Here is a 128,032-nt window from a genome sequence, read left to right on the forward strand (position 1 = left end):
GAATACGGAAATATCGCGAGCGCCCGATATTCCATAGAAAAAAAGTCCGAGAATGCTCCGAATTTCCGGATGAGAAGGAAACGAGAATATCGCGAGCGTCCGATATTCCGTAGAAGAAAAATCCGAGAACGCTCCGATTTTCCAGATGAGGAAACGAGGATACTGAGAACGCTCGGTATATTGTGGAAGAAAAACCCGAGAACACTCCGATTTTTCGTGAAAGGATAGAACGTGAATACTGAGAATGCTTGGTATTCGGTGCGAGAAGATTCTCACGTTGTTCGGGATTGAATCGGTGATTTCGGAAGCGGACGGATCGGATGATCGGACAGGTATGGTTATTTTCTGCAAAAATCGTCGTTTATATATCTATTTTGTGCTGACGCATGCGATTTGTTAACATAATTTAAAAACAGTTGATCTGTCACACCGTTGATGCGTGACAGACCAGCCGCGCGCGAGTATTCTTCAGTCGCCGTCGAGGATGTTCGGCGGCTCCGGAAGACGCGGTCTGCATAGCACGCGCTAGTAATGGAGCTTCCACGGATGCTTGATTACATTATTAAAAATAATTAAAGGATTAAAAACATGTAAACCAAGTAAACAGTTGTTTAAGTTCTAAGGTAAATAAATACGAGCTCTCCCAAATTCAAATACTGATGCCGAAAGAATGTTTTCCATGCCGACGTAAAAACAAAGAAACGTAATAAACTTTCTCCGATTCACGTTCAATCTACATGCGTATTAAAATTATGTTTAAGGGCGAGAGGACAAACGGCTCAAATTATGAAAATTGATCGACATTTAGCTCTTATGACAATCGCAAATTTATATGGAAGAAATGCAACAGAAGATACATGTTTTTTGTGTTTGTTTGCTGCCGATGAATATGCCTCTACGTCCTCCGTTTTGTAATTGAGTTTTTCAAAAACCAAACTAATTCCATTTTTTGTTAATTTCTAAATTTTAATATTATAGCATATGTTTACAATTAATTCTATGATCTACAATTAAATAAGTTATATGGAAGTTTAATTACTGAGAGGTCGAATTGTAGCTTGGATTGCTTGGTGGCCGTAATATTGCTTTTGTATACTCGTATATAATAGTACACTCGTGTATATTTTTTTGTATTTCTTATGTTTTTCATTTTTTTTTTTGGTTAGTTAGCGAATTTTTATGAAATGATTTTTCATATAATGGACTGGCAAGATATTCCACGTCCATCTCTAATTTCTCTGCTGAAATTAATCGTATGTTTAGTATGTATAAATATTAATTAAACCTTAAACTTTATAGAATCGTAGCGCGATAATTTTTTACAAGCAAATATGGAGAATATATATTCAAGAATTTTTCAGGTTTTGGCCAGACGATGTTATTTTACATCATTCATTCTCAGATCAGCTCTCTAACGCAACTTCATGCGATGGAGAACATATCCTACGAAAGTTTTTTCAGAATCAATTTCTCATTAAAACTGTGTAAGTCCAACAATTAATATTTTTCATGCAAAATTTTTGATGTAAAATTTGTTCATTTTTCAACTCAAATCCACGTCTCGTAATGTTGCAAAAAAATGTCATCACTTCTTTGAATTTTATATTCATTATGTTTAATTTAAATTGAAATGAAGGATTGATATACTTAATTCTAGAAAGTCTGTAATTATTTCGCAGCTGTTATTGTCAAATATGCATTTCTTTCATTGTCTATTTAAACTCTTTACGAAAGTAAAGGATCTTGATATAGATTTTCAGCTTAAAACCAAGCTATTTCTTAGTAAAAAAAAATTTATGCAAGAACGTATGATTATACACGAAATATATTAATTTATATTAATTTCTTTCTTTTGGAAAATAATAAGAGTAATAATGACAGAACATAAGAAATAAAAGATTAAATTTCACATTGATTCTTTTACAAAAAGTTAAGTTGAAATATGAGATAAAATTGAAATATATATAATCATTTATATATATATAAATATATATATATATATATATATACATATTTATGATTAAAAATATATGTGATTATATATGGACAATTTTAAATCCAAACTTTATTTCTCCAAACTTTAAGCTTTTGTAAAAGAAACAAAAAAATTATTGTAATTATTTTTTAATAATTATTTTTATTTATTATTATTGTTTTATTTACTATTACTCATTATTATTGTTATTTTCTTATAAAAAATTCTATTTGTAAAAAATTATATGTCATACATAATATATATTATAAATATATGTGTATATTTATATATATATATGTATTTATTTTTTATACTTATATATATTTATGTATGTCTTGCATAAAAACTTTCTTATCAGATTCTTATCTTAATAAACTTTTTATTATGGATGGAGTCCGCCGTAAGGTAGGACACACTATTGCCGAAAACTGAAGTTGCAGACTGTCGAATGGCCTTCAGATATAGAAGTAAACTGCAAATATACAAAGAAGCAATCTGGCAGTGAACAAGCTCTGAGACGAGCAATGGGCTTTGCTACTCTCCCTTGGAAAAAGTTACATGTTCTAATGCAGCTTTTACAAAATGAGTTGACGCCTCTCGTCTAAAAATAATTTTGAAATTTTGTGGAATTGTCTCCACATTCAACGTACTGCTCCTCGTGTCTGAAGAGCTTAATTGAGACGAGCAGTGAGCTTTGCTATTCTCCCTTGGAAAAAGTTACATGTTCTAATGCAGCTTTTACAAGATGAGTTGACGCGTCTCGTCTCGTCCAAACACAACTTTGGAATTTTGTGGGATTTTGTGGAATTTTTTCCACATTCAGCGTACTACTCCCGTATCCGGGAAGCTTAAACAGTGTTTCACGGCGAGCAATTGTAATAAGAAACGTTATGTTTCACCAGCTACATGTAAGGTGGTAGGCCTATCAGGGACGCGATTATCAATCATTAGATTGAGATAAATTCCGGCGGCTTTTATGTATACTTGACAATAATAGCGGCAAATTTATTATATCACTTCAGAATTGAGTATATCAGTACTTCATTCCAATTAAGGCTGCGTTCCAATATTCATTGCTAGTACTGAAGTTATATAGTTTATGTCACATATATTGTAGACTTTCAGTACTGGCAGTGATTATTGGAACGCAGCCCAAATATAATCAATATGAAATTCAAAAGAGTGGTGATTTTTTGAGAGTGAACATTTTTTGCAGCATTGCGAGGCGTGGCTTTGAGTTGAAAAATGAATAAATTTTGTATAAATGAAAAATATTAATTGTTGGACTTACACAGTTTTAATAAGAAACACATATGCACATATTCTGGAGAAACTTTTGGTTGCAGGATATGTTTTCCCTCGATACATAAGCATTAGCACCGCAGAAGTTGCAGAGCTGAAAAGCAGACTGAGAATGATGTAGAACAATGTCGTCTGGATAAACTCTTTAAAATATCCTGTATATGTACTTATCAGAATACAGAAATTACCAGAATACCAGATTACAGAAATTTGTCTGTGCGAAAGAATTGTGCTTCTATTTTATATAAAGTTTTAGATTTCCTTATTATTTACGCATACATACGTGTCACTTTGGCAGAGAAAGAGAGATCTACGTGAATAATCTCGCTTTCCATTGTGTAAAAAACTTTTCATAAAGACAATTTGCAAATGCATTATTGCAACTGTAAATATTATGATTAAATATAGTTTTTATTATGTGTATATATTACTTGACTTATACTTTGCATGCAAAATCTATAATACTATAATAGTAGGCAATTCTAACTCTTTCGCGCACGTATACATGAATATTAATTTAAATATTTTATATATTGTTATTTTTTATTTTTACATTTTATTTTTTGTTTACATCCTTTTTTTTTAATACTGTCACGAAATTGCTTTTTGTGAAATGTTTATTTCTTCATTTCTCCTTTTATCCCTCTATTCCTTTGGAAATGTAGAAAATTGTCAAATAGTTATATTATTATTATATTTCATAAATAACTTATTAGACAATTTTTTTTACATTTCCTCCTGATGGAAGAAACTATCACCTTCCCGCGGTTTCCGTCGAGCAGAAATATAAACATGTTTGTTGTGTTTAAATATTTTTTTTAATATTAAATTTTTAAATTATATATTACAACTTTTACTATATTACAACTTTTAGACATTTATTATTTTTTTCATACATGTATAATAATGTTCTTTTAAAATAATGTTATTAATGAATAAAAATATTTAATATTTTTAAAATTTTATTTTGTCCACGTTTCTAGCCAAGAGTGGATTTCCTATTTCATAAACTCTAAGCTGTACAATGCTTCTTTATACATCTTTAATTATTCTTTCTGTTTAATACCAAATTCGTTTGAATTTCCTCAAATTTTAATATAAAATTTTAATATAATATAAAATTTATTTTATAATATAAATTTTATAATATAAATTTATTTTAATATAATATAAAATTTTAATAAGAAAAAATTATTCTTTTTATTATATTTTAATTGAATAGCCGGTAAAAAATTTTTTATGCAATGACATATAAATATATATGTAAATCTAGATAAATATATAAAATATATATAAGTATATATGAAATATGTTCATCTTATATGTACAGGAGGGTTCATTTTAAGTGATATGGTCGATTATCTCGCGAATCGATGATTTTATTGAAAAATTTTTCGAACGAAAGTTGCATGGCTTGAAGGGGAACACATGATGGAAATGTAGATTTGATCTTGAGTGACCTTGTCAAACTCAGGTCAAGATCATTAATGTTTTTTTTAAATGGAAATTCCTATTTTTTATTACATATTCTTGTAGCTTATCTCGAGAGCTTTCCGAAACATTATAATAAAGTTACTTTTCGTTAAGTACTTGTTAAGTTATAAGACTAGACCGATCACTAATCCGGTCAATTAAGACAAGACCGATCACTTACATCTTGGGTTAAGGTGATATGATAGGGATAGAATTTATGTCTTTATAAAATTCTCCACACAGTGACAGGAATTCCTAAATTACGTTGCAGTTCTCTAGTCAAAATATAAGGATTCAAGTTTATCATTGCTAGTTATGCATAGCTATCAATGCTAATACACGCGGATTATTAACGTCATCTTCAGCAGTTATTTGCTTGCGGTTTCTCTTACGGATTCTTCTATGCTCTCGTAATAAAATTCTTTTTATCTGCATTGCATTTGGATGTTGTCTAAACAGATATCTGTTACAATTCAATCTTTCTGCAATAATTTCGTCCAGCTTCATTAAGTGCAAGAATAATATCAATGATTTCACAAATCTACACACACACACACACACACACACACACACACACACACACACACACACACACACACACACACACATTATATATTATATTATATATCATTATATATATCATTACATTATATTATTATTATCTTGATTTTAAATAATAGCATAAATATGATAATTATATAAATACATATACAACTCCATTTTCGAATAAGAATCAATGAAATAAAATGTAATCAGGAAACATTTTAAAAATCATTTTAAAAACAATACAATACATAGTTAAAATATCACAATTAAGGCTAAATTAAAAATGTACTAACAACTTACTAATTAGTAAACTAAAAATAGATATGATAAAAATGAAAATGATTCAAAACTTATTTCTTTTAATTAATTCCATTATTTACAATGATTTAGGAAGCTTAATCAAAATTTGTCGTTATTATGCTATATGCATAAAATATTGAATAGAACTACATTCTACATTTTAAGAACTTCCATCAAAAGCAAACATAGTTTGCAATGGGATATGATTAAAAAATTAGAAATAAAACATTAGAATATCATCAAATAGTTTTAGTAATCTTTTATTTTTACATCATTTATTTTATGTTTAATATATATTAACAATATGTATAATTTTATATATTACTTTTACTTTACATTATGGCCAATTAATATATTAAACGTGCAGAATTCATACTGCATAAGAATTAAATTAAACAATATTTTACTTTTCCTCTTTATTTATAAAATAAATAACAAAATTATAAACTGAGTAAATATCAATTAATAAAAACTAAACAGAAGCTCTTAAATATCATTTAGGACATAGCTTTTGCTCTTTATAAATATTTTTTCTCAGTACTCTATGATAAAATATATGCTCCAATATAACAAATTTATTTTATGTATGACCGAAAAGCATGTAAAATATACACAATTCATCTAAAAAATACACGTAGTAATAATAGTGATATTATATTTACATAAGGCTTACAAAAATGTATCAGATGTACATTGTCTACAAAATAACAATATTGACGTAATAATTGTGAAACTCAAACTTTTTCATATAATATTCTTATCTAAAATATATAATATAAAATAGTTTCTTTATAAGTTGGTTTCACATTACATATTTTATAATTGTAACCTCAAAATGTACAAATGTTACATGTCTCTAAATCATGCGTATTAGAGAAAGATAAGACCTCAGAATATTCAGGAAATATAAAATCAAAATATATCTTATATATGTACGGTCCAAGAACTATTATTATAAAAGGCATGATAAAATGTAGTACGGCTGTAAATTGACAAGTTCTAAAATATCATGCAAGTTTCTATGCAAGTTTATGAACTCCTTAAACATTTTTTCTAAGTGTTCAATCATAAAAATTTTATTGTAGGTTATAGTCAATGCAAAACATAGGAATAACTTTGTCATGTAGTACTGACAAATCAAGCAATGATATCGACACAATGATTAATCTTAAAATTTTATACATAATATTCCTATCTAAAATATATCATAATACAAAATAATGTTTCTCTAGTAATACAGTTGATTTCAAATTATATCTTTCATAAATGTGACTTCGAAGCATACAAGTATTATATGAGTTAAAATCAAAGCGATGTATGTATGATATGATTACACGATATTTAGAAAAGAACAAGAATATAAAATTGCGTTGTACTTTACATATGGTTTGAGGATTCTTATTATTAAAATATAAAAAATAAAATATAAAGTAAAATCAAATACACTATTATAAAACAACACCATCTCAAATTTTATTTCATTGAATAATTTTATTAGAATAATTTTATTAGAAATTTTATCTTATTTTTATCTTTATCTTTATCTTAAGAAACATTTCTTTAGAATAATTATTAATAGTACGTATAACCCTATACGATATATTTGATTTACATTAAGGCCAAATAATATTCTATACGTATCGAACTCATTCTGTCAAGTTCTTATTTTCTTTTTACAAAATAAACAACATTGTTGTTTCAATAATTTTTCTCAAAATTATTTGGAATATATTTATCTACAATCTGATGATATAATTTAATTTTTCAAATGCGTTTCATATATTATGATCTTAAAGCATACAAATGTTGCGTCTCTGAATCATGCATCGTACGTTACATAATACGACTTTAGAATATAAGAAATATAAGATTAAAACATATCTTATGTATCTACCTAGGATAGACTATCATTATAAAAAACATGATGCAATGCAGTATGATTTGTTGTGCGGGTCGTTTCGGAGGATCGGTCCAGGAGTCGGCGGGGATGAAGCACTCACCACTTCAATTTTATTTTAATAAATTTTATTAACACTTAATACAGTTGTCTTTTCTAATTCGGACCGCGACAGACGTGACGGCACGCGGATCTCGACCAGTCCTCTCCTCATATCGGTCTGCCGTTTTTATCCTGTTCCGGGCGGCCGGTCCTTGCCGTGTCATCAACATGTTCGTCAGCGTTCGCGGTATATTTCTGGGTCGCGCGGCGGTTTTCCACGTAAGGGCCGCGCAACCCGGTTCACAGTTGCTTCACGTCGAACGATTACACCATATTTGTGCGATTAGCACACTTCGCTATCGCTTGGTAAAATAATAATTCATCGGATAAAGTATCGCTTGCCGCAATCCGCTTTGTCAGCGGTGGGCGTGATTGCATTCTCGGCGCTCGCGACAGATTATAAACTAACAACAATATTTTAAAATATCACTTTTGTAGAAATTTACAATTTCATTAAACATTTATTCTAAATATTTATTAGTTAAATGTATGACTTTCATGATATGTTTTACTTTACATTCGTTACATTTACATAGAATATTATATATATACATCACGGAAATCACTATGTGTATTACTACTGACAAATCAAGCGATGATATCGAAGTAATGATCACTTTAAAAATTTTACATAACATTTTACATAACAAAATTTTATTTAACATATGTTTTCATCTAAAATATATTGTAATACAAAACGGTTTCTTTAGTTTCAAATGATTTCGAGACAACATTTATGAAACGTATAATTTGAAACCAATTGTATAACTAGAAAAATCATTTTTGTATTATTAGGTGTACAAAAAAGTTCTGAGCTTTAGATTTCATACAACCGAAATAACAATTTAAATTTTATATATCTTCCCGCCATTTTGCGGTTTTAAAACGTTGACATTTGGCCTTCTAAAATGCCATACGGTTTGGCGTTTGATGCACATAACCTCAAAAATTAGTCGTGTTCACGATGGCAATAACAAAAGAGCATATTCGATTTTCCATCCACTTCGAGTTTCATCTGAAGAAAAATGCTGCTGAAGCCACTGCAATGATTTGTGCTGCATATGGAGAGAATACTGTAAGTCATATTACATGTAAAAGATGGTAAAAATTTCGCCAAGGAGATTTCAGTCTTGAAGATGAACCGCGTGCTGGACGCCCTCAAAAGATTGAAACGGACGAATTGCAAGCAGTGCTGAATATAAACTCTGCGCAAACTGAAAAGGAGCTTGCAGAACAGCTTGGCGTTACGCAGCAAACCATTTCCGTACGTTTACATACGATGGGAAAGGTTCAGAAGGAAGGCAGATGGGTTCCGCATGAATTGTCCAAACACAACAAAATTCGTCAGCGTGACACTGCACTCACTTTGCTTTCAAAGTTCCGGAAAAAAGATTTTCTGCACAAAATCATTACAGGCGATGAAAAGTGGATTCTTTATGATAATCCTAAACGTAGAAAATCATGGGTTGACCTCGGCAGACCGCTACCAACAACAATAGACCAATTTGAGCGATGCATTAGAAGAAAAGGCCATTTACTGGCCAAGGGTGTCGTAAAGTGATCTTGCTTCATGACAATGCTCGACCACATGTTGCGAAAGCGACTCAGGACCATATGTTTGCGTTAGGCTAGGAACTTTTTCCGCACGCGGCGTATAGCCCAAATATGGCGCCTTTCGATTACTACCTATTCCAGTCGCTGCAGCATCATTTGGCTGATACACATTTCGTGAGATTTGAAGAGATACGAAAATGCATTGATGATTTTATCGCTGCAAAGTCGGTGAGCTTCTATCGTCAAGGAATTCGCAAGCTACCTGAAAGATGGCAAAAGATCGTTGATGCAAACGGGGAATATTTCGCTGATAAATATTTTTTTGTTTGTTTTTGATAAAGATTGAATTTTACAAAAAATAAGCTCAGAACTTTTTTGTACACCTAATATAATACACTTCAGGCAAGAACAAATTACGCGTATAAATGAGATTAATCATTCATTGCATCAACGTTATCACTTTATTTGCCAGTAGTGTGTAATAATCCTTAATAAAATGACTTGTAAATATATATATATATATATATATATATATATATATATATATATATATTATATATATGTATATATATTTGTATGTAGCATTTTATTTAATTGTAACGTAAAGCAAAACACATCATGCAGATCATATATTTCACTAATAAATGCTTGGAATAAATGTTAAAAAATATCGTAAACTTCAGAAGTGATATTTTAAAACTTTTGTCAGTTTATGATCATATTGTATTGCATCATATTTTTTATAGTGTAGACCTCGGAACATACGTATAATTCATCTTAATTTTATATTTTATGAATATTATGAGGTCATATCATTTAATACGATGCATAATTCAAAGACATACAACAATGCTTTAAGATCACAATATGTAAAAAACAATTGAAACGTTAAATTGTATCATCAGTCTTTAGACAAGTATGTTACATAAAATTTTTAAAAAAAGCATTGAAATAATATTGCTTACTTCGTGGACAAAAATACTTGATACAATGAGTTCGATTTGTATGAAATATTATTTAGCCATGACATAAATCAAATACATAATATAGAATTTATATAGAATTATACTGGTATACATCATATAGAATTATACTGGTAATTATTAAAAAAAAAATCTCCTAAAATAAAAGGCTAATAAAATTGAATGTACCGAAATAATATTTGAGACGGTTGTTCTCAGTTCTTAATATTGTTATATTTCATTATTTTCAGTATTTTAATAATAATAATTCTCAAAATATATATACAATACAACGAGACTTTAAGTCCTTATGTTTTGCAAATATTTTTCATGTCATTTATATATGATGATTTTAATTCATATAACACTTGTATGTTTTGAGATAATATTTATAAAACATATAATTTGGAACCAATTGAATTACTAAAGAAACTGTTTTGTATTATGATATTTTAGGCAAGGACACATTACGTACATATAAAATTTTGAGATTTTTTATTACATCAATATAATGGCTTTATTTGCTAGTATGTATATACATGATAGAGTGATTTCCGCATGAATTTTATTTAACTGTAACGTAAAGCGAAACGCATCGTGAAAATCATACATTCTACTAAACACTTAGAATAAAAGAGATCGTAAACTTGCACAGAAATTACATTTTCGTACACAAAATATAAAATTAAAATCTTCTATCTTACGTATATTTCGGGAACTATCATCATAAAAGGCATGATGAAATACAGTACGATTATAAACTGACAACAAAAATATAAAGATATCATTTCTGTAAAATTATGATCGTATATATTTTGAAAGTTGTTATTATAAAAATAAAATGAAATATGAAAACATTATACACTGACAATAATTATTTTAAATCTTATTTCAGTGCATATAATTATATTATATTAATTATAATTATATTCCTTATTATTTCCTTATTTTAAGAAATTTTTTTTTAATAATTATTAGTAATACGTAATTACTAATCCTATATATTTACATGTTATAGCCAAACAACATTCCGTAAGTATCGGATTCATTCTGCTAGTTTTCTTTTCACGAAGTACACATTGTTTCGATGATTTTTCTTTTATGAAACATAATTATCCCGAATCTAAGTGTGATGATACAATTTAATGTTTCAAGTGTGTTTTATATATTGTGATTTTAAAACATAGAAATATTATGTGTCTTTGAATCATGCGTTGTATTATATGATATGACCTCATAATATTCATAAAATATAAAATTAAAATATATTATACATACGTTCCGAGAATTATCATTATAAAAAACATGATGCAATGTGATAGAATTATAAATTGACAATAGGGTTTTAAAATATCACTTCTGTGTGCAAGTTTACGATTCCTTTTACTATTTATTCTAATATTCTATTCTATTATTCTAAGTATTTATTAATAAAATGTAAAATTTTTACATACATTTTGCTTTACCTTATGGTTAAATAAAATATTATACATGTGGAAATCAATTTATCAAATGTATTCTTGGCAAATCGTGATTATATCGATGCAATGATTAATTTCTAAATTTTTTATATATTTTATATAATGTGTCCTTGCCTAAAATATATATATAATAATATAAAACGATCTCATAATACTCAGGAAATATATAATTAAAACATGTCTTATATATATTTCACATTATCTATAAAAAGCATGATGCAATGCAATACAATTCTAAACTGAAAATGAAGTTTTAAAATATCACTTCTGAGCAAGTTTGTGATATTTTTAGTAAAATATATGGTCTTCATAATATGTTTTGCCTTATGTTAAATAAAGTGCAATGCATGCGGAAATCATTTTGTCAAGTATATTATGTACTACTGATAAATCAAGTGATGATATCGATGCAATTTTATATATACAATGATGTAATGTGTACTTGCCTAAAATATTAAAACGGTTTCGCTTTTCCGCGCGGAGAGCGGTCAGTCGGTTACCAGGAGGAGAAGCGAGGACGTTGGAGACAGAAAGGTGTGATTAAATTGTTAGGCGAGAATGATAATAAATAACGATGTTTATTTGACTAAGAGTGGTGCGATGGAATGCACCGAATCGTCGCGTTTAATGTTCGTGGCCGTGGACGGGCGAGACGGCGATCGGCGCGCGGATAATGCGTGAATACAAAATAAGAGATCGCTCGGGCGGTCGGCGCGATACTGATCGCGGCGCGCAGTTCGGTAGCGCGGGGCGCGCGCGGTGGCGGCGGTGTCGCACGTGTTCGTCGCGGGCCTTTAAATCGGCGTGGATTTAAACGTGCACGTGTGTCGCGGGTATTGTCGCGAGGGTGGATATTTCGCGAGGTCGGCGGATCGTTGAGATCGGAGAACGGGTGTGCCCGTTCCCTGCCGAGAGTGCTCGGCTGACGGGGGGTGTGCCCCTCGTCTGTTTGCGTGAACGCCGAGTGAACTCGGCCAGCCGGGGAGGGCCCCAGCTGTGTGCGGAGAAGAAGGTGGCGGTGCCGAGTGTACTCGGCCGACCAGGGAGTACCCTAGTGCTCGGAGAAGTAGTATCGGGGAGAACCCCGGTACTCGGCGGTGAAATCTCGGAACGGCAGAGTCGGGTCGAGCGAACTCGACGCGCTGGGGAGACCCCAGCAACTCTCGGCTTGCCGTGCGAGCTACGGAGACGGCTTTCGGCCAGGCCAAGCGAACTTGGCGCGTTGGGGAGAATCCCAACAAATCTCAGGCTTGCTGCCGGTTTCGGAAGATCGTTTCCTCGAGGCGAGCTCTCGGAAACGAGCTAGGAACAGGAGTAAAACGGAGAGTGATTTCCTGTGAAGAGCGATGCCTTTTTATATCCGAGATCGACCTCGGTATTTTCGGTCGGATCGGTCGGATTGGTCGATCTCGGGGTTAGCATCCCTCTCCCCAGGAGCAGAAAAAAAGGATCGGGGGGATGATTGGTTTTTTGGGTAGGGAAGGAATTCGTAGGGAAGGTAACGGCGCGGTGCGGGGTGGTTGCGCGCTTGTGGACGCGGTCGTGGCGCGGTGCGGGACGCTCGCTCGGTTGCGTGGCGCGGCGTCGGTGCGGCGCGGGACGCGTTCGCGCTCGGTGGTACGGTGCGTGGCGCGGTGCGGGATGCGTTCGCGCTTGTTGACGCGACGCTTGGCGCGGTGCGGGGAAATACCACGAAAACATACGTGTTTTCGTGGTATTCTCCGACGCTTTCGGAGTTCACGTGTACAAGTATTAAAAAAGGAGGCATTGCTGCCTCTTTGCGGCCACTGCCGCACTCCGCCTGATGTTCGGCGGACCATCCTGACGGATGGTCGGTCGGGGGAAATCCGGAGGAGGAATGGAGCGGAAGGATGCGCTCCGTTACAATATCATAATTCAAAACGGTTTTTTTAATAATTCAATTGGTTCCAAATTATACGTTTCATAAATATTATCTCAAAACATACAAGTGTTATGTGAATTAAGCTCATGCAATATATAAATAATATGAAAGATGTTTTTCAAGCACGCTCCTATACTTGACCCTTTTTTTACCTTTTTTTTAAAAAGATAATTTCTTAATGATATCATGCATTTTGTCGTGTTACATCACTTGGGTTTAGTAGAATAACGCAATTTTTATAGTAGGATATAGTAGGATTATAACTTTTTACTGATATCAAATTTTGCGCCAGTTACTGATATCAAATTTTTTATACAAATATCATTTGAGTTAAGTTGGCAATATCGGAACAAATTTTTTTGTTTTTTAATTAAATTGACAATATACTTGAATGTTATAAAATATTCGATCGTTACTTATCAATTTATTGCAGCTTGGCTATTATTGATCATTGATGTTCTACATCGTCAGATATTATCGTTCTTATAATTTTATAATTTTAAATTTTAACATTGAAGATGACCAAATTGTATAATTGAAACATTTGTTTAATATTAGTTATTATTTATAAATTAATTTAATATAGTCATTTTGACATTAACAAAAATTTGCCTTTTGGCCTTTATGCTTTATTATTTTAGATATATTATTAATTATTAATAAATTATTAATAAATACAATTAAAAGAATACTTTTGCAGAAATTTATTAATACAGTTTTTAAATTTTTATAATTCAGAGCAAATAAAATAAAAGTACAAAAATTTGTATTTATTTTTGAAGAAGTCTAACGAAGTTCTAATATTTGTTAATATTATTATATATATATATATATATATATATATATATATACATATTAATATAAGATTTTATTTCCTCTGGATTTCATACAAGCACTTGAACATTATTATAAACATTTTTATAAAAAATAATCAAAAATAAACTTAACAAATTTATGCACGGTTAATACAATTATTAAAATTACTAAATATTAAAATAAGTGAAAAAAGATTAATATAATTGAAAAATTAATATTAATATAATTTATAAACATAGCAAACAACAATACAACAATACAAAGAATATTTTTATTTTTCTTCATCATTTTGCTGGAAAATAATTATATTATGTGTAAAAAATTTTTATAATTCTGTTAGGTTTGCTATTTCTTCTTCATTGCAGTAATTTTAAAAAAGATGTGAGATAAGTGACATTGTATCTTCGTTTAAAGGAAGACGTGCAATATTTCGCAAAGATCGAAAATATTCCAGGTTCATATTTAAATCATAATCATTTAATCCTTTAAATTTTAATTTGAAACAGAACAATGTTCCATTCTTCCATTCTCGTTTGTCTCTTAGTAATAAAGAATTGAAATATTCGCTTTCAATTTTATGAAGGAACGTATATCTAATTACTCTGTCTTTAAACTTACCTTTAAAAGTCATACGAATAATTGTTTTTTTTATGTGAAAAGCACATTCTCCCATAAGGATAAGTGTATATGCTCTAATTAAATCATTATTATTTTTATAATCCAAAATTAATTTTTCAGAAATTATTTTTTGGAAAAAGATCTAGAAAACCCTAAATAAATTGTATTTGATACTCTCAACAGTCGGAGAACGTCCATTCCTGTAAAAAAATTTATATATTAATAAAAATAAAATTTATATATTAAATAATATAAATATATATTATATATATAATTATATATTAAATAATATAAAATAATATATATTAAATAATATATATAATTATATATTAAATAATATAATTAAATAATATAAATATTTTATTTTAGACGACAACGACGACGACGACGACGACTACGATGATCACGACGACGACGAATTGTCGAAATAAAAAAATCGTGATTCTAAACCTATATCTAAGTTCGATCTAAATCTAATTCTATCTTAAATCTAAATCTAATCGACTTATGTCACTAAATGGAAAGCACTCATTATTGTTAAATATGTGATGTATTTTGTGTGTGTGTGTGTGTGTGTGTGTGTGTGTGTGTGTGCGTGTGTGTGTGTGTGCGTGCGTGCGTGCGTGCGTGCGTGCGTGCGTGCGCGTGTGTGTGTGTGTGTGTGTGTGTGTGTTTAAACTTACCATTTTGATATGTTCGTTTACCGTATTTAATGTCTTCAAAGTGTTATATATAATTGTGCCTTAATACGGTAATCTGTAATATAAAATAAATGTTATAACATCTAGATAATCTATAAATTTAATATAAACACTTTAATTTAAAATAATTATTTAAACTATTTAAATAAACCCGAATCCCAAAACTTTATATATATTTTTATTTTTAAGAGAAATTTTTTAAACATAAAAACATTTAAATATTTAATTAAATCTAATTAAAAGATTTTTTTATTTTATGTAAATAAATTTTATTTTTAATATAATCATCAGTTAAAATTATGAACTCAGTCTTCCTACGAAACCTTCATCTTTAAAACATACTTTTAATAATAATTACATATACATTAGCTTCACTATATCTTTCATCTAAAATTTTATATGCTTATAAACTTTATAAGTAAGTAAGTTTTAAACTTACCGTTAAAAATCTCCGCCTTTATGCCGTAAATGTGCCTGTGATATAAAATAAATGTTACAAATAGTACTTAGAAGCACTTAGAATCCACAGATCATTGATCTTCTCTTCACGAGAACCTGTGGTTAAGTGACTATAAAAATAAATGATTATAGAGGATATATGTAACGTATAATATTGTCGCGTTCGCGGCGTTACTTCCCGAAATCGCGATACTCGGCGGAGCGCTTTCGGAAAGGAAGAACACTGTTTAAAGAAAAGCTTGCTCTTTATTAAACCAACGGTACAACGATACAGAAACGCGTCCGGCCACCGCGGAATCTGGCCGTCAAATCTGTATAACAGTCGGAGAACGACGCGTTGCTAAGGGCCGATCCTCTATTCAAACTCTTATCGATTGATATTGATTAATTTCAGCAGCGCCGAACGGAACACCGCACAGCCGCAACACTGCCTCCCTCTTCATAAAATTGTCGTCCCGACAATTCTTCTTCTTTCAAGAACTTCCTCTTGGAAAAGACTTCTGGACTCCTGGCGACTTCCTGCCCTACCCTGGGCTGCTGCCTCAAGTTACCGGGCGCCGTTACTTCTAATCCCAGTCTTCTCTACTCTTTAGAAGAATCTTATTCTTGAAATTTTCGCGCGTTTCACTCTTGACTCTTCGTCTTGAGCTTTGTGCACTTCTCTCTTCTCTCTTCATTTTTCGGGCAAAGTGGGGGTAATCGTCGTGGGGGTAATTGACCCTTACGTCTTTCTAAAAGACACACTAAGCCTCTGCCTCGGCATTCGCCCATCGTCCCCCGGAAAAATCACTCGAACCACACGACTCGGAAAACCGGGGGCGAGGCAGACTTCTTTTCAGTTTAGAGCTTGAAGATCTTGCTTGGTGCTCAGACTCGAGGATCTCCCCACGACGCTTCTCACGACGGAAGGAAGCTTAAAGAAAGATAAAACAGAAAACAGTAACTCAAAACAATTAACAAGAAATAAAAGTAATGTTAAAATTGGAAAACCGGGCTCCGAAAATCTCTACTTAAAATTCTCCCCTTTCTTTAAACGGAGCTAACCTGTCGGCATGCACAACCTTGCTTTTCCGATCACCTGAACGAGAAATACAGAAAACTACATCACTAATTTTCTTAATTATCTCAAAAGGTCCCTCCCAATCTGTAGTTTGGGAGATCTACCCTTCTTACGATGAGGATTAAATAACCAAACCTTCTGTCCTTCCTCAAAAACGGGATGCCTAGCCTTTCGATCATAGCAGCATTTGATCTTCAAAAACCTTGATTCTAATCTCTCTTTTACTCTCTGATGAATTTCATCCAGCTTCTGCCGCAAATTCCGAACGTACTCCTCCGCTGACTCTGAAAAACCATAACTGGGAGGAGTACCTCTTAGCAAATCCATCGGCAAGGTAAGATCTCTTCCGCAAAACAATTCTGAAGGAGTTACGCCTGTAGCCTCATGTTTAGAGGTCCTATAGGCAAGAAGAAACATAGGAATCCAACGATCCCAATCCTTTTGATTCTCTTCAACAAACTTTGACAAATACTGTAAAATTGTCTGATGTTGTCTTTCAACTTGACCATCAGACTGAGGATGAAGAGCGGTCGTCCTCGTTTTCCTAATTCCCAAAATTCTCATCAATTCTTGAAAGAGCTGTGATTCAAAATTCTTTCCCTGATCAGTGTGAAGTTCCAACGGAATTCCATATCTAGAAACAATCTGATTAACAAAAATTTCTGAATTCTTCTACCGTAGTAGCTCTCATTTTTATATTTTTCAAAGGAAAAGTCTCTACCCATTTAGTAAAACAATCAACAACAACTAGGAGATACTTATTGTCTGAAGAAGAAACGGGTAACGGGCCTAAAATATCCATTTGAATCCTCTCAAAAGGAGCTCCCGAATTAAAGATCTGCAAAGGAGCTTTCTCCTTATCTGTAGCACCCCTCTTCGCAATACAAATCTTACAGGTTCTGCACCATTCCTCAACATCCTTCTTACAGCCCAATAAAAACGCTTCCGGATCTTTTCCAGCGTTTTATTGATCCCGAAATGCCCTCCAGAAGGAGTATCATGAGCTTCTTCTAAAATCTGTTTCACTTTGCTTCACGGGACCATCAACTGAAGAAAACTGTTTTTCAAATTAGGAGCCTCCCATCTCTTATGCAAAATCCCATTTTGGACTTCCAAGGCATGCCATTGATGTCAATAAATCTTGGCTGACAATCCTTTCGAAGAAACTTCCTCCCAAGAAGGTCGCAAATCATTTTCTTTGGCAAGTAAAAACATTGCCAGTTCCTGATCCTCTATTTGAGCCCTTCGCCAATCCTCAGAAGAATCCTCACGCAAAATAATACGAGCAACTACTTTATCCTCAAAATGTCCTCTCTGAACTTCCACTTTAGAACAGAATCTACATTTTTCTTCTACACAAGGGCGTCTCGAAAGATCATCGGCATTACCGTGTATAATCCCCTTTCGATGCAACATCAAAATCGTATTGTTGTAACCTTTCCATCCAGCGAGCCAATTGTCCCTCCAAGTCTTTGAAGGACATCAATCATCTCAAAGAAGCATGATCAGTTCGAATAGAGAAACTCTTTCCGTACAAATAATGATGAAAATGTTTCATGGAATCTACCAAAGCTAATAACTCTCTTCTTGTTGTGCAATAATTCCGCTCAGATTTGTTCAAAACGACTATAATAAGCAATGACCCTCTCATAGCCGTCCTGAACTTGTGAAAGTACCGCCCCTTCCAAAACCTGAAGCATCCGTATCCAAAATCATCTTTTCTTCCTCCTTCGGAAAGGAAAGAAGAGGTGCAGACGTTAATGCCTGTTTTAACCTCAAAAATGCTTCTTGACATTGCTATAAGATTTTGACTCCTTCCATCATCAATTTCCTTATTAATTTTAAGAAATTTTATTGGAAAAGGAGTTGGAACTGGTTGAACTATTTATCCCCCTCTTGTTTCAAATATTTTTCATAGAGATCCTTCAATTGATACATCTATTTTCTCCTTACATATTGCTGGTATATCATCAATTCTTGGAGCAATTAATTTTATTACATATTGCTCAGTCCATTCAAATTTAGTCAAATTCTCAGTTAACTTAAATAGAGGCTTCGCAATTGAAAAAAATCTCTTAACAAACGATAATAAGAGCAAAATCCAAGAAAACTTCGAACCTGTTTCTTATTCTGAGGAACTGGCCACTCAGTGACCGCTTCAATCTTCTCAGGATCCGTAGTGATCCCGGCAGAAGAAACAACATGACCCAAATATTTTACTTGTCTCCTAAATAAATCACATTTCTTTGGGTTAACACTAAGTTTCGCAGCACGAAATCTCAGAAGAACCTCTCTTAAATTTTCTTTCATTTTCTCAAAGGTTTTACCAAATACTATCATCTAAATAAACCAGGCAAATTTTCGAAAGTAAACCCCGAAGCACCCGTTCCATAAGACATTCAAAGGTAGCCGGGGCATTACACAGACCAAAAGGCATTGCAACAAATTGCCAAAGTCCATTCCCCACAGAAAAAGCAGTCTTTTCCCTATCTTCGGGACGAATTTTCAGTTGCCAATAACCACTCTTCAAATCCAGAGTAGAAAACCAGGCATTTCCCGATAACTGATCAAGAAGATCGTCAATCCTTGGTAGCGGATAAGAATCTTTTTTTGTAACCGCATTCAATTTCCGAAAATCAATGCAAAATCTAAGAGATCCATCTTTCTTCTTTACCAAAACTGCTGGAGAAACCCAAGGGCTTGAAGATTCTTCAATTACCTCTTGATCTTTCATGTCTTTCATAATTTTTTCAATTTCTAAACGCATATGAATTGGAATTCTCCTAGGAGCCTGTTTGATAGGACAAGAATCTATTAATTCAATTTTATGTTGAAGAACTTCACATTTTCCTGCAACAGCTAGCTCCGAAAACACGTCACGAAATTCTCGCAACAATGTAGCGAAAACTATTCTCTGATCTACCTCTCGGGAATTATTATTAAAGAATTCTTCCAACTCCGTGGGCACAGCTTCGTCTTCTTGCTTCCGACGACAAAAACCTTCTCTTTGATCTCCACGGAGAAAAGATTCTATTACAGTTTGCATCCCTACTCGTGAAAAGAAATCCGCGCCCAAAATACAATCCTCTCCAATATCGGCAACGAAAATCGGTAACTCTAAATTAAATCTCCCTAACTTTATCTTAGCGAATATTATAAAACTGATCGGGACCCTTTCCCCCGTAGGACTCAAATTTTCTTCCTTTGCTGAAAAACGCTTCCCTTTTCTCCCTATAAATTTACTACTCACCAAGGTCACATCGGAGCCTGTATCCAATTTAAAAAAACAGTCTCTCCCATTAAGAGAGCCTTGGAAAACAAAATTTCCTGATTTTTTCACACCCTCTCTCAAAACGCCTACAAACATCTGAGGCATTTCTTCCATTTGTCGAGCCCGCCTCAGAAAGTTCGACAAAACCTATTTTCTCTGCTGTGAAACAGAAAGTGATGGACACTCGGAACGGAAGTGTCCTTGTTTTTCGCACTGCCAAAATTCCTTTTTCTCTTGAATTTTCAAATTCTTCTTTTTCTTAAAATTTAAACCCCTCGTTCCACGAGATGCTACTTTGAATCCGTTTAAATCAGGATTGCTCTTATAATTCGAGCAATCTTTAACCTCTTTAAAATCAAAATTTCTCCGCTCTTTTAAACAATTCTCTCTAATAATTTTAATAGCCAAAGCTCTTTCTACCGCGGCCCTCAAAGATGTTAACCCTTCTAGCTGCAATGTCTGTTTAACATTCACATCAGACAATGCAACTACAAATTGAGAACAAGCAATTTTGTCACGAACTCCGGGAGAACATTCAGGATAAGCTAATCGAGATAAACGCTCGATATTCGAGCTTAATGCAGCTATATCTTCTCCGAATCTCTGTTTTCGATTCGTAAATTGATGATAATAATTTTGCGCGGATAAATTTTCTCCAAAACGTAGCTCTAAACGCGCGACCAAATTTTCAAATTGAGAGTTCTCAAAATCCGTGCCCCCTTTCAAAATCGCACGCGCTTTTCCTCGGAGACATGACGCTAATACGACAGCCTTTTCCGCGTTTCCCAAATTATTCGCCCGCGCAATTAAATTAAACTGCGTAAGATATTCGCGCAACGGAACACTACCGTCATAAGTATCGGGCTTAAGTTTCAAGTCGGAACTAAAATTTGAAAAAGGAAATGACTGGCCTGATATCGGACGTTGCGAAATCTCTTCCTGCGGACCGGGCATTGAAAATGTTTCCGTCTCTCAACGAGCGTGCTCCTCCCTCAGAGAGCGAAGCTCCTCCAGCGTTAAACGAAGAACCTCCTCCAAGTTCGGAGATGCCTCCGGCCCTTCCGCTCGAGTACAGGCCCTTTTTCTTGCAGAGATCACTCTCCGACCTTTCGCCTCTTCCTGTTCAGTTCCCGTCTCTTCCGTTTGTCGCTCCGCCATTATCTCACACACCCACAACACACACACACACACACACACACACACACGCGCGCGAATCGAAAAATTCTATCCCGGACGAGCCCCCAAAATTGTCGCGTTCGCGGCGTTACTTCCCGAGATCGCGATACTCGGCGGAGCGCTTTCGGAAAGGAAGAACACTGTTTAAAGAAAAGCTCGCTCTTTATTAAACCAACGGTACAACAGTACAGAAACGCGTCCGGCCACCGCGGAATCTGGCCGTCAAATCTGTATAACAGTCGCAGAACGACGCATTGCCAAGGGTCGATCCTCTATTCAAACTTTTATCGATTGATATTGATTAATTTCAGCAGCGCCGAACGGAACATCGCACGGCCGCAACAATATAAATAATATAAACACTTCATATCTTTGATAATTACAAACGAAATTATCGTTTAAAGGTAACGCTAAGTTTATGCGCCCCTTTTCTTATTTATGTAGAAGAAAGAATTTTATATAAAAATTTCCATTGACAAAAATCTTTTTAGTAATAAATTTTACATTGATATAAAAGATGTGATATCAAGAATTAGTGCCAACTTCTAATTTAATAAAATAAAAAAAATTTTACAGTGAAATACATTTTATTTTGGAGTTTTTATTTGAAAAGTCGTTTCATTATTTCTACAAGAAACATGATATTAAACTTTTAATCCTATAAAGTAGAAAAGAAATTTTGCAAAGATGAAAAAAGATGTTATTAATCCAAAAATCCAAAAATTAATATCCATTTGTAGTTGCCAAAAAAATTTTATCAAATTATTGTACTTGTGTTTATATAAAAATAAAATATAAAAGAAAATTTGATGTGTAAGAAGAAAAAACGATCAACAATCCGACGTGTCCAGCATATCTTAAGTTGTGCTCAAAGTATATTATAAAAATTCTATCAAATGGCGGTATATACTTCTTTCTAAGAATACACACGACATGATCATCATGTACGGTGTAGCAGGAGAAAACGTGCGTGCCGCCACCGGCTCTATGTGAAACGATTTCTCTAGCGCGCGAATGACATCCCAATTATAATACTATTTCGGGATGTATTCGACGTGTGCGGGAAAAACGGGATCAATGTTGTCGATTGTACGTTTATGGACGAAGACATATTTATGTGAATGATGAGGAGAGAATCCTGAGTGCGTTCGAGGAAAATTCAATGAACAGCGTGCGCCGTGTGGTTTGTGCACTCGCTTTATCCCAATACATGGTGCATTGTATTCTTCATCAAAACAGATTACACCCGTATCATTTTCAACAAGTGTAGCAACTTCTTATGGGAGTTAAAGTCGCAGCGCGTCTATTTTTGTGAAAGTATTTTTATTATTTTCATTTAATATGTTAGCGCTATTTTTAATAAATATTATAATTATCAGCAAAACACGTAGAATTGCTCGCGACACGTAGGATAATGTCAGCGGAATACTTTTTTTTTTTCCAACCGCATCCTATGGACGGACGAAGCGATCTTCACATCGAACGGCGTATTTAACTTGTAATTTTTTATTATGACGAGACGAGAATTCGCACGCCATTCGCCAAGGCGCCAGTATCGTTGTTCTATTAATATATGGGCAAGAATAGAAGCGAATCGAATCGTAAGTAAATTTATAAAGTAAAAAATTTTCTTTCTCTCTCTCTTTCTCTCTCTCTCGCACGCAGTTTTTAATTACTCGCTTGATAATTTTCAGATTGGTCCGTATTTTCTCTTGCCGCGCTTAACAGAAGACACTTATGCACGTTTCTTAGAAAATGTTACCCGCGCTTCTCGAAGACATTCTTTTTCGTGAACGCGACGAATTCATTTTCCAGCATGACGGAGCTTCTGCGCACTTTTCGCGTCAAGTAAGCAAAATTTTAAATGCAAGTTATCCGGATAAATAAATGGATCGAGATGGCCCAATCATTTGATCGGCGCGGTCGCCGGACCTTGTATCGAGTACGGTACCGATCGTGGGAATTCGAGAGAACATGTATATATATATATATATATATATATATATATATATATATATATATTGTAATATACATAATATGTAATATTGTAATATATATGTATCATTGTATTGTTGACGTGTTATTCTAAACACGTTATTTGCGATAAACATCATCACATGCTTTGGTAGTCGAAAGGATAAATTGTCTGCTCGGTAAGCCGGAGATCCAGGTTCGATTCCTGGCTGAGGTGATATTTTTTCGCAAAATAATTACGAGTTTTCACGACTGGTTCGTGATCAAACCCCGCCGTGATGCACATCCTCCCTTTTTATTTGGGATCTCGCCCTTACGATCGGTATGTGCTCGATTATTTCATTTGGGGTTATATCAAAAATCTAATCACGGCGTGAGAATAATGAAAACGATGTACGAAAAACAATTCTCACCACCTTCAATGCCATCACGCCGGAAATGGCGCACCGCGCGACGTGTAATATTGGTCGAAGAGCCTTTGTTTACGAGAACGAGGACGGCACTTCGAGCAATTTCTGCATTAAATAATGACAGTGGATTAGACCTTCTTTTTTTGCGAGAGGAGGAAAATGCCTTTATGCACCCCTGGAGGTAACCGTTCCCTGCAGGGAGTGTTGGGACTCTCCCGATATTCGGGAACTACCCACTAAAAACCATCCTCTATCTATTCCTACCACGACACAAGGAGAGATCCCGAAACGCAGAGCACAACTTCAGAATCACTCCAGTCCTGACTTAAAGAGTCGCTTCAGCGAGACGATAATTATTAACAACCCGATAAAATAAACCTGCGTTTCAGGTCTCCAGTACGAACGCATACCAGCCAAACGGGAGTCGCGGGAACGAGTGGAACCCGAAGCCACGGATCGAGTTTGGAAACGAACATCGAGATAAGTTAAATAACATATATATATATATATATATATATATATATATATATACACACACACACACACCACAATTAGATGGGTAAAGACGTTAATATAAAAATACCGAGAGGGAACAAACACAGGACAGCAGGAGAGGAGTACAACACGGGATGTACTCCGAAAAACGCCGACAAACAATGCCATTGGCCATGCGGGTGGCCAACCACATCATTCGTCGCAACAGGATATGTCATATCCTAAGGATGCGAGACTATCTAGGCGAGGAAATGGCCTACTGTCTGCTCTCTCAGACTCTTCCTTCGTTAGCATCACCTCCTCCGCGAAGGAAGCACAAGCTCCCATTCTCTTCGCTCGATAATATTATAGGGATCACCGAATCGTCGATGAGAGCCCTGCCGACTATTTTACAGAGTTCGTCGCGAAGAAAGGACCAGGCCTCGCACCTAGGCTAGTGTATGCGACGTGTCGTCTCTACCGAACTCACAGTGTTCGCAACCCTCCGAGAAGTATTTCCCTATGCGACACAAATAAACGTTAAAACAGCCGTGATCCGTCAGGAGCTGAGACAATCTGTACGTGAGAGTTCCGTACTCACGTGTCATCCATTCGTTAAAATGTGGGAGGATCATACCTCTCAAACCCGCCGCAGGATCCTTGGGACCCATCTCCTCTATTTGCGCACGCCACACGTCGCGCATGATCTCTCTGCCTCTGTTCCTGACGACTCTTCTCGCTGCCACCAAAATCCTACAGTTATTACGTCGCTCGACGTCCGCAATAGTGCTATATACATATTGTTACGTCCGTGTTCTGGACGAAAAATAATATCTCTCGTCAGGAGGAGGAAAACTCGGGTGGACGCACGGAACCTCTCCTGTTCTCGCGGAACGACGTCGTGATGCCGATCCGCGAGTCGAACGCGGGTTAAGGGGGCAGGGATCGGGTCAGCGTCGGCGACGTTATTACCCTTGCCTGCGCCCACGCTATCGGTGGTCCGTTTTAGGTCAGAGAACCGAATCTCTTTGACCAGGGATGGACCTAGTGCGATCCTCAGGGAGCCGGGAACGGCGCGGGGTCAAGTTTAGGGGAGAAAAAAAAATTTAAGACCGAATTTTGATTAACTAATTTAATAATAAATAATAAAAATGAGTTACAATGTTCTGTTCGTGTACATTAAGAAGAGTTGAGATATTCGTTACAAAGAAAAGTCTTATACATAAAAAAATATAAAAAATAACCGGACAAAGGAAAATCTGGACTTATATACCCAATTGTTCTAATTGGGGCAAAAAGTTGGTGATCGCGAGCATATCTATGGGATCGGGTTGCAGGTGTGGAGGGGGATTAGGGTGCGCGGTGCGGAAAGCCTTGATTGGGACGAGGTAGGGAAGAGGATCACGGGAAATATACATAGGGATGGTATCGGTTATTTTGTGTTTGGAGATTTGGTCCCAAAATTGCTTGTTGGGTTTAAATTTTTTTTGGATGAAGAAGATGCCAGGAGGTGGATGGGTGGGAGAGCGAGGAAATTGACGGACGAGGTTAAAAAACTTCTTCACGTCGAAGTTTTTTGGAATACACTGGTTCTCGAATTCGGCCGCGGAGCGGAGGGCGGAGGCGTACTGATGCAGCGAGATGTTGGCTAGTCCCGGCTCTACTTCTATTAATCGCTCCGCGAGTTCTTCGGCGTGGCAGGTTTCGCGACGAATCCGCTTATTCGATTTCTCTCGACGCAATGCCCGTTTCGTTCGTCCGTTCCGGATGGCATTTATTTGGTTCACTATATAAAAGAGAGTCAGATAAAAGAGAAATTGAGGAATCGAGATAAGGCAGCTTCACCGAATCAATCGGCGGCTTGCCAGGTTGGAAAGTTGTGGAATCGGGGGAGGCAGCTTCACCGAGTTAATCGGCGGCTTGCCAGGTTGGAATGTTGTGGAATCGGGGGAGGCAGCTTCACCGAGTTAATCGGCGGCTTGCCAGGTTAGAAGGTTGTGAAATAGAATGTTGTGGAATCGGGGGAGGCAGCTTCACCGAGTTAATCGGCGGCTTGCCAATTTGGAATGTTGGAGTGTTTTAACGAGATAAATAAGTAGAGGTCGCGAACCAAACTGCCAGTTACCGCGGGGGAAAAATGATAAACTTGGACTTACTTTTGTTACAGCGGCCGCTGGTGATGGTCGAGGAATGGAATTGCCAGGCTCGTTGAATCACTCGAAAATAATAAAATCGCGCACAGATTCTAACTGTAATAATTTCGGATGGTGCCGACCATGAATGTAGCGATGAAGCAGGAAGAAGAGAGCGATCCGCTCCAAGTCGCAGTTTTTAAAGGGTTCCGGAGGGGTGGGAATATCTGAGGGCGTGATGGATTTTCGTGTGGCTTGTCGAATGATAGTTTAGGAAAATTGTGAATATAGAGGAAGGAGGGGAGTGGTGTTCTGTGAATTGTGGTTGTTTTTATATTTCCAGATTTCCCAGCGAATAATAGAATTAGTTAATAAAAATTTTCCCGCTAGTTCACACCCTCAATCGTTCATTGGTGTGCCCGCCAATGGCCACTAATCGTTTCTTCTTAACTGGCGTTTTTTTGTGTTTCCCCACCAATTTGGGGAGTGTCACCCCCGAACGATCCAACGCGTTTCTTATCCGTTAGGAATTTGCTTTTGTTAATATTAATTTTTTATTGGTAAGTCGTAAACTTGTCGGCGCCGACAAGGCTGTTTACCAAGGATTTTTTTGATAGTGAGACATATCTCGAGAGAAAGTTTGTTTATTTAGAGTTTCTTTAGATCGTTCGAAGTGCTCCGTTTATGGGTTAGCGGCCGTTAATTTTTTCTTCCCGAAAGAGAAGAATTCGTAAAGTCCCTCGGACGTAACAATATCGTCTATATTCCGCCAAAAGGCGAAACGGGGGAATTCTAGCGTGGCCGCCACGAACGATACCGTACGATATGACGAAATCACCCGAATAGCCAGACGTCACTGGACACGGTGTATCGAACGCATATTCCTGCCAGTAAATACGTAATCCAGCGCCCACACCGGGGATGCGTAGAGCATCACCGAGTGAACGACACTGAAGTACAGTAACCGCTTGTTAACCGAAGGCCCACGCAAATTGAACATCAATATACTAAGGGTGTTTAAAAGTCTCTTCGCCTTCAACCAGCCTGAGATGCTCGGAAAAACGTCACCGATCATCGATCACAACTCCCAGATATCTCATAGATCCCCTAGTGAGACACCCTAGACAACAGTCGATTCCAGGGAGATCCGTAAAGGATCCGAATTGGCATCGCGAGGACAGAAAAGGAGAGCCTCTGTCTTAGGCGGAGAGACCTCCAAGCCCAAACTCCTAATGTGCATTAGCACTATCTCGCAAACGAGGTTCGCCCTGTGTCGCAGGGGCTCCCTCGACTCGCCCGACACCAACAACAACGTGTCGTCCGCGAAGCAGACGGCGTGCGTGCCTCCCGGGAGACCCAGATTGAGTATGGCATCGTACGCAACGATCCACAATAGTGGACCAAGGACCGAATCCTGGGGGACACCACACGACATCCCATAGGTCACCGATCTGCCGTTACTCTTGACCGCGATCACCGATCAATTCGACAAATAGTCCCTAATGACGTCAATCAAATAGGGGGGAACGGACTTGAAACACAAAGCCTCCACGATGCAATTCCACGGCAGGGAATTAAAAGCATTCTTAATATCGAGGCTGATAGCCAAACAATAGTTACCCCGCGCGGTGTATTCATCGACAATCTTCCTCATATGAAGGATCGCGTCGCAGATAGACCTACCGGAGCGAAATCCAAACTGAAAGGGGCTGATGCCCCCATTCGGAAGGGATTGCAGATACGCTAAAATCCTATTCGCTATGATCCGCTCCAATATTTTGCCCAGATCGCTCAAAAGGCAAATAGGATGGAAGGACGAAGGAGCGTCGTCCGTTTTACCCGGCTTCCGGATCAGAACGAGTCTCGCGCACTTCCAAATGGACGGAAATACGCCTTCTGAGGCAACGAATATAGCATAACGGCATGCAACGCTGGCTAACAATGTGAGCCATTGAGGCTACGCGGGCGGTAATGCCATCAAGGCCCGGTGCGGTACGACGAGAACGACTTCTTGAGCGCAATTTCGACTTCAGCAGCCGTAATCTCCGGAACGTGATCACGGTCAGATCGAGACATCACCCAATTTATCTTCTCTCTGGACCGGAACAAAAGACGGACGATCTCGCCAATACGAGAGAAGTCCAAATAATCGATCGGGGCCAGGGGCTCGCGATCTCTGACCCGCCTTATCACGATTTTGTATGGGCGACTCCAAGGGTCCTTGTTGATCTCATCGAAATCAGCCCACGCAGCCTTCTGCGCCCTAGAGATCGCGGACTTGACCCTTCTCCATACTACGACGGTAAGAGAGGCGAAGAACTTCCAAGTCGCCAGCTGAGATATTCCTTTTCCGTGCCCTCACGTATTTCCTTCTCGCCTTGTTGCAGTCGGAACGAAGGAGCGCGATTTCTTCGGACCACCAGTACGCCCTTCTCCGATGACGAGACCGGATCTTCGGCATAGACGCGTCACAAGCGATCGTAATGTCACCAGATAACCGAGCTGCCAGTCGTTCCGCGTTCGACGAGGAATGATCAACTTCCGTGAGCGAGGACTGAATACGGAAAAATTCCTCGAACTTGTCCTTATCGAGGAGCGCGGCACTCCAGCCTACAACGGGGCACCTGGCAAAGATTTCACCGGAACGAGGACGATCAATGTTCCAGTATATAAACCGGTGATCGGACATCGAGCAATTGAACTCGTCCATCTTGCACCTGACAGAGCTACGCGGAACGTCGCTCGACAGGCACAGGTCGATAACCGACCGACCCTGAACTCTCTCGCACGTGGGAATTCCGAGATCGTTGGCTATGTAAAGACCCATCATGTCCATCCAGTACTCCAACAACTCGCCACGGTCAGAGGTAATCCGATCACCCCAATATGTCAAGCGCGAATTAAAGTCACCAGCGACGACAAATCTAGTCTCAAGTTAGGACCAATCACGTCATGAATGTTATTTAAAAGCGCGTTAAACTCCACCACGGTTCTGCTAGGCGGCGAGTAGCAGCTAATAACCAGGTAGCCGTTGATCGTGACAGCCACAAAGTCGGTAACGCAAAGGACGACGAGATATAACCCTTGTTACGTCAAGACCGCGGGGACCCCTCCGATAAGTTCAGCGGCAAATTATTGAGAACGCTCCCGAAGAATTTCAGCAAATTACGCGGCTGACCTTGCGATTAAACCGACGTCGAGTAATTATTTGACCGTGAGCGGATCAGTGAGATGGAGACATTTAGTCGGCGCGATAAAATGCCGTTGGGAGCGGGATTCGTCTCGTCAAGATAATATCGGCCACAGAAGTTTTCTGTGGTGTTACTTAATTCCCTGAGTACTTCCAGAGATACGACAAAAATCTCGGTGCATTCGGGGCAAAGCTCGATGTCACAGACTATCACGAGACTGATACGGCAGTTATCACAATGATCCCGGGCGGAAGTGTACCCAAACTGGAACGCGTGGGCCAGTTCCAGACGATACGTAAGCGTCCCTTCTGGTATTTCCTCCTTGCCTTCCTTGCAGGGAACGACTTGGAGGTAGTGTCGTCTACGTGTCAATATCCAAATGTGGTAAGGCAACGCACCGTACTCATACGATATTTGTATACGGCGGCTGGGTGAGTGCGCGGATCTCGTGGTTCGAGGAAACAAGGCGGGCACATTACGTCAGATAACGGGTGTTAACATTACGCGGCGAATATTCAACGTTAAATAATATTTCGAACCTAGAATATTTCTATACGCAACGGTAGAGCGGCTCAAAACCCTACATGCTCTTAAAGGAAAGTAGCAAGGGAGGCAAAAAAAAGGGGTCGATCGTAAAACCTTTCCGGTCGGGTGATGCGACTATGCGGCGGTCGCTCGATGCGAACAAAGCGAATGATGTAACCCGAAAGAATCCTGAGCACGACGAATATACTTATATTCGTTTACATCTAATTTTCTTATACGTATACTTTATATTTCACCGGTGCAAACGTATGCTCGGTGGGAAAACGCGAAAGCAACCGGGAATAAGACTCAATGCATAATTCTCACTTACCTTTCGGTGTTTGCTCTACGCAGATACTCTTCGAGGGAGATACGTGGTCGAAAACTGCTTCCTTGGTAAGCTGCTACGGGCGCGGATGGGGTTGGCAGGGCGCTCCAGAGGCGATTATGCACGAGGAGTTCGTACTCGCCGTCGTAAGTCACTCCTTCGCCGATGATTGCGTTGTGGTCGTAGATCGCGGCCACGTGGAGGTCGTATTCGAGTCGCCGAAGTGCGTTGTTGCGACCCGCGCAATTCTTCCGCGATTTAGGCATACGGGCGAGTGTTAATTTATTAAAGCAATGAGGTTGAGAAATGTTGCGAAGAGACGTTGTGGTAGCAGCGTCACTTCGGATAGAAGGCTATCACGTGCTCGAAGTCCGTTGTTCCCTTCGTGGTAAGTGCGTACTCCGCACAACACCTTGGCCCGGTGACAGAACGGAATTCTCGCTTTAGCCACTAATTATAAACGATAAAAGAAGACTTGAGTTATTATGAACGCCCGTTGCCTCTTTAGCCTCGCGAACACATCCGTTATTATCGGAACCTCGGAGACAAGGGATGAGGTAATGAAGAACATGTGGCGTTAAGTAAAAATCGATATATTCAGATATTCACTGAATTTACTTACACTCATGAACAAGATGGTACGGAATACTATATATATTAAACTAGAAATTGAAATATTACTAGCTAGGATTTGAACTAAATCTAGAGATTGAAATACACTTAGACTTGAACGAGACAAGGATTTAGGAACGACGCTCGCACGGTGTTCACTGATCGACGACGCGCACAAGAGTGCTCGAGTATGGCCGTGCGTTGTAGCGCGTGCCTGCGGTGGCGCTGTTGCGCAACATGGCGGTAGCGTGGGTACGCCAACGCACGTGGCGTTGGCGGCGGCATAGACTATAGAGCTAGGCTAGATGTGCATATCTATCGCGTTGGTCGGCCAATCAGCGCGTGACTGACTGGAGATGATGCGCGTAATAGTAACGCGAGCTTTATTGTAGTAATAATCTTACAATTAATTATATTAATATCGTTATCGTTAACATGATTTTGTTATTGATGTAAGTGTTATATTTGACATGCTAATTATTAATCTGACTATTGTCATTAAATTTATTATTAATTATTAACTATTAACCTATTAGTATTATTATTATTTAACGGTGTAAATTAGCGGCGGTGATTATGCTATGAGTAAGGAAGATGGTAATTGTTATTACTATTTATTATTTTATTTATTATTATTATTTAATTTTATTACTTATTTTAGGAAAAATGCTTACTATTATCGGTTATTTAATAATTTGCAACCTGTGAGATTGCCTATATAATACTTATATTTACTATGGTGTATGTGTACTGGCGGTAAGGCGCATCACGTGGTACGTCGACGGCAGGAGAGCCGGTTGTTGCCAATTTCGGCAGTTAGAGTAATGGCGCTTCTGCGCAGGTGGGATAAAAGGAGAAGGAAAAATTTTTTCCGTTGGCTCTCCTGACACACCCTTATTGTATAACACTAGGACAGCACAGTTAAGATTATCCGAACAGAACCACATACCCGAACCGGCAGGCCTGTAGGGATCCGACGACTGCAACCGCAATCCTGCGCTCCTCCATCCAGCGGATCATCAGGTCCTGTGCCATCTTGTTACGATTTAAATTGATCTGAAGGACCTTAGTCATTATGCAGGTCCATTTCCACGTTCTCTGCAGCAGCCAGCCTCCGAACTGGCTTGAGCTTCCCCGGGAACTTAATCGCCCCGCAACGCACACTACCGATTCGGTGATTGTGCTGAATATCCGCCTCAAAACACAAAACACAACGAAGCACACCGGAACATTGCTTAGCTACGTGTCCCTTTTCACCACACTTGTATCACGAACCGGATCTGTCGATACCACTCTTGCACGCCGAGCTCAAGTGGCCAAAATCGAGACACCGGTAACACTGCATCTTTCTCTGGGGTTCAAGAGTGACCCTGACATTGGAGTAACCGATCACAAACCGGCCCTCCCGCACGAGCCTCAACGCCTACGCTTACGAGAGGACATTTGATCCAGACAACGTTGAGCCTGTTCCCGAGTTTTAGAGGGGCACTGGGATACCGACACTTTTACAGTTACACGTACTCGCAATCGTGTTTACTATCTCTCCTCTCGACATGGAATCCTCTAAACAGTATAATTTGACTTCAGTCATTTTTACAGGATGGATGACCTTCACACTGGGACTCACCATTTGCCTGATCTTGTCGGCCAGAAGATCCGCCTTGGCCGAGTTGTCCTCCCCGTGTACCTCTATGAGGACATTGCCGGCACCGGTGTATCTTGTGCTGGTACGAGAAATACCCTGTTGACTCAGGGGAACTATCTCCTTGACCTTCCTAAAGGCCTCGGGAATCATCTCCTTGTCCTTGAAGTTAATAACCACGGCGGAGGACCTGGGGGGTCGACGATAATCGCTCACACGCCGATTCATATCCTCATTCTTCCCCGAATCCCTTCTCCGAGGGACTCCCTTTCCCCCTCTCCCCAGACCGGGTAGAGAGGGGGGAAGAAGCGAGTCTCTCTTATCCTTTCCACTGGTCCTCTTCCTCTTCATCCTTCTACCAACCGTTCTCCACTCTCCGTCAGTGTCCGTGACGGAGGGAGGGAAAACGTCCGTAGCCGACAGGTCCGAGTGATCCGGCAAAGACTTCACGATCGAGGATTTTCTAGGCTTGTTGTCCTTGATTCCTACCCTCTTAACCACAGAAGAACTCGCGGATTTACGTTTTTCAGGCGCATGCGCCACGGAACTCGGGCCAAGGAACCCATGAGAGGTGAACAACTCCACCAGCCGACTAAAGACCACCGAGGCCACTCTCTCCTCAACCACCGGGAGGCTATAGGAGCCCCCATCATCCCGCGCGGGGGGAGCACACACCTCGCTGTACAACTTCTTTCTGAGCTCCTCAGGAGGATCCCTAGGGGATCTCCTAAGGGACCTCCTTGAGCGACGCGGAGAAGAGCGGTCCTCCCTCGAGGCAGCCGGAACATCCAGGAGCTCAATACGCTCATCCCGCGATCTTTGGCTCTCCAGAGTAAGGCGCCTATTCTCCTTCTTCAGATGCTGGATCTCCTCGTTGAGGGCTTTAACCTCCTTGGAGAGCGACATCATCGTACGCCTCAGTTTATCGTCGTCCGACTTGGCCTTGGCCTTTCTGGTAAGCTCCTCCGAGATAATCCTCTTCATCCTCTTCATCTTGCCGAAGTAGGAACGGAACTTACCAGAGAATTCCCCCTTCAGCCTACCACATCTCGAGCGGAGAGACTCGGCTTCGTCGGCAAAGTATGCCAGTCTGGCTCCAAGATGAATCGTCTGAAGGTCAACCGGGTCATCGATCGCCTCCGGTTCATCCTTACCCGCGCCGTCCGACCCGTCGCTGTCGACAACGATCGCTCTTCTCTTCCTCGTCGTTCGAGATCCCACGCTGCTGGACGAAGACAGTCGATCGTCCTCCAAGCGAGACGACCTGGTCCCCAAATCTCCACTGGGCCACACAGTGGCGGCCTCCTTTGTAATTGGGGCCCGGTGGGCGACCCCTCGGCTTGGGTCTCTCCAGCATCGCCGCATCATGGGCGATGAGATCAGCCACGCTCACCGATCGTTCGCTCAGCGCAGGAGATCGCGCGGAAGCACGGCCCACACTGAGTCTCCTAGGAGTAGCTACGGGAAAGCGCTCGATGTGCACCTTGACGTCCTCCACCGATGTAATTCGCGTTCCAGAAGGAGTGGTCAAATTCATGTCATGGATATAGCCTCGGTCGATACAAAAGATCCGTTCGGAGAATTGAAATTTTGCGGATCCATCTCTAGTCAGAAAACAATAAGCGGTTCGCCCATCATGGGAGCCCTACCGCGGTAGGGCTATTTCCCCGCTGAAAAGGAGTCCCTAGTGAAGAGTACAGAAGCCGAAAAGCGGCTTGTCAGGCGGTCCACTCTATCTGCACTTGTAATAAAAGACTCTACTGAAAAAGGTTATGGGATAGGCCCCCGCCATGAATGATGCTAAAGATTTAACGTCACCTCTATTACACGGACTCGTATCCCTCCGAAGGGCGGATATCCGTGCCTCAGGCTAGACGGTGCTGATTTACCCTACTTAGCTCCGGGTATGGGAGAATATCAGCCATATAACTCCCCACACACATGCCACATCCCCTTCAACCCCGGTATAGGCTCCAGCCACTGGGAGGAGAGCGGCTATCACGGGGTGATACCATACATGGGAGTACACGGGATCTTTGTCTGCAATCTCCTGGAGGAGGCTGCAGGACTTACGGTTACCCATATTACTACCCCAGAGGTCGCGACGCCAGCCTCAATCTCCCAGCCCGGTCGGGGGGCAACTATTCCTCTTGGTTAGTCTACCGGGAATATCCAAGGACCCTCCACCATGTCTCACGCATCCATCACACATTCTCTCTCTCCCAGTCACACCAGCTCGGGTATTCCGGATGCGCGAGGCCCGTATTGGCACCCGAAGGAGCCAGCCTGGAAAACAGTGGATTAGACCTACTGAAGATACCACTTTTAAAAAAATGCCCATCATGCTATCTATCGCAAGGTGGTGCGGAAACAATAGTTTCAATATTTTTTTTTTTTTTTTCATTAAAAAAATGGGCGGTACTATATGACCGCGCCGCTCGTGTGTAGCTATTGCCGCTTGAAGAAACCAGTTCCTCACGCGTCTAGCAACGATGATCATCAGGCGGAAATATCTTACCGCGCGCTTGCATTTGCTGGTGGGCCGGGCTAATGCCATGATTTTTAAAACTTAATAATTTGATAATTATCGCGGAAATTGCAAAATGGTAGAGTTTTCTACTCAGTTTAGCCCGCTCTATCTACACACAAAAATAGTCTCCATTGATCTGGGACACTCTGTATATATATATATATATATATATATATATATATATATATATATATATATAAATAATTGTCGAACGATGTTATCAATTTACTTTTATAAACTATATACACGTTATTAATTATGTTAAAATATATCACTTCACAAAGCGGTTATTATAAATGTGCATACTCAAAAATGTTAGGGGCACTGAGTACCACACATATCCTACTAGCCCCTATACGCCCTCTATTTAAATGCACAGACTAAAATTATGACACAAAGTAAGCACTTGCCCAACGAGATAAAAATTTAAATAAATTACTAAAATTACTGAAAGTAATTTAAATAAATTACTGAAGTACAACAAAAAATTATACAAAATAGGCGCAACAATGACTAAGTGATAGCTTAAAATAAAATTAAAAAGCAAATATATAGACAGCAAATAAAAGATATGCAAATGTATATATAGAGGCAGCCAGGGAATAGCATTATATTAGATGTACAAAAAAGTACTGAGCTTATTTTTATAAAATTCAATCTTTATTAAAAAAACAAACAAAAAAAATATTAATCAGCGAAATATTCCCCGTTTGCATCAACGACCTTTTGCCATCTTTCAGGTAGCTTGCGAATTCCTTGATAGAAACTCACCAGAAGCGATAATCATCAATGCATTTTCGTATCTCTTCAAATCTCACGAAATGTGTATCAGCCAAACTGCAGCGACCGGAATAGGTAGTAATCGGAAGGTGCCATGTCTGGGCTATACGCCGCGTGCGGGAGAAGTTCCCAGCCTAACGTAAAGATATGGTTCTGAGTCGCTTTCGCAACATGTGGTCGAGCATTGTCATGAAGCAAGAGCTTTAGAATTTACGACGTACTTGGCCAGTAAATGGCTTCTTTTCTTCTAATGCATCGCTCAAATTAGTCAACTGTTGTTGGTAGCGGTCTGCCGTGATTGTTTCACCCGATTGTAACAACTCGTAATACAACACACCTTTCCAATCCTACCAGAGCAAAACTTTCTTGGCGTGGATATTTGGGTCGATGTCGAAGGGCTTTGGCATCGATGTCGAAGGGTTACATGCTTCTGCATTATTTTTCGAAAAAATTGTTTTTCGAAGTTAACGTTCATGCTTCGGGTGGTGGTAGGGGAAGACCCGAGGGTGACGACCGTCATATTTGTTTGGGGGGGAGGGGGGTGGGGGGTGCGACTGGGTTCCCCTCGGCAAGACCTTGAACCACTCCCACCCCCACCCCTCCATCCCTTCCCCCTCCGTTCGCTATCGGATGGAGGAGTTCTCGTTGAAACTTCGAGACGCCGTATCTCCGGTGTTTATGAATTCTTAATGACGGGCCACGGCTCGTTCGAAAGGGCTCGTCGAGCTCTACAAATAAGTCGTATAACTTTTTTCGATCCGACCAATAGTTTTCGAGATACGGATCCCCACTCCGGGGAGCTTTGACTCGTCGTAACTCGGAAGGGGTGAGTGGTAGGGGGTCGGATTGCAGGACCAACGTGTCAGGCCTCGTCGAGCTCTATGGGATGGCCCCATCCCTCGTCTCGGGGCGTGAAATTTTTTTTTTTTACTTTTTTACCGTAACTCACCAACCAGCGGGTATTAAGGGACGCCCCTGTGAGGTCTTGTAGCGGTCGGTCGGCCACGTCGAACGAGCGCAGGCTCGTCGTTAAGAATTAATAAACAAAAAAGTTACGGCGTAAAGAGTGGGGACTCTACTTTGAGCAACGGTAACTGGGAAGGGGGGACGATAAGGGAATGGGTCAGAGGACCAAAATGGTAGCTCCCGTTGAGATCTATCGCTCACCGTGGAGAACCAGATTTTGATTTTTTTGAAAAATTTTTCAGTCCCGAGGTTTTATTTCTTTGAAAAGTTGGGACAAACGGGTCTTGGGTTTATTATACCAGTCGATAGGGAATCTTCTGAAACGCATTTTGGACATACAAATTTTGGACCATTTTTACATGATATAAAAAATGTGCATTGTTGGATTGTAGGTGCGAAGATGGCGGGAACGAAGCTCCGCGAGTAGCAGTAAAAGGCGAGTCAGAGGCGAAGCCCTTCCACCTATATAATTAATGCGGACGTTACGCAGAGGACGTACGTCTTCGTTAAGGGCGTCCAAAGGGCGGGTTGGAGGGCGAAGCCCCCCCCATCTGTACAGAACTAATACGAACGTTACGCAAAGAACGCACGCCTTTGTCGAGGGGGGGGTGGGGGGCGAAGTCCCCCAATAATGGGGGGTTCGGGGGGCGAAGCCCCCCCCACCATCATAAAAATCGAAAGCAAAATCATAAGAAATTTTTTATTCGAAAGGATCAATGCAAGCCGTATATACATCCAATCCTCACCTTGATGTCTTGGCTCTGTATATTGCAACTGCATATCGTATCGTAAAAGATAGACGATCGACGACGTAAGCGGACATGACGGATATCAGGATTACGAAGAGCTAACCGTAGAGGAGACATGCATTCATCGAGAAACTAGGATCATCAATTCTTCTTGGAGTGGGGATTCGAGAGAATATACATGTGTATATATTGCGATAAATGTACATTGCGTATCATTGTGTATCGTAAACACGTTATTTGCGATAAATATCATTACATGCTTCTGTAGTCGAAAGAAGATAAGATGCCTGGCCGGGGTAAACGGGAGATAAACAGGTTCGATTCCTGGCTGAGGTGATATTTTTTCGTAAAATAATTACGAGTTTTCACGACTGGTTCGGGCCCCGCCGTTCGTGACGCACACCCTCCCTCCTTATTTGGGTGCAGACCAAGTGTAGCTTGGTAGTAAGCGAAGGCTTCCGAATCAATTCAAATCCAGTCGAATTATTTTTCCGAATCTAATAAACACCTTTTAGTAGTGTTACGTTCGGAGGACTTCACGAATTCTTCTCTTTCGGAAAAAAAAACAACGGCTGCTAATCTGTAAACGAAGCGCTTCGAACGATCTAAGAAAACTCTAAATAAATAAACAAAAATTCCTCTTGAGATATGTCTCACTATCAAAAAAATTCTTGGGATAAACAGCTTTGTCGGCACCGACAAGTTTATGACCTACCAATAAAAAATTAATATTAACAAAAGCAAATTCCTAACGGATAAGAAACGCGTCGGATCGTTCGAGGATGACACTCCCCAAATTGGTGGGGAAACTAAGGGAAATGCCAATCAAGAAAAAACGATTAGCGGCCGTTAGCGGCCACACCAATGAATGATTGAGGGTGTGGAATGGCGGGAAAATTTTTACTAACTAATTCCATCATTCGCTAGGAAATCTGGAAATATAAAAACAATTCAGAGAACACCGCTCGCCTCCTTCCTCTATACTCACAATTTTTCTAAACTATCATTCGACTAATGCAGAAATCCATCACGCCCTCAGATATTCCCACCCCTTCGGAACTCTTTAAAAACCACGACTTGGAGCGGATCGCTCTCTTCCTGCTTCTCATCGCTCCACGCCTTCACGGACGGGACCATCCGAAGTTGTCGAAAAATTTTTTTATCAGTTAGAATCTGTGCGCGATTCTTACATTTTTCGTGTGATTCGATCCAGCCTAGCCACACTTCTCGTCCATCACCAGCAGCCGCTATAATAAAAGTAAGTCGATCTTTATCACTTTTTCCCGCAGTAGACTGGCTGTTCGCGACCTCTACATATTTGTTTCATTAAAACACTCCAACATTCCAAATTGGCAAACCGCCGATTAACTCGGTGAAGCTGCCTCCCCCGATTCCACAACATTCCAACCTGGCAAGCCGCCGATTGATTCGGTGAAGTTGCCTTATCACGATTCCTCAATTTCCTTTTTTTTACCACTCTTGCCTCACATTCTCTTTCATCTGACTCTCTTTTACATAGTGAACCAAACGAACGCCATCCCGAATAGACGAACGAAACGGGCGACACCGTCGGGAGAAGTCTAATAAGCGGATTCGTCGCGAAACCGGCCATGCCGAAGAACTCGCGGAGCAGTTGATAGGCGTAGAACTGAGACTAGCTAACATCTTGTAACAGTACGCCACCGCCTTCCATTCCGAGGCAGATTTTGAAAGACAATGTACTCCAGAGAACTTTGACGTGGAGAAGTTCTTCAATCTCGTCCGCCAATTTCCTCGCTCTCCCATCCATCCACCTCCTGGCACCTTCTTCATTAAAAGAAGATTCAAACCCGACAGCCAGTTTTGGGATCAGATCTCAAAACACCAAATTATCGATACTATCCCCATGTATATTTCCCGTGATCCTTTCCCCTACCTCCCAGTCAAGGCTTTCCGCAGCGCTCACCCTGATCCCCCGCCACACCTGCAACCCGATCTCATCGACATGTTCGCGATTACCAATTTTTTACCCCAATTGGAACAATTGGGTATATAAAATCCAGATTTTCTTTTGTTTGTTGTTATTTATTATTATTCAAAATTTATGTATAAAAAATCTTTTTTTCTTTTTTTGTAACCAGTATTTCAACCCTTCAATGTACACAGAAAAATTTTCGAATAACATTGTAATTCATTTTTTTATTATTATTAAATCAGTTAACTCGAACTCCGTCTCAATTTCTTTACCCTAAACTTGACCCCGAACCATTCACGGCTCCCTGAGGATCGCACGAGGTCCATCCCTGGTAAAAAAGATTCGGTTCTCTGACCAAAAAATGGATCACCGATAGCGCGGGTGCAGGCAAGGGTAATAACGTCACCGACGCTGATTCGATTCCTGCCCCCCTTAACGCGCGTTCGACTCGCGGATCGACCTCACGACGTCGTTCCGTGCGTCCACCCGAGTTCTCCTCCTTCTGACGAAAGGTATTATCTTTCCTCCAGAACCACGGACGTAACAGTAATATAAACGTGTATAAATGTCTGATGTAAAAGTAAATAAAATAAAGATGTATACAAATCGATTTAAAAAAAGTGTAAATCAACAATAAATAAATTATAACAATGTAAAAATAAATGCACAACATATGTATAAATAATAAATCGATTGTAAAAAAAGTGTATATTAACGATAAATAAATAAATAGATAACGAAGAAATATATACGATAACGAAATATATACAAATATATACAAACAACGAAATATATACAATATATACAAACAACGAAATATAAACAATATATACAATAACAAATATATACAAATATATACAAAATTATATATACAAAATTAATTATGCCAACAGCTGGCGCAGGCGCTGCAGCATCAGCCGGTGATCTCGTTGGAATTGTACTCCGAGACCCGCGGCTAGCTGCGCCACTCTGTTTTTCATGGTCACAGCGTCCACCAGAAAGAACAACTGTAACTCTTCTGAACGGAGACTGTAAATTTCTAAGTTTCGCGGCATTTCAGTTCGTACAACCTCTTGGAGAAGCCTATAATCATGCTCCTCGGTGAACCGTGCCTGACGCTTATCTCGCGCGTCAGTTCCGGCACGGGCACGGCTATCAGCGGTCTCGTCTCGTCGACGAGATTCGATCCTCGACTTGTCGACGGGCCCGCTTCAGGAGGAGCACTATCGGGCGTTTCGCCCTTGGCAGCGGTCGCGGTGTCGGTGGCAATGACGTTGGCGGTGGTCGCGTTGGTGGCGGCGGTGGCGGTGGCAGTGACGTGGTCGGCGTGGTGACGGCGGATCACGGCGTAGAAAACCCTCCGGATGCGTAGCCCGAGGTTATCGGGGGGTTTTTTCGCCGCCTACGCGTATCCGGAGAAAGACCCTCCGAAAACAGGGCCTTCGCTCCGGCTAGGCGGGCCGATTGACGCTTCGGTGGCGGCGTGCGCGGACGTAAAAATTGCGACGAATCCACGTCGATTCGCCGCAATATAACGCGCGGAGTTTGCGCTAGTTTATCCGCCGACGATGGCGATGGTGGTGGTGGTGGTGGTGGTGGTGATAATGATGGTGATGGTGATGGCGGCGACAAATGCGGCGGATGGCGGACTTTACTAGTTCCCTTTATCGCCCGAGTCGTCGCGTCGATATCGACGACGCTGTCATATGGTGACGTGACAGCTACCCAATACTTGGGATCAGAGGTTTTACCCTCGATCACTGCGGCGGGAATGATCCGTACGTTTTCACGTACGAAATTACGCCATTCCCGCCACAGAACTATGGCGGCGTCGTTCAGCAGGGTCGCCGCGATGACCCTGCATATCGCCGATTTCGACCGGGCGATAATTTTCGCGGCTATAGTATCAGCGTTAAATCGCCGCCGCCGCCTTATTCGAATCGTTGGGGAGTCATTGAGCCCACGGTCGTTTTTCAATTGGTCCGCCAGAAAATGGACCGAAAAAAATGCTGGATAGCTGTTCAGCATTTTCCGGCATATTTTGGCCTGATAATCCGTTGTGGGCCGCAACGCCCACACGTGGCGTTCGTATGCCCATGTGGCGAGGCATATGCCGACGTATAAAATAGGATCGTCGCGGGGCGCGATGCCCGTTAGTCCCATGCCTAATCTGCCATACCGTCCGTATGCAGGACGATAAGGCGGAGGGGCACATAGGGGCGTAAAGAGGGAAAACGAATGGCGCGTCATCACGCAACGGCGTGACGCGGACAAGGCCGCCTCGCGTACGCACCATTTCGCTTCCCCCGAACATATGATGGGCGGTTGCATAATTATAGGCAAAGTTCTTGCCTTGGCAGAAATAATGGAGGCGGAATTCTGCCATTATGCACCGCCTCACCGTCACGATCGGGACATCGTCGAGCGTCTGCAACGCGCGGACGTTGTGCGTTTTGATGATATTACACAAAAATGCGACGTCCGTCCCGATCGATTGATCGCAATGTCGCGATCAATTGGTGAAGCGGTACACCAAACCATCTGCCAATAGTGCTCCGATGGTCGAGCACTCCGCCCCCATGATCTCTCCGATGGCCGTCGGCATAGCCTCCACCACGCGAGAATCGAGGGTCGCCACTTCCTCGATCCTCAATGCCGGCATGTCCCGCGTATCGGCTTGCGTACATGAGGAGATTTCGAGTGTGCAGGGCGGCCGCCGCTGCGCTCTGTGCCCTCGCTTCTCGATCACTTTCAAAGAAGCGCCATAAAACGGCGATGACCAAAAGGCCAACATTTGCGCCGGTCTGGCGCTCTTCGCCGCCGGATTGTGCGCTTGTACGTTACCCGGGAGTCACATTGGAGGGAGCAATATTTTCGAAAATATCCAAAATTGGAGAGGAACCCGACGCGGTATCTCTCCAATTTGCCTCCCGGACAACGTACCCGGCCCGCGACCGTCCAATTTTACGACAAGCGCGTCCCCGTCGGCGCGGAGTACGTCGGCGCGATGAATCTGTATCATATCCACGTCTGGATGTGATACGTCGCATGTAATCGACAAAAGTCGGAGGGCGGCGTCAGCGGGGGCGAATGCCATGATGGCACCGATAGAATCGGAGCCACTGGATCCCGCACTCGCGTTTAAGGGAGATCTCCAAGATCTCCCCCACGTGCGCCGCGTATATCGGCCAGTCGTGGGACGGCATGTGGAACGCGTCGCAACGTTCCTGCACCCACCCCAGTCCGGACGTTGCCGTCACGGACTGGGGGGGCATCCGCCTGGCCGCCCTGGCCATCACCTCGCGCAAAAATAATTTACGGGCTATTAATAGCTGCCCCTTGCTATATCTTGTCGTTGTTGGCGGTGCGCCCGCCAGCACCGCGGCCGTCCTCTTAATCTGGAAGAGGACAAACAGCGAGTCGCCGCCGAAATGTCCGACGACGAACTCGTATGCTCTCCTCTTTCACAAATCTGTCCTCCGGCCTCGACGACGATGGTCTGTTTCGTCATTTTCCAAGTGAGTTTCGACGTTGAAGATACGAGATTAATTTCTCGTTTTGACTCACTTGTATTCTTTCGCGTCTTAGCGTCACGGTAAGGCCCGTGTTGCTGAGGAAAGGCAGCGGGGTGAGCGCGCATATCAGAAGCGAGTCGACGTCGCTCGTCGTCTCCACGTCGAACCCCGTAGCATAATCTAACGCTACCGGGGCCGGCTGGAGCAAACGCACCGCGGGATCGTCCCGCTCCTCCTCTTTCTCCTCTACCATTCTCCTCTTCTCTTCCTCCTCCTCTACGTCTAAAAAGTTTTTTAATGTTACAATTCCCATAGTGTTCCCACGAGTATGGAGGAAAGTAAGTCGACCCGGGCAGAGCCTCCATTACCCGGGCAAGTCTGATACCACCGGGGGTGCGGCAGGTTCCCCCGGGGTTGACCGCTTGCGACGCTGCCCTAGCGCCATGCATCCCTCGCCGCGCATCGCTGCTTGGATTGGGGATTGGTAATTTTTATAGAGGTTTTCTTCCTTGCGGCCCGGGCGATTAAGCCAAGGCCTCCGGTCCCATGAGACGTGACCAACGGGATTACGGTGTGAGTCTGGAAAACTCTTGGCCCTGCCCCAGACGTTGGGACGGGGAGTCCCCTCACCGCGACAAGGTGGTTCTCCGTTGAGGGGGGATTCTGGACGGAATCGGCGGTCATGAGCGAACGACGACAGTAAAACGGAAAGCGGGTCGCCGACCATTCTATAAAATGGGACGAACGGTCATCGTCATTGTCGTCGTTGTCGTCGTCGTCGTCGTCGAGAGAGAGAGAGAGAGAGAGAGAGAGAGAGAGAGAGAGAGAGAGAGAGACGGTACGATATAGTTGCAACATGGACAACATTTCCGAAGATCGGTCCATCGTGGTGATACGGGATGACGTGGAGAAGGAAGACACGTATTCGTCGACACGTTCTATACAATATAGCTTGGTATCAAATCATATCATTTCGAAGACGAGAAAGACGTCGAAACACGAGAATTTCCCGTATATTGGTGCAAAATATTAATAACCATGGACGAAATCAAAAGGAAGCGTAATACTGGAATGTATCACGAAAAAGTATAAAGTCGCTGGAGTCCCCCCGTAAGGACGTGTGCTTTAGACAGCATCCAAAAATATGGATGTTACCAAAGACGATTGGTGCAAAACATTAATAAAATTTACTGCAGAGTAAGGAAATACTCTTGTACCGTGGACGAAATTAAATAGGAAGCATGATACCGCGATGTACCAATGAAAAGGTATAAAGTCGCTGGAGTCCCCCTGTCAGGATTACGTGTGCTTTTGATAGCACATTTTTTCTAGTTTTTCATATATATATATGTTGTATATACTTAACGTTAATTAATAGTCCAAACACTATTAGCTCGTAATTAGTATCGCACATACACGCAATTATACCAATTATTAATATTAACGTAACGAGTCCAGTAACGAGATTGTCCAAGTGTGAGGTGTAAACAACATTGTTATTTATTTTGCATTCTAAGTGATAAAAGTAATGATAGATCGGAAATAGAAACAGGATATTATATTTTTTAAATATAATTGTTTTGTTTTTAATAAGATTTTAATAGGATTAATATTTAAGTTTTTTTTTTATAATTTTTTTTACATTCAGTAATGAATCTCTTATTTTTTCGTTTATTTTTTAATAATAGTTCGTTTTATTTGATACATTTCATCAGTGATTGATTTGCGAACTAATACCTGGATATTCCAAAGGAACGAAAGAATAATCTGATGTATTAGATATATCTGCGATAACAAACATCGTTGAGACTGAGCATGCAATCAAGTTCCTCTGGTTTAAGAGCTTTATTTATAGCAAGGTATACGTTTAACAAATATTTTTGTATTCCAAGTGATAAAAGTAATGATAGACCTGAAATAGAAAGAGGATATTATATTCTTTAAATATAATTGTTTTGTTTTTAATATAATTTAATATAATTTAATATAATTTAAGTTATATTAAATTAATATAATTTAATTTAATATAATTTAAGATTTCAATAGGATTAATATTTAACTTTTTTTTTGTTTATTTTTAATAATAGTTCGTTTTATTTGATACATTTGATCAGTGTGTTACGTCACGGGCGGCGACGGTCCGCGGGAGCGGTACGCCGCGTAGCACCGGACAAGGGAGGACACGTTTGCCAGTCGGCAACGCTACCAGCGATCGAGCGGTAAATCGCCAGCAACGAATCGATTGGATCGAGGTAGAGAGTCGGATATCCTCAACTGGTTTTTATTCTTCGCGTTGGGATAATGACAAAGAAAAGTTCAATAGTCGCCGCGAAATAATCACGTCGGGTGCAGAACTCGATTCATCAACGTAATATCGTCCATCAGGGTTCTCGATCATTAATTAAAGATTCTGGGTAAATGTGAAGTGCGTCCGCACATGATGCTAAATAATTTCGGATATTTCAATGTATTCTCAAGAGGTTAAAAATGAGCACTTGAACGTGCATTCCTCGAGTGAAATCGCTACGCTTAGATAAACAGTACTCAAAAAAAAGGGATCGGTCGTAAAACCCTTCCGGTCGGGTCGTCTTCCCTATCCTTGTGCGATAACGGTCACGTTTGCTTACGCAGTGAATTCTTTTGTTGAGGAGAAGCGTTGCAGTGGAATATGCACGTGGCATGCAGTTTTAATATGTCGTTTAATGAAATTATCGCGAGTATGCGCGGCGAGCCTTCTTATGCGTGGGTCAGCGGAACTTGCATTTAGCTTATCAAATTGATTCACCTACCATGACTTAAGATGATCGACGTAGATATTCCTCGAGTGAGATCCGAGGTCGGAATTGTAGATCGCACGTCGAGGAGGCGGGTGCTGGCGGGGCTGGCCGTCCACTCCAGAGCTTATCATGCACTAGGAGTTCGTATTCTCCGTCAAATTCTGCTTCCCTGCCAATTATCTCGTTGTAATTGAAGATGGTTGCCGTGGAGGTCGTACTCGAGATGCCGGATGAAGGTCTTGCGACCGCCACGATTCTTCCTGCCTCTCGGCATTCGTGTGAGGCTTCGAATTATTCAAATATTGACGGAAGTAAAACAATGGTTATCGTTCGGCAGCGAGCCAATACGCGTCGCGTTTTGACTTCGCGTAGGAACGATGGTATTTATCGCGACCAAGAATTTCGAGTCTCCGTGGTAAGTGCGGATGGACGCACAACACCTATTCGAGGAAACGCTCGGCATTCTTGTTTTAATCAACACTACATAGTCTAAGAATTTATTTATTTATCTCGCGTGAAGCCTCACGAACCTCGCGAACACTTTTAATTACTAACGAGACGATGGTGCGAAATAAAGAAGAGAGTACGTGGTTGTTGTACGAGACTGTATATATTTTATAAGACAGAATACACTCGCGATTTAACATTAGACTAGTGATATTATTAACACTAACTATTACTTAGTTTAAAATTAATACTTAACTAGAACTCGATTAACTTAACTAGAACTTGAATTCGATTTGAGAGTTGAGTCGCGAGGCGCTCGCGCGGAGCGCACAAGAGTTGCGTCTTCACGGGTTGGCGGCGCGAACTTAAGTGTGTGACTGCGCTTCGGCGAGCGCTGCTGTGCTCTGCGGCGGCGGCACTCCGGCGCAAGATGGCGGATGGTGTGGGTACGCCATCGCATGTGGCGGCGGTGGTGGTGCTGCATTGGACGGACGTTTCTATGTCGTGCGTCGGTCGTCCAATCAGGGCCCGGCCGGCAGGGGACTATGCGCAGTCGACGGAAATGCGGATGCTCCATATTTAATTTGATCAATAGTATTATTACAGAATAGTATTATTACCGATGCTTAAGATATAATTGTTAATGTGTTAATGTGTATATATATATATATATATATATATATATATATATAGATACAGTTACATAAAAATGAAATGTTGTGCGATGATATTGTAGTACATTGTTATTAATTTTGATTTATAATTGATAATTGTGACGGTGCTCGTTTGATGATAAAAATAGTAGGAATTGTTTATATACGTATTTTTATCTAGTAGAGGACGATATTTATTACTGGTTCGCTTAATGCTACGGTGTTGATAATTATTCCGGTGACTTATATTTAATGCATGCGCTATAGTATATAATGCGCTATAGTATATAGTGTATAACGATAGGATGCTTCTACATCATATGTTGGACGGCGGGAGAGCCGGCTGTTACCGTCCGGTATTGACGCTATAGTCTAATACAGTGGCGCTTCTGCGCAGATAAGTAAGAGAGAAGAAGGATGAAAGAAAAGGAAAAAAAGAAAATATACCTGACGGCTCACAAGTGATTTGAGAACTAATACCTGGATATTCCAAACGAAGGAAAGAATAATTTTCTGATGTATTAGATATATCTGCGATAACAAACATCGTTGAGACTGAGCACGCAATCAAGTTCCTTTTGTTTAAGAGCTTTATTTATAGCAAAATATATGTATAAGAAATATTTTTGTAATGCTATACTATACATGTATTATATATATAATGTGTGTGTATCTTTCTTTTGGATCGCCGGCATTAGCATTACCCGAGGTGTATCACGTGGAGGTCGGATTTACACCTCTGTATAAGTGTAAGTGCATGTGTCTGTGTATTTGCGTCAGTGTGACTCTGTGTGTGTGTGTGTGTGTGTGTGTGTGTGTGTGTGTGTGTGTGTGCGCGCGTGCGTGCGTGTTTGTGTTAGTGTATCGTCGACAGGGACGGAACCTCGTCGGTTCCGCAGTATTTAATGACTCCAAACCTGTCCTGTCGGTGTACGTATGAGTGCGTGTACATGTGAGTGTGCTAGGGGGGAGCAAGGAGGAGAATTAGGCGCTGGGTCCCTCTTCTCCTCCTTGTTCCTCCCTTTCTTCCTCCTCTGTCTCTTCCCTCTCATGCTCCTCCGTCCGTCTTCATTTTTCCATTTCATTCATTTCCTTACGTTTTCGTTTCATGGATAAATACCGAAACAACGTGTCTCGCTGTCGTTCTTCTGACATGCCCAGATCTTTCAATATGTTTCGAGAATAGTGCTTTCCCGAGCAATTCTCCGGTCCAAGTTGACATTGACCGAAGCAAAGATCTCTGGGACCGTTGAGCGGCGTCGAGACGGGGACGTATACAGGCGCTTTAAAAGCTGCGTAGCCTGCGACGGCTCCCGCAGCTCCTCCGGCGAGTACATGTTGTGCGATTGCACAATGTACTTTTTTTTTTGCGAATCCGATCGCGATAGTTTTTAAGAGCAAATCGGACGTTGCTATCCAACATTTCCTTTATGCTAGGGTATCGACCAAACATTGCATCTGCAAAAAAAAAAGATTAGATTAGTGTAGTGTTACATCCGGGGGACTTCACAAATTTTTCTCTTTCGGGAAGAAAAAAACAACGGCTGCTAATCTATAAACGAAGCGCTTCGAACGATCTAAGGAAACCCTAAATAAATAAATAAAAATTCCTCTCGAGATATGTCTCACTATCAAAAAAATTCTTGGGATAAACAGCTTTATCGGCACCGACAAGTTTATGACCTACCAATAAAAAATTAATATTAACAAAAGCAAATTCCTAACGGATAAGAAACGCTCGAGAATCGCTCGAGAGCCACACTCCTCAAATTGGTGGGGAAACTAAGGGAAACGCCAATCAAGAAGAAACAATTAGCGACCGTTGGCGGCCACACCAATGAATGATTGAGGATGTGGACTGACGGGAAAATTTTTACTAACTAATTCCATCATTCGCTAGGAAATCTGGAAATATAAAAACAACACAATTCCACCGCTCCCCTCCTTCCTTATACTCACAATTTTCCTAAACTATCATTCGACAAGCCAACGCGGAAATCCATCACGCCCTCAGATATTCCCACCTCTTCGGAACCCTTTAAAAACCGCGACTTGGAGCGGATCGCTCTCTTCCCGCTTCTCATCGCTCCACGCCTTTACGGACGGGACCATCCGAAGTTGTCAACAAATTTTTTTTATCAGTTAGAATATGTGCGCGATTCTTACATTTTTCGTGTGATTCGACAATCCAGCCTAGCCATTACACTTCTCGACCATCACCAGCGGCCGCTACAAAAAAAGTAAGTCCATCTTTATCACTTTTTCCCGCGGTAAACTGGCAGCTTGGTTCGCGACTTCTACATATTTGTCTCATTAAAACACTCCAACATTCCAAATTGGCAAGCCGCCGATTAACTCGGTGAAGCTGCCTCCCTCGATTCCACAACATTCTAACCTGGCAAGCCGCCGATTAATTCGGTGAAGCTGCCTCCCCCGATTCCACAACATTCCAACCTGGCAAGCCGCCGATTGATTCGGTGAAGCTGCCTTATCTCGATTCCTCAATTTCTCTTTCATCTGACTCTCTTTTACATAGTGAACCAAACGAACGCCATCCCGAATAGACGAACGAAACGGGCATTGCGACACCGTCGGGAGAAGTCAAATAAGCGGATTCGTCGCAAAACCTGCCACGCCGAAGAACTCGCGGAGCAATTGATAGAAGTAGAACCGAGGCTAGCTAACATCTCGCTACACCAATACGCCACCGCCCTCCGCTCTGCGGCCGACTTTGAAAAACAGTGCACTCCAGAGAACTTCGACGTGGAGAAGTTATTCAATCTCGTCCGCCAATTTCCTCGCTCTCCCACCCATCCACTTCCTGGCACCTTCTTCATCAAAAGTGTCTCGTCGCGGGCGGTGGTGATATTGCCAAGCAAATCACCACGTGGCACCGGACAAAAGCGGGAATACGCTCGCCTCTCGGCGACGCTGCCAGCAATTGAGCGGCAAATCACCAGCAGCGGTTCGGAAGAGTTAAGGAGTATTAACGTACGAATCCCTGATCACTAGAATAAATGTGCGATTGAACAGCAGGGAATCTAATTCTTAGTATTAGCGCAATCGCGCCTGGCTATTATTCCTCATGGTTAAGCAACGAGACGGAGAAGTTCGTGAGTCGGCGCGAGACAATGACGTCTGAAGCAGTGTTAGTATCGTCAAGATAATATCGAGCGCGAACGTGTTCGATAGCCTCTCCCTCTTCTTCAAGTACTTCTAGGGCAACAACGAAAACCTCGGAACACGCGTCGCAGTGCTCGATTTCGCGGATTAACGAAAGCGGGGTACGACAACATTCGCAGAAATCTTGGGACCCGGTGAATCCGAATTGAAATGAATGAGTTAATTTCAAGCGGTAAGAGAGGATGCCCTCGGGCATTAATTCCTTACAACGATAACAGAGAAACTCGGCGCTATTGGGATAATTGTCAGCAGCTGAATTATTTACACGGCGATAACCGAAGGAAGTAATGCAGCGCACTGAACCGGTGCGATGTTGGAATACGGCGGCTGAATGCGTGCGCGAACCGCGAGTGGCATCAGACCGAGGGAAGCACATCATATTAATTAATCAATAGTATCCGCGAAGGTAAAACGCGTCCCTGCATGTTGTTGAATAATATTACGGAATATTATCGGAGCTAGCAAGTTTGAAACAAGCATTTAAGAGTGCATTTTCCGAGTGAAGTCGTCGGACGGGGCAAAAACTATGCCCCAAAAAAAACAAAGGGATCGGTCGTAAACCCTTCCGGTCAGGCTTTCCCTTTGTAGAAGCGATCGTTGAACTTGCACGAACACGTTCGGCTGACGCAACAGGGAAAATAGCGCGAGAAATATACGCGTATACATATATCTTATAATAATTTATTAAAAATTTAGCTATTTATCTTTCGTTGGAAGCTCTCTGCAAATAGTCTTGGAGAGAGATTCGCGGCTGGGAGCGGGATTCTTGGGTGGTGCTGGCTGGTGCGGGCTGCGCGGGCAGGGCGCCCCAGAGACGGTCGTGCACCAGGAGCTCGTACTCCCCGTCGAAGGTTATCTCGCCGATGATTGCGTTGTGACCGAAAATCGCGGCCACATGAAGATCGTATTCGAGGTGTCGTATAGCGTTACTACGCCCCGCGCGACTTTTCCGTGCCTTAGGCATTCGATAGAGGCTTTAGGTGTATATTATATTTAATTAAAAAGTTAGGGTTAGGATATCACATTCGGCTGCGAGCCAATTACGCATTGGTTCGGCGTCGTGTCGGAATGCAGGAGCTACCACGTGCTCGAAGTCCGATGTTTCCTTCGTGGTAAGTGCGGATGACGCACAACACCTTGCCCCCAGAAACGATCGGAATTCTTGCTTTAATTATAGATTAAGCGGTTAATCGATATTGGACTTGCTATTAACATCTAGTTGCCTCGTGTCCTCGTGAACACTTCCGTTAGTAGACGTGATGAATCGTATGAAAAAGCAAACACGTGATTCGAACTTTATATTATTATATTCAGGAGATTAATTAAAAGTTGCACGCGCGAAGCTTTATTCTAATGCTGATAAAAGCGGTGATGAGGATTCCGAAATTAACTGACCACGTGGTTACACAAAAATCTAAATTTATTTAAGGAAAGAGAATACACTCGCGCTCTGACACAAACTATCTAATAGTAAGTAGTAAGTACTAAATAATCTAGTAGTAAATAAATTAGTAAATAGTAAATAATCTTAACACTATCGGATTACTAATTTGAGACTTAATTAGGAACTTAACTAGAAGTTGAAAGGAAATTAGAAATTGAGTTAGGATACCAACAGTATGTCGCGAAATGCTCACGTGGAGCGATGTGTTACTTGGTTGACGGCGCGCACGAGAGTGAACGAGTATGGCCGCGCGTTGTAGCACGTGCCTGCGGCGGCGCTGTTGCGCAACATGGCGGTAGCGTGGGTACGCCAACGCACGTGGCGTTGGCGGCGGCATAGACTATAGAGCTAGGCTAGATGTGCATATCTATGGCGGCCGTTGGTCGGCCAATCAGCGCGTGGCTGACTGGAGATGATGCGCGTAACAGTAATGCGAGCTTTATTGTAGTAATAATCTTACAATTAATTAAATTAATATCGTTATCATTAACATGATCTTATTATTGATGCAGATATCATACCAGGTGTATGTATAAGTTTTTTCCGGTTTACCTAAGAGATGTCGCCAGCGAAAAGTACGCAGCGTATTAATTTGACACATACATCATTTTGCTCGTCTGACATTTAAAACTACAAACACACACAAGTTGAGTCCGCCAAAATCTACCGTTTTTGTTTTATCGTTCAGTGATCATGTCGAGTTTTGTGCCTGAAAAAGAACATTTGCGGCACGCATTGCTTTTTTTTATTTAATCAAAAGAAAAAGGCTGTTGAAAGTCATCGTTTGCTGGTAGAAACATATGGTGAACACGCTCCATCGATTAGAACATGTGAGACATGGTTTCGACAATTTAAAAGTGGTGATTTCAATGTGAAAGACAGTGAGCGCTCTGGTAGACCACAAAAATGCGAAGACGAGCAATTGCAGGAGTTATTGGATGACCCAACTCAAACTCAACGGCAATTAACAGAAGCATTACATGTATCACAAGAAACAATCAGCAGACGTTTACGAGCAATGGAAAAGATCAATAAACTCGGTAAATGGGTCCCACACGATTTGAATGAACGTCAAATGGAAAATCGCAAAGTCACTTGTGAAATGCTGCTTCAACGCCACGAAAGGAAATCATTTTTGTATCGAATTGTGACGGGTGACGAAAAATGTATTTATTTTGAAAACCCGAAGCGGAAAAAATCGTGGCTTTCACCTGGCAAAGCCGGTCCATCAACACCAAGGCCAAATCGCTTCGGCAAAAAGACCATGCTCTGTGTCTGGTGGGACCAGAGCGGTTTTGTATTATGAACTCTTGAAGTCCGGCGAAACCGTTAATACACAACGCTATCGCCAACAAATGATTAATTTAAACCATGCATTAATCGAAAGACGACCGGAATGGGCCAGAAGACATAGCAAAGTGATTTTGTTACACGACAATGCGCCGTCTCACACAGCAAAACCAGTGAAAGACACCTTGAAATCGCTTGGATGGGACATCCTTCCGCACCCGTCGTACTTCCCAGACCTGGCGCCATCTGACTATCACTTCTTCGCATCAATGGGGCACGCGCTCGCAGAGCAGCACTTCAGCAATTTCGAGGAAGTTGGAAAATGGCTCGACGAATGGTTTGCCGCAAAAGACAAGCAATTTTTCTGGCATGGTATTCATAAATTACCTGAAAGATGGGCGAAATGTGTAGAAGCCGATGGCCAATATTTTGAATAAAAAAAAATTAATTTCCCTTGAAAATTACGTGTCTTTTTTTACTAAAAAACCGGGAAAAACTTATGCATACACCTGGTATTTAGGTATGTTTAAGGAACATTATATTTATTATTATAATTTAAATATTTTTAAAGTATAATTTATGAAGTATTTTATGTATTATGTCAAATATTGTTGTTTATAGTTAGTAAGGAAAGTGGTTAGGATAATCGAATACATGTGTTATTAAATATTAATATTTATAATTATTGAAGAAGACGGTTAAAATAATATTACATTATGTAACATAATAGTGGTGGGGCGCGCCATGTTAGGCGGAACGGCAGAAGAGCCAATGGCCATTCTCGATCGCTGACGATGAATTATACTAAGGTGATATTACATGCGTGGAAGGGGAAAAAATATAAATGGCGGCTCTCCGGACATTACAATATATATGCCTTGATTATAATTACTTCGAGAGTGCAAGCACAATTCATTATATTAACGCTCTTATCTGATAAAGAACTTAAGGCTTTAATTCCCAATATTCAATTACAAGTCCTTTCTAGAAGAAGTTTTATAAAAATGCGCAGACCTCGATCATTTAGCTTATTTAGTCTTTTCAGTTGTTCGGAGTTATTCCCAGAATATGTAGTACGCAATTAAATGCTCGTAGCCAATTATTGTAGTTGCACAATATTAATATACCGGCAAGTAAAAAGAGTATAATAATCATTCACTAGTTCTAATTTTTTTTATATCTAATAAAGATGTACGTATTTTAGCTCATATGCTGGCATTCCTATTCTTAGTGTAACTCTAACTATTAATAATAATAAATATAATAAGTTTTATCTTATAAATGTCATCAACACGAACTATTGTGCAGATGTAGTGATAATTATACAAATATTTTCTCTAATGTAACAATTTAACATATCCCCATCTAAGAGGAACTAAATTATTCATATGTTGTCATCTTATTATCTAATCGAGGAAAAAACCTTTCCAGGTATCACCTCATGATCTACATATGATTATGTTAATCATTTCGATCCCGCCTACCGTGTAAAATTTATATAAGCATCCCTCGCATCCATCTACTCACAGTGATAACAAAATCCACAAACAAGGCGCGCGATTCTTTCATATAGAGACATTCGCCAGACGCGGACATTAAAGTCGATTCTCACGTAAGTCAGAATATAATACATAAGTTAGACAACGGTTCGCCACGCAACGACCAACGCCACAATAAATTAATGACAATGCGTTACACAATCGCTACCCAACTCAACCCCATGGACCCCACCGGCCGTCAAACGCAAGATATTCACACATCCAAGGATGCCGCCCCGCCAGAGTTCTGTCAAAGATGTAAGAATAAACTCCGCACATTATATGTGCAAAAGCGCGGAAGAGACTATTGCAACACAACGCAGGTATCAGTGCGTAATTACACTATTCTCCTAAACTCGGGAAAGGTCTCCTAATTGGCATCAAAATCCAGTATCACTACTCTATTACATCAAGATACAAATCGATGGTCTTATAAACTCCGTAAATAATTTAAGTTTCAGTTCCTAGCCAAGGTCCTTCACTATACGATCACCACATAGTTATAAGTTCACTCTCAAAACTTAGAGGCAGTCACCGAACCGCAGAATCGGATGAGAAGAGCCCCTTTCATGCGAGAAAATTCCAACCATGGAGCAATTCATTCACACATCCAAATCGCTCCTCTTTTTCTCATTTTTTGATATATATCAATCTGTTTCTTTCATGTACTAGGAGTACCGTATCTCCGCATCAAGGGAGACAAGACACCAGCACATATCAGTTAACGATCTCGAGTACAGAGGCGTCCACTTCCAGTGCCGCGCAGCAATCCAACATTATCTCAATAAAAGAGACATACTCCATAAAGGAAGAATATCATCGCACAATGGGCATCAAATGTTATCAAGTAAACGAATATAACCTACAAATAAACACAAATAAGTACATATAAATACACATAAATATGTAACTTATGATAGTGACTTATGACAGACTTATCTATTCATAATATATATTCTTAATTTCTGATTCCTACAATAAAATATAGAGAAGTATAAAGAAAAATATACAGACGGATAAATAAATAAACTAATAATCAAGAATATATGTATGCATATGTTGCACACACAACAGGTTACTCACAAGATACTGAATTACCGTGCATATAACCTATGCCACATTGCCCATCAACGCGCTTACAGGACAGTCAACACACCTCTGATTGGTGGCTCCCTTGCTAAGTGTCAAATGTGTATTCCCTCTCAGGTCTACAACCAGATTGCAAAATGCAGATCTTTATTGTTAATTTTATTACGTAATGAGCAAAAATATAAATTTTTGTAAAAATTTAAGATATAATAATACGTTACAATCAACCGGTTTCTTTAATATAATTTTCCATAAGTTTTATTTGTGATAATTAATATGAGTAAACAGATATGAACACAGCACGTGAAACTATACAAATGAAACAGTTTAAGTGTAAAAGAGAAGACGTAGCAACTTGCCACAGACGTATCGAAAATTATTTCGTAGATCGAATAGTGATAAAGAGTATGAAATAAAGAAATAGAATGCATTATGTATATTTTTTAAATAATAAATGTCTTAGGACTATATGGTTTAATTATCTCTATAGTTACGTCTTTCCAATGACAAATCTTTACATATTTTGCACAATTCATTAACACAGATTGAGACATCACAATAAATTTAGTTTAGTACTCTGACGCTAACCATTACACAAATCAATATAACATACTCGTCTCACCTGTTCTGTACTATCTGTCTATAAATCATTATACGTTTGTTTCCAAAAGGCACTCTGAAATCCATCTGTCATTCCTCCAATATCATGTAATCCATCCACATGGTATCTGGATTTGTAGGCCAAGTTGTTGTGGCGAAAGCATCAAAAGGCCAGAGATAATATTTCTAGCAACCATCCAATCTCACTGTCACACAGTGAGAGGAGGAAGCCGAAAACACCCCGGAAATCAACACTCACTACACTCGTTTGACTGAGTGTGCAGTATCACTATATGACGCAAGTCCAGTTCAGTGGTTACTATATTAGTTATTACATGGAAGGATAAGACGTAGACATAAGCACTCAAATTATTTCACATTTATGATATTATATACTTTATCCTAGGATTTTAGTAACATAACCATTGTTGTAAATTAATATATTTCTTAAAGTGAATTATAATCGCATGTACCAAAATGTATATATACATGCCTCTATTATAAAGTATCATCGTTAGTCATTTGGAGTAAATATCGATAAGACAAGGTACTTATGGTAGATGTTAAATAAATTAATAAGATAGTACTGATAATCATAGTAATTTATCCTATATGTTGTATATGTGACCAGACAAGGAGAGCAGGCTAGTACGTAACTGAGATTCACAAAATAAAATAAACGAAAGACAAGGAGAGTGGAGTAGGTATAGGTGTTAGTTATCTGTAGGTCACGTGGCACTTGTTCGTTTGAGAATCTTCGTTGCCGTTTGGCCATATATCGTTCACACACTGTACAAGTCGACCATCTTAACCTGCCACATGTCCGTAACTGCCGTGATGTAATATATGCAATTTTTAATAATGATAATAGGAGTAAAAGAGAATTACTCAGACTTAATTATTACTCCGTGAACCAATTATCGGCCACTAAGCACTCACTCATCCTAAAGCAACTCAATAAGTCGTAATAGTGTGTAATATCACAAAGACATGAGTCGCCAGAAGCAAGCAATACTCCGACGCAACTCAGAACTTAAATAACTTATTGTCCGACAATATCTCTAACATATCCAACATAATAATTATACCAATGCAATCCGCTTGATGTATAGAAATAGCCGATACTAATTTAATCCAGCGAAATGATTATATACTTATCACTAGTAACAGATATAGCGGAGCTCCATAGGAGCATGTCCGCACACTACCGCAACCCCTGCGCGACTTTTTTTTGTAAGCGGAGAAAAATGCATTACGCACCCCCAGGAGTTTCCCGAACTCCAGAGGAGTGTGGGACTCGGCGGTGCCTTCATGCTGCAGTCACCCCATACCTGCTAAAAAACCCCGCTATCTCCTCTCAGGGCATGATTGGGGAGGTCCACGAAATCACCAGCGGCATACTTCATGGACCCCCCCAGTCCCGCCCTACAGGCCAGACCCCTCGCTCAGGATTTTATCCCCCCGCGATGGGGAGAAGTCTCGAGGCGGGACTCGAGGCTCCTCTCCGCGCCTAGTCTGGGAAGGTGAGCAGCGGCGACCAAAGGCCCCATCGCCCCCAGTCCTCAGACAGGGCCCATTACGATCCCAGCGGGAGGCAGCAAAAGAGTGATCGGTCGTCCCCACCTTCCCTCTGCATTGATTGGCCCGGTGGCCAGCCTCATCACAGCAGTAACAGACACCACTGCGGTCCTCCTTATTAGGACAGTTCTGGCGGACGTGACCCATGCCCAAGCACTTATAGTACTGCAGGGGTCGCGCCGCCAGAAGCTCCACCCGGGCCACCGCCCAGCCCAACGCATTGGCGGGACGGACGGGACAGCGCACCCAACATGTCCCGAGGCCGCCGCGTGCACGCCTCACCTCGCCGACTCTGATGAGGGACCTTTCCAAGTTGTGGCGGGACGCGATAGCTCCCGCCACTTCCTCTGAAGTGACCGAGTCTTCCAGATCCTTGACCCGTATCTCGGCAGTTTTCTCCGGCCGCTGGATCTTCACATCGTCGCGGCCGGATAGAGCCTCCCTCATCTTTTGGGCCAAGACATCCGCCTTGGCCCTACCATCTTGACAGGGGACCTCTAGTATTAGAGCCCCGAGCACTGCTCGTCTCGGGCGTATCCCTGAGATACCTATCTCCTCCAGGCTCACCCTCTGGCGGATGAGACGCATCGTCTCTTCATATCCGCCAGGGGGGCAAGTCAGAATGACCGCTGAGTCCGGAGGTTTCCTCCCCGGAGGTCTCCCTGCCATCCTTCCCTGGGGGGGAGAAACCTCACCCCGCGAGGACTTAGTCCTCCCCGCAGGCTGCCTCTGGCGGGCCTGCGGTGCGGGGGGTTTTTTCCCCTGTCTTTTACTGGGAGGGGGGAAAGTTGGGGGTTTTGGGGGTCACGAGGACCCCCTTAGCTCCCTTCCCCTTCTTCCTCCCCCTCCCCACCACTTGCGCTCACGACGCCGGACCAGTGTCCGGAGTGGGGGCTGCCGTCGAGTGAGACACCCGTATGGCCGGGGTCTTTAGTTCGTCGGGCGGGCGGGGGGTCCCCCGGAGGGAAACGTTCCCCACCGCTCGTCCCGCCGCTGCGTCATTAGGAAGGGAGGAGGGGTCCACTCCTTGATTCCCCCTTCCTTTCTTCTTCCTTCGTCCTCCCCGAGCTTTCTCTCCTGGGGGACCGGGTGGGGGAGGGTGGCGGCCCAGGGGGGCAGACTGAGGGGCACTAATGCCCATCCCCAGCAATATAACGGGGAGAATTTTCCCCAATGCTCCCTCCAAATCTTCGATTGTCAGGGGAGCTCCCTCGCCGGTCCTCCAGGTCGGAGGCGAGCGCCGATCGGCGGTTCCCGTCACGGTAGGAGGGGATGCCTCCCCAATGCCCTTCGAGCCAAAGGTCAAGACGCGGGGAGGAAGATTTCCACGCTAACTATCCGTGGCCCTCCCCTCCGCGTCGTCCTTATCTCCACAGGGGGGAGAAATCTCCCTCACCCGTACCCCTCCCGCCCTCCCCTGCCCCAGTATCTACTAGGGGCGGGGACCTGCGCTTGCGAGAGCTTTTTAGCTCCCGCAGCTCTGTCCTTAGCTCCTCGATCGTGGAGCGTAAGTCCGCGTTGTCTCTGTGCAACTGCCAGATCTCTTCCTTTAGGAGCCTTCGCTCCCCGTCTCGGGCAGAAGCAGACCTCTAGGGCTCTAGTGTACAGAACCTCGCAGGCGGCGGCCATCTCTGCTGTGGCATCCCACAGCAGCTTTTGCCACTCGCCTTTGAGATTCTTGGAGCCCTGAGCCACCTTTCTCACTTTGTTCACCGCCCCTCTGGTGAGTCCTTTCACTGAGGCGGTGGACTGTTGACGGAGATCCTCCAGCATGTCCCTCTCCGCGCCCATTATCGCGTCCAGCTTCTTGCTGGGTGCCGGGCGCGTCTGGGGGTCAAGGGCTACTTTGAGGGCCTCTTCGTCCTTCTCATCTCTCTTCTTCGTCTTGGCCTCCAATTGCTTGGCCGCCGTAAACATCCCCTTGTGTGAGGAGTCTATGGCTAGTCTGCCCCTTCCCTTTTTGCGGGGGCGAAGGGAGGCCGAAATGGGCAGCTCCTCGCCCACCATCTCTACCTCGTCGTCACCGAAGGGTGAGCTTGCGGCTGGCCTCTTAGTGGCTCCGGAACTAGCCGAAGCCGCCGACACGCCCGATGTCACCGACTCCATAGACGGAGACGACTTCAGGGCGCCAGGGGCACCATCTCCTTCCGGAGCCTTGGGCTTCGTGAAACGAGGCCCAGGTCGTCGGGGAGGTTGAGCCCGCAGCTGGATGGGATCCTCCTTCGATGTCGTGCCCGAGGAGGGGTACGTGATATCCCCCCCCCCACCTCTCAACCGGAAGAAGAACTCCTTGTACTTCGGAGAATCCGGAGATAGGTCCGCCGGGACCTCCACGGGTATCCCTTTCGAGGGTCCCGTGGTGGGGATCCTTTACCCCAAACATCGCCTTAAGGGGGCGACTCCACTTAATTAAAGACGGTACATTTAGAAAATTGTTATAATTGGCCATGGTTGCGTAATATAAACACACACACCGCGACCCCTCTCCGATCGGATCCGATCTCGAGGGTGAGTCCGCTGCTCCGGGAGTGGGTCCCCGCACGTGACCCGGAGTTGTCACGTGGGCTATCCGGCGATGCGGGGATGTAACATCCGCATCGCCGGTCCACACAACGGCATCATCCCCGTGTCGCGGTGCCCTGGGCAAGCGTGGTGCCTCTACGGGTGCAATACCCACATGGGGCTATGGGCCGGGTCATTCCTCACATCCCTCCGAGGGAGGCAGAGTCTCCGACCCTAGTTCCCCATGCGGGTGCCCAAGACTACACCGGCCACCAGACTCAGACCTTGGAATACGTCTAAGCGGCCCCGGTGGCCCTAGGCCGTGAGCCCTGCCTCGGAATACGTCCGAGCGGCCTCATGGTCCATCCACGCAATGGCCTTACGGGGAGACTGCGGACCCTGCCTCGGAATACGTCCGAGCGGCCCCGCAGTCATCCCAGAAAAACTCTTCCCATGGGCGGAGCACCGCCCCCCGGCTTGTGTCAAGCCCTACATTTAGTCAGTGTTTACATCTCGCCTAACCGGAATGTGAGATATTCTGACTTCGTGTTAGAAGACTTAAGGTCATTCATAGCGCCGCTCAGAAATAAAAAGTTAATCATCGCGGGCGATTTTAATGCCAGATCCTACACGTGGGACAGACTCAACAACATACGCGGAATTGTTATGTGCCTCTTCGCTGGATTTATACCTGCTCAACGAACCTGAAGTACCTACCTGTATTCGACTTCAAGGGTCCTCCGTTGTCGATCTTACTCTGTGCTCACCAGCAATGAATTCCTCAGTTGGATCGTGGAGGATACGTAATGATTATGATATGGTGTATACCGATCATGTATTAATTGACTACCGAATTGACATCCCTTCGGTTCAGAGAGTTAACAAGCGATTTTTATTTATTACATGGAGCACGAAACAAATGGATAAAGACAGATTTGCGGCAGCAATGATCGCTGGCTTTTGGGCGCACCCTCATGAGGAGGATCTAGGGACTTCTATTAGGAGAGTCTCTGTTGTGCGACGCACCTGCGATCTGTCAATGCCTCGCATTCGGAAATGCAACAATAATAAAAAACCAATATATTGGTGGAATAGCAAGATTAAGGAGCTGCGACAGCAGTGCCAAGTTTTACGCAGACGATTTACCCGCGCCAGAGCGCGCAAGACAAGACCAGTTTGGGAGCCGATGCAGCGGGAACTTAAAGGGTTGCAGAAGGCACTGAAACAGGCCATAGTGAAAGATCAAGCCTGAAACGACATGTTGGAATCTTTGGAGAGCGACCCGTGGGGTCTGCCCTACAAAATAGTCAACAAGAAGCTGAGAGGCTACTCATCGCCCGTATGCGAATCATTGGAGCCGGACTTTATACGTAATACTGTGCGTGCGCTGTTTTCCATTGGCTGGCGATGTGGACAGGCCTGAGAGAGGATACAATTTCCAGGAAACATCGGAGGTGACATTGGCGGAGCTGTGACTGGTCGTGGCCAGATTCAGGAGAAATGAAAAGGCCCCTGGAGCCGATGGCATAAAGTACCGGACTCTGACTGGTACGTTCGAGTATTGTGCTGACCTGGTTTGCTCAATCTTCACCGGCCTCTTGCGAACTGGTGTCTTCCCAGCCGAGTGGAAGCACGCCAGATTGGTTCTGCTTAGGAAGCCGAACAAACCGCTCGACTTGTATTTGTATTCCTCCTACAGACCGTTATGTCTTTTTAATACCTTCGGCAAGATCTACGAAAAAATTGTAGCCAATAGACTCACGTTGTTTATCGAAAATAGAGAGCTGTTGTCGACCCGGCAGTTTGGCTTTCGACAGGGCCGATCCACATAATAGATGCTATACATCGCTTCACAAAGGTGGTTAGAAAGGCCTTTGCTGCTGACCACTGCATGGTTGCGGTGAGTCTGGACATATCGAATGCCTTTAACTCTGTCCCATGGACTGAAATTCTTAGAGCTCTCGTGGAATTTGAAGTGTCCGACTATTTATATAGCGCGCTGAGTGATTATCTGAGGGATTGCAGAATCTCATACGTTAACAGGGATGGCGAATTGGAGGAGATAGAGGTGAATTGCGGGTTCTACAGGGGTCGGTTTTGGGGCCACTCCTCTGGAACATAGCGTTTAATCGCTTATTTGAGGGCTTCCTTCCTCCTGACTGCTCAATTTGTTGTTACGCCGATGACACCCTAGTGATTGCTGAGGCTCCGGATTTCGAATTCGCTAAAACGCGTGCGGAGTTGGCCTCCATCATGATCATTAATAGGATCCAGGCTGTGGGGTTTACCATGGCCCCACATAAATTTGAGTCTGCCATCTTTGTTAAGGGGCGACCCCCTTTCATGCCCGGCACCAGATCGTTGAACCTTGGTGGGGCGAGGGTCCCCGTCGGATATAGGATTAAATATCTGGGTATTATTCTGGATACGAGGTTTAGCTTTAGAGAGCACTTCTTGGCTCTGATTCCAAAAAAAAAATGAAGGGAATTTCACTGGGCCTGGTCCGGCTGATGCCACACCTGAGGGGCCCGGGCCAGAGACGGAGAGCCCTATATGCTTCGGTTCTTCAATCGATCATCTTCTATGGCGCACCTGTCTGGGCCAAGAGTTTCGACTTTAAGTCGCTGTTGTCCGAAGAAGTCTCTAGGGCTCTCTCGGACAGACAGCCTCGAGAGTTATCTCGGGATATCGTACCCTCTCTAGAAACTCATCCTTCTTATTGGCTGACATCTTGCCATTCGAAGTTAGGGCGAGGAAGCTCCGCAGACTGTACTGGAACATCAGAAGGATAACTAAGCAAACGGGGAACTCTTTGTCCCCACAGGACAGAGCCCGTCTGAGGGCGGATTCGGATTCCGAGGCCCTCGTGGAATGGCGACAGCTACTAGACGTCGTCAATCATCATACGCCTGGATATAGGGTAGTCTCTGCGCTGGGAGAGAGGCTTGGGGCGTGGACCGGGTGCGACTACGGGGCGGTCACTTTCAGGACCACGCAGTTGTTGGGAGGTCACGGCGTTTTCGATATACGATTTCCTATATATATAGAATTGGGAAAGCCCCCCACTCCTATTGTGACTGGTGCAACGGTCGAGAACCGGATACGATCTGTTCCAGTGCTCTGCATGGAACAGAGAGAGGGCGGAACTTCGACGAATAATTGGTAATGTTGAAAATGCCTACGATTTAATTACCTCACTAATAGATAGCAGGGAAGCTTGGAAGGCTTTTCACCGATTCGCGGAGGTTGTTATGGGCGCGAAGGAGATATACGAGAGGGCTGTACAGAGACTACCCAGTGAGAGGCGCCAGGGGTCTTGTAGAGCCATTCTAACTACATATTGTTTGTAGGGGGAATGGATCATTGGGTCTTTTGTGCGTGTATAGGCATGTGTGTATGTGTCACTTTTGTTCTTGTGTATGTACTGGACGGGTCGTGGTTGTCAATGTTAATGTGACTGGGGGGAGTCCGTGATGAGTTGTCTGTCAACGTTCCAGGACCCTCCCTCGCTAACAGTCGGCCGATGACAGAGATGGTTCTAGTGGGTATGCAAAGCTGGGAGGCTCTTCGTTAGACGTGCCTCCCACTTGAATCTCACACCCCCCAGTTTCGTCCACTGGTCTTCTGGAAGATTTCCTCTATAAAAAAAAGGGTTAGGTTAGGTTAGATTAGGTTAGGTTAGGTTAGTTTGCTCGTGGCCCCCCTCGTGATGGGCCACCTTGTCGTGGTGAGGGGGCTCCCTTCTCCAATGACCACCTGTTGGCAGTACCGGGGTTCTACTCCGGGAAAACCCGGGTGCGAGGCGCAGGGTCTAAGGCCCATCGAGCGGGTGTTCCCGCAGGCGTGTCGCCGCATCGCTGAGTCTTCCTGGCGGTGCGGCAGACACATGCCATGGGGGGGGGCTTGCTCCCCCCGGGAGACGGGCTGTGGGGCCGCCCGGACGTATTCCGGGGCAGGGTCCACAGTCTGGGTGCCGTCGGGGCCGCTCGGACATATTCCGAGGTCTGGGTCCGGCGGCACGGTGTGTTACGGGGCAGGTCGGGCTCCTTAGCCGGGCTAAGGCAACCGACCTAGGGGAAGGCCACCCCGAAGTTAAACCATTTTCATAATATTCATGGAAATGGACAACATAAAGGGTACAAACTTACTGGGCCAGGGGTTTCGGAGCCCCAGGTCCCGGCGTGTTAGGAGGGGTATGGTCCCGGTCTCTCCCACGTCGTCATCTTACGACGGGCGGGCAGCGGAGTCTCCGGCGAGCTCCGCTAACCTATTGGCTATCGCTGAGGATAGCTTTCTGGTGCCTGTTGGACTCTCGGTCCAAGACACCAGGTTCAGGCCATGGCCTGAGGGCGTAAATATAGGCCCTATCGAACCGGTTCCTTCGGGGGCCGTAATTACGCGGCGGTACCAGTTCCGCACGCGCTTCCGCGGTAGGATACTCTTCCGGAGAGAAGTGCCGGGCACGCTTGAGGGCTTGGCCTCCGACGTCCCGGTCTTCTTCGAGTGGAGGACTCGAGCCGGGACGTTCGATCGTGTCGACGGCGGTGGGGAGGGCTCTCCGTACTCCGTCACAGAGGAGTCGGGGGCTGAGGAGCCCCCGGTTATATCGGCGGGGTCGTCGACGCCTGCGCCTACGTTCATCCCCGTAAGAGTAAGGGGAGGAGGGGATGAGCCTCCCACGCCTGTGGTCTGCCTGGGACCCAGGGTGGACGCGGCTTCTGACCCCCCATTTCCGGGTCCTGGAGGGGATGTGGCATCCGGTGAGGCAGCGCCGGTGCCCGCCACTGTCGGACCGACGGTCACCTCGGTTGAGGTGGTCCGTCCCCTGATTGTCATCGTCGGAGTCCCTGGCTCTAGTGGGCTCAGGGCTCCAATGGAGTCCGATTCGGACCTCGGCCCTTCCAGCCGCTAAAAAGAAATAGGGGCCGCACCCGCAAAGACGGGACGGCCCCTTTGCGACCCGCGTCCCCGACGGTCCTAGAGATCGAGAGGGCGCGGGTTAGTGGGGATCCTCTACCCAAGGCGGTGGGTGTTAGGAGAAAGGTTCCGCACCTCTCCGTTACTCGCCGCCTTGTGGTGGAAGAGGATATATCCTCGGACGAGGATAGGGTGGGCTCACTCCCGGTCGCTAATATGACCAGCGACCAGCGCCGGGAGTTCGAGCATTTTGCTCGTCAAATCGAGCACATGGCACCCTCCAAGATGTCGTCGCATGCCACTCAGTGGCTGCATGAGTTGGAGGAGGACTGAAATTCCTCCTCCTCTCTTCAAGGATCAAGGATCTCGCGGCGGATGAAGGTGAAGCATTACCTTTTCCGAGAGGCTATCTATGCTTTATACCGGACCGTCGCGGGACGGATGGGATCTTCCTCGGATCCCGGCAAGGTCTCGTCCCTGGCCAGCGAGAATCGCTTGCTCAGGGACGAGGTGGAGCGGCTTTCCGCAGAGCTGGAGAAGACGCGAAGCGCAAATAAATATTTGCGTAGCGTCTCTCCAGCTCTGGGCTCCATCGGGGGTGTGGCCACCCGGTTAGCCGGGTCTGGTCCCCCTTTGGGCCAAGAGGCGCGCGGCGGGGAGACTCGGGGTTTCCGCCCCATCTCCCCTGTGGCGCCGCAGCAGGCCCTGGACACCGAGGTTCTCCGGACGTTAGACCGGATGACCGAGGCTCTCCAGGGCCTGGCTGCTCGGGTGGGGGCCCTCGAAAAGAGGAGCCCCGTTCCCATCCAGCGTCCTCCATCTTCTTGGGGAGTTGGTGAGAACATTGAGAGTGGTCCCTTGGGGGACATTGGGGATGGTTCGACGCCCCCTCCCCCTCCCCCCGAGGAGATGGTTGTTTCTCCGGTGGCGGGGCCTTCGCTCCCCGTCCCGGAGCCTATTACTGGCGGCAGTGCGGCCTCTTGGTCCTCCACCGTCGTCAGATGCAGCAGCAGGAGGGTTTCGGCTGGGGGTGTTTTGCCCCCTCCTCCTTCTCCTCTCCCTCCACCCCCTCCTGCCTCTAAGGGCAAAAAGGGGGGGAAGAAGAAGGCCCGGCACGGTGCTGGTGGGACCTCGATCCCACTTACTCTTAAGCCCGGAGCTGCTGGCGGGGGTGGACCTAAGGCCTTAGGGCCTCGGTCCGTTGTCCCCCGTCAGCCAAAAAAGGGGGGCGGTGGGGCCGCGCCGGTACCGACGGGGCTCCTGCTCCCTCGGCCGGTGTCGGTCTTCCGCGTGCCCCGAAGGCTGTCAAGCCTCCTCCCCTTCCACCCCCCGGGGTGGTGAAGGGGAAGAAGAAGAAGAGAGATAAGGGGGGAAAGTCCCTTCCCCGTCTGTCCCCCCACCATCCCAACCTACGGGAGTTCGGAGGGCGGGCGTTATGACGCTCTCCACTGCCCGAAAACGCATCCCCCGATCCGCCGCGATCTCGGTCGCGGTGTCCGGGGACCGTCGGCTGGAGGACGTAATCGCCCGGGCGAGGGATGCCATCTCCCTTGAGGAGGTGGGCATCTCGGGCGGTATCCGTCCTCGGCGCTCGAGGGCCGGGGCCTTCCTTATGGAGATCCCCGGCGGCGCTGCTGCGGGTCCCCTTGCGGACGAATTAGCGTCTCGCATGGGGGCTCTCTTCAAGGAGGACCCAGCTGTCCGGATCGGTCGGCCCGTGCGGAGGTTTGACCTCCGCATTAGCGGGTTTGACCGATCCGTGACAGCTAAGGAGGTGGCTGACCGGATTGCGGTGGTGAGTGGCTGTGAGGTCGCCGACGTCCGCACCGGTCAGCCGAGATTTGTGAGCGGCGGCTCCGGTCTTGGGACTATTTGGGCCCAATGTCCGGCAGCCGCGGCCCTTCGCGTTGCGAGAGGGCGTCGCATTGTCCTGGGCTGGGCATCGGCTCGGGTGGACCTGCTCAAGGGCAGGCCACTCCGATGTTTCCGGTGCCAGGCCCAGGGACATATGCAGCAGAGGTGTCCGGGTCGTGGCGACCTGGCCCTCTGCTGCCATAATTGTGGGCAGGAGGGGCATGTGCGGGCGGATTGTAGAAATCCGTCCTTCTGCCCCTCCTGCAACGTGAGGGGATGTAAGTCCTCTCACGCCACCGGCGGTCCGGGCTGCGTCCCTGTTCGGGGCGTTCCCGCCCGCCCGGAGCCCCATCTCTCTGGGGATGGGGTTACCGTGGAACCCACCGTATCGGCCACCCCTCTTAGTCAGAGATCTGCCGACGCGGTGGAGATGGAGGTAGAGGCGGCCCCGGGCAGCTCGCCCGAGGGTCCGCCGGATAAAAGGGCCCGGTGTGGGGGAGGTTCTCCTCCCTCTCCTGGGGGAGAGGTCCCTCTCCCCCAGCGGGTCCTACGTAGTCGACCTGCCCCACCAGAGCAATAAGCTCGGGGCAAGTCGACACGTAGTTGTGTCGGGTGGCTGAGACACCTTCTGTGCCTCAGCCGCCCTTGGGCATTATGCCCCTTTGATGGGTCTTAGACTCCTCGACGCGAAGGTGGCCGGGATGTGTACTGCATGTGTTCCCCGGTCACCCTCACTTTGCGTCCGCGAGCCCCTGGGGGGTTTTAGTGGGTAGGGGGGCGTGCGCTCATTTGCGGGTGTCCCGAGTCCCACACTCCGTGCCGCTTAACGGCATTTCCCCTCGTTAAAAAAAAAAAAGTCTGCTCGTGGCTGCAGTGATGGTAGGACGTGTGTGTCTCGTGCTCCGCTCCTTGTGCTTGGTGATAAGTTTTGATGTGACTTTTCATATACGTTACTCTATTCATTGGATTCCTGCTATTTTTTGGTGTAAATTAGGGTATAATTTGCATGATTAATTGTGTTAATTGTATGTTTTTACATATTAATCGTACTTAGACGGAAGATCTCCCGTTTCCAGGGATTATTGCAGCCACGGCAGGCTCCCCTGTGACGTCTCCTTGTAAATCTGTCCATAATTGTCAGAATTATTAAAGCTATTTTTCCTAACAATGATGTATAGTCATCGTAAGTATCGTACTTGTCTCTAATTAATTTATAAAAATTATGATGTAATACTCAATCTGTATGTCGTACGTGTCCAAGATGGCCGTCTTTCGCCGTCTTATTCACATTTCTGGCAAGATGGCTAAACGGCGGCCACTACGTATAATTGTTGCGTCATTGTTACTTCCTCTCCATACATAGTGCCATTAATGTTTGTCATTGCAGCCATCTCTTGTTCTGCGCGGAGTTTGTTGCTTTATAATTTTGTGAAACAATCGGATCATTTAGTTCTCTGGAAATATATCGAAAATAAGTGCGGTGTGTCGAAATCGGTTGGAAAATCTGGAATTCTTTTCCGTGCTCTCATTTCCTGGATGTCCTCCATTCTCTTGCTTCGATGGGGATATCTTGCGGAATTTATGGAACATCTGAATGGATCTAAATAATAGGTTAAAACAATCTGGGAAAAGCATTGCCTACACATTAGCGGTATGTCTTTACATAAATTATTAATTGGTATCATTTTACTCTGTATCTTTATTTGGCAGTGGAGTGCTCAACGTAATCTCTTATCTATTTTTATAATTTTTTGATTCACTTTATTATAATCTATGCCACGTGGCTGATCTTTGTTCCTTTTCTTATTATGTATGAAAGATTTTAAGTATTTGTAATTTTGAATCTGAAGATATGCAATTTCTCAACAAATTCGTTTAGTTTTGCTAGCTTGTTACTTGATAATATAGATTTGCTATGTATATGTCAAATTGTAGAGTCGTTACACTCTGTTAGCATCTTAGTTGGTTAACATGAAACTTTGCCTGTCGCATAAAAATTGATGAACTTTTTAAATTATATGCACTCTAACTGCTTTGTTATAATGTTATGAATATATTTATATATTTCTATTGAACTATTTATTGAACGTATTGAATGTAATGGTAATATTATCTTGCTACGCTGATTCACCATGTACTATCGTAAGTTCGCAAGCCTTACAGGATTATTTTTTTATTCAATGACAATATCTATACTCAGTCATTATATTTACTGTGCCTTTTTCATGTACATTCAAGTTTTCTAATTTAGCAATCTCATTATGAGTTGACTTGCGAAATTAATGATTATTTAAAAATTTCATTTTGTATGCAACCTTGTGACGTATTTCATGTCTCTTGTTCGTAATTGCATCACATTGCGATCTTTGATATATAATTTATATTTTTTACACCTACGTTATGTATTTTTTAGTATATCTTATAAGATCTTGATCTTTTTTAATAAACATTTTGTAATTTATCATATATTCTATAACTTTGAATTGAGTGTGAGGGAGCCATCTCTCGAATAGTCTAGCACACGAGGTGTACACTTTGTGCTCCCTGTCATGTTTGGGTTGGCAACACTGAGCAGTCATAACCTGACAGTACTTGATATACCATTCTTTTTAATTTCTCAGCATATTAGTAAATTTCAAGCCTTTTTATATAACGATTTAGTCATAATAAGTACAATTTAATTAAGTTTAGGTATAAATATGTGAATTTTTTGCAGTGTGATGCTGTCCTGTGATTCCTGTGCTGTTTTGTCATTGTCTTCTCTTGATGATATAATAATTGAGGTTGTTATGCCTCTATGTTTCTTAATATTGACAGTATTTTTAATCACAAGGTAAATAATCATATATCACACATTTTATTTTTACTTGCTATTATTACCAGTGATGGTATATTTATCACTTTCGAATATAATATTGTTTCATACTCATAATTACTAAATATAGTCATCATATATGTGTCGTTAAATGTTAGGATGTTAGCCCATAAAAGCGGCACATCCTTATTAATGTTTTTTCTCATCTGCGATGAGAACTAGATGTGCGTTTAATATTCATAAATACTTACTATTCTCCTTTTTTAGAAGTGAATCAGCGTACTTTATACCCATTGAGCCTTGTGTAATCCGGGAACTTACCAAGGATCTACTGTTGGCATTTTTATCGACCCCAAGATATTATATTTCGGTGCCTGAGCACACGTATGGGCTGCATTGAGAGACTTCTCATTCGAGCATTTGATATAATCATCTCTACTTGATAGCTGATACCGGCATGTTGCAATTTGGCTTTTTATGCGTGGTAACACAAGCTCTACTTCACTCTCGACGTACAATCCATGAATCCGTCTTCTGTAAACACTCTTATCGTTTAATTAACTATTTTGCGTCCGAATCATATTATATTTTTCGTTAATTCTTTTTTAGTCATCAATAATTAGTTACTGTAGTTATAATTTAGTTTTAGTTCTTGAATACTTTGCAAATAATCGATCCACTTGTACTTACATAATTTTATAACTCATTTTATTAGTATTAATTTTATTCTAATCTTAGCTAACGTTCGTTATACCGATGAATTGATTGACGTATTGTGTATCATTTTTGTTTAAAGCATCTTGGTTTACTTAATGGATTGATTTTGCTAAGTATTGTGCGCCACGGATGGCATTTGTGTTAACATAGTACAAATCTCAGTTTATTCAGTTCTACTAGAGGTGAATTAGACATATTGAACTAGATTAGATGTAATCTGGAAATTTGGATAGAATTGCATTACATTACGTGTTGCCATGCCATTCTTTGATCAATCGATAATAGTTGTCAAGTACTACGTCTCTATTATCATGATATTATTCTTGAGAAAAGTCTCTGTTACGAACGTCATGGAAATTTTAATGAAATTTTTATATTCATTTCGCGTGTGTTATTTTTTGAGTAATATCGTTTGCCGATTCTTTTGATCTTTGCCGATCTTTTGTTACTTCAGTCATCTTGGCTTTGTCTCATGTAAAAATTTTTTTTGTGGATTCTTTTGTGGGAGGGAACATATCTGCTCTAACACCGTAAGGTTTAATCAAGTTAAGTTTATTTATTTTGATAAACTTCATACGCCTTGGCCTTATTGTAATGCCTCTGCTTTGATAATTGATATACTTTTGAGAAAACTTGAAATTGATTTTGCCTGGCGTCTGCCTCCCTCCTTGACAGGGGTAATGACTGTGCCCCTAAAGCTGTAATATAGGATACATACGAGCTATTATAGTTAAGTTCCGGTAAATAATAATTACTATTAGTTATATTAACGCTGTATATACCGATTAAGTCTTATATTTTTACTAAGTAGGCTATACCTGTTAACTAGAAACTGACTATAGTCAGGCTTATTACACACAAACATATTAGAAAAATTGAAATGATTACGTATAATATGGCATATGTAATATTCTCACTCGGAACTTGATACTTAATTTATGCGCCACATGAGCTATTTTGGGAAGAGTATGATACTCATAAATTGATTTTATTATCGTCTGACGTTATTAAATTTCTTTTTTATTGTCGTTTCCCTGCGCTTTTTCATGGGGCTGGGATGTTTGTCTGGAAATGATTAAATGGTTATGTAGCAACTGAGATTATATGGCACAGTCTGAATTATTTAACGATTCAGCTTATCTTGCTGTACTTGTACTTGATGGAATTTAATATAACTTTGGCGATTATTTTATAATAGAGCGAATAACTTTCGGAAACGTTATAATCATAAGATAAGATAAGAAATATATTCTAATCACGCTAATTCGTACTATTTAAGTTGTTTCATGCATATATATATATATATATATGTACAGTTTAGATTACTAATTTTATTTACTTTAATTTGAATTGTTTGATAACGTAATTTTTAATCAGCCAGGCTAATTTATTTGTACTGTAAGATTTATGCTACATCTTTCTTGTGCCTCATCATTAACATTATTATTTTGTTCTTATAAGCGCAGTACTTATTCCTACTTATTACTTACTTACTTGGGTACTTATTTACTTATTATTGTATGTCTAAGTAATATAACCGTCCGAATTAGTCGTTTTAATTGTCTGAGTGAGAATAGGATGTATTCTACGACGATTGCATTTTGCATCTCTCATCCATCCATCAATTTCTTATTATAATTCTGATACTCACTTCACACTCACTTCAGTCTTTTGAACTAGAACAAATCTTTTTCTAAAAGCGTAAAGACAGCTTATTATACATTGTCATTGTCAACTAATTATTTTAATTCATCCGCATATGTATATTCTTTGTGTTGAAGTAATCTAAGAACATATTATTTCGATTTGTCTTTATTATAATTGGGTATTACAAATATCAAATTATATTGGTTATCACATTCACAATTAGATCTTTTGCAATATATCTCAGATGTAGCTTGCTGCTCATGGCATACAGGTCTCTCCATTGATGAATATTGTTGAAACAAATAAGATTTAACATTATATTATGTACTTGAGTTAAACATATGCATTGCATTGCTGTTGCTTATAAGAACAAACCTTTTGTCTACGATACTATCTTTACTAAACTAGTAATAGCAGGGAGAATGTACTTTGTCTACAAATCTATAAAATGTAATTTAACGAGATTACTATTGTACTTTTTCTTGAGAATATCATATCTCTTGGCGGTGGCTTTTCTATTTAATTGAGATATGTATTAATTTTATAATTTTGAACTTAGCATTTTTGTTTTTATAAATAGTTAAGTCATTTCACGCATATATATATATATATATATATGTGTGTGTGTAGTCTAGATTATTATTCTTATTTGCTCTAATTTGTATCGTCTGATAGCGTAATTTTTAGTTAGCCAGGTTAATTTATCTGTACTGCAAAGATTTATGCTATATCTTTCTTGTGCCTCATCATTAACACTATTATTTTTGTTTCTATAAGCGCAGTACTTATTTCCTATTTATTATTTACTTACTTATGTACTTATTTACTTATTTATATGTCTACACATCTATTAAATGTAATTAAACGAGATTACTATTGTACTTATTTCTTGAGAATATCATATCTCTTGGTAGTGGCTTTTCTATTTAATCGAGATATGTATTAATTCTATAATTCTGAACTTGGCATTTTTGTTTCCATAGTCATGTTGAGTTGTAGTGTTAATGTTTTGCGAATATTTTAATTTTTTATTCTTATTGTTATTATTTGTTATTTATCATTTGTTTAACTGTTAAATTATAAACAGTTATTACTTAATGTTAGTTATCTAATTAATTATTAAGTTATTTTTATAAGTATTGCTGATTTGTTGATCTCGGTATATTTTTATAACTTTTTCCTTTTATAGGAGCATTACATGTGTCATTTGTTCATCTATTCTCTGATATTTATTTACATATTATTATAATTTTATATTCTATTCTTTTTTGATCTTTTCCACCTTTTGATATTAATTATAACGTAGTGTTATGTCGTTCTTTATTTTCTTGTCTTTATGTGTACTGTTTTAACTAGTTATTATCATTTATGTATATACAACATGACTGGAAAAATTAAGCGATGAAAATTAAGATACGATTTGGAACTTTATGCGCTAGTCGAGACGTTTATATAGTCTTTCTTAAATGCAGCGAGGTTTGAGACCTGTTTATAGCATAAGAACGTACATTTTAACTTACATTGTTCTGCTGAAGCTCGCTCTTTTCCAACGATGTGGCTCTTGAGGTATGCGTAGTCCATACCGATATAAATAATCGAATCTGATCTCTCGGGCTCACTGGATACGGCATGCCACTGTATCATGAGGGAGCAGCAGTGGAAGGTTGTTGTCCCAGCTGGCCTATATCTGTTAATAAACATGTGTAAATACAGTTTATACATTAGTAAACCAGTATTATAACAGCAGCAAATGAAGGATTAATACAGCCATTAGTGAGCAATGTGATTTAAATATCACCAGAAGTCTCTTACCTGAGCTTTTTCTTTTCTACTGGACGGATATTTCTTTTCAATGACTGCATGGAGACTTCCCCCCTCGATGCAACACTGGCGGGACAGGAGATGATTACTTCTGTGAACAAATCAAATTGTGTGCTGTATTTTGTGTATCTACTGGATAGTCTTTCTGTTGACGACTGTGTTGAAATGTCCCCCCTCAACACAACAATAGCGGGACAGGAGAGGATTACTCCTGTCAAAAAAATCAATTAAAACTTATGAACAATGAGTAAAATGATTGAAAAATCACCCCCCGCTGCTTCTCGGATGGTAGTGGGGCGGCCTCGTGGGGAGAACCTGCTCTCCGTGCGGTCGTCATCGCGCAACGGGACCCCTCCTGCAGTGGGAAAGCAGGAGGGTCGTGGCGCTGGAGGTCGAGTCCCTGCCTCCAGTAGGTCTTCGTTAATTGGCGTAGAGCAGGTAGGTGGTGAATCATCTGGTCAGATGAGTGACCAGAAATTTGGCAGGGATGACTCCTATCCCAAGGAGACTTCTAGCAATGTGGAGTTGGATTCGGCCAGATTCCCGGATCCTGGAATTGCGAACATATACAGGTCACAAGAGTATGTCGACTATCCTATGGAAAATAGTTCCCGTAGCAAGGATAGAGAAATTGGCAATTTACCTGGATGCAGCAAGGATATAGACGGGCAAACTGATGAAGTGATCAGTCTGATCGAGTCGGACGACGATGTAAGCTTCGTTTCATACTCATACGCAGGCATGGAATCCTCCGCTAACTTTGGCGAGAGTCCTGCCTACTCGGCTGGTAGATCTAAGAAAAGAAGACTGGGCTCCTCTCCTAGAAATAAAGAGAAAGATCGTCTAACTATAGGACAGAAACTGGAAATTGAGGATAGAAAGAACATGATAAAATTTCTCAGTGTAGCCGATGCAGGAAATCAAGTTGTGGAATGGCTCAGCGAAGTGGAGAATTGCAGGAGGAAATCTAGCTCTTTGCAGGGTCCGGTTAGTAAGGTGATGAAAGTCAACCTTTGGTCGGCGAAAGGAGCAATCGAGGATATTGTCTCCAGGAAAGAGACTAGAAATAAGGATGCTATACAAGGAGTCCATTATCAGGAGCTCAAAGAAGAAATTAATAAATTAAAGGAGGAGAATAGGATGCTTAGACAGTCTGTAAAAGTACTTACGGATAAACTCAACAGCAAGAGGTCCTCCTTTGACAGCAATCCTGTGGATCGTCCAGCGTACTCTGCCGTTGCCAGGCTTCGCTCGGATGAGGGAATTAGTAGTCGTCCTTCTGCGGCGGCACGGGAGTTAACTAGAACAAAGAATACTAATTACACTGAGAATAACAGTAGAAATGTCATCAAGGCAGACAATAGTAGAAATGAAAAACGGAAAGTAGCAAATGAACTACTTGTTCGCTTCACGGACGCGATGAGGTCGTTGCTGTTCGATGATTCGGAAGTAGCCAAAGATAGGAAGCCGAGTAGATCCAACATCCCGGAGATCCGACGCGAAAGAATGGAAAGACATCCGCTTCCACGTCTGATGCCGTCACTGGCGGATAACACGCCGGCATCTTCCTCTGACGTAGGGGGAAGGGATTCGGAGAGGTGGGAAGTTCCTAGAAGGAATAAGAGAAGAAGATCGGGTAACGGTATATCGGATGCAGACTTCGGGAGAGGAAATGAGCAAACTGATAGGGTTAAGGACAATTACCCAGTTCCACAGCGTACTCCACGTCCGGTGGCTCCCAGGAGAGCCAAACCGAAGGCGTTTTCTCCTAATACGGCGGCTGTTTCAATAGTCGTGGAGGATGGCGGCCCGTCATATGCTTCTATACTTGGAAAGGCCAGAGAGAATATCCCACACCAGGAGCTTGAGGGTCTGGACACCAGGGTCAGACGTACCCTCTCGGGTGGAGTTCTTTTGGAATTAAGAGATGCTGACTCATCCGAAAAGGCTGACGCACTGATCGAAAAGATGAGAACTGTAATAGATGATCCAAGAGTCAGGATCAATAGACCAAATAGAAATGCAGATTTAAGACTCACGGGATTTGACGATTCAGTTACGGCGGATGAGATTAGACAGCAGATCTCTGCGTCTGGCTGCTGTCCCCCGGAGAGCGTTAGAGTCGGTCCAATTAGGATCGCCAGAGACGGCCTTGGAATCGTCTGGGTGCAATGCCCATTGCAGTCCGCGCTTAAACTCTCTGGTGTTGGCAGTATGAAGCTGGGATGGGTCAGGGCCGTCAGAGTGGACCTGCTCCCGACCAGGCCTGTTAGATGCTACAAGTGTTTCGCCAGAGGACACACCAGACATCGTTGTCCCAGCATGATTGACAGATCTGGCTCGTGCTTCATCTGTGGAGATCCGACATAAGTTAAATAGATGTAAATGTCGCCCGCACTGTTCTGTGTGCAGTGAGAGGGGCCTACCTGACGGACATAGGGCTGGTAGTGAGGAGTGTCCGCCGGTGTTACCCGGTCCTCTTCATAATTTGAGGGATAGATCGCTCAACGGATCTCAATCGTCGCAGAGGAAATCTACCAGTCGGGATAACAGTACGCACGGGAACGATACACTGAATAAGCCGGATGACACTAATAATATGGACATTGAGCTCACAAAATGAGAATTATTCAAGTTAACCTTAATAGATGCTCGACAGCACAGGACTTAATAACTAACACGATTATCGAGGCAAAGGCTCACGTTGCTTATCTCGGAACCATATTTTGTGAGCCGGAACAATGATAGATGGCTTTTATCGAATGACAACCCCCCTACGGCGGCTTTATTTATTATGACAAGTTCGCGTATAATTGGGAACTATATGACTCTGCTCCGGGCATTGTGGCGGCCAGGGCCGACAACCATTTAATTATAGCGTATAAGCGTATACTTTGCTCCTAGTCGGTCCCTTAGGGAGTTTGAAAGATTCCTGGGAATTTTATTGAACATTATGGCGTCCACTAAAAACATGTATATTCTATTGGCTGGGGATTTTAACGCACGTTTCCATGAATAGGACAAAAGCAGTAATACTCGTGGAAGGATGCTTTTTGACTGGTCCTGTGGGCAAAAACTGAACTTATTGAACACTCCTGAAGTTGTTACGTGCTGCAGGGCGCAGGGAAGCTCGACGGTTGACCTGGCATGGGGCAATGGTCTGTTGTGGAACTTAACTCCGAATTGGAGTATTTCGGACGAGTACAACGCGTCTGATCATAAGACTATAATTATAGATATTCCACACACGGTGGCTCCAAGAAGACTCCCAGTACTAGGGAATACTTTCCTAGGTGGAGCCTTAGTAAGCTCGATAAAGACGGATTCCTGGCGTCACTTCATGCGGGTTTTTGGACTCTAACGGGAGTCGATATGATGAGCTTGGACCTTCTCATACAAAGAGTAATGAGAATAGTCAAGGATGCATGCAATGTCGCAATGCCGAAAGTTCACGGACGCCCGGGCAAGAAGCGGGTCTACTGGTGGAGTGAGAACATCGCGGGGCTCCGGGAGGAATGCAGGAGGGCCAGAAGAAGATACACCAGAGCGCGGGCTCGTAAAGACGGATGGACTTGGCAACGATTGTGGAAATGAAGGCGGCTAGAAGGAAACTCGGGGCGGCCATAGCAAGAGCCAAGGACGAAGCATGGCAGGAACTAATTGACTCAATAGAGAGTGACCCCTGGGGTCGTCCCTACAGAATAGTCACCGGGAAACTCAGAGCACTCACTCCTCCGATTTGTGAGACCCTTGAACCGGAGTTTGTGGGTAGAGTTATCATGCATCTCTTTCCGCATGATGATGGTCGTGATGCGCCTTGGAGTCTTCGTCCGTGTGCGCCTTTGAGCGATGTCCCGGAAATTACCGTTCCGGAGTTGGAAATTGCAGCAAACAGGCTAAAGAACAATAGAAAGTCCCCAGGACCAGATGGGCATACGTATAGGATTCTGATACCTGCGGTTGGACTTGCGGGAGAGGTATTTGCTAAAATGTTCTCGAGGTGCCTCCGGGAATCATATTTTCCCGCTGACTGGAAGGTATCCAAACTGGTACTTCTGATAAACCTATGAATAACCTGTCTTCGTTTCGACCAATTTGCCTGTTGAACACCGTAGGTAAACTTTTTGAGAAATTAATAGCCAATAGGTTGAGCGAATTTTTGGAGAAAGGCAACCTGCTCTCAAGCTATCAGTTCGGCTTTAGAAGTGGCAGATCCACGATAGACGCCATAAGGAGGATACTGGATATAGTTGATGCTGCAAACAAGGGTAATTGTTACGCGGTGCTGGTTAGCCTAGACATCAGAAATGCGTTCAATTCCATACATTGGAATGTTATAATGATGGCGCTGGAAAGGAAAGGTGTCCCGGATTACTTGCGAACAATAATTAGAGCATACCTGTGCAACAGAAAAGCAGTATACACAGATAAGAATGGTGATCTGAGAAGTTTCCAGATCACCAGAGGGGTCCCACAGGGTTCGGTTTTGGGACCACTATTATGGAACATAGCATACGACCAGATACTCGCTGGAGATGACGACGCTGAAGGATGTCACATTTCATATTATGCTGATGATACACTTTTAGTCTCAGTGGCCAAGAATTTTAAGACGGCGATCCACAGAGCGGAAGCTTATACAGCCATAGTTGTCAATAGAATAGAGAAACTGGGATTAAACGTGGCTGTTGAGAAGACTGAAGTGGCGGTCTTTTGCAAAAGGAATCTTGCCCTGCCGGATACTCTACCTAAAATAAAAATTCGGGAAACAACAGTTAATGTAGCAAATAAGATCAAATATCTAGGTCTCATTCTGGACATGCAACTCGTATTTAGGGATCATTTGTTGTACGTCATCCCGCGCGTAAGGAAACTGGTAGGAGCCGTTGGTAGATTGATGCCGAACCTGAAGGGACCGGGACAGAGGAAGAGACGGTTGTATGCCTCTGTCGTGCAGTCCGTAATTTATTACGGTGCTCCCATTTAGGCGAATCGCCTGGACTATAGATCGTTCCTTGTGAAAGAAATGGAAAGTACAATAAGAACGCTCTCGATTCGGACGATCTGTGGTTATAGGACCATATCGTATATAGGGTCCACATTGCTAGCCGGGATTTTCCCCTTTAAAATTAGGGCGGAGCGTCTTGCGCGTCTGTATTGGAGGAAGAGGGAAGGAAGAGCGGAAAATGTGACTCTCTCTCTCTTTGCGCGAGGAAGGAATTAAGGAGGAAGGCAGATCGTAGGGCTGTTGAGGACTGGAGATCACTCCTAGAGGATCACAGGCAGGCAGGGGTTAGGATTAGGGAGGCATTATCCCCGTTTCTTGAAGCATGACTGGGCCGTACCTACGGCTCACTGACATTCCGTATGACCCAGCTTTTGAGTGGCCATGGCTGCTTTAATGATTTTCTGTATAGGATGGACCGAGCTCCCTCTCCCGTCTGCGCTCACTGCGCAAGCGGGAAGCGGGATGACGCGGATCACATCCTTCTGGAGTGTAGGGCCTGGTTTTGGCAACGGTATAACATGTACGATTCTCTTGGCTTCGAGTTAGGAGACATTGACCCTCCAGATCTGGGGAAAATTCTGAGAGCCATGTTAAACAGACAGTGACAGTGGTCTGCCATGAATCTTTTTGCGGAAAAGTTATGTCCGAAAAAGAGAAAGCGGAAAGGGAACGGCAAGGAATTGGTTAACCCACATGTGCGTACGCCTTGTCAATTTGGAACTCTCGAGCTAGTTCTTCGCGGTCTGGGTTCTCTCAACATTTCGTGGTCCCTAGTAACTTTGTAACATACGAACACACCTGGTGTGTTCGTGAATGGAGGGCTGCCTTTGTGCTCTGGATAATGACTTGAGGGTGTGTTCTTCTTAAATATTTCTATGCAGACATATGCTTCATGTAATACAACTTGAATTGGTCCTGTTTTGGGCAGGTTATCCTCCTTTTTGGAGACACACGAGGAGTGTGTTCCTTCTTATTCCTCACTCGGCTGAATCCTCCCATTGTTATTGGAAGGGCGTGTGTGTGTTGCTGAACGAATGATCAGTAAAAATGAGTATGTCTGTGGGTACTTGAAGGTGACGAGCGAGTGTGTTGCCCCTCGGGGCCAAGACCAGGGGGAGGGTTCGTGATGTGTTGTTCCGTCAACGTTCCAGGACCCTCCCCCGTCACGGTCGTTAAAGGTACAGAGGAGGTTTAGTGGGTAGGCGAGGCTGGGTGGCTTTTCGTTCGACGTGCCACCCACTCGAATCCCACACTCCCCACCGGACTGTCGTCCGGTGGGGGTCTTGCGAAGATTCCTCCTCTCTAAACAAAAAAAAAAAAAAAGGTTAGGTTAGGTTAGGTTGTCTGCTCGTGGCTGCTGTGACGGTCGGACGTGTGTGCCTCGTGCTCCGCTCCTTGTGTCTTGGTAATGATTTGTAGTGTGACTTTTCATATACGTTTCTGTATTCCTCGGATTTCTGCTGTCTTTTTGTTTATGTTAAGGTATAATTTATATGGTTAATTGTGCTAATTATATGTTTTTTCATATTATTTGTACGTAGACGTAGAAGATCTCCCGTCTCCTTTATTACATTATTACAGCCACGGCAGGCTCCCTGTGATGTTCCCTTGTGTAATTGTCCATAATTATTATAATTATCAAAACTGTCTTTCTTTAACAACGATGTCTAGTTATTGTAAGTATTGTATTTGTCTTCAATTAATCTATTAATTATGTAGTTATACTCGATTTGTACGTCGTACGAGGTATGTGTCCAAGATGGCCGTCTTTTACCGTCTTATTCACATTTTTGGCAAGATGGCTAAACGGCTACTACGTATAATTGTCGCGACATTGTTGTCTCCTCTCCATCTATAGTATCATTATTGTTTCGTCATTGCAGCCATCTCTCGTGCTACGCGGAATAGTTGCTTTGTAATTTGTGAAATAGACGGATCATTCGATTTTTCGGAAGTATATCTGAACGATAAGTGTGGTGCGCCAACACTGGCTGGAAAATTTGGAATTCTACTCTGAGCTCTCATCTCTTAAACATCATCTTCCTGCCTCGATAGGGATATCTTCTGGAATCTATGGAATTTCTTGATGGATTTAATAAGTATGTTAAAGCAATCTGGAAAAAGTATTGCCTACATATCAGTGGTATGTCATTTGCATAAATTACTACTTATTATTAATTTACTTTGTATCTTTATTCGGCAGTGGAGTGTTCTATTTAATTTCTTACTTAACTCTATAATTCTTGATTTACTTTATTATAACTTATACTATGCAGCAGATTTTTGTTCTTTTTATTATCATATATGAAAGATTTAAGTTTTTTGTAACTCTGAATCTGGAGACGTGAAAATTTTTTGACAGTATCGTTTTGATTCCCAATTTATTCACTTGACAATGTTACGTCCGTGTTCTCGTCAGGAGGAGGAGAACTCGGGTGGACGCACGGAACCTCCCCTTTTCTCGCGGAACGACGTCGTGACGCCGATCCGCGAGTCGAACGCGCGTTAAGGGGGGCAGGGATCGGGTCAGCGTCAGCGGCGCTATTACCCTTACCTGCGCCCGCGCTATTCGGTGGTCCGTTTTAGATTAGAGAACCGAATCTCTTTGACCAGGGATGGACCTAGTGCGATCTTCAGGGAGCCGGGAACGGCGCGGGGTCAGGTTTAGGAGAAAAAAAAACTGTTTACTACCGAATTTTGATCAATTAATTTTAATAAGAAATAATAAACGTGAACTACAATCTTCTGTTCGTATACATAAAAGGTTAAAGTATTGATAACAAAAGAAATCTTGTACATACAAATATAAAAAAAAAAAACGACCGCGGGGAAGGAAAATCTCTTAAATACCCAATTGCTCAAGTTGGGATAAGAAATTGGTGATAGCGAACGGGTCTATAGGATCGGGTTGCAGGTGTGGAGGAGGATTGGGGTGCGCGCTGCGGAACGGAGGGCGGAGGCGTATTGGTGGAGCGATATATTGGCTAGTTCCGGCTCTACTTCTATTAACCGCTCCGCGAGTTCTTCGGCGTGGCATTCGCGACGAATCCTTTTATATGCCTTTTCGCGACGGTGTCGCAATGCCCGTTTCGTTGGCCCATTACGAATGGCATGTGTTTGGTTCACTATACAAATGAAGGTCAAATAAAAGAGAAGTTGAGGAATCGAAATAAGGCAGCTTCACCGAATCAATCGGCGGCTTGCCCGGTTGGAATGTTATGGAATCGGAGGAGGCAGCTTCACCGAGTTAATCGGCGGCTTGCCTGGTTAGAAGGTTGTGGAAATGATTGTGAAGTTAGGGAAGGCAGCTTCACCGAGTTAATCGGCGGCTTGCCCTTTGGGAATGTTGGGGTGGGTTTAAGATAGATAAATTTTTGAGGAATAAATAAATAAGATGTCGCGAACCAAACTGCCAGTAAACACGCGGGAAAAATTGATAAGGTTGGACTTACTTTTTGTTGTAGCGGCCGGGGGGGGGGTGGTCGACGAATGTAATTGCCCAGGCTGGATCACTGAATGGTTCGAGAATAAAGTCGCGCACAGATTCTAACTGTTACGGAAGGTGTCGACCTTGAGTGTATCAGGAAGAAGAGAGCGATCCGCTCCGAGTCGCGGTTTTTAAAGGGTTCCGGAGGGGTGGGAATATCTGAGGGCGTGATGGATTTCCGTGTTGGCTTGTCAAATGATAATTTAGGAAAATTATGAATATAGAGGAAGGAGGGAAGCGGTGTCCTATGATTTGTGGTCGTTTTTCCATTTTCAGATTTCCCAGCGAATGGTAGAATTAGTTTTTAGATAGATAGAATTTATTAATAAAAATTCTCCCGCTAGTTCGCACTCTTAATCGCTCATTGGTGTGCCAGCCAACGGCCACTAATCAGTTCTTCTTGATTGGTACTTTTTTGTGTTTCCCCACCAATGTGGGGAGTGTCATCCCCGAACGATCCAACGCGTTTCTTATCCGTTAGGAATTTGCTTTTGTTAATAAAAATTTTTTTTATTGGTAAGTCGTAAACTTGTCGGCGCCGACAAGGCTGTTTACCAAGGATTTTTTGATAGTGAGACATATCTCGGGAGAACGATTGTTTATTTAGAGTTTTTTTTTGTTTGATTGGGTTATTTTTCTTTGATCGTTCGAAGTGCCCGTTTATGGATTAGCAGCCGTTAAATTTTTCCTTCCCGAAAGAGAAGAATTTGTGAAGTCCCCCGGACGTAACACCCCCCGACTTAGACAAATGTTGGGAGTGCACAACATTTGCAACAGTAGGACAATAATTCTTCGCTTTCGGTCCCCTTTTTTTGTGAAGAAGAAGGAAGGAACAGGCGACCACCAAAACCCCTTCCTTATTCCCTCGTTCTTCCTCGTCTTCGCTTACTTAATTAACGTTACATTGTTTTCTCGATACTGTTTAAAATTAAGTTGTGCGCATCATTCACTCTCTCCTTTCCTCTAGGTTTTTTTTTTCAGAAAAATATCTTAAATGTTTCATGTCTGACATTTGTTAATGCGTATTTTTTTCGAAGTGGTTTATTTCTTCTTGTTGTGGAGAATGAAGAATGCGCAAGACCTTGCATGCTGGGATGCTTGGATTAGATAAGAAGAATACTATTACTAGTGTTATCATTATTATCATCATTATTATTATTATTATTATTATGTAAAAAAAACAAATTCGGAAGAATTATAAAATTTTTCGAAAGGGTTTATGGTAAATTTGGCTTAACTCTATTCCTTATATAGCGTTCAAGAGTAAGGAAATGATTTTATATAACGAACGATCTGTTTTTTTTCTCCCCCCTTTTTTTTTTTTTTTTTTTTTTTATATATATATACATACATATTACGTGAGTACCACCAGTCGCGTCCCGCTTGGCTTGGAATTATTTTTCCATATTCTGCATTCCAAGATGATTTTTCTATCCTCCTTTTCCGGTTTTCCCCTTTTTTTTTCGGGATCTTAATGCAAATGGTCAAGCCGTGGCCATTAGGCGTGTTAACGCTCTGTACCTGCCTCAGTCATTGTGTGTCGTCTGATTATATGGTATGTTTGTTATATTAAATAAGGTGACGTTCGCATGACAATTTATTCGACTGGGCAATTATATATATGTAGGATTATTATCCTGCCACGGACTTGTTAATATTATTATGCTGCAGTTCAGGATTGGTAATTGCAGGTGAGGAGAGAAAAGTAAAAATAATAAGCGCTCTCGCTCTCCAGTAGGCACTCAAGCAACACCGATATGAATAAAGAATTAATCGTCTTACATTTCCTTTCTCTTTATGCCATAAAAGGAAAAAATTTAATATAGTAAGTTTAATAATAAAGGAAGTGGATGATATATGTATACAAGGAGCTTAAGTAATTATAATTAAATCATTAAATTATAATGTTTATGGTTATTCGACTTAAACATTACTTTATTGACTAAATAAGTATACGAGATAGAAAAAGGTATAGCTAACAGGCGTAAGGATAGTATAATAAAACAAAGGTTGTATAATTGAGTAATAAACAACGGTTGTATAATTGAGTATTTAAATAAAAGTTGTATAATTAACGAAGGTTGTATAGTTGAGTAATAAAACAAAGATTGTTTAATTGAGTATATAAACAAAAAAAAGGGTTTTTTTTTTTTTTTTCGTGCCTCCCCTAGAGATACCAATGCGTCACGAAGGTTCGTGACCCCCCAGTCGTCCTCATGCGGCAAGACCAATTTGACCATTGCGGCCCCATTTTCCAATGGACGCACGATATTAATGTATCCACTGCGTCCCTTGGCTAGGATTCGGCACAGAGCTCTCGTTTTCTTGGGCCAAAATCTAGTTGGTTTAGCCGGTCCTGTGTAGGCTAGTCCGTAGGTAAGAGCCTGCCATCTTAACTCCTGGAAACGTCCTTCCAGGCGGAAGATTTGATGGAATGATCTCCACACCTGGCGTCCTATGTCTCTGAGATCGATCCGGGCGGTCCTCTGGGCCGGGTTGACTCCCGTAATCAATCCCCTTTGCCATACGTCGCCGTCTTTTATGGCAACAGGCTTGTCTTTCTTTATGTCGTCGGGCCAGCAAGTGAGTTCTTTTGATTTGCGGTTCATTCGGAAATTAAGTTCTTCCGATAGATCTTGCAGAGCTGGTTCTCCATTTTTTAGCCGCACCCAAAACAAGAGCGGAGATTCTACTCGTAGAATCTTACACTCGAGACGCCCGCGAGTCAAACAGCTGGTATCGATAGCTTCCATTTTTCTCTTCTCCCTTTTATTTTTATGTTCTTCACTTCTAAAAAGTTTAATAATTGTTAGGTGGTTGAAAAGAGGGGATAGTAGATAGGAGAAGGAAAGAAAAGAGGTTGTTTTGTTGATATTATGTTTTTAGTTCGAACGAAAATCCTGGTTTTTCCTCTGGTGGTAATAAAGGGTATACTTGGTTTTTCGGGGTCTTACTATACAGGTCAGACTCTGGTGCGCTGGCCTGTTCGGGTTTTTGAACCCTTTTTGTGCCTAATAGTAATAAAAGATGAGTAATAGAGTCCCAGATGGCGCCCAGTAAATGTATGGACCATCCATATACGGTATGCAAAGCGTAACCATGTACGATCGTGTCTATCATTAATTTTATGATTCTCCCGGTGAGGTATATTCCAATTACCCCGGCGCTGATATTGCCGAAAATTAAGAATTTATTCCAAAATTCTTTCCATGCGGATGCAGCGATTTTTGTTATGGATGCTTCGTCTAATAAATTTGAAAATGATCCCCCGTTCAGGGAGATCGGTTGTCCCATCATCCGCCTGGCTACCGTGTTGAGCACCGCCGGTCGCTCAGCAGGGAACAATATGTGATCGCGTAGATCATTGAGATCATTTTCGGTGTATATTCCGCTTGTAGCGAGCGATCCAGGGCTAACATATTTCCACGTAGGTTTGGTCATAGGTTTCATAATTGTGGGCGGCAATGATTCCACAGGTTTAGGCATAAGTTTATACCATGAATCTCCTAGGTGATACATAGTAGGTGCGAAAGAGTTGCAATTTATTTGAGTCCCCTGTCGCAATAGTACATGGGTCTGCGGCGTTAAATAATAGGTTTCGTTTTCCCGCATGACTGGTAGCTGATTATAACAGTTGTCAGTTCTTGTGATTTTTACTTCCACGGGTACGCATTTTACGATGTGTATTACTTCTCCGGCTAACAGGGCCATATATCCAGGTCCTTTCATTAAGTAATAAGCAAAGATATCGGGTGTTTGAGTGGCTATAGCTAAAGCGTTTTTTAACATTCCCTGCTCTAGTTCACACTGTTGCAAAAGGATATTTCTGTATAATTGATTTATCTGCGTACGGATGTGCTTTTCGACGTATACGAATTTGGAATTCATGTAGGTGAATATGTCGAGGTTAGAGACACGCGTTCGTTGTTTGAAAATCGTTACGCCACGCGAGGTTTCGAAGATGATTAATTTAGGATGTTCGGTTCGAGTGAGTGTATAGCCGCATGTTGCGTATTTTCCTTTGCTAGTCAAGGCGAAAGTTGTATCTTGTGCAGTTAATGAATAGACTATTAGTTGTTGTTCATTTACGTTATCTATTATTTTGTCTGCAATCCCACTGTACAATACTCCATAATTGTTGAATTTACAAGTGTCGGCGGGCACTGGATCCCAATAGGTCTCACCTCCTTCTATATCTGTGCAATGGGTGGTAGTGAGTTCACAGGCCACTCCGGATCTGAGTAGCACTCGATTACTATTTATTCGTACGTCGGCTATGTATTCTTGTAGTGAGATTTTTACGCTGGCGAGTACCACGACGTCAGCCCACGTGCCGTACGGATCCGAATACGTGCTCCCCTTGCACGATCCATCGGCGTCTACGTGTCCTGCCAATGTGACTGGTCGGGCAGTGGTATGATTCGGTTTTAATCCAGTGATATATCCGTTATGTAACTGATAAGTTCCATAAGAATGCATTCGTTGGCATACTTCACGTGATGTCTCTTCTATATATGAATATTTACCATTTAACACATCCATGGAATGGGAAAACATTCCGCATTTTTTTATTAATCTGTCTATTTCGACTTTGCATTGAATAACCTTTACTGACTCGAATTCGTTTATTTGTAGAAGTTGTATATAGACATTAGTTGAATTTACGTTCTGTGGCGGAATGTCGCATTCCTCGATATTTAGTAGAGATAAGGTTGTTAGATTTGTTGAGGGCGAGCCGCAGTCATAGCCTATTATCCCATGCGTTTTATGAAACCGGATTGTTAAAATTGTTATTATTACTGCCCAGCAATTATGGAGATCCATCTGGAAAAGGTTATGTTTTTTCTTGTTATTTATCTGGAGGTAATTTAATATGCGAAATTCGTAAACGATTAGGGTGGACAATTCGACTATTTTTCTTTATTCTAATTTTTACGTTATTTTTATTTAATATTTCTAATACTTCGTGTGGTCCGGTATACTGATCCCCAAATTTACCCGGTTTAGGTCCCTTTAATAGAAAAACGTAATCCCCAGATTTAAAGGTTTGAGGGTTGATTTTTTTGTCATAATATTTCTTTGATTTATGTTTCGCCTCGATGATATTTTCACGCGCGTTCCCTCGAAGGTTATGGAGTAGAGTGACTAAGGTTACCAAATAGTCATCGTAACTAGTTAATTTATCTTCTGGTGCTAGAAATTTTTCCGAAGGTATTCTTGCAATTTTTCCAAATATTAATTCGTATGGAGTATGTTTTGTAGCTTCGTGTACACAGGTGTTATAATTAAACATTGCGAGGCTAACCCATCGGTCCCATTGTTCTTGTTCGTTCGCATATTGTTTAAGATACTCTCCTAGTGCGTGATGCGATCGCTCTAGAGATCCATTGGATTGAGGATGGAAGGCGGTTGTACGGAACTTACGAATTCTAAAAAGTTTTGCAATCTTTCTCATTAAGTCGCTGACAAAATTTCTTCCCTGATCGGTTAGTATTGCTTTGGGTGCTCCGAATATACAAATGAATTTATTAACAAAAGCCTCGGCTATTGTTTCAGAGGTTTGATTTGGTAGGGGAATTCCCATGCTGAATTTAGTCAGTTGATCTTGCAGTGTCAAAATGTATTCATTTCCTCTCTCAGTTTTTTGTAGAGGCCCGACAATATCCATTGCTACTTTGTCGAAGGCTGTTCCCGGAGTATCGGTAATTACCATGGGCTGTTTCGTTTTAACGCGTACTAACTTTTTCAGTTGACATTGTAAGCATTGCTGAATATACCGTTGGACGTCAGATTTTATATTTTCCCAATAGTAATTATGCTTAAGTCTGTTATACGTTTTAGTAACGCCTCTATGTCCACCTGTAGGTGAGCAATGTGTTTCGCCTATTATAGAAGGGCGAAGATCCTTCGGAGGGTATCTTACTAATCCGTTACAAATAATTAGTTTAGTTAATGAGTCGAGAAAGGTCATTTGTAATTGTGTCTTAATATTGCTCCAAGGAATATTGCAAATGAAGTCCGTTTTAGCAATGCTAATAGTTCCTAATTTTAATTCTTCTGTTATTTTTCGTAATTCCATCAGAGTTTGCGTTATATAATTTAAAATCATTGTTGGCCCTTCTCTCGACCCTTCCTCAATGGGTAAGGCCACGTGAAAGTAGTTTTTGCGTTTTACAACCTGCGGTCTACACAGAGCGAGTTTATTGAAGGTAGGCAATTCGTTGCGCTCGAATAATTTTCGTGCTCCAGAATCCAATGGGTTTCCATTGACATCGACAAAATATGCTATGTTATCTTTCCGCAAAAATAATAATTCGCGGGAATCGATAACATTGTTTTTTATTAGCTTATGGCCAATTATAGTTGGTTTAAGTTTATCTATACTGTTAAGCTCTTTGTTCTCTTCGTTAATTATTTCGCTTCCTCCTTCGTCGTCACTCTCTTTTTCCTTGTCGCTTTGGTTGGCTTGATCCGCAATTTCTTTGGGTTGCATTGAATTTAAGTGTTTATTTCGTTCATTTATCGTTTGGCTGCGAGTGAGCATTCTTCTGGCTCTCGGTGGATCGTGTATTAATGCTTTCTCTGTCTGCTGCACTGGTAATTCATCCAGTTCTTCTTGTGTAAAGGGTATGGAATCCGTATTATCTTTAAACAGATGGTCGTCAGGTAATAAATTTTCTGTTTGCTCGTCATCTGAAAGATACAACTCGAAGTTTTCGTCCTCTTCTATTTCTTCCTCCTCGTCGGATTCTTCTAACATTTTAGAAATTATTTCTGCATCCTTCGCTTCGTTGGGATTCAACAAAGTTTTGCGATCAATAATTGCCTTGCAGTTCACTTCTTCGAAATTCACCGGATTCCTGGATAACGCATCAGCGTTTACGTTAGTTTTTCCTGCTTTGTATACGACATCGTAATCGTATTCGGCTAATTTTAATCTCCATCGTAATATTCTCATGTTGGTATCTTGAGCGTTTTTAAACCACAATAAAGGTTTATGATCTGTGACTAAAGTAAATTTTCGGCCGTATAAATATGGGCGGAAATGCTTAACACAGTATAATATAGCTAGCGCTTCCTTCTCGTATGTATCGTATTTTAATTCATTATCAGTTAGAGTTCGTGACGCATACGCGACTGGTCGGTCCTTATTTATTTCACCTTGCGACAATATTCCTCCTACGGCTACTCCGGAAGCGTCGGTGGTTAGGATAAAAGGCTTTGAAAAATCAGGATATTGCAACACGGGTTCTTCACATAATCTTTGTTTTAATTTTTCGAATGATTCTTCTTGTTCTTGTGTCCACTCGAAACGTACGTCATTTTTTAATAAATTTGTCAAGGGTTTTGCTAATTTAGAAAAATTAGAGATAAATCGTCTGTAATATCCCGCTAGTCCTAGAAATTGTTTAATGTTTCGGGGTGTCTTAGGTCTAGGAAATCGTCGTACGGCCTCTAATTTTTTTGGGTCGGGTTTAACTCCGTTTTTGCCTATGACGTGTCCCAAATAAGTTACTTTAAAAATTCACATTTGTCGGGCTGTAATTTTAAATTTGCTTCACGTAGTTTATCTATTAAAAGATTATATTTTCTCTCATGCTCTTCTAATGATGACGCGTAGATAACTATATCGTCCATATAAACAAATAATTCCTTTCCTTGTAATCCTGATAAAACTAAATCCATTAATCGTTGGAAGGTAGCAGGAGCATTTTTTAATCCAAATGGCATTCTATCAAATTCATAATGCCCAAAAGGTGTTGTGAAAGCGGTTTTATGGCTATCTGCTGGATTCATTTTTATTTGATGAAATCCTGAGGCTAGATCGCATACCGAAAAATATCGAGCTCCTCCCAATTGATCTAAGATATCGACTATATTTGGTAGTGGATACGCATCTCCGATAGTTTTGTCATTTAATGCCCGGAAATCTAATACCATTCTCCATCGTTTATTTCCTTGGGAATCTTCTTTCTTGGGTACAATCCATATGGGCGTATTGTAAGGTGACTGTGAAGGTTTTACTATGCCCCCCTCTAGCAGTTCTTCTACTTGTTTGTTTATTTCCTCTTTGTGAACTTGCGGAAATCTATACTGACGGGTGTTAATCGGCTGATCATCTGTTGTAGATATTTTATGTCGTAAAACATTAGTCGCTGTCAGTTTTTCCTCAGGTATATGGAACCTGTCTTGACTATTAATTATAAGATTTATCACATTCTCTTTTTCATAATTATTCAAGTGCTCTAGTCGTAATAATTCTATAATTTTTGTGAGTCTATCCTTTTGGTTTTCTTCCGATAGTATTAAGCATTTGATAGCTCCGTTTTCCTTGTTATTACTTTGTATCCCTTGTATAACTTTCTCTTTATGTTTTGATTTGCGCTTACGTATACATTCATCTACTATCACTTGAGATTGATTTTGTCTTAATTTAAAAATTCTCGAGGACGGTTTTCTATTTTTCATTCCTAATTTGCCGAGGTTTATTTCATTCGACTTATTTACTTGTATTCTTTCCATAAGCTCTTTGGCGGTAATATGAGAGGGTTCATTTTTTTTATTCGTTTTTTCTGAGAACATCCCAACTCTTGGGAATTTATCATCCTTTAGCGAGACTGAGGCATTAGTATTGTCGTTTTCGTTTAGACAGAATCGTGTCGGATTACGTAGTGAGGTTTGGTAACTTCCCTCCTCGTAACCGATGGAGCTGGAAAATGCTCGAGAAGTGCGGAAACTTTCATCGGCAATTCCAGAATTAACTTTTGAAGTGATTGGACAATTTTCACCTCCAAGGAACTCAAAATTTTTTAAATTTTCGGACGAGGTTTGGTAACTTCCCTCTTCGAGGATTTTGGGATGGGAGGATATCTCAGAGGAGGTTTGGTAACTTCCCTCTTGCTGAGTATCGAAATTATGATTTCTCCTTTTGTTTCCTCTCATTTTAATTTCGTTTTTATTTTTGACCTTTAAATTTTTATTAATTTTATTTCTATTTATGGAAATTTTAATTTCTTTATTATTTATATTTCCGTCCTCTTTTGTCTTTGCATTCTCTCTTTCATTCTCATTTTTATTTTCATTTTTATTTTCGTTAACAATTTCAATATTCATAATCTCGTCTTCCTCTCTACTTATTTCATTTTCGTTTAACAATTCTTTTTTATGGTCAATATGTTTGGTCTCTCTTGGAAAGGAATTCGGGTGTGAAGTTGTTAATTCTTCGTGATAATCTAATGTCTTTATTCTGGTTTCACACAGGTCGACCATCTCATTCAGAGGTCTAAGATTTATGGTCGGCACCCTGACTTCTACTTCTTCGTCCCGCGTGTTTATGATATTTAAGTATGCTTTCCCCGAGACATTTTCCACGATCGTGTCCCCTAGATAGATTCCGTAAGTAATCTTCAATTTTGGTACATATCCAATTTTGACATTAGGGTTGCCAACTCTTACATAAAATAACGATTCTGATCTGGGTGATACTACTATAGTTTCTGGTGACAGAAAAGGTACTTGGATACCGGATACATCTATACATCCTTGTGCATAATCAATTTTCGATGATGTTTGTTTAAAGAAATCGTTGCCTAATATACCAGCTTGCGGTATCGGAAAGTCGTCGGGTACTATGTGGAAATTTATTGAGGTGTCGAAAAGGCTTAGCGTAGTTTCGCCAAGAGTAAAGACCGGATAATCGTTTATTCCGTTTAATTTTAGAATGTTACAATAATTAATGCGTACTCCCTCAGATATAAAACTTTTTTTAATTATATTAGGTCCGGAACCGGTGTCTAACATAAGAGTTATGTGAGGGACTGTTTTTTGTATTTCTACCTGAACGGTCGGCACGCGACTGTGTTTATCGAGGTTTACCGCTACTGAGCGAGCGTTCGGAGCGTTTTTTATTGAGGCGCCGAAGATGTCGACGGGCGTGGAATCCGTTCGGTCCCCTGTTGCACGCCCGGCTTCGAGGGGCCGTTGGAGTTTACCGAATCTTTTGCCATTTTTCGATTATTACTTGCGATGCGCAATTCACAGTTTTCGAGGAGATGCCCTTGCGCTTTGCAATATCGGCAAAATGATGTGTTATTATCGCTTGTAGTTCGATCCATTTTAGATCTGCAATCCCTAGCAGTGTGCCCTGCGGTGTTACAATTCTGGCAAATAATTCTGGCTTTATTTTCTGTCATGCGCAGTTCGTTTTGCTTTTTCCAGCAGTTATTAGCTGAGTGTCCCTGTCTATCGCACCACTGGCAAATCAAGAGAGGCTTGTTTTGATTAGTACTACGGCATGACTTTGCGTTATGACCGGTTTTAGAGCACAATTGACAGACAATCGTAATTTCTCGTATCACGTTAACAGTTCGCCGTAATTGCGGGTCGCGCATTCGACATTTACTAGCATCGTGACCACGTTTTTTGCAAATCTGACATATTAGTATTTCGTAATTCTGCTGTGAATTTTGAATGAATTTTCTACAGTTACTGGCTAAATGTCCGTCTTTATAACAAATTTGGCAAGTTTCGCGTTGTAAGTTCATTTTTGCGATATTACCACGCCGTAAATCTGACATCGCGCGTAATTCTCTCTCTATGCGTATCGCGTCGGCTACGGCTGCTTTAACATCCATCTGTGAATTTCTTAATATTCTCTGTTCGATCTCCGGTTTTAACCCCTTGATAAAGCATTTACACATGTCTCTTTCTAACGAATCTTTAATATTCTGTTCGGGGAGAGAAGGTCCCGAACTTCGATATGCTTCGAGTATTTGCTTTCCCAAAATTTTTACTCTATTCGCGTATGTTATTACATCTTCGTCGTTCCCTTGATAGACACATCCCAATTCTCCTTGTAATTGATAGACATTTTTCGAAGGACCGTAAATTTGTTTTAAATATTTAGTGATTTGAGCGACATTGTTAAAGTCTTGATCCTGAATAGTTCGACGTGCCTCTCCGATTATACGTGTTCTAATGATTTTAGCAAATTGAGGCTCAGCCTCATCGGGAAGCATAGATTTCGCCTCCTCGCAACCCTCGATAAAATAATTCAATGGAATATTTTGTCCATCGAAGTATGGAATGGCGTCGACGGCGTATTTTAGCGTAGCGAAAGGATTATTTTGTGCCATTTTTAAAGATTCTAGGGTTTTTGCCTTTTCGTCGAAATTATCGGAACTATTACTAGTTAATGACGTTTCGCGTGTGGAAATATTAGATTCAAACGTTTCGCAAACAGTTTCGAATCGCTCCTCCGCTATCGAAGTGTCCTCCAGAGAAAAAGTGACGTGTTTGGAAGCGAGGAATTTAGATGGAGTGGATGTGTGCACTGTTTTCGACGCGCCTGGCTTGGGTTTACCGCCACTCTCTAAACCGAGTTTATAAAGTTCATCTACTTCGGACTTATTCGAACTTGCTACCTCGTACTCATTCCCGCTAAAGATCGCACTTTTTAAATCCCGGACGAGCCCCCAATTTTTCTAGCTCTGTTACGTCCGTGTTCTCGTCAGGAGGAGGAGAACTCGGGTGGACGCACGGAACCTCCCCTTTTCTCGCGGAACGACGTCGTGACGCCGATCCGCGAGTCGAACGCGCGTTAAGGGGGGCAGGGATCGGGTCAGCGTCAGCGGCGCTATTACCCTTACCTGCGCCCGCGCTATTCGGTGGTCCGTTTTAGATCAGAGAACCGAATCTCTTTGACCAGGGATGGACCTAGTGCGATCTTCAGGGAGCCGGGAACGGCGCGGGGTCAGGTTTAGGAGAAAAAAAACTGTTTACTACCGAATTTTGATCAATTAATTTTAATAAGAAATAATAAACGTGAACTACAATCTTCTGTTCGTATACATAAAAGGTTAAAGTATTGATAACAAAAGAAATCTTGTACATACAAATATAAAAAAAAAAAACGACCGCGGGGAAGGAAAATCTCTTAAATACCCAATTGCTCAAGTTGGGATAAGAAATTGGTGATAGCGAACGGGTCTATAGGATCGGGTTGCAGGTGTGGAGGAGGATTGGGGTGCGCGCTGCGGAACGGAGGGCGGAGGCGTATTGGTGGAGCGATATATTGGCTAGTTCCGGCTCTACTTCTATTAACCGCTCCGCGAGTTCTTCGGCGTGGCATTCGCGACGAATCCTTTTATATGCCTTTTCGCGACGGTGTCGCAATGCCCGTTTCGTTGGCCCATTACGAATGGCATGTGTTTGGTTCACTATACAAATGAAGGTCAAATAAAAGAGAAGTTGAGGAATCGAAATAAGGCAGCTTCACCGAATCAATCGGCGGCTTGCCCGGTTGGAATGTTATGGAATCGGAGGAGGCAGCTTCACCGAGTTAATCGGCGGCTTGCCTGGTTAGAAGGTTGTGGAAATGATTGTGAAGTTAGGGAAGGCAGCTTCACCGAGTTAATCGGCGGCTTGCCCTTTGGGAATGTTGGGGTGGGTTTAAGATAGATAAATTTTTGAGGAATAAATAAATAAGATGTCGCGAACCAAACTGCCAGTAAACACGCGGGAAAAATTGATAAGGTTGGACTTACTTTTTGTTGTAGCGGCCGGGGGGGGGGGTGGTCGACGAATGTAATTGCCCAGGCTGGATCACTGAATGGTTCGAGAATAAAGTCGCGCACAGATTCTAACTGTTACGGAAGGTGTCGACCTTGAGTGTATCAGGAAGAAGAGAGCGATCCGCTCCGAGTCGCGGTTTTTAAAGGGTTCCGGAGGGGTGGGAATATCTGAGGGCGTGATGGATTTCCGTGTTGGCTTGTCAAATGATAATTTAGGAAAATTATGAATATAGAGGAAGGAGGGAAGCGGTGTCCTATGATTTGTGGTCGTTTTTCCATTTTCAGATTTCCCAGCGAATGGTAGAATTAGTTTTTAGATAGATAGAATTTATTAATAAAAATTCTCCCGCTAGTTCGCACTCTTAATCGCTCATTGGTGTGCCAGCCAACGGCCACTAATCAGTTCTTCTTGATTGGTACTTTTTTGTGTTTCCACCAATGTGGGGAGTGTCATCCCCGAACGATCCAACGCGTTTCTTATCCGTTAGGAATTTGCTTTTGTTAATAAAAATTTTTTTTATTGGTAAGTCGTAAACTTGTCGGCGCCGACAAGGCTATTTACCAAGGATTTTTTGATAGTGAGACATATCTCGGGAGAACGATTGTTTATTTAGAGTTTTTTTTGTTTGATTGGGTTATTTTTCTTTGATCGTTCGAAGTGCCCGTTTATGGATTAGCAGCCGTTAAATTTTTCCTTCCCGAAAGAGAAGAATTTGTGAAGTCCCCCGGACGTAACAACAATATAGATTGATTTGCTGTATGTGTGTCTAATTATCGAGTCTATATGCTCTTTAAGCATCTTAGTTAGTCAACATAAATCTTTGCTTGTCACACAGAAAAATTAATGGACTTTTAAAACGTATGCACTCTAATTGCCTTATTATAATACCACGAATATGATTATTGATTTTCTTTTGATTGAATGTAATATTTCATTATCTATTGCTACGCTGATTCACCATGTACCATGTACTATTGTAAATTCGCAAGCTACACAAGATTATTTCCTTATTTTAATGATAGTATCTTTATTCTGTTATTATTATTTACTGTGCTTCTTTGTATACATTTAAGTTTCCATTAATTTATTAATTTCAGTATGATCTGACTTGCGAAATTATATTAGTTTATTTAAATTATTTCATATGTATGTAACCCTTGTGTCGTATTTCACGTTTTGATTGTACTTTCATCACACTACGATTCTTGATTTATAATTTATACTTTTATATCTATTTTATGTGTCTATCGGTATATTTTTATAAGATTCTGATCTTTTGATTAAGCATTTTATAGTTTATCAAATTATATATTCCATATCTTTGACTTGATTGTGAGGGAGCCATCTCCTGGATGGTCAAATGCACGAGGTGTACACTTTGTGCTCCTTGCTATGAATAGGTGGCAACACTGAGCAGTTATAACCTGATAGTACTTGGCATATTATTCTTTTTTAATTTCTCCACATTTTAGTAATATTAAAGCTTTTTACAAAACAATTTAGTTATGTTAAGTACAATTTAATTATGTATATGTATAAGTATGTGTATTTTTGCAGGCTGTCCTGTGAATCTTGTGCTGTATTGTTATTGTCTCCATTTGATGACTTGATAATTGAGGTTATTATGCCTCTATGTTTCTTGATATTATTTACAATCACGAGGTAAATAACTATACATTATATTTTACTTATCAACTACTTTTACTAGATACACACATTTACTATTTTTGAATTTATTAATGTCCTATACGTATAGTTTTTAATTTATAGTCATCATACATGTTTCTCTAAATGTTAGGATGCTAGCTCGTAAAAGCGGCACATCCTTGTTAATGTATTTTCTCATCTGTGATGAGAACTATATGTGCGTCTTTAATATTTATATATATTTATTTTCTTTCCCCCCTTTTAGAAGAGTAAATCAGCGTATTTAACGCTCACTGAGCTTTATGTTATCCTGGAATTAACCGATAGTTTCCTGTTGGCGCATTTATCGACGCCAAGCTGTGAATTTTTGGCGTCTGGGCACTTGTATGGACCGCATCAAGAAACTCTTCATTATCTGAACAATCGATGTAACCAGTATTACATAATAACTGTTACTGACATGTCACAGTTTGGTTTTTATGCGCGGAAACTCAAGCTTTACATTACTTTCGATGGATAACCTACGAATCGGATTTGTAAACATTTTTACTGACTAATTAATTATTTTTTGCGTCTGAATTAGAATATATTTCTCTTTATTTCTTGTATAGTTATTATTAGAGGATTAGATTAACTACTGTAATTTTTAGTTTAGCTTTAATTTTGAATACTCTGCATACAGTCGATTCACTTGTATTTATATAACTTTGTGGCTCGTTTCATTAGTATTAATACTATTATTCTAATCTCAACTAATACGAGAATCGCTTCGTGTATCGACACAATGATTGTAATTCGGTATGTGGGCAGGTGAATTGTATTGAACACATAATTATCGGAACACATAATACGTACGGAACACATAATTATCAATTGTGGCAGGCGCGTTAATTATTTGTGCGGTCTCTAGATTGCTCGTGATGAGCTGAACGAGGTATACATTGGTAATTTAATTACGAAATTGCGGACACGAGTCTGCGCTGGCTGCCTTTTATAGTATTATTTATAGTATAGATAGATTTAATATAGATTTTTCCATTGTCAAACTATGTAATTACAGATTTTGGCTAGTCTGGATTAGAGTGTACGCGTTTTTTGCGAAACACACATTGATGCTTGCTATACCGATGAATCGACTGATGTATTGTTTTTGTTTGACGCATCTTAGTCTACTAAAAAGATTGAGTCTGTTGAGTTACACGCGCTACAAATGGCATTTGTGCTACCTAAGCACAAATTTTCGTTTCTTCAGTTTTGTTAAACATAATTCAGACATACTGGACTAGATTGGATATACTTTTGAAATGTGGATGGAATCTCATTACATTATGTATTGGCTGCTATGTCATTCTTTCGTTCAATCGATACTAATTATCAAAAATTATGGCTCTACTATTATGTTTTTAATCTTGAGAAGACTTTTGCGTACGTCATGAAAGTTCTTACGAAATCTTTATGTTTATTTTGTGTGATGTTGTCTTTTGAGTAATATTGTTTACCGATAACCTGCCCACGAAGAACCAGCAATTTCATTGTCATTCACGGCATGTAGCCTTAAAGTACTGCGTTTTTTTTTAGCAATATTAGCATATAATTTATCTGTTGACATAAGAGACAAATCAAGAGATGATTTCTTCAATCATCATGTTTAAACATGTTTCTCCTCTCGCATTTAATCCTGATTTTAAAACGTACGTGGCATTAATGGAAGCCGACGATAATCTATTTCGATTTTTTGTTTTTAAATTACTTAAAGAGGAAAACATTGTCTCTGGGTCGGCATTTGAATTTGGAAGTGATCGAACAGCATTCAGAACATTTGTTAAATTTGGATACTTAGTAATATTATTTGGATGTAAAATTTCCTTCCACATATTATCAAAATTTAATTTGGAAAGATTTTGCTTCTCTTCCATTGTAAAATCTAATGGCAATGCAATCCATTCTTTCTTTAAAGCATCTTCATCAACATTACCTATAGTTTTAGCTATAAAAGAAACATCATTAAATGAAGTTTCTCTATCAGTATATATAAGCTTACAAAAGGTCTAAAAACTTGTAATTTTAATAAAAATTTATTATTTATCGGTAATCTTTTACGAATTTCTTCTGCAGCAGTTACATAAAACATCAAACAATTTTTTCGAACAGTTGTAACTGCGTCTTCGTGTCCTTGCAGTATCAGTAATTCGTAAAGATATTCTTCGCATTCTGTACCTAAATTAATTTTATGAAGAATTTTGTGATTCTCTGATAAAGAGAAAACTGTGTTTACAGAAAAAGGTTTTAAATATTTATCTTTTAAAAAGTTTTGGCAAATTTGAAAAAGAAACTGTAAAGATTTTGGCTGCAATAAATGAATTCGTGTTTCTGATGTTTGAAAAAATGCATTGAATGCGTTAAAGAAATTTAAAACGTATTTTAAAAAAAGAAAATAGGCTTTTGTTTCAATATTACCCATTATAGACAACAGATATTCTCCACGTTGTGTTTTTTCACTTACAACCATTTCGTTCAAAAAATATTTAATTGTTTCCCAAGATTCCAGAAGTCTTTCTACACATAAGTAATAAGAAAGCCAGCGTGTGTAATTTTAACATAATTTTAACAATTTGTGATTTGTTTCTTGGAAACACTCAGAAAATTCATTGTAAACAGATAATCGTTTGGGGCTATTGTTATAAAACTTGAAGTTTTTTGTAATAATTCTTCGCAAAATTCTGGTATTTTATTACATGCAGCATGCGCTATTAATGCAGCGGAATGACAAGGGCATGTTAATAAATGTTAATAAATGTGAACATACTTCTTCTAATTTTTTTTTAAATGATGAAAATTTTCCTATCATGATAGATGCATTGTCGCATGATAGAGCTATAATATTTAAAAATGGTATTTTCATTTTCACATTTAACATTTAAATGCTTGAAACAATTTTTCTGCGCTGGAATCTTTGGCATCAATATTAATTAATTTAACTAATTGTGAACGAACATCTAATGTCTTCGGGTCAACGTATCGTACCATAAAAGTCATCCATTTAGTATTACAAATATCAGACGTTTCGTCAATAAATATTGAAAATTTTGTGTTCTGAATTTTGTTAACGACACGTTCCGTTTCAATTGGGCATAAAACGTTTGTAATAATATTTTTACATTTTGTACGACCGATGCTCATGCTTTTTAATATATTAGAATCTTTTCCTATATGTTGAAAAAAATGAAGAATCTCTTTTGCAGTTTGATGAGAAATATTTTTATCGGCAATTAATGTGGCATATCTAACTTCTGCTAACTTTTTACGCTCATCAAACGACAAAAGTGATTCATTATCTTCCGTTTGCAAATTTTGATTTGATTTATTTATCTCACTGAAACTTTTATATTTATCTAAACGTGCTTTGGATTCTGCGTGACGATATATTTGTGCTAAACTACTAGTAATAGTTTTATTGCAAATGGAATAAAAAGATAAATTTGCATTGTTAGGTACTTCTCGTAACCAACATTTAAATTCTTCGATATCTAACCATTTCTGTTGAAAAACTGGTTGAGATATTTTTTTTTTTTTCATTATTGTTAGGTAATGATGATCCTTTTTTAAGATTATTTTTATGACATGCAGAATCTGCATGGCGAGAAATTAATGAACGACATGAAAAATTCTTATTGCAAATGCTACAATGATACTGACTATTATTACTTGATACTTCGCGTATTTATGATTGATATCTATTATCAGCAAGCCAAGTTTTTATAAAGCGTTTACATTTTTTGATTGATTCGTCACACATTTCCATATCAACTAAAAGGACAAAAAAATCGAAAAAAGATAAAAAGAGAAATAGAAATATAATATGAAAATTATATGTATGCATGTGTCACGGAAAGAGATTAGGATTCTGTTATTTGTCAAAATATTTTACGATCCTAAATCGTCTCTCTCTGTATACGTATATGTGAATATATAAATATATATATATATATATATATAAAATATATATGTGTATAAATGTGTATATGGAAAGTTATACCTTTTAATCTCGAATATATTCTTCAATATTAAAAAGTCAAGATGTATAAAATACGATACACGATGTGATCGAAAGACGGTACACGAAGTCACCGAAAGACAAATAAAATCGTCGCGCATCGTGAGATAAACAATGGAAAATCGAGATCGTTGTTTCTTTCTTATTCGGCGACACAGCGAGCAGCATACTCAACGACGCAATGACAGGTTAGTTACTACAGGTTATTTATTATTATTTAAGAAATATAAATCACATTTTCAATCTAATTTAATATGCTTCATTATCGTATGCGTGTGCGTGTGCCTGTGTGCACGTGTGCCTGTGTGTACGTGTGCCTGTGTGTACGTGTGCCTGTGTGTACGTGTGCCTGTGTGTACGTGTGCCTGCGTGTGCGTGTGCCTGCGTGCGTGCGTGCATGCGTGCGTGCGTGCGTGCGTGCGTGCGTGCATGCGTGCATGCATGCGTGTGTGCATGCGTGTGCATGCGTGTGTGCATGCGTGTGCCTGCGTGCGTACGCGTGTACGCGTGTATTAAAATTTTATCATTATCTAATATCAGTAGTATAATCAGTAGTATAATAATGTTATATAGTTTATGTATTTTACAGAGCAAAAGAAAAAATTTGCTGATATGCTGCAACAGCAGCAGAAACAGCATGAACTGCAAATGAGCAATTAAGAGAGCAGCATGAGCTACAATTGCAACAGCTGCGGGAGCAGGTAAACTTGATAAGAAAAAGAATGCTTTTGCTGACAAATATTTTGCTGACAAAATTTGAACAGATACTGATATGTAAATAATTTTATTGGATCTTTAAAATGATTATCTGTGAAATCTGTTATATTCAAATCGGTTGCTAGATTAGAAATTTGTGAACATTATTATTATATTTAAATGTCCTACATAATAATATTGATGATCCAATAAAATTATTTCCAGATCTGTATCTGGTTAATTTGTAATTTTTAGATTTTTCAGAAGTTTTTTTTATACAGAAACAACAACCGCAGCAGCAACAGCAGCAGCAACAGCAGCAGCAGCAAGAGAGTGGTATTATTTATTGAAATAATTATATGTATATAAATACACACATATATGTCATGTATAATATATATATATATATATATATATATATATATATATATAAACATATTAATATTTTGACATTTAATTATTTTCAGTGCCTTATAGACGAAATAATGGTGAGCGTTCCCGTGCAAGATGGACCTTGCAACGAGGGGGACGAATGAGATATAATTGGAGGGAGGGCCGGAGAAGAGAAAGAGGAAGGAAATAGAGGAGGAAGAGACCGGGGAAAAAATATAATTATAAAAAAATATTATTTTAAATAAAAAATATAAAAATAAATTTAAGTGGATTATGTCAGCACTCTTACCTTTTCATTATTGTTATCTGTTGTTAAATGTTTAATGCTTCTTTGATAAATTATTACTAAATTATTAAAATTATTACTAAAAAGAATAATTATTACTAAAATAAATAAAATTATTACTAATTATTACTAAAAAGAATAATTAATACTTCTTTTAATAAAAATTTATCAAAGAAGCATTAAACATTTAAAAACTAATAACAATAATGAAAAGATAACCGTGTTAACATAATTTGAATTTCTTTTTGCGATATTTGCGATATTGATATATTCATATCAGTTATTAGTTTTATTATTATCTATTATTTATTAATATCATAAAAGCTATATAGCCTTTTTATATTCAGCTCCCTTTTATATAATAATATATCTAATATTTATTTTATATATTTATTGATATATATATATATATATATATATATAAAATATAAATATATATAATATATATATATATATATTGTCTATATATTTATATATTTATTTATATATTTATTCAGTTTTTAATAGCTATATCTAAATATCTTTATAAAACCACAATAATTTTTTTTTTAATATAATAATTACTTTTTGCAAATAAAAAGCGTATATATTGACAAAGAATGGATTTTTGTATTTACAAATTTTAATTTTTATTTATGTATGAAAAAAATATATTGTAATAATGTTATTAACTTCATAAAATAAATGTATAAAAGTGTAAAAATGATCGACAATGGCATCGCGCCTCGCATGATTAATTCGTGTCATGTCATGAGATGCCAGCTTCAAATCAGCGGTACAGCGTTTCTCGAAAAAGAAGAAGACAGCAGTTGTCGGTACTCCTTCTCTACCGCTCGAAGCTGGCCGAAGCGCGGAGCGTACACGGACGAGCGCTCGCGATAGTGTGTGTGCCAGCCTATCCCCTCTACGTGCTGCAATCGTACATGAAATGGCATCCCTGCTTCGCGCTCCGCGGAGACACGAACGTACGCGCTTCGTGTGTATGTGTAGCAGCCGCGCGCCGAGCGCAGGACACCATTCCTGCCGGTGCGTGTACATATTGTACCCCGGATGGACTATGACGTTAATATTAGGGATAGTCGGGTTCGTTAAGTTTAAGGAGTTGGGACTCCGAGCAGGATCAAAAGAATCTTCAATAGAGATCTTCTTGAATTCATTAACACACACTTTCTTCATTTTAACTGATTCATTCTCACAATTGCACAGATACTTGATATATTAATGATTATATTTTACACACGGTTAAACGTCATCGGGTGACTCGATGCGTATCGCGTTACTCTGGCGGCCGACGATCGAATATGTCACCTGACATGCTGATAGTACGGCTCGCGGGAACTTCGCTACGAGATTCGGTAATATCTCGTGCGATTATTATAAGTCCGATTCCGGACGACACGTAGTATTTGACTCTCTTGACTCTGTCTTGTATGGTCGATTATATAGACTGGTCAATGCCCGATCAGTATTCAGACCGATTGCGTCGATTGATCGCGTGATATTGATTGCTCAATGTCACGCCTGGTTCGAGCAGCAAATTGAGGAATTTGCTGATAGACTTTTCGCAAATGTTCGCAATGTTCTCGCGCGATGCATTTCTGCAGTCTTTCGAAAGACTGATCGCAATTTTGGCGATCACGCATTTATGTCGTCTTTTGAAAGACTTTTTCCGATTTCATGCGGATTAATTTTGTTGCCATGCGGACTACTTTTATTATTAGTTGTAGATCTGGCTACAACAATATGTACGTATATATGTACGTATATATGTACGTATGTATGTACGTGTGTATATACATATGTATGTATTTCTTGTAGTTTATATGTACATATGTATGTATTTCCCATAGTTTTATACATTTTATATATTATCTTAAGTTTCATCGTAGTTACCATCATGTATAGTTTTTTTACGAAAATGTAATGGAAGAAAAAATAAGACTTATTGTATATATTCCTTATATAAATATTTTTTAATTTGTTTTTACAATTGTAACGGAGTGCATCCTTCCGCTCCGTTCCTCCTCCGGATTTCCCCCGACCGACCATCCGTCGGGGACCGCCGAACATCAGGCGGAGTGCGGCAGTGGCCGCAAAGAGGCAGCAATGCCTCCTTTTTTAAATTCTTGTACACGCGAACTCCGAAAGCGTCGGAGAATACTCCGAAAACACGTATGTTTTCGTGGTATTTCCCCGCACCGCGCCAAGCGTTGCGTCAACAAGCGCGAACGCACCCCGCACCGCGCCACGCACCGCACCACCGAGCGTGAAAGCGTCCCGCACCGCACCGACGCCGCGCCACGCAACCGAGCGAGCGTCCCGCACCGCGCCACGACCGCGTCCACAAGCGCGCAACCACCCGCACCGCGCCGCTACCTTCCCTACGAATTCCTTCCCTACCCAAAAAACCAATCATCCCCCCGATCCTTTTTTTCCGCTCCTGGGGAGAGGGATGCTAACCCCGAGATCGACCAATCCGACCGATCCGACCGAAAATACCGAGGTCGATCTCGGATATAAAAAGGCATCGCTCTCCACAGGAAATCACTCACTCTCCGTTTACTCCTGTTCCTAGCTCGTTTCCGAGAGCTCGCCTCGAGGAAACGATCTTCCGAAACCGGCAGCAAGCCTGAGATTGTTGGGGCTCTCCCCAACGCGCCAAGTTCGCTTGGCCTGGCCGAAAGCCGTCTCCGTAGCTCGCACGGCAAGCCGAGAGTTGCTGGGGTCTCCCCAGCGCGTCGAGTTCGCTCGACCCGACTCTGCCTTTCCGAGATTTCACCGCCGAGTACCGGGGTTCTCCCCGATACTACCTCTCCGAGCACCAGGGTACTCCCTGGTCGACCGAGTACACTCGGCACCGCCACCTTCTTCTCCGCACACAGCTGGGGCTCTCCCCGGCTGGCCGAGTTCACTCGGCGTTCACGCAAACAGACGAGGGGCACACCCCCCGTCAGCCGAGCACTCTCGGCAGGGAACGGGCACACCCGTTCTCCGATCTCAACGATTCGCCGACCTCGCGAAATACCCGCGACACGCGTGCACGTTTAAATCGCCGATTTAAAGGCCCGCGACGAACACGTGCGACACTGCCGCCGCCGCGCGCGCCCCGCGCCACCGAACTGCGCACCGCGATCAGTATCGCGCCGACCGCCCGAGCGATCTCTTATTTTGTATTTACGCATTATCCGCGCGCCGATCACCGCATCGCCCGTCTACGGCCACGAACATTAAACGCGACGATTCGGTGCATTCTATCGCACCACTCTTAGTTAAATAAACATCGTTATTTATTATCGATCTCGCCTAACGATTTAATCACGCCTTTCTGTCTCCAACGTCCTCGCTTCTCCTCCTGGTAACCGACTGACCGCTCTCCGCGCGGAAAAGCGAGACCGTTTTACAATAAATGAATTTAAAATTTTTTGTATACATTTATATAAATATTTTTATATTTGTTTACAATAAATGAATTAAATCACATTATTTTTGTGTATCCAAGAATTATATGACCCATCGAATCCCAGCCACTTGACGTAAACCTTGTTTCCTTTCCTATGCAGCACTTTCTATACACGATACACGTCCGGATGAGTCGCGCGATGCAACTCATGTAGAACACTCCAGCGACGAATTCTCCGCGATAATCTTCGAGTAGATAGGTTACGGGATTAGTACGCTGTACTTTAGTGATCTTAAACATCTCGGTGGACCAATTTGGCGTGTAATCTTTTTCGAAAGCTGTCTTATACTTGCTCACGCGTACCGAATCACCTATTTAAAATTTTGCCGGACCTGCGATCTTTATCGCGTTGTACCCACCGTGCCCAAGAGTTTTTTAGCGATTGCGGGAGTTACGTCAATGAGTCGCATGCCAATAGTGCGATGTTTGCGTGCGTTGTAATCTGACAAGACGCGGCAGCGTCGATCCATTTGTAAGTACCATTAAGTATAAACATCCTCCACATGTTGTTTTTAAGTGTGCGATTGAATCGTTCGATGATCGATACCTTCAATATCGAATACGTGGAATAATTATTAACGCTATGTTTTTTCAAGAGTTTCTGCACATCGGCGTTGTAAAACTCCTTCCCCATATCCGTTTGCAAGCTTTTCGGGCATCTTTCGCTTTCTCGAATTATCTCGGCGATAGCGTTAGCCGTCTCACTTTCGACCTTGCTCTTGAGCGGTACGGCCTAGGCATACTTACTCAACGCATTAATGATGGTGAGTATGTAATGATGACCTCTGTTAAAACTCGAATATGGGCGCATCTCGATGATATCAGCTTGCCATAAATCGTCATATCTCCGAATTATGACACGTCTTCGTAGAAAATTTCTTCTGGCCGGAGTGTGCAATTCCTCAACAAGTCGTCGCCTTATGGAGTTAACATTTTTTTCACGTCCATCGGATTTTGATGATTTCATGTTTTGACGATGTTTGATATTAATGTGTCTAAATAAGATATTACAATTAAAATTTTTTTTCCTTACTGACGTCAATCGACTGATTTGTTTCGTCGACACGCGATTTAATTTATAATAATGCCGGCTTCGCGAAATTCTTCGATGATCGACAGCATCGCGTTGTCATGAGCAGTGTAACCAGTTCGGTGCGAAGCGTCGAGCAATCGGAATCGATCCACCAGTTCGTTGAGATCGTCCCAATGCACGTAATCGATCTTGTTGTCATTTAACTTCATGGTGGATAATATATTATTCATGTCTGCCCCCTTTTTACTGCTTCTTTTATATACGAACGGAGCGATGATAATGTACTTAATGTTAATGTACTTATATCCCTTGTTGCCCATGATGGGATTATGGGTGCTGTAATCTATGAGCATTCGTTGTTAACAGTACACTTTTATACATTTGTTTGTCATCTTCGGTAAATATAGCCTCATCGGGAAGTCCCTTGAAGATCAATTCGTATAATCCTGGTGTACCATTGTATCTCACATTGTCTATGATTATGGAGTCATTTTTGTCAACGTCAAACTTTTTGTACCGAGCATTGTACCACTTTTGTCGAAATAGATACACATTATCGTACACATTATCGATCGCTTTATCTATGTCGTCACCGAGAAAAAGGCTCACGTACTTTCGTCCCAATGGTCCCAGCTGACCATGAAGCGTCTCACGACTTCCATGCGTTTGCAGACTCTGTGAGGCACTCACTGTGTTTGATGGTTGTTTCGAGTGACGATTCACTAACTTCTTTTGTTTCAAAAATATTTTCATTTCGCACGAATAGCGGTATTTTCGGTGATTCTTTAGATAGTTTTTTCGGTAGTTCTTTCGATGATTCTATCGATGTAAAATCAAACGATGTAGAATGAATTTGACGCGGTATTCAATTGTTTTGTACGCTTTTTAGATTGCGGCGATAATTTCAACCATCCAACATCCGTTCAATACGAATCTCTGTTAGCAGTAATAGTATCGTCATCGTCATCGTCATCATCGCTGTTTTCACGTTTCTTTTTTTTCTTAATACTGATATCCTTTGCAACATTGGCATTTTTTTTAATTAGATGTGTTTCCTCGACAATCTGTTTTAGAGGTTCGACGATGGGTTTGAAGCGTCTCTCCAACGCTACATCTTCATTTATTTTACCAGTTTTCAAAGCACGATATTTTTTGCGAATCAAATCGCTCGTTTTCGCAATCTGTTTTGCTGTTTTCTCGCGATCTTTGATGTTATTCATGTTGCCTAGTTGACGTATCGACATCGACTAATTACATTATGGTACCGCGAACGTGTTAAATTCTTTTCTGTAGCTCGTTGACAAACGGACTGTCTTTGTCTATCATTAGGAATCCGTACTCGCGCCGCCAACATTCGCAGCATAACGCACAGAATTCATTATACGACATGTCAGTATTCACATGATCGTTGTAAACATGTTTCAAGTTGGTACCATTCTGTTTAAATAGAATCAGCAGGTTCGCATTGTCGCGTATCAGATGTTTAAGTATCTTCGTATACATCTGACAGAGATAGAAGCAGTCGATGTTCGAATGATGACCCATCGAGAACTCTCTCATCACATCTTGCTTATCACATGCAATGTCATCGAAAACGAAGATCGAATTGGGGCCTCGCTCGGTGGAATGACATCACTGTTGTTGAAAAACGTAAAATAGCCAATTTCGTCGACCAATACCAATAAAGTTTTGAGATATCGATATTTTGGTTGTTGCAACAACTTCGAGTACACGTACACGTTCTCGAAACGTACACTGTGCGAATTTTCGAGCAAACTTATGAGAACGTTGGTTTTACCGCAATTCGATGGACCGCAAATAATCGCGCGTATAGAACCTACTCGATAGGTTTCACCATACTTGCGATTCGTCACTTCATCCCTTATTTGCGCTTTCTCGTCGTAGTTCACGACGTGTATCATCTGCGGATGCCGCACGAATTTCATGTTCACACTGCGTTATCTAGGCTTCGATTGCCTATTTATAGGCGCGCGAAATCGCTCAGTAGCAAAAATGTATCTCGCGCTATCGCATCTATTTGATATTTGGGATTTGCGCGTTGAACAGTTGCAATATATACCGAAGATCATATTGTTACGCATGTGTGGTGACAAGGGCTGTGTTCCCTTTTTACTGGCAGTACTGGCAGTACTGAAAAATTGTTCCGTTATTGGCATACAGTGTGCTGCGGCATCTAGTTCCAATGACATAATAAATGGTAGCCATATTGTTACTGCGACTACTGCAGCTCTCGAGGTGAGGTAGTTACGGTGCAATATGGCGTCGAACAAAACGGAAAAAGTGGATTTGTTAGATGCGGAAACCAACAAAATATATAGTTTATATTTAAATACAGAAGACGCACATAAAGTAGGAAATGGTAAGTAAAATCTATATATCATGAAATATACCTAACATCATATTGAAAAATTGATTATTTATGTAAACATTGTGTTATCTTCAGTAGTAGTAAACCTTATTAATAGTGATCTTATTAGTTTTTTATTGTCTTATTTAATTAAGATGTAATTAATTATGCTTTATGTATCAATAAAGAATATTTATTTTTTATAAAGTTTTGTTACATACATTTTATAAACTTTGCTTCTGCATTATTAAAATATGCAAAAGAAAATATATCCGATTCTGGTACGTATAATAATTTGTTGTACATATTACAATTTTTATATTATAGTATGATATATTATAGTAAGATTATATTGTATGAAATATAATCTTTTATATATGTATCGAATAATTCCATCAATAGATACGCCAAGTACACGTACAACAAATTCTGTGTCAAATATATCGGACAATAACGAAGAAACAAAATATGATACCAATGAAGGTATTTATTAATAATGGTTTTGATGATGATATAAATTTGATATATTTTAAAAATAATATTTAGTATTAATAAATTGTACATGCGTGCATTCGTGCATGCACAATCATGTACGCTTTATTAATATACAGAATATACTTTTTTTTATATTACATATTATTTACATATTATGTAATATAAAAAAAAACATTAATTCTGTATGTTATATTATGAAGCGTACGTGATTGTACATGCATGAATGCATGCACGTACAATTTATCAATACTAAACATTATTTTTAAAATATATTACGTATTTATATGTATTTATTATGTTTTATATTACAGATGTCATATATGGAATAAAAAGGAAATTTTACTGTTAACAAGCTTATATAAAGAATATGAAGAATTGTTTATCTCGGGAAAGATGAAACAACATTTATATTGGAAACGAGTAGCAAAAGCAATGGCAAAAAAAAGATTACAATATCTCCGCAAAGAAATGTTGTACGAAGTTCCAGACATTAAAAAGAACCTATAAACAAATAAAAGATCACAAAAGATCATAATATAAATCCAGGAACTCTAGAAAAACATGGGAATATTTTAATGTATGTTAGCATGTACTGTAAAGATCTGAGCACAAAGATTATTGTGTTAACAGAGTCATAGTGAGACGTAATTTAATATACAATGATTAATGTATATACAGATACATAATATACAGATAGATATTATATATTTACAGGCTATGGATGGAACTATATGATACAAAATCATGAACTGAACCGATATCAACCACCTCATCTGATCCAAATGATCAGCCTGTAAAATTATTAGGTCCTGTAAGGAAAAATAAAAGTATATATACTTTTAATTGAAACATGTATCATAGTTAAGGAAAACGTCCTAGCGACTGGAAATGTACCTATATCCGAACATTTATACAAAACTACTTACTTATTATTATTAATCTCAAATGCTTTTTTTTATTTAATATTAAAGTTTTATTAAAATAAAATTACAATTAAAATTTCATATAATAAAAATAGCATTTAAGATTAATAATATAAAGTTTTTGTGTAAGTTTTTGTGTAATAAAAAAATTTAATTGAAGAGCATGCTGCAACGGTGAATTAAATCACATTTTATAGAAACGAAGAAAATAAACTCTAAAGTTAAAGTGATTAACTAAAGATTCATTTTCTCCATTTTTACTGAAAATGTAGATTGGCTCACTGTTGTAGCAAGCACTTTAATTTTAAATTGAATTAATAAATTAATTTTTTAATTTACATATTAATATACTTATAGATAAAATACCGTGTTACACGTTACATCAAAACATACGTTATTAGAGTACAAGAAACTTCGTGCAGAAAAAAGAAATGCACAACATAAAGAAAAAATGAACTTATTGAAGGATATATCAAAAACTTAATACAAGAAACATTACGAAAAGAATAACGTTGAACTAAATTATTTAAATAAGACTGAAAGTGTAAATTAGAGTTCCTATATTGTGTTATTTTATAAATTATAATTATTAATCTTACGCAAGAGTTCTATATTTGGTTTTTTGTTTTTTTTTTTACAAATTTTTATGTTCTTTATTTTAGTATTATCGATCTATGTTTATATTATGCATACTTTAAAGATAAAAATAAGATGAAGTTTTATTTGTGTGCTTACATAAGCTGTATTTTTTTTCTTAAATTATACGTGCAATTTTACTTTATATTGTTATACGAATAGTCTCAAAACTAAGCATGTGGACATATATTAAGAGTTTCAATATCTGATTCATATAGACATCTGACAAAATAAAAATAATTGGTGCTATAGATGATACATACATACACATAAACCAAAGAAACATAGAAAGTACATACAATATAAGTAAAGATAAACATTGTTTTTCTTTATTATAATAATATGTGATATAATACATTCGAAATGTGATGTAATTATTTGAATAAAAAAATTTTTTTACAAATACATATATTTATTAACAAAAGTATTTATAATATGTGTTAGTAGGTGAACAAGGGGGGCCCTATGCCCCTCAGGCATGTGAGGGAGGTGAGGGAGAGAGGGGGGTCGTAGAATCCCCAGGGGACATAGGGCCCCCTCTTGAGTCGGTAAGATGATTTTCTTTCCTCAGAGGATTCGTATCCGGGAGAGAAGGTGGATCCCTCTGGCGGTCGTCGAGACAGGTTTATCCCTCTCGGTCGGTAAGGTCGCGGGGTTTCACCGGGTCGGTTCCCCCGTTCTCGACGCCGCCCTAGTGTTTTTTTCGAGCGCGTTCTCGACGCCGCCCGCGCCTCTTGTTTCGGGCGCGTTCTCGATGCCGCCCTAGCGTTTCCCGCTAGGTAACCCCGGGCGCGTCACCGACGCCGCCCTAGCGTTTTCCGCGCGGTCTAGCGTTTTCCGCGCAGTCTAGCGTTTTTCGCGTAGCCTCGGACGCGTCCTCGACGCCGCTCTAGCGTTTTTCGCGGGGCGCCGCTCTAGCGTTTTTCGCGGGGTGCCGCTCTAGCGTTTTTCGCGGGGATCTAGCGCGTCCTTTTTCGCGGGGTGTGGCGCTTCCCGCGTCTGGGCGTTTTCCGCGGGTCTAGCGCGTCCTGTTTTCGCGATTTGTCGCGTCGCCTTAGGCGTATCTGTTTTCCATAACGTCGCGATTAGGCGCGTCATCGAGGCGACTCGCGTTCTTGACAGGATGTTGCGGTTTGTCGCGTCGCCTTAGTCGTGTTTGTTTTCCATAACGTCGTGATTAGTCGCGTCATCGAGGCGACTCGCGTTGTTGACAGGATGTTGCGGTTTGTCGCGTCGCCTTAGTCGTGTCTGTTTTCCATAACATCGCGATTAGGCGCGTCTCGCACGTCGCGATTAGGCGCGTCTCGCGTCCGAGCGTTTTCCGCGGGGCTTAGCGCGTCCTGTTTGTGGTTTGGCGTGTTTTTTACGTCACTTTAGAGAGTATTTAACTAGGAGTGTCGACGATATATTGTTAGTTTGCGAGATGGAGAGTCAGTCTAATGTTTCGGAGAGTCAGTTTAATGTTTTGGAGAATCAGTTGAAGGATCCGGAGATAATATCGCTCTTAGACGATTCGCTCGAGTTCTCGAGAGAGATGGAACGCGAGATAGTGGAACGGGAGAAACAAGCGATGACAATGGGAAACGGCCTACGATCGAGCGGGAAGAGGAGAATGAGATATCGGCGGAGGTCGAGAGCGATGCAGTCGACTCGCTCGAGTTGATGCGCGCGATGTGGATGTCTATGCATTCGACGTCGTGTAATTTGCGGCTAATGATGGCGTTTTTGTCTAAACATCTGGCGCTTCATCGAGGAACGGAGCCAATCGCGCGTATACGCGAGGCTGAGCGTATGAGGAACGCTATACGTATCGTTACTGATGTCAAAAGGGTCCATGGAACTCGTACTGTTCTGGGGACAGTATGGTTCGCTTGGTCGAGAGTTCCGCGACGCCGGACGAGCGTGTGTCGCTCATGGAGATCGAGATAACGAAGGAGGCTTCTTCGAATTGGATACGAGATTACTGGGAATGTCTGGCGCGTTTGAAAACGACGAAAGGGAATGATGAGAGTCGTGGCAGTGGTTTAGACGTTGTTCGCGTCTCTATCTGGAGATAAGGAGGAGGCTGATCGATTCGTTCAGTATGTGACGAAGTTGAAGGATGGACGACAGCTCGAAGCGAGATCTCCGGGCGAGAAAGGGATCGATTGCGAGTTGGTTCGAATGTACGTGTACAATGTCAAGGATATAGTTAAGAAGAAGAGACGCAACTGGTGGAAGTATGCGAAATTGAGAGTTCAATTTTTGAACTCCGTGTCAGATCGGAAGAAGCAATTGATGCGACAGTTGATAGATCGAGTCGCCGATGATCTGAGGAAAATACCCGAAGTGCGCGGGAAAGCGAGAAGCGTCGAGTGCGACAGCGAGTAGGAATATCGCGAGTGTGAATCGCTATGACGCTCGCGCGAATTATCGTCAGGGGGTATTGATTGTGGCGAAGAGTATATGTAAAAAAAATGTACTAATTTCTATGTAAAATATTTCTATGTAAAAGAATATATTAATATGTATACTAATTACTAAATTGAATATACGTATAAGAATAGATACATGAATATATTGTTGTACCCCGGATGGGCTACAACGTTAATTTTTAGAGATAGTCGGGTCCGTTAAGCCTAAGGAGTTGGGACTCCGAGCAGGATCAAGCGAATGGAAGGGAATCTTGAAATCACTAACACACTTTCTTTATGATACTTGATTTATTTAACAACTGCACAATTTCTTGGTTTTAATTATTGCTTATATTATTTCTTTCACTCACGGTTAAACGTCGGCGGGCGCGTATCGCGTTACTCTGGCGGCCGTCGACCGAGTATGTCACTTGAGACGTTGATAGTACGGCTCGCGTGAACTTCGCTGTGCTCGTGTAATATCTTGCGCGATAATTATAATAACGATTCCGAACGACACGTAATGTTTGATTGATTCCCGACTCTGACTATTTCGCCTTGTGTAGCCGGTTATATAGTCTGATCGATGCCTGGTCAGCATTCTGATCGTTTGCGTCGATCGGTTGCGTGATATTGATCAATCAATATCACGCCCGATTTGATCATCAAATTTAGGAATTTGCTGATCAGCTTTTTCGCAATGTTTTCGCGATGCATTTCTGTGGTCTTTCGAAAGACTGGTCGCAATTTCGGCGATCACACATTTGTAATCTTTCGAAAGACTTTCGAGGTTCGTGCAACCTAATTTTGTTGCCATGCGGACTACTTTTGTTATTGGTTGTAGGCCTGGCTACAACATCCCCCCCCTGTTATTAAAAGAAAACGGAGGTACGAAGTTTTCGCTTTTTACATAATTTTGGTTTTTTCCCGATACATTTTTTGGTATAATCGTTTACTTAGAATCACATGCTTTCGCTTATTCTACCGGCGCGATTTACATTGCGTGAATTATTGTTTCGTTTTGTTTTTTCTTCCTTAATACAATTATTATTGTTGCGATAACAATGATTATTATTAATGAGCTGCTAATTGATACTGGATATATAAAGTGTTTTTGTTGGAAAAAAGGTGTCTCGTTATTGTTTATTTCGTTTTTCATGTCATTTAATTTCTTTGTTAATTCTGTCAGGTCTGTTGCGTCTTGTATGACTTTTAATTTTAATTTCTCTGTCTTATTTGCCTTGAAAATTTCGCTTAGTAGTGTAATATTATATTTTGGTAGATATGTTTTTATTTCTTTTCCTTTATTGGTGCTTGTAGATTTTATTGTCGCGTCTGATGTGACTATTTTGCAATTGTCTGACAACGTTATTTTTCCTGTATTTGTAATGGTTGTACGCGTTTCTTTATTATTTTTGCATGAAATTGTAATAGTTTGTTTCGCTGGTGTGGAATATAGCCAAGAATATGAATTGCTTAAGGCTATCCATATGCTATTTTTTATTGTTATATATTTAATTTTACAATTATTATAGCCGTTGTCGTTTTCTATATATACATCTATTTCGCATAGCGGGTCGGTTTTTACATTTCTTATTGGAAAGATTTGTTCGCACAAGTAATTTGTATTTATTTGCTTGCATTGTTTTAATTTTTCGTGAATTAGTTTTGCGTACGTGTGTCTGTTAGTATCCAAAGCGATTAATGGGTTGCTCGTCTCAATTAATGCGGATATATTTTGTTTGTATGGTACCGGTAGTGGTATTACATTTAATATTTCATATAGCGGAAGTGTAATTAATGGGAAATGCAGGATTGTGTATACGTTTGTTTTGTCGCAGTGCGCGCTCATTGTCGTTATTTTTTCTATTGTCTGCCAATCCTCTTCCCTTATTTTAAATGGGAAATATGATCCTTGTGGTATTTGTGTGATTGCTTCTTTAAGACTTTTTATTATTTCTTCTAACGGTATTAGTCGTGGGTGTAATATTCCACTTTTTATCGCCGTTAGGTATTCTAGCGTGTCTTCCGCGTTTTGTGTCACTGCTGCAAGTATTGCGTTGGTGATTATAAAATGTTCTTTTATGTTTTCGTTACTTATTTCTGTTGTTAGCGTCATTTCTAATTTTTTGATTGCATTAGCTAAAATGTTTTCGTTATTCTGAATTATTTCTTCATGGTTATTTATGTGCGCTATTGTCGCGTTTATAATCTTGATTTGGTTCCTTATTATGTGCTCTGTCGTTTTTTGTTTGTTGTCTAGGATACTTAGTTGCTCGTTGATTAATTTTCTGTCTTCATTGTCCATTGTTCCAAATAATGTTTTGGCAATAGTTCCTATTCCATCTATTAGTCCTCTTTTTGTTTTTGTCTCTTGTGCTTTATACAGAGCGTTTATTCTTTTTATTAAGTGTTTTAAACGTTGATAATTGTTTTCAATTATGACATTATAGTTTTGACATGACCCCTTGTTTGTGAGGTGTAACATTGTGCATATATTTTGCGTTTTTTGAATGTATTCTTCTATTTGTTCTGTTCGCTTTTCAATTGGCGAAATATCTATTTTTATTATTATCTTCCAGAATGACTCGATTATGTTTAGTTTTCCTATTTCCTCGAAGTATATTCCGGGGTGATGCTTGAAGTTTTCTATTTCGAATGGTAATTTTTTCTCTTCTTCTCCGTTGGTCATCCATATCTTTATTCTGCAAAAATAAAAATTCTTATTTCTCCTGAAAATTTGTCGCTGCTCAAATTCGGCGTTTTTTCTTTTTATTCCTGTTCCCAGGTGTAAAATTACTTTATTCTGAATTTGTTATCTTAGTTAAACGATTCTCCTGTGAATCTGTTTAGCTTGCTTTTTTACGACGTATATCGTTTCTCTTGGTGTCTTATTTATTATATCGGTGCGATCCTTCTAATATTTCATTTTCGCGATGAGCTCTCTGGCTGCATTTCGTTAGTTGTCGAAGTGCCTTCCTTGTGACACCATGGGTTCTCAAGGCAATTATGGTCGTGACGCGTCGCCGCCGATTTTTGACGATCGGGCCGCGGCGGAAGCGTCTGATGACGACTTCGACGTCGTTGTGGATGATGTTGCGGAAGAGTTTTTGGATGCTCCTGCCGCTCGCGAGCATATCCGTCGCGTGCGTGAATGGCTGTGGGTTGTAAACCGTTTTTATAATGACGGGGTTTTTCACGTCAGTGACGATTATATCGTGTTTTTATTCAACCATCCGCCTGGTAGGGTTATGGAATTACCCTGGTCTGTCGAGCTCTATGAGGTGCTTGTCACTATGCCTGAAGCCGTTTTGGCTGATATAGAGGTCGATGACGAGGATGATCCGGATGATCCGGAGAATTTGCTCGCCGATGATTTGGACGAGGACGAGCTTCCCGCCCCTGCCGGGTAACTCTTAGAACGTTGGTGTTATCGTTTGTAATGTAGTGTTTTATAGTGTAGTTCGTAGTGTTAGTTCTTTAGTGTAGTGTAGCTGTTAATTTTTTAGTGTAGTGTAGCTGTTAATTTTTGGTAACTCTGGATATTATTGCTGGGATTATTTTCCGGACCTGCTGAGATTCTTCTCCGGTGAGTTCCAATGTTTTTGTTTTTTTTTTTTTCCTTATTATTTTTATTCTATTATTTTGTACTGTGTGTTCTTTTCTTTTTATTTTTTCTTAATTTTCCACGAACGGTTTGATTCGGTTCGCGTGCACGTTTATCGTTCGGCGGCCCATTTTTATTTTATAATTTAAATCGCTTAATTTTTCTAGAATTGTGTAGGGTCCGATCCATAACGCGTCTAGCTTTTTTGATCTCCCTCGCCGAACTGTTTCGTCGTGTAGTAGGACTTTATCTCCTATTTCGAACGTGCGTATTTTTGTTTTCCTGTCGTATGTTTCCTTCGCTTTTTGTTTTTCTTCTTTTATATTTTCCTTCGCTATTTGATTCGCGGCTCGTATTCTTTCACGGAGTTCTTGCGCATAGTCATCGTATGTATACGATGATTTCGGTGAGCTAGTTAGGGCCGTAGGTAGTGGTGCCTGGTGCCCGTATACTAGTTCGAACGGCGTGAATCCCGTAGCGGTGTGCGGTGTCGTATTATATGCGAACATCGCATACGGTATCCATTCGTCCCAGTCTGTCTGATCATTATTAATATAATGTCTTAAATATTCGGTTAATGTCCGATGTGATCTTTCGAGTGCTCCGTTTGTTTCTGGATGATAGGCCGTCGTTTGTAATTTGTGTATTTTTAGTAATTTGCACGTATTCTTAAATAATTCGCTTGTAAAATTTGTTCCTTGGTCGGTCAATATTTTATCTGGAATTCCATATTCTAATATAATTTTTGTGACAAATTCTTTCGCTACTGTTGTCGCCTCTTGATTTTGTATTGGTATTCCTTTGCTAAATTTTGTTAAACTGTCCTGGAATGTCAATACATATTTGTTTTCCATCGTTGTTATAGGCAAAGGTCCTACAATATCTAACGCGCATTTCTCAAATGGTTTTGTTGGCGTATCTGTTATCATTAATGGTGCTTTAGCGCGTCGTTGCAATTTATTTTTCTGGCAATATTCACATTTTGAGATGTATTGCTCAACGTCTCTTTTTAATCCTGGCCAGTTGTGGTGTAATCGTATTCTATTTATTGTTCGTTCAACGCCCTGGTGTCCTCCTATAGGTGCGTTGTGATATTCATATAATATTTGTTTCTTTTCTTCTTCTTTATATTGTTTTTCTGATGCGACGTCGTCAATTTGCTGCCCTTCTGTTATTGTTGCTACGTTACGGCTCAATGCGTCGGCGTTAGCATTTGCTTTTCCAGCTTTATGTATTATTTCGTAATCGAATTCTTCCAATTTTAATCTCCATCTGACTAAACGTGATCCGGGATCTGTTACGTTAAATAACCATATTAACGGTTTATGATCGGTAATTATTTTAAATTTTGTCCCGTATAAATAAGGTCTAAAATGTTTTACTGCCCATACTATTGCGAGTAATTCCTTTTCAGTCGTATTATAATTCTGTTCTGCTCGCGATAGTACACGGCTGGCGTACGCGACGGGTTGGTCTTGACCTACCTCGCCTTGCGATAAGACGGCTCCTATTGCATAATCCGATGCATCCGTTGTTAGGAGGAATTCTCTCGTAAAGTCTGGATATTTTAATATCGGTGCCGTCGTTAATTTATTTTTTAATGTATCAAATGCGTTTTGTTGTTTTTCGGTCCACTCGAATTTCTCTCCCTTTTTTGTGAGTTTTGTTAGAGGTTTTGCTATTCGTGAGAAATCTTCGATAAATTTTCGGTAATATCCGGCTAATCCGATAAATGATTGCACATCTTTTACTTTTTTGGGCATAGGAAAATTTTTTACGGCGTGCAGTTTTGATGGATCTGGCGAAATTCCATTTTCCGTAATTATGTGTCCTAAATAAATCACTTCTTTTCTTAAAAATTCGCACTTGTCCGGTTGGAGCTTTAGATTGTTCTCTCTTAGTCTTTGGAGAACTAATTTTAATCTTTTGTTATGCTCTATTAAGCTAGGACCGTATATTACAATATCGTCCAGATACACTAGACATTTAATTCCTTGCAACCCTGTTAAAATTGAATTCATTAATCGTTGGAAGGTTGCAGGTGCGTTTTTCAGACCAAATGGCATTCTGTTAAATTCATAATGACCGTGTGGTGTAGAGAATGCTGTTTTATTTTTATCTCGCTCCGTCATTGATATCTGGTGGTAACCTGATGCGAGATCCAGTGTCGTGAAGTATTTTGCGTTGCCCAGCTGATCAAGTATATCCGTTATATTGGGCAACGGAAATGAATCTCCGATTGTGAGATCGTTTAATTTTCTGAAGTCTATTACAATTCGTAATTTTGTTTTTCCTGACGCATCTGTCTTTTTGGGCACGACTAATAGTGGTGCGTTCCATTGGCTAACGCTCGGTCTGATAATTTCTTGTTTCAACATTTCTTGAATCTGTTTATTTACTTCGTCTTTGTGTTTTTCCGGTAAACGATAAGGTCGTACGTTTACTGGTGACGAATCTGTTCGTACTGCTATTTCATGCTTAATTTTTGTTGTGCATGATAATGTATCCCCTTCTAGGTGGAACACGTCATTGTATTCGTGACATAATTTTAATATAGATTTTCGTTCTTCTTCATTTAAATGTTCTGTGCGCAAGGAATTGTTTATTTGCTCTTCTCGAGCTATTGATTTTGTTTCTTTATTTTTTGTCTGTATTGCGTTTACAGATTCTTGTATTATTTTTTCTTGTGTATTTATTTCTTCTATTATTACTTGTGGTACTTGCACAATTTTTTCTTCTTCTGTGATATTTATTATACTTATTGGGCACGTATAATTTCGTGGTTCGACTAGGCAACATCCGATAAAAATTCCAGGTATCATTTCCTCTGGTTTTGTCAATCCTATTATATTTTGGTTAGTTGTGACTTGTACGATTGTTTCGCTGCGCGGCCCTAAGGTTACGCGCCTGTATGGGTACAGTCTGAATTTCGTATTTTGAAATTGTACTAAATTTATTCTTGGATTGAACGCAGTCATGTATTTCCAAATAAAATCTGCTCCTAGGATTGCATCATATTCCATTGGCGCATTATCTCGCACTATGTATACGGGGTGTCGTATCTTTTCTCGCGACAGTTGCACCGTAATATGTGTTTTGCCCAATGTTATTATTTCATGTCCTGTTATGCCTGTTAGCTTAGTTTTTTCTTCATATATTAGGACGTGGTCTAGAACATGTTTCAGTTTTATTATTGTCGCTGATGCTCCTGTATCAAACAAGAAGTTTATTTTTCTACCTTTGGCTTCTGCAATCGGTAATGTGATTGCATTTAACCCAGTGTTAACGAGCGGTGTCCCCTTAACGTGTGCCACGCGATACTCTGACGCGGGACGCGGGACGGTCGATTTATCTTCGCCAGTTTCGCTCTTTTTATTTTTAAAATTCTTCGCGGAATTTTCTCTTCGCGAATTCGAAAAAATTTTTCCGGAATTTTTGCTGTTTTCCGGTTTTCCATTTAATGTCCAACATTCGTGCCGTAAATGTCCTATCTTTTTGCAATAGCTACACTGTTTCTCAACTGTATTTATTCGTGGTTGCCTTTCTGGCTTAGGCAGAGTATATCTATTTGAAAAACGGCTAGTCCTACAATCGTATCCGTAATGACCGATTTTTCCGCATTTTTCACAACGCGGACTAGGTGTATGCGTTTTAAATACTGACCGGTTTCGATAAGTTAGCGTTCGCATGCTAGGTCCTCGCGTTTTTTCTTCCGCGGTTGCTCCTGCGATTGCTTCCTGTATTGTTTGATATCGCTGCGATCGTACAATTAATTTAATTTCTTCGTGTAAACCATTCTGGTAATTGTGGAGCGCCTGCTCTTTTATATTTTCTAAAATCGCGCGTTGCTGTTCGACCGTATGATTTTTTCCTTCTTCCATGGATTCGTATAATTCCATGGCTATATTTTCGGTTCGTCTGCCGAATTCTTGTGCATTCTCGTTTGCTTTTTGTTTGAGCGAGTTGAATTCGAGTTGCAAATGTGCGGTGCTTCGTTTGCTCAAATATTCTTTTTCTAATTCTCGTTTCAATTGTTCAAAGTTTATTATATCTCGCGTACGGAAATCCATCATAGCCTTGCCTTTGAATTTAGTGCAAAGAATGGCTTCTAATAGAGAATGTTCATCCGCGGGATGTATATTTTTTATCGCGTACGTACTTGCGTTTAGAAATTCGTACACGCGTCCTCGTGACGTGCCGTCGATCTCTGGGATCATGTTACGCGCGTCTTTCAGTGTGAGGAATGCCAGTGCATTTCCCGGCTGGTTTCGTATATCTTGATACGAACGTCCGTAAGTTAGATCTAACGGGTGTGGTAGAAAATCCTGAGATATTCTCGTTCGTTCGCCCATAGGCAATTGTGTTTGTTGTCTTAATTCGTTGACTTGCACACGGAGATCGCGTATTTCGTCCATTAATTCTCGAATGAAACTGTTATCGGGCGGTGCGTCGATTGTGACGCGGCGGTTCGTTCGACTTTCTTGCGGTCCATGTCTCTCGACCGAATGTCGTAATTGTAAAATTTCGTTGTCGATTTCATTCTGTTGTTCGACAGGTGAGTGAGCCATTTCGTTTATTAGCGATTGATATATATTAAAAGAATTGAATAAGCTTCCGTCTCGTAGGTTTGTATGTATGTTTTTTCGCGCTTGTATGTGTGTGTTAGTGTGAGAGTCGGTGTCGTTCGGTTCGAGCAAGCTGTAATCTTTTTCGTCGTATGGAAATTCGCGTTCTGTTATTACGTGGACGTCTTCGTCACTATCGTATTGTAATACGCGGCGCACGTTATCGCGTATTTCTGTTAATGCGTTTCTCGCGGTATTTAATGCGGAGATAGTATGCGGAAAGTTTACAGAATTATTTATTGACCGAGATTTTGGCCAAGTCGCATTTGCTACGCTGTCCTTCGCTGCGGACATTCGCCTTTTTAAAATATAATTTCTTGGACTTACATTAGTAGATAAATCGCATACGCTCGCATGTTCGCTGCTTGTGCTGGTGCGTCAATTGGCTGCGTGTAGTAGTGCGTGTCGGTGAAGCGTCCTTGCTGCCTGGTATCGTTGTACACGGTCAGCGCTGGCTGGCTCTCGGTGCTCGTGGACTCTCTGGTCGTTGCTCCGCTGCCACTGGACACTCGTTGTCGTAGGTCGGCACTCTACTAATATTGCACTGTACACTTGACACAATTTCGTAGGCGGCTTATTTTTTGACGAGGCCTTTTCCGTCTGCCTGTTTTCTACAGGTCTTGTATTTTCTGCTTATTGAGAATTTGATTCTTCTGCCTGTCTATTACTGCAGGTCTTATTTTGTTTGGGCGGCTTATATTTTTTTTTTTCCGTCCGCCTGTTTTTCTACAGGTCTTGTTTCTTCAAGAAAAAAAATTTTTTCTTCTGCCCGTAATGCAATGCGTCGGGGCTTACTCGTCTGATTCTGCTGGCTTGATTAACAATGATCCTCTCAAGTTGTTCTTGGGGATGGTTTTGACTATCCCACCGCTGCCACCAAAATGTTGTACCCCGGATGGGCTACAACGTTAATTTTTAGAGATAGTCGGGTCCGTTAAGCCTAAGGAGTTGGGACTCCGAGCAGGATCAAGCGAATGGAAGGGAATCTTGAAATCACTAACACACTTTCTTTATGATACTTGATTTATTTAACAACTGCACAATTTCTTGGTTTTAATTATTGCTTATATTATTTCTTTCACTCACGGTTAAACGTCGGCGGGCGCGTATCGCGTTACTCTGGCGGCCGTCGACCGAGTATGTCACTTGAGACGTTGATAGTACGGCTCGCGTGAACTTCGCTGTGCTCGTGTAATATCTTGCGCGATAATTATAATAACGATTCCGAACGACACGTAATGTTTGATTGATTCCCGACTCTGACTATTTCGCCTTGTGTAGCCGGTTATATAGTCTGATCGATGCCTGGTCAGCATTCTGATCGTTTGCGTCGATCGGTTGCGTGATATTGATCAATCAATATCACGCCCGATTTGATCATCAAATTTAGGAATTTGCTGATCAGCTTTTTCGCAATGTTTTCGCGATGCATTTCTGTGGTCTTTCGAAAGACTGGTCGCAATTTCGGCGATCACACATTTGTAATCTTTCGAAAGACTTTCGAGGTTCGTGCAACCTAATTTTGTTGCCATGCGGACTACTTTTGTTATTGGTTGTAGGCCTGGCTACAACATCATGTATACTAATTATTAATTGAATATATGTATAAAAACATACACGAATATATGTATAAGAATATACATGAATATATGTATAAGAATATACACGAATATATGTATAAGAATATACACGAATATATGTATAAGAATATGTACACGAATATATGTGTAAAAGTGTGCGCAAATATGATGCCGAAGTTTTTTCTCGTTCCGAGAACGTATGAGAGAGAGAGACGAGAGTGAAAGTCGCGCGAGAAGAAAATTATCGTAGGAGTATTAATAAGAAGATAATATTTCATTAGGAATGTGAATGTTGTGCGAGGCGTCATTTTCGCGCTCGCTACGCGTGACTATGGGAAGTCTGATCGCAACGGTGATAGAAGATTAGTCAGTCTATTGTTTATTTCGTCGTTCTTTATTTTGTTCTTTATTCTATTGCTGTTTTATCATTGTCATGCTTTTATTTTTGTTCTCTATTGTGTACTTTTGTTCTCTATTTTGTATTGTTAATGATATTGCGTATGGGATCTTTAGCGAGATAGCGCTACTTATATTTGGATTCGTTCGACGAGAATAATCTCACGCGATACAGAATAGAAATTAAAGCGATTTTAATTTCTGATTCGCGACTCGGATCGATTCATCGCGTCGGTCTTCGCCCTCTCGCGACCGATGGCAACATCGATCGAACGGTTCGCGCGTATTTCGATCGGCGACGCGCAGTGTCGATTTGACTTCTGTCTCGCGCAATGACGCCCGCTCGTGGAATCGCCGTGATCGCGTGCGCGATAGCCGTTATCGCGGCGATTCGCGACTCCGTCGCCAATAGCGACGAGGAGGCGATTCGGTTTTTGCAAACTTACAGATATCTGAACGGCGATAACGTACAAACGATATCAGATAACGCGACGTTGACTCTAAGACACGCGATTGCGCTTTTTCAGGAGTATTACCGTATATCTGGTGATGATGTTCTTAACGAAGCTACATTGGAACAGATGCCTAAACCGCGATGCGGCGTCAAAGATATATTGAATGACTTGGATAATTTTCCGAGGAAATGGGCGAAGACGCATCTCACTTGGAACTTTCATCTGGCGAGCGAGAGCGTTCTACGAGTCACCGAAGTCGCGTTTGAGATGTGGACTGCGAATTCGTCGCTGACGTTCGAGCGCGATTCGATGAATCCCGATATCGTGATATTGTTTCGGAAAGGTTTTCACACGTTTGTAGATCCTCGGCATAAAGGTAGCTGAATATGTCCGTCGTTGCTGGACGGACCAGGAAACATGTTAGCTCACGCTTTTTTACCATCGTCAGAAGTGTCAAAGGTGCACGTGGATAGCGCAGAGAAGTGGCACATCGAGTTAACTGTTAATCCTGACGATACAATTCATCTGTTGCATACGTTGACGCACGAGATCGGTCACGCATTAAGATTACATCACAGTCCTCTAAAAAATGCGATAATGTACGCTGTTGTTCCCTCTAAGACCTTTCCCGTGCGATTAAGCGAGGCGGATTTTCTCGCCATTCAGAATTTATACGGTTTAAGAAATAAGAGCGAAATTGCGGAACCAGTTACGACGACCGTAGCGACGACCACGATTGCAACGCGCGATACGGGGAATTCCGCGGATCTGTGCGCGTTGCGACGCGATGCAGTGTTGGTATTAGAAAATAGAATGTATGTGGCGTATCGACATTATTTATGGTCGGTCGATCTAAACAGAAAATCTTACGGCAGGTCGTTGTTACTGACTATCTGCGTTTTCTTCCCAATAATTTTACGCGTTTGGCGGGTGCGTATCGACGACCCTCGGGCCAACTCGTATTGTTTGTTGACGATACGATTTATATGATAGAATATGATAGAATATCCGAGTTTTGAGCTAGTATCGGGTTGGCCGAGGAAATTGAAAGATATGAATCTTCTTCCTAATGCGAAAATTAATGCTGTGATTAATACTAACGCGGGACAAACGTTCGCGATTTACAACGACGAGATCGTGGCCGAGATCGACGATTGCTCGATGATAGCCGTCAGGCATAATTCGTTGGACACAATATTTCCTGGGATTCCACCCGCTGTAACGTCCGCCATTCGATACATCGACGATAATCTGTACTTTTTTGTTAAACGACAGTTCTTCAAATATAACGAATTTATTAGAAGTGTAACTATGGCCGGTAAATTTGATTTAGAGATTTTTGGTATCGTGTGTCCAAAGGACGGATTGTTAGAGCAATTGCGCGCTCTTTTGAAAACACTCGCTCAGATGAGGAACGTATTTTCGAGCGAGGACGATTTAGAAGAAGAGAGGGAGGAGGAAGAGGCACGGAAGTTTTCGCATAGTGTATAGAGCAAAGGATACGAAACGTTTACGAACAGTATTGCGCGATCTCTTTGATCGTAAAGATGTACGATATCGAGCGCTCGCAGGATTCCGAGACATGCCGAGTCGACGAGAGCGATGATGCGAAAAGGAAAAAGAGGACGCTCGACGATGACAGATCGATCGCGTCGAGTCATAGTAACGCCCATTATACGAATAATTCAGTTAGAATTCTAGAACAAAAATATTCCTTGACTAAGACGGGATACAAGTTTCTTAATGTATGTGTTACTCTTGAGCGCTCCTCGCGCGTGAATATTATTCTGGGAGATAGTCATGGCAAGGAGATCTCGATGTCGCCCGATACGTGGAGGCAGCTTGTCGAGCAACGAGACGTTCTCTTGAAGTATCTGCAGAATACCAACGGAGAATCGTCCTTTCCAGCCCCGTCGCATATTGGAAATATGACCATGCGTTTCGGAAAAATCAACAACTTGACGATATTACGCCTAGAAACATCCGCGGCTCGCTTGGCCATGTCGAAAGAAACAGTAAATAATATGTTCGAGCTCGAGCATTGCATCAGTCGACTCGTTATCTCATTGACCAAGATATTAGGAAAAATCAATGCGAAATTGGCATGTTTCAAGGATATTGCGTTAACCGCTAAGGATAAGGAAAATATCTCAAAAGTTATACGCGATAGCGATGCCTAAGATCGTAACGACATTATCGATTGCGAACTCATTGCTCTGTACTTTAGGATGTAAGATTGAAATGAAATAAAAGTAAGATATATCATAAACAATGTTTTGTGTATTTCCTCAAGCATGTATATAAGTATAACGAGCGATAAAACAATTCGATTATAGTATAAGCAATGAATCTAATTATAATATATAAGCATTGAATCTAATAATATAATGATTAAAAACTAATTTGACATATGATATAAGTCGTTAATGCGATATTACAATTCGGTGATACATTCCCGTCGTTTTGATCATCAGTCGTACAATTTGCACACGTTCTCCATAGCGCAATGCTTCGCGTGACGCTCGCAGTGAAATGTTCGAACGTTGTCCAGAGTGCTTAGGCGCCCTATATCCTCGAAATCCGCGTCAATAGTCTCGACGATCACGTCGTGATCCGCGATGACGTCGCAGCCGAGAATTTCCTCTAACCATTTCTTTTTCTCCAAGCCTTTGACGTACATTCGTTTAGGCGCGTCTCGCGATTGATCGCACACGCTGTTTCGAATTACGTGCTTCGAGAGTCTGTACGCGACGTCGCCGTCGCTCCACTGCAGGTCGTGATGATTGGAGGTTATCTAACACGCTTGAGATTTTTCCGTTTTTGTAAGAAGATTCCAGAGTATCACTTCTCGAAATATTCGATGGGTCAGCTCTTTTCCATTTTTTAATATTGCCACCTCTTTAACCGTAAATTTTTTTCGAACGTAAAACCTTGCAGATCGACGAAGATCGGTATGTTCGGCATCGTTCTCGTAGGAAAACCGCGATTACGTGAGTTTACGTACGACATTCGTCATTATACCCCCAATGGGTTATACCCTACAACTCTATCGTGAATGATGAGACAATAAGCCGTTGTGTTAGCCGGAACGTTCTCTTTGCATTCGAATTCTACGCGAACGTCGACGGTGGCGCTCTTGATCGATTCGTTCTGGTGAGAGCATTCGATGACCACTAGCGGACCGTATTGCAGAAATCTAGTGACAGACATGAACGGTTCGCAAGTCTCACACCCGTAATACGTCTTTCGAAATTTTAGATACATATCGTACAGTACTGCGAATTTGTTTCGCTCGAAATCTAGATTCATATCATCGTAGGAATAGAACTCGGAATTCAAATAGAGTTTTACATTAGTCAGCTTACAATTGTCGAATTTAGAAATGTCTTCTGACGGTACGTTTTTTTTTCCGATCTGTAGCGCAAAGATCACATATCGCCAAAGATCACGTTTCACCATTGCGTTGCCGCTTTTACCGCCCAGGAATGCTTGGTCGTATTTTGCAACAGCGGAAATTCGTATAGATCTCACGAACGAAAGCCCATGCTCAGATATCGTCCACTGTCCAATGTTCGCAGAAGCGATAGTTTGTTAACGTCATTAAGTATCACGTGTGGCATTCGCCACTGTATTCTTAACAAGGTGATCTTCGATTTCTGATTTGAAT

The 128,032-nt window shown here is 41.1% G+C and overlaps 7 protein-coding genes and 2 long non-coding RNA genes across 12 annotated transcripts; 5 read left to right on the forward strand and 4 right to left on the reverse strand.

Annotated features, from left to right (window-relative positions):
* Window positions 1-28,849: 28,849 nt before the first annotated feature.
* LOC148936213 (uncharacterized) lies at window positions 28,850-29,422 on the reverse strand. Its single transcript, XM_089078671.1, has one exon. The coding sequence runs from the start codon at window positions 29,420-29,422 to the stop codon at window positions 28,850-28,852; it is 573 nt and encodes a 190-aa protein (XP_088934797.1).
* A 17,324-nt stretch (window positions 29,423-46,746) lies between these two features.
* Window positions 46,747-75,035, reverse strand: LOC148936214 (uncharacterized). 2 transcript variants are annotated; one of them, XM_089078685.1, is made up of 5 exons: window positions 74,894-75,035; window positions 74,519-74,800; window positions 74,242-74,341; window positions 73,950-74,116; window positions 46,747-48,713 (listed from the first exon to the last, which is right to left on the reverse strand). In XM_089078685.1, the coding sequence occupies exons 3-5, from the start codon at window positions 74,289-74,291 to the stop codon at window positions 48,541-48,543; spliced, it is 390 nt and encodes a 129-aa protein (XP_088934811.1). In that variant the 5' UTR covers window positions 74,292-74,341; window positions 74,519-74,800; window positions 74,894-75,035; the 3' UTR covers window positions 46,747-48,540. The 2 variants fall into 2 exon arrangements, with proteins under 2 accessions (XP_088934811.1, XP_088934812.1); XM_089078686.1 differs by lacking the exon at window positions 46,747-48,713 and adding an exon at window positions 71,335-71,480 and having other exon boundaries at window positions 74,242-74,800.
* LOC148936215 (uncharacterized) lies at window positions 51,750-65,449 on the reverse strand. 3 transcript variants are annotated; one of them, XM_089078684.1, is made up of 4 exons: window positions 62,242-65,449; window positions 56,422-62,172; window positions 55,794-55,918; window positions 51,865-55,572 (listed from the first exon to the last, which is right to left on the reverse strand). In XM_089078684.1, the coding sequence occupies exon 2, from the start codon at window positions 60,081-60,083 to the stop codon at window positions 59,370-59,372; it is 714 nt and encodes a 237-aa protein (XP_088934810.1). In that variant the 5' UTR covers window positions 60,084-62,172; window positions 62,242-65,449; the 3' UTR covers window positions 51,865-55,572; window positions 55,794-55,918; window positions 56,422-59,369. The 3 variants fall into 3 exon arrangements, with proteins under 3 accessions (XP_088934807.1, XP_088934810.1, XP_088934808.1); XM_089078681.1 differs by lacking the exon at window positions 62,242-65,449 and having other exon boundaries at window positions 51,750-55,572; window positions 56,422-59,370; XM_089078682.1 differs by having other exon boundaries at window positions 56,422-65,449.
* On the forward strand, window positions 66,817-67,830 carry LOC148936216 (uncharacterized). Its single transcript, XM_089078679.1, has one exon. The coding sequence runs from the start codon at window positions 66,832-66,834 to the stop codon at window positions 67,828-67,830; it is 999 nt and encodes a 332-aa protein (XP_088934805.1). The 5' UTR covers window positions 66,817-66,831.
* On the forward strand, window positions 68,714-72,891 carry LOC148936217 (uncharacterized). The gene is made up of 3 exons (XR_016139694.1): window positions 68,714-69,878; window positions 69,967-70,083; window positions 70,333-72,891. It is a non-coding gene; the product is annotated as an uncharacterized LOC148936217 (long non-coding RNA).
* A 5,794-nt stretch (window positions 75,036-80,829) lies between the features above and the next one.
* On the forward strand, window positions 80,830-102,438 carry LOC148936218 (uncharacterized). Its single transcript, XR_016139693.1, has 7 exons — window positions 80,830-80,934; window positions 81,142-81,401; window positions 96,876-96,980; window positions 97,231-101,207; window positions 101,609-101,720; window positions 101,997-102,051; window positions 102,183-102,438. It is a non-coding gene; the product is annotated as an uncharacterized LOC148936218 (long non-coding RNA).
* On the reverse strand, window positions 84,193-87,569 carry LOC148936219 (uncharacterized). Its single transcript, XM_089078680.1, has one exon. The coding sequence runs from the start codon at window positions 87,567-87,569 to the stop codon at window positions 85,620-85,622; it is 1,950 nt and encodes a 649-aa protein (XP_088934806.1). The 3' UTR covers window positions 84,193-85,619.
* Window positions 102,439-124,242: 21,804 nt separating the features above from the next.
* Window positions 124,243-124,749, forward strand: LOC148936220 (matrix metalloproteinase-24-like). Its single transcript, XM_089078672.1, has one exon. The coding sequence runs from the start codon at window positions 124,243-124,245 to the stop codon at window positions 124,747-124,749; it is 507 nt and encodes a 168-aa protein (XP_088934798.1).
* A 33-nt stretch (window positions 124,750-124,782) lies between these two features.
* Window positions 124,783-125,856, forward strand: LOC148936221 (stromelysin-2-like). The gene is made up of 2 exons (XM_089078673.1): window positions 124,783-125,163; window positions 125,359-125,856. Exons 1-2 carry the CDS (start codon window positions 124,783-124,785, stop codon window positions 125,854-125,856), a joined length of 879 nt encoding a protein of 292 aa, XP_088934799.1.
* The last annotated feature ends 2,176 nt before the right edge of the window (window positions 125,857-128,032 follow it).

This window comes from Pogonomyrmex barbatus, unplaced genomic scaffold (assembly GCF_055798465.1).
Source record: "Pogonomyrmex barbatus isolate J1 unplaced genomic scaffold, ASM5579846v1 scaffold27, whole genome shotgun sequence".
Classification (NCBI taxonomy): Eukaryota; Metazoa; Arthropoda; class Insecta; order Hymenoptera; family Formicidae; genus Pogonomyrmex; species Pogonomyrmex barbatus.

Coding starts and splice junctions, on each gene's coding strand:
- LOC148936213 (XM_089078671.1), bottom strand. CDS start 29,422: ATGGACATGATGGGTCTTTACATAGCCAACGATCTCGGAATTCCCACG.
- LOC148936215 (XM_089078681.1), bottom strand. CDS start 58,646: ATGGCAGGGAGACCTCCGGGGAGGAAACCTCCGGACTCAGCGGTCATT.
- LOC148936216 (XM_089078679.1), top strand. CDS start 66,832: ATGACGCTCTCCACTGCCCGAAAACGCATCCCCCGATCCGCCGCGATC.
- LOC148936214 (XM_089078685.1), bottom strand. CDS start 74,291: ATGCAGTCATTGAAAAGAAATATCCGTCCAGTAGAAAAGAAAAAGCTC. Junction 74,117..74,241: donor GTAGAAAAGAAAAAGCTCAG/GTAAGAGACTTC, acceptor GTTTATTAACAG/ATATAGGCCAGCTGGGACAA. Junction 48,714..73,949: donor GCGAGCTTCAGCAGAACAAT/GTAAGTTAAAAT, acceptor TTTTTTTTGCAG/ATGCAATGTTTGGTCGATAC.
- LOC148936219 (XM_089078680.1), bottom strand. CDS start 87,569: ATGGATCTCCATAATTGCTGGGCAGTAATAATAACAATTTTAACAATC.
- LOC148936220 (XM_089078672.1), top strand. CDS start 124,243: ATGACGCCCGCTCGTGGAATCGCCGTGATCGCGTGCGCGATAGCCGTT.
- LOC148936221 (XM_089078673.1), top strand. CDS start 124,783: ATGTTAGCTCACGCTTTTTTACCATCGTCAGAAGTGTCAAAGGTGCAC. Junction 125,164..125,358: donor TGCGACGCGATGCAGTGTTG/GTATTAGAAAAT, acceptor TTTATATGATAG/AATATGATAGAATATCCGAG.